The 121896-nt window shown below is 48.9% G+C and overlaps 3 protein-coding genes and 1 pseudogene across 3 annotated transcripts in view; 1 reads left to right on the top strand and 3 right to left on the bottom strand.

Moving 5' to 3' along the window:
* Positions 1-291: 291 nt before the first annotated feature.
* PTGIS (prostaglandin I2 synthase) lies at positions 292-54541 on the bottom strand. The gene is made up of 10 exons (XM_047770896.1): positions 54396-54541; positions 43950-44073; positions 40690-40868; positions 37360-37503; positions 32263-32414; positions 16531-16712; positions 8396-8564; positions 7228-7409; positions 5816-5967; positions 292-2908 (listed from the first exon to the last, which is right to left on the bottom strand). The coding sequence occupies exons 1-10, from the start codon at positions 54476-54478 to the stop codon at positions 2764-2766; spliced, it is 1512 nt and encodes a 503-aa protein (XP_047626852.1). The 5' UTR covers positions 54479-54541; the 3' UTR covers positions 292-2763.
* Positions 42692-43379, top strand: LOC125122017 (non-histone chromosomal protein HMG-17-like; annotated as a pseudogene).
* A 21239-nt stretch (positions 54542-75780) lies between the features above and the next one.
* Positions 75781-77551, bottom strand: LOC125122036 (MOB kinase activator 1B-like). Its single transcript, XM_047770292.1, is given in 2 exon segments — positions 75781-76128; positions 76130-77551. Coding segments are annotated over 2 exon segments (660 nt in total). The 5' UTR covers positions 76541-77551; the 3' UTR covers positions 75781-75879.
* A 34619-nt stretch (positions 77552-112170) lies between these two features.
* B4GALT5 (beta-1,4-galactosyltransferase 5) overlaps positions 112171-121896 on the bottom strand; it is a 74803-nt gene continuing 65077 nt past the window's right edge. Inside the window, exons 6-9 of the mRNA XM_047770895.1 lie at positions 121167-121354; positions 120060-120182; positions 116264-116365; positions 112171-115334 (exon numbers count right to left, since the gene is read on the bottom strand). Of these exons, the coding sequence (XP_047626851.1) occupies positions 115187-115334; positions 116264-116365; positions 120060-120182; positions 121167-121354 (561 nt within the window). The 3' untranslated portion in view covers positions 112171-115186. The remainder of the gene's footprint in view (positions 115335-116263; positions 116366-120059; positions 120183-121166; positions 121355-121896) is intronic.

Here is a 121896-nt window from a genome sequence, read left to right as displayed (position 1 = left end):
TGTAACAGAGACAGATCTCAGGTCCTGAGCCTTAGTGACACTAGCACGGAGGACCCCTCCCCAGCAGATTTATTTTTCACAGTCACTTTCTATTTTTGGCAGCAAGTGATACATGTTGTCAGTTACCAGCAGCAAAAAAAAGTTCCCTTTTGAAACAAATTTAAGTTTAAAAAATGAGTCTGTTTAAAGAAAAATATCTGGTAAACAACAACACAAAATATAGCAAAAAATAATAATCATGCTGATGGTAAAGAAACACTCCATTATGTCAACCTGAGAGCATTTCTGATGTATGTCCTGCAATTTTTTATTGTAAAGCAAGTTATGAAGAAATACAATGATGTCCAGTACCTTCCTAAGTAACCACTAGCAAGGAGCTAACTCGCTCTTCTCTCCCTCTTTTCTCCATAGCTTATATTTTTTAAAAGAAGAAAGAAAAAAGGATAAAGATTAAAACAAGAATGGGTTTAAAGCATTGTCTCCCAAGCTGTACTTCGATATCTCTGGTACCAGCTGGAGTTGCCTGGTAGGAGAATCGTTTCTTCCTAATGATTGTGGCTCCAAGGAGGTGCCACCTTTAAAGCGAATAGGCCCTTGTTTGAACACAGGTGAGACTCTAGTCTCAGTGACAAGGAGCCCTGATTTGGAAGGGGGAAGTCAGAAGGGCTTTTCCCCAGCACATCAGGGTAGCAGCCAGGCACAAGAGAGATCTTCCTTGGAGCTATTTCTGCTGGCCTCCTTCCTTCCTTTCCAAGCCAGGAGGAGGCAGCCGAGGGTTGCCATGGAAACCGGCTCCATCCTCCCACAGGAGGCTGCCAGCCCTGATTTCCTGCAGAGTTAAGAAGCAGGCGGCAGAGGGGGTCACCCAGGCATGAAGATGGGTTTCCCTGGGGATATTCCGCCTCCCGCCAATCACCATGTCTGTCTGGGAATCCTGGGGCCGCCTGCAGGCTGAGGACCAGGGAAGCCCCCAAGCCCTGGTGCCACACTCCAAGAAGAGATCAGCCGCTGGAACAGTCAGATCTCAGGTCTTCTCTTCTCCCTCCAGCCAAAACTACAGGGACCTAGGGGTGTGTGTGTGTGTGCGCGCGCCTACAACTCATGAGATGCATCCACCCCTGGGTGCTTCTGGCTCCGTCAGCTCCCTGATGCCAAACAGAACTGCCCTCCACCACCCCCTTGAGCCCAAGGAACACAGAGCTGCCCACCCAGCATTTGCCACTGGGACAGTAATTCTGTTTGCTGAATTCTACCAGCTTACAAGCTGTGTGACCCTAGGCAAGTCACTTCACCTCTCTGAGCCCATTTCTCCATCTATAAAGAGGGCATGACCATCCTCTCTTCACAGAGATTCTGTGAAAAATAGAAATACTGTGTCTACTGTTCATGTCATAGGCATTTAGAGGGCCCTTAATAAATAGGACTTCATACTTCTCATCATAATAAAGGCTTTCAGGTAGTTTTTCTCTTTGATTTTTTTTTTTTTCCTAAAGCTGATGCAAAGGCAAGTTTTCATCATCGATCTGTTTGATCAAAGGGTAGTGCACCCAGGGCAGGATGAACCATTGATTTGAGGGCCACTTAGCAGGTTCTCGCCCCTTCTACGACATCACCTCTAAGAGTAGGAAGAGGCTCTCAAACTTGGATGCCTTTGGGGGGCCAGAGGTACCGTGAATGGAAAAGCAGACCAAGCAGAAATCCTAGTGAATCAGATCACACATGCCTCGGAAAAGGGAGGCAGCTGCTACTCAGCTCTGGCCCGTGGTTGCCCTTGGAAGTATGGGCCCAGTGTGGACAGATCTTTCAAGTTTTCAAGAGAGGCTGAACTTTCTGAATCAACTCTCCCAAAGACGACATGGTAACACTAATGTAGTTTGGTAATAAGTGTAGGGCACACAAAATAGGTCTGCAGTCTGGACGGTGCCTGCAGCTGGAGCTTCTGAACTAGAATGCAGGAAACCAGCACCCCCACCCCCACCCCACCTTTTTATTTATTTATTTTTTTGGCTTGGAGTCCTGGCTGTCTCCTTTCACTGGGACCATCCCGTCAGGGCTCTGTCTTGTTAAAACCCGGCTCATCCTGAGCCCAAACTCTAGCAGAGAAGTCTGCTCCTCAGAGCCCAGTGTTTGCAGAGTGCTCCCACCTTGCACCACGGATGCACCAACCTCAGGACACCCTCCTGCATTTTCTCAAAGATCAGTGTGAACAGAGAGATGGGGAACGTGCCTGGCAAATGGAGCTCCTAGGAGAGCAGATGTTCTAAGGGACCCTTTAGGTCGTTCAATGATATTTCAAAGTCAATGCTATTTCAACAGACACACTGCTAGGCCCTGGGTGGCTGTTTGATGGCCAGCATCTGACTTGACTGGTGAAGGCCTAGACTGCACCATTGTCTGGGGCTTGGACGGAGGCCCCTCTGGGGCAGAGCAGTGGGGTCTCCCCGTTTGCCCTGTCTGCCCTCACTTTGGTGGACAGCAAACAGATGAGAGGAGCAAGAGGAGCTGGAGCAGAAAGAGCCTCATTTTGGAACTAAACCTCTGCAGCAGATAAGCCACAGCACTTCTGGTGTCTTTTCTTCACTCCCCTTCTCTCAGCTTCCCTTCTTTTCTCTTCCCCAGACAGAGCCTTCCAGAAAAAAAGCAGGGAGGGGGTAGTGATGGCACTGCTGGTGTTCAAAGCTCTGCCCCCAGGCCAAACGCAGGCACAGAAAGTTGGGCGACTGGGGGCAGGCTGGGTGCGCGGAGCCCCATCTGCCCCAGAGCTCACGCCCGGAGGCGGTAACGGATGGACACGTCGCGTTCCGGCTGCATCAGCCCGAAGCCGTACCTGCTGAGGTCAAACTCGGGCATCTCCACATCCGGGCTGCTCAGCTCCAGGTCAAAGTGCGCCAGCACAAGGAACACGAACCTGCGGAGAGAGGGCGTTGACGGCGTGAAGGGGGAGAGCGGGGCTCATTTGGAGTCAGGCGGCGGAGCGATGGCTTCCTCCTGGGTCTGACCCCGGCTCTCGCTTTGGGAAAAGTGAGCAAAGGACGGTGAGAGAGCAGAGCACTGGCGTTTCCCGCTCACCCCAGCCCCCGCGCTCCCGGGTCCGGGCCGCTCGGCTGTGGGCAGAAGTCACGGAGCCTGACTCTCCAGCTTTCTCTGCTGCCTGGCAGCTGTGTGGGCTTCACGTTGAGATGATGGAGCCGAAAGATGGGAAGAACCTGGCCTCTTGAGTCCCTGCACGGAGGGGAGGAGCCCCCCAGACCCAAAGCCAACATGTGAGCGGGAACTAAACCTTTGTTGTACAAGCCACGGAGACTTGGGGTCCTGTGACACAGCCGCACAGCCTAGCTTCTGAGTAATACGACAGTGCCCCTTTCTGATTCTTCCCACTTTACTCATCCCGTGCCCCCAACAAACTCCTGGGACCCTTATATCTCCTCTGGTCAAGGGCTGTTGCTAAACCACAGCTGCCTTCGTGAGACGAGAAACAGGCACCCCCTCCCTCAAGACAGCCAGCGGGGGTCTGTGGGAAGCCCGTTAGAATACACCAACTTCGCAGGAATAGGCAGGTACTCTCTACTGCCCTCTTCTGGAAAGCAAGCCTAACAACATGTACACAAACCACGTGATATGTGAACGCTGGGCCCCGAAGTGGGGTGGCAGCTGCACCTGCTGTGAACTGCCACCTGCCTTATCTTACCATCACCTGTGTTAGTTAAGGTCAGGCAGGGTCTTCTACTACTCTGAGCCCCCCCCACCCCCCACCCCCACTGCCGCCAACACACACAACCCAGGTTCCCAATGGGGACAGAGTGCATGACAGGGATTCTGTTCCTTTTTTGCCTTTTTTTAGGGCTGCACCCATGGCATATGGAAGTTCCCAGGCTAGGGGGTCAAACCGGAGCTGCAGCTGCTGGCCTACGCTTCAGCAGAGCCAGATCCAAGCTACATCTGAGACATAATGCAGCTTGTGGCAACGCCAAATCTTTTAACCCACTGAGCAAAGCCAGGGATCAAAAAAACCTGCATCCTCGTGGATACTAGTTGGGTTCTTAATCTCCTGAGCCACAACAGGAACTCCCAGAGATTCTTTGGCTTTTCTGAATGAGTAAAAAAGAAGGAAGATGAGCATAGAGTAATGTCAGCACTCTGGGCAGGAGAGCTGGGCACAGACCTGGGCTCTGCCTCTTAAGGTAACCCTTCACAGGTGTCTTCACCACGCTGGGCCTCAGTTTCCCCACCTGTTCAAAGAGGGTCAAAGAGGTGGGATGTGTCCCTTCCAGCTCAGAAGGGTGGCAGACAGTGAGTTTACACAGAGTTAGGGGTGGTTTCTGTACCCACACCTGGATTTGGATCTTGGCACCTCCACTTACCAGATACAGGGCACTGAGGAATAACTTGGCCTCTAGAGTCAGTGGTAGACTGACACCACCTCATATGTTATCGTGACCATTGAATGAGATTAAAAATAACAAGGTGGTTAATTTATTGAACACTATGTGCTAGACACTGTGCTAAGCATTCCATATGCATTATCTCCTTTTATCTGTTCAAAAACTTTGTGCAGTAGCAACTACAGTCTGTTCTGCAGTAACACTTGTTCTGAGCATGTGAATTCATGCCAATGAGACTGATATCTTAGGGCACAAATGAAGCGTGACACAAATGTCACGTTTGCTTATGTGTCACATTTCATCTGCAAGAAACACTAGGAGAGTGGAGCTCCTGTTGTGGCTCAGGGGGTTAGGAACCCAACTAGCATCCATGAGGATGTGGGTTTCATCCCTAGCCTTGCACAGTGGATTAAGGATCCTGCATTGCTGTGGCTGTGGTGTAGGCCAGCAGCTACAGCTCTGATCCAACCCCTAGCCTGGGAACTTCCATATGCCGCAGGTGCAGCCCTAAAAAGGAAAAAGAAAGAAAGAGAAAGAAGGAAAGGAAGGAGGAAAAAGAAACACCAGGAGAATGAAAAGCCGCATCCAGCTGATCAAAGCCGAGCAGGAATTCACAAAACACACCTCCCCAAACTCTATCCACCAGTGACCTCGGCTCACTGAGTGAGTGGAGAGCCACACCATTCCCGTCAAGCGTCGCATCTCAGAAAACCCTCCTCCCACCCAGGCTTCACCATAACTCACAGCTCCATCCAAAGGCCACTTCCAGGACAAATGTCAGGTCGTTTTCCAAGTAAAAACATTTACTCCCTGTTTACTGTAGCACTGAGGTCCTTCTATTCCATTTAACATCTGCCAACCTGTACTACTGTATTTTCCGAGGTACTTATCTTTTTTTTTTTTTCTTTAACGTGTCCCTGATGAGGGTTCTGAGTATCTGGCCCACCCCCACTTCTGCACAAGCCTGTGCTTTTTACTGCATTATTGCCCCTGGCGCAGTGATTTTTAGGAACCACATGAAGCATGGGAGCAGAACCGGCTGCCCTACGCTCTCCATTTCCCTGCTGAGAACACTGAGGCCAAAAGGTGAGTGCAAGGTGCCCATTTGCCAGCACGAAGCCTGCAAATGAATAATGGTGACGGTAGCAAACAGGACAGTTCACGCATGCCTGTTTATTCAGTACCTCCAATGAGCCAGGCAGGGGGGTAAGTCCCTAGAAAAGTGCAATTCCTTTGTCCCAGTTCCCCTGGGATTAGTATGATCAGTAATCCTATTTTACAGTTGAGGAAACAGAGGCCCAGAAGGTCACCCGGCTGGCGAGGAGGACAGGGTGGATGTCATGACCCCGCGACTGGGGCGAGGAGGGAGGACAAGGCTCCGGGGGCCAGGGGAGGGACCTAGGAGACCCTCGGCTCCACTCCCGGGTACTCACTGTTTGATGCTGCTGACGGCGTAAGCCCTGCCCAGGCACTGGTTGTGCCCCGCTCCCCAGGGCAGGCTGTAATTCTTCAGTCGCTTCCCGTCCTTGTAAAAGTCCCTCTTCTCTGACCCATCCGGGTTCAGGAATCGGTTGTATTTAAACACCTGAAATAGGAGGAAAGTCCCTTTCTGACTTCGCCCCCACAACGTGCACACGTGAAGAAAACCGGATGAGGATGTCATCACAGTCTTGTTTATAAGAGAGAACCGGAAACAAGGTAAAGCTCAACTGACAGGGGGCCGGACAAACACCACGCGGCTCCTGATAAGGCTGAGCTTGCTCTGGGTGCGCAGACGTGGACACAGCTTTGGAAAATGACGCAACATTCTAAGTCAACTCTATTTTAAAAGAAAGAACTTCGAAGATGGGTTGTTGAGTGAAAAAAGCAAGTGTCGGGACAGCATGTATTGCGTGATCCTATGTACACACCTGCCTAGTTGTATGAGGGTGTTGCTATATGCCTGTAAAGGCAGAAATATTATCTAAAGGACACACTCCCAACTAATGTTAGGGATTCTGTGGAACTGGAGAGGAAGGAGAAGGAAGACAAATGTCCACCTTTGAATATATATGTCTCTATATTTCTATCTTATAAGTATATATTACTTTCACAATTGAAATGAAAAGAAGTTAAAATTATTTTTTAAAAAGAGAACGCTAATTTCCTTGGATTACATTGTCGAGTGGTGGCATGAAGACTGCATCGGAGCACAGGGTGTACAGAGTAGGTGCTGAATGAAGGATGGGTGGAAGGACAGGTGAAGGGACCAGTGGAGAGACAGACGGAAGAGTAAGTGGGCGGGTGGATGGGTGGGTGGATGGATGGGTGGATGGGTGGTTAGGTGGATGGGTGGGTGGTTAGCTGGATGGGTGGGTGGTTGGGTGGATAGACGGTTGAATGGACAGACGGATGGTTGAGTGGACAGACGGATGGTTGAGTGGATGGATGGTTGGGTGGACAGATGGATGGGTAGGTGGGTGGGTGGACGGATGAATGAATGTACAGCACAGAACCTGGCACACAGACAGCATACAAGTATGTGAGAAAGCGTGGAAGTCTGCCCTGTCTCGAAGTCCAGGGAGAGGGAAAGGTGTTGAGAAGCTGACGGTATAACACTCTTAAAACAGGAAAAAATGCTCAGCTGTCCCTTGCAAAGCACTTAGTCTGTGCTGGGTGCTGTGAAGATTTTTCTTACAGGACCACACTTAATCTTTCCGCCAACCCTGTCAGACAGGTGCTGTACAGATGAAGAGGTGGTCTGGGCAAGGTCCCCCAGTGAACAAAGGGCAGAGCTGGGCTGTCCCTCAGAACCAATGGGTCCTGAGTCACTGATTGTCCCCCATGGTCCTGGTATTCCTTTTACCTCTGGATCTGTGTAGATGGCCGGGTCCTTCTGGGGACTCAGGAAGGGAAAGAGGAGGAGGCGGTCGCCACGTCGCAGGGTGAATTCCCGCCCATCTGCCATGGGCAAGGCCAGGTCCGCCACAACCTCACGGGTGATGAAGGGCGCGGCGGTGAGCCTGAGGCTCTCACTCAGCACGCTGTCTGCACAGGGCGGGTACAAGGGCGGGTCAGCACCATCTTCTCACCCGCTGGGATGCCACCCCAGCCCCCGTTTTACAGAGGCACATGGGGAGGCTCAGAGAGGGTGCATGACTTGCCTACTGTCACACGGAGGCCAAAAATGGCCAAGAGATGAGATGTGCTTGCTACCCTCTTCAGATATCTTGGACATGAGCATTTGGATCTGATCCCAAAAGAAACTGTGAGGCAAGGTGGGAGCCGGGGAGATGTCAGAGAAGGCTAAGGAGAGAGCAGGGCGGCCAGCAAGGGTTGTGTCTGCCTACCCAGCATACCTTCCCCTTCTAGAAACAGTTCCCTGTTTTCTTCTAAGGACCACCCCCCTCCCACTCTCAGGAGTTAGGCTCTTGATTCCACTCCCAACACCTGGGATTAGGCTGTGACTGGCTAATCAGAGCATCCCAACCCTCTGAACCCCATGACCAGCTCCAGATGGGGACATGGCCCAAAGAGAGCCAATGAAACACACTCCTGGGACTTTGGGCAGGAACACTGCAGAAAGGCACATCCTCCAGAGCCAGGAGCACGTCAGCCTAGAGCCACTGGCAGCCATCTTGCCAGCCTGAAGCTGGAGCCAACCCAGCAGAAAAGGGGCCAAGGATGGAGAGAGACTGAGACCTGAAAGCACTGTAAAGCACCTGGATCTACCTGTGCCTGAAGCCAGCCCCTCTGGACTTTTTAGTTACCTTTCCCAAATGAAGTGCCTTTTCTGCTTCAGCCCATTTAAGTTAGGTTTTCTGCCGTTTGCAACCAACAGTTGCAATCAACTCAATCTCTCACTGAGACCATGAGCCTTGAATACCAGAGACCAGGGCATGGAAATTCCAGGTCTACGAAGACAGGAAGCCCAGGGGGGATCCTAAGGTCAGAGGACACTGATAGTCCCTGGTCGACAGGGGCCCATGATGCCCCAGTCTTTGGGGCTGTCTTGGAGGGTCTGGTTGTCTTACCGAGTACAGGCGTGCTGTCCAGAACCTTCTGTGGGAGTGTGGTCATCTGTGAAATGGGCTGCTCTGCTCGTGAGAGGATAGGCTCAAGCTCTCCTCGGACAGCAGCCAGGGCCTCGGGATTCTTGAGGAGGAAGAGCAAGAGCCAGAAGGCAGCGGGCCCCATGTTTCCCTGCGAGGAGAAGGAGGCCCCATTACACTGTGAAGAGGGCAAAGCTGGGATGAGAGCTGACCAGTCTGTGCCATGGACATGGCCCTGGCCAGGGAACAGGGGTCAGGATGCCTGGGCTCCCACCCCTGCATGACCCATGTCTGTCTTCAGCCTCAGGACCTGGCCCAAGCATGCTTCGTGGCTTTGGCATAGCCCAAGGCCTATTCAAGGCCACTCTTGGCCTCCCTGAGCTTGAGCAAAATCGCTGATCTGAGGGCACACAGGCAACCTCCACAGCTCATCGGTGACAATGTCAGGAATAAGGACCAAGTCGATCAACAAAGACTTGCTCGCCTCTGAGGATGACTGGGTCCTTAGCCCCAGCCTTTCCTGCACCCATGCTCCTTACCATGGGGCTGTGCCCTGCCTCCCTTAAAGAGGCAGGGTGTATTTCTTCAGCCCCTTGGCTTTGGGCGCAGCCATGTGACATGCTCTGGCCAACAGAATGAGGCAGCATGGACAGGCCAGCATTTCCAATTCCAGGCCTTAGGAGACCTTGCGTGTGTCCAGTCGCCTGGCCAGCAGGCTGGTCCCCAGAGAAGGATGAGAAACACACAGAGCAGAGCTAAGCTGTCCAGCTGAGCCAGGTCTAGACCACCTGACACCCAGCGGACCCTTACACAAGTGAGTTAAACAAATGCTCATCAGGGTGTGCCACTGAGTTTTTGTGGTTGTTTGTTATGCAACAGTAGCAAACCGAGACAATATCTGAATATGTGTTTTCAAATATTTACGTACTGTGTCCACATAGAGCAAAGCGACAATAATCAATAATGACTGTGAAAGCTATTAGGTTCTTGAACAAAAAAATATGTAAAACTTCCCAATAGTTAGGTAATTAGGAAAATGGGTAACATTTCTTGCTCCAAGAATTGAGCTTTAGCAGAATATTTTAACACTCAGGTATTCAGCATGTGGCTAAATGCATATGGGGTACCCTTAAATGAACTCTAGATAGGACTGGAATACTAATTAGCCTCGATTTGGAAGAAGATTTTTGTCTAGCATAAACGTCTATCCTATCCAATCTTAATAATGGAATACTAAGTAGTCATTAAATATCCCGTTTACCCAGAAATTCTATTACAGACATAATTGCACATGGACCAAAGGACATTCTCACAAGGATATTTGGCACAGTGCTGGTAACAGCAACGGATTAGAAACGACCTCAATATCTATCAATAGGAGATCAGTGCAATAAATAACCCATCCATAGGGTGATGACACAGAAGTTGTTCAAAAGGAGCTGACTCCATGTGTATAGACATGGGACTGTAGCCAAGATGCGTGGAAGCAAGAGGCCGGGTGGGGGTTCATCAAGCTACCATTTGTGTGTATGTTTAAAGAGGAAAATATGTGAGAAACACAGACCCTCTCTAGTAGGAGACTCAAGAACCTGGCAACTGAGGTTGCCTCTGGGACAGAAGCTGGGAAGAGAGGAAGTAAATAAATGCACCAAAGCATCAATGATGGTCAAACAGATTTTCTTTCTTTTTAGCCGCCACGAATTTGGCACCAAGGAGGTGCCAGGTTCCCTTGTCCAATCTCCCCACCAGGCAGGCACTGTTATCACATCTTTCAGTGAAAAGGAAAACTAAGCAGGCCCTAGTCCCTCCCCACGGCCCGGCACACAGTGGGGGCTCCATGGTATTGGTCAAATAAACATCTGTGTCTCTCTGGGCTGGGGACCTCCAAGGCAGCCTGGGAGGTGGGCTGGCAGAGCCCTGGACCAGGACCAGGACCAGACAGAGCTGGTCAAATCCCAGCTGCCCACTTCCTGCGACTCTGGACAAGCCACTCCCCACTCTGGGTCTCAGAATCTCCCTCTCGGTAAAATGGGGATGAAAACATGCCCACTCCTGAGGCGACTCCCACAGGCTGAGCAGAGAGCAGGCGCTCTGAAGCGGTCTCCCCCTCCCACCGGCCTCTCCCCTGGGTTTGAGAACCAAGGGCAGCCTTGGACTGTCGCTGAGATTTCCTCCAGCACCTGAGATCCGACTGAGAAAAGCAAGGTCACTTGTTGTCCATCACTTACACAGCCGGGGGAACATAGGTGATAAATAATTCAACTCTGGGTTAACTCAGTGCCATGGCTATTTTCTCTTACCCAGATGGTCAGATGGGGGTCACTGATCATTAATTACAAAGAAGGAGTGGAACACAAGGCTGCCTGGTTAACTTTGTTTTCAGGGAAAAGCTTTGACGTTAGGGAGGTGACAGACTGCCTTCCACCAATTGCACAGGTGTGTGTGTGTGTGTACGATTACACATTCATAAGAGATCTTTAGCAGTTCCCATTGTGGCTCAGTGGAAATGAACCAGACTAGTATCCACGAGGCCCTGCTCAGGGGGTTAAGGATCCGGCGTTGCTGTGGTTGTAGTCCAGGCCAGCGGCTGCAGCCTTGATTGGACCCCTAGCCTGGGAACTTCCACATGTCACACCTGTGGCCCTAAAAAAAAAAAAAAAGATATTCAGTCAACTACCGTGGAAGTTGAGTGTTCTCTTGTGGGGTCTTGCCTCAGTTTACCCAGGAGGACACCTCTGGTCTAATCTCATTCCCTCCCACTGCAGCCAAGGGCCACCACCCAGCAGCATTTGTGTTCTGGGCCACCTTTTCTGCAAACGGTGGTAGCTGACCTCCAGGGGGCGCTCACTGTGCTCCAGACCTGCTGCTCAGAGACTCCGTGCGCCACCTTGTGGCCTCCTCACTGCACTCTCAGTCAATGGGAGCAGGGGACATCAGCAGCCCTGCCTGCCCTGCCAGTTACTTCCCGGCCTTTGGATAGGAACACCCCATTTTCCTTCAGAGAACTACCTGCACTTATGCTAAGTCTGTGCGGATTGTCTAGAGCTGAATGACCCCCTCCAGACCTCAGGTGTGACCATGTGACCCAGCCTGGGCCACTCAAGTCAGGATTGGATGATGGACTCAGCGGGGACAGGTAATTTGGGCCAGGCCAGTGGGCCTGGGACGTGGAATTTGTGCTAGGATTCACAGGAGAGAGAAAAACCCTCCTCTGTGGGGACTGCCACGCTGCCCAGAGCTGCTGGTGGCTGGAAGCCCATCTGAGGTTTGAGAGAATGCACAGCTGAGGGCTAGGGGATCACAGGTTACATTTCTTTTCACTGTTGGTGATTAAATTTTTTTCTCAAGGAATAAAAACAAAAACAAAACACCCTAAGTACAAAGTGGAATCTTGGATTCTGGAAAAGCGACATTAGTGGGAAAACTGGGGAAATCTGAATAAAGTATGGACTTTCAATTAATAGAAATGTAATGAAGGCTTTTTTCTTAGTTTTGACAAGAATGATGGTTCTTTAGAGGGTAACACCGGGGGAAGCTGGGTGCACGGGATATGGGAAAACTCTACTATCTCTGCAACCCTTCTGTTGGGGAGCTCCCACGACTGGGGAGTTCCCGTCGTGGCACAGTGGTTAATGAATCCGACTAGGAACCATGAGGTTGCGGGTTCGGTCCCTGCCCTTGCTCAGTGGGTTAACGATCCGGTGTTGCCGTGAGCTGTGGTGTAGGTTGCAGACGCGGCTCAGATCCCGTGTTGCTGTGGCTCTGGTGTAGGCCGGTGGCTACAGCTCCGATTCGACCCCTAGCCTGGGAATCTCCATATACTGCGGGAACGGCCCAGAGAAATAGCAAAAAGACAAAAAAATAATAATAAATAAATAAAACTGAAGGGGGAAAGCCTGATTCTGTGCACAGCTCTTATTCTTATTACCTCTTCTTTTCAGAGGGTGAAACTGAAGCCCAGAAAAGTGAAGTCACTTGTTCAAGGTCACACAACTAGTCAGTGGCAGAGCTGGGCTTCCACCCAAGTCCATCTGACTCGAAAGGCTGCCTTTGCTTTTCACCCCTATGTCGCACGGACCCACGATCTCTATCTGGGCTGAGATGGACCCTGGTGCCCCTGTGGCCCCCAGAGCCCCCTCCCCTCACTCAGAACCAAGGGGGGTTCCTGGGGCCATGGCTGCTGAGGCCCGGCCAGATGTGGGGAAGGAAGAGAGGAGTGAAACTGGACGGATGGGGTCACGATAGTGGTGTCAGCTGAGCGTTACTAGGATCAGTGGAGCTGCCTGCTGCCTGACTGCTCAGAGCTAGGGGGGCGGCCTGGACTGTGATGGGCCTGCTGGAGCAGGCCTTTGGGTCCTCTCCTCCCCCCGCCCACTCAGCCCACCCACACCCCCTAAGAGCCAGCCTCTTCTCCCTGCCTGGACCTTGGATCTCAGCCCACCATGCCCTCCTCTGGTGCCTGGATGCTGTGCCCTCACCCCCATCCCACCTCAGTCTAAACCCCAAATCTTCTGGGAAGATCCTATGAGATGATGTTTTTAAATGCTCCATAGGATGGCACGTGGTAAATGCTCAATATCTTTTGAAATGATTATTCCTGACTTGGATGTGACCACAGCAATCCCAGCTACCATTTCTTAGTAGCCTCTCAGAACACTTTCTGCACCTGGCCTCTGGGTGGCGCTCTCTCCCGATTCCCATCCCGGCTGCTCCTCCTCACCCTTCCAACCCCCCCCACACTGGAGAGGCCCAGGTCTGGCCCGTTCTCCATCCACCCTTGAGCCACCATCTCTGCACCATCAACTCCCAAGTGTGTCCAGCCCGGACCTCAACCCTGCATTCCAGGCTCTTCTTTCTCCAGGTGCTCCTCCCCACCCATTCTCCATCTCGAGCTCAACAGGCCCCCAAACAAAACCCTAATTTCCTCCCCCCAAACTTGCTCCTGCCACCGTCTTCCTCAGCTTCATCCTTCCTGCTGCTCAGACCCAAACCTGAAGTCATCCTTGTTGACACCCTCTCCCAACGTGCCTGCCAACAGCAAAGCCTCTGAGCTCTACCTGGAAATACACCCTGAATCCAGTCACTCTCCCTCCCACCCTCTGGTCCAGCACCACCCTCTCTGCCTGCACAATGCCATGGCTGCCTCCCTCATCTCCCTGCCTCCACTCCCTGACTACGGTCTATTCTCAGAATGTTGCCAGAATGTCCCCTCTAGAGCAGAAGGCAGGCCATGTTGCTTCCCTGCCCAGAGTCTTTAAAGGGTTCCCATTTCAGAGGAAAAATAAAAAATGCTCCCCATGGCCTGCCTGTCTGGCACCTGCTACCTCCCTGCTGCATCACCCTCATCCCCATCACAGAGCCTTTGCACTTGCTATGCCCCCTTATCCTATGCATCTACACGGCTCACTCCCTCATTCCTTTGAGTTTCTGCTCAGATGTCATCTTCTTGGTGAGGCCTTCCTTGATCACTCAAAAATGCAGCCCCTAGGGAGTTTCCTGGTAGCTCAGTGGGTTAAGGACCTGTGATGCAGGTTCGAGCTCTGGTCTAGGAAATTCTACATGCCGTCGGCATGGCCAAACACACAAACAAACAAAAAAGCAGGCTTTCATCTCTCCCTGCCACTAACCCCTTCCCCTGCTTTGTTGGTTCTCCATGGAATTTATTACCTGTAAGTATTTTCCATTCTCACTTGCTTATTATTCTCCCAGCAGAATGTCAGCTCCATAAGAGCAGGGAGCTGGTTCTGCTCAGTGCTCCACCCCAGCTTCTAGAATAGCACCTGGCACACAGTGGGCCCTCACTAAATGTTTGTTGGGTGTGTTTGCCGAGCTCTTGCTATCCGCCAAGCATCTACAGGATGTATGTGTATCGCCCCCTTCCATCCTCCCCACAAAGCCTTGAGGAGGGTCCGGCCATCCCTGCCTTACAGAGGAGTAAACCAAGTTAAGGGGCTGACTTGCCAGGAAGCGGCAAAGTCAGGACTCAAGCACAGGCAGGTTGGGCACAGAGCCTGTGCCTCAAACCACTGCGCTACACAGCCTCTTGGCTCTCAAGACTTGAGATCTCGAAGGGTCTTCCACCTGCCCGGACTCTGGACGCCGCCAACCATGCCACCTCGGAGGACAGCCCATCCCCAACTCGCTCCAGGTTCTCCTGGCCCCACCAAAGGCTGTTCCCCAGACTTTCTGCCACTCAAGCCCCCAGGCCAGCATCCAGTTCTGCTAACTGAGGTCATTTCCATAAGTGATTTTGGGGACAGTTTGGAGTTCCAAGTCACTGCCCATAAATATGGTATTAGGCACAAATGGGGCCCCAACTGCTGATGAAACCTCTTGCCAGCCTCCGCCTGCAGGGACAGTTAATGGCTCTGAGAGAAAACTAAAAATAAGTCCTAAGTCGATGGGAACGGAATTACCCAGAAATGTCAGCCTGTGCCACTGTCACTGCGGAGGTGAGGCCAAGAGAAGAGGAAGCGCCGGGACTGGAGAGGCAGCATCCTCAGGCCCACTTTCTCTCACTCCAGTATCTGGGCCATCACCAGCTCCACCGGCTGCCTTCCTTTTGTTTCCAGAATCTATCCACGTCTGCCTCATCTCCATGGCCACCAGTTGGTCCTGCCACCACTGCCCCTGCTTCTGCCCTTGCTCCTCGGATCCTGACCCTCGTCTGCTCAGAACCCTGCAGGGCTCCCACTCCACCCAGAACTACCCCGAGTCCTTACCCTCTACGGCCCTTTCCCTTGTCCCACGACCCCTCCCCTCACTCTGCTTCAACCAACTCCTTGCTGTTGCCCAAACACCTCGCGTGATCCAACCCCAGGGCCTTTGCTCATGCCATTTCCCCTGCCTGGAATTCTCTGTCCTCACATCGTCCCCAAATCTAGCTCGCTCTTCTCCAGAGCTCAGCACAGAGAAGTTTCCCGGCCGTCCCAGCCAGAAAAGACCCCCAGGACGTACCTAATCATGACCTTGTTTTATACCCTGTGTATCAGCATCATATAAACCCTGTGTGTTTAATTGATGTCTACCCCACCCTGGCCAAAACATAAGCAACACAGAGCAGGGGCTGTGAGGTCCAGGGTGAGTATTCAGCGGAACTTTTTATTTTTATTTATTTATTTATTTATGTCTTTTTAGGGCCTCATCCACGGCATATGGAGGTACCCAGACTGGGGGGTTGAGTCAGAGCTGTAGCCACTGGCTTACGCCACAGCCACAGCCATATCAGATCTGAGCCGCGTCTGCGACCTACACCACAACTCACAGCAACGCCGGATCCTTAACCCACTGAGTGAGGCCAGGGATCGAACCTGCATCCTCATGGCTGCTAGTTAGATTCGTTTCCACTGAGCCATGACAGGAACTCCTGGAACTTTTAATTGAGTCTTCAGAATAACTGGTCTGCACACCTCAATAATGTCACGGTTATGAAAAACAATGAAAGGCATTGTTCTTTTTGGAAGCAAAGGCAATGAAAACTGTCTCATGTTAAAGAAAAATACAAATACAGGGTGCGATCCTGGGCTGGATTCTGGACCAAGATGAGCCATAAAGGATTTTATTGCAAAACTGGCATATGGACTGTGTACTAGACAATGCTGCTGTATCTGGGTTAGTTCCCGAATTTGATCACCATGCTGTGGTCACGCAAGAGAATATTCTTGCTCCTGGGACGTGCATGCTGAAGTAACTAGGGGCAAAGAATCACAATGCCTGCAACTTATTTGCAAATGGTTCCATCAGACAATCACAGGAGAAGAGAGAGAAAGCAAATGAGGTCCCCACTTAAAAATGGGGAGTCAAAGTATATACGAGTTCATGAAACTACTCATACAGCTTTTCTGTAAGTTTTTTTTCTAAATAAAAAAATATAAATACGTAGTGAATGAATGACCCTGTTCACGAGACTGTCTGTCAGGGAACTGGGCAGACAGCCGGGTGTGTGCACACACCCACACTCACAATGCCACACGCTCCCACATGTACACCCACACACACATGTGCACACTCCCACCCAGGCACGCGCATATGGACCCTCAGGCACAAGCCTAAGTGTGTCTGTCAGCACACAGCCACCTGTGTGTGCACACCTCACACCCACACCTGCTGGCACCCACCTGGGTGGCCCAGAGCTGCAGCACCAGAGCCCGCGCCTGCATCTCCTCCGACACGCCCATCTCCTCCAGGTGCTGCAGGTAACTCTCCAGCCATTTGCTCCGGTGGGCCCGGGTGGCCAGCCTGGCTGGGGACAACAGCTTCCATAGGCGACCTTTGACCCTGCACACCCGGTCCTTATCCCCTGCAGGAATGGAGCACAGAGGATGTGAGTTACAGATCCGCTTCCAGCCCAAGGCTGCCCAGCCCAGACCTCCCACAAAGCCAATGGTCCTCTGGGTGTCACTCCAGGAGTTGGGTGTTCTTGTGGCAAAGAGGCCACAGAAGAACAGCCCTGTGAGAACCCCAGTGGGAATCCCTTAAATGTTGGCCTGGCCTGGAGCAGGTGCTCAATAAACATTTGCTAAATGAATGGGTTTCTTTGCACAGCAGGGGAAGGAGCAGGGAGGAGGAAGCTGCATTCTCCCTCTCCAGGGTCTGATCCCAGAGGACCCCGGCCCACATGCACGCGGGGATCCCGAGAGCAGGCGCAACACAGCTGCAGTCAGGAGGCATCAGGAGTGACCAAACGACCATCAGGAGGGGGTAGAACGGTCCAGGGTCTCAGACTCAGCCACCTTCGGGAAAGGCAGGTAAAGTGAGGGAGGGAGGAGGGCTGGTGGCCCCACTCAGCTCCACCCACCAGCCCCTGGGGACTGATGCAGACACAGCCAGGGAGTCTGTGTTTCCAGACGAAACTGAAATCCAGATGTTCATGAGGAATCTTCTCATGTGTTTTAAGGTTAGCATCTAAGTAATAAATTGCAATCATTGTCCAGGCACAAAAACGTCTCTGGAAGTCAACTTTGGCTCATGGATCACTAGTTTGCAAACACCATGAAATAAACAATGCTGTGTTTACATTCTGGAAAACCATGCCGCAGTGAAAACCAGTGAGAAGTTTTTTATGTAAGGCCAAGCCAGGCCCACACAGGCAGACCGCTGAGGGAATAAACCCAGGTGCTTATTAGTTGAACACTGTGTTACTGCCACAGACGATGCTATAGTGACATATATATGGGCAAATCCCACATCACCCCTCGGCAAAGCAGGAGTTGCTTTGGATTGCTATGATATTCCAAAGTACTAGAAATGCTCTTGTTGACTTTTTGGGGGCCACAAAGCAGTGTTTCAGGAAGACTCATCCACTCGGTGGCTCTAAACCAGGCTGTATATTACAGGACATAAAATGTAGGCTAAGCTTATCTATATATACTCGTTACATTTTTCAGGTAATATGCTCCATATGCTTTTCTTCAACCTCTAGACACTTTTTTTAGGTGACACACTTCTCAATTTAAAGCAACAAGGCCAGAGTTCCCGTCATGGCACAGCAGAAATGAATCCAACTAGGAACCAAGAGGTTGCAGGTTTGATTCCTGGCCTTGCTGAGTGAATTAAGAATCGGGCATTGCCGTGAGTTTTGATGTAGGTCGCAGATGTGGCTCGGAACTGGCGTTGCTGTGGCTGTGGCGTAGGTTGGTGGCTACAGCTCCAACTGGACCCCTAGCCTGGGAACCTCCATATGCCGCGGATGCAGCCCTAAAAGGACAAAAGACAAAAAATAAAAAATAAAATAAAATAAAGCAGTGAGGCCAAGAAACTCCCCCGTAGTCTAACAGTTAAGGATCCAGCAGTGTCACTGCTGTGGCTCAGGTCACTGTAGTCGCATGGGTTTGATTCCTAGCCTGGGGAACTTCTGCATGCCATGGGTATGGCCAAAAAAAAAAAAAAAAAAAAGTTAAATTACACATGTGGCTGGCATTCTATTTCTACAGGATAGCACTGGGTTCTAGCAGGATAACACCAAACCAGTAACAATGGTTACCAAGGGGCTAGATGTAAAGGAAGTGTGGTCAAAATAAAATTTGCCTTCTCTGTAATATTTGATTTTTTTTTTTTTATTTTCCCACTGTACAGCAAGGGGGTCAGGTTATCCTTACATGTATACATTACAATTACATTTTTCCCCTAGCCTTTCTTCTGTTGCAACATGAGTATCTAGACAAAGTTCTCAATGCTATTCAGCAGGATCTCCTTGTAAATCTATTCTAAGTTGGGTCTGATAAGCCCAAACTCCCGATCCCTCCCACTCCCTCCCCCTCCCATCAGGCAGCCACAAGTCTTTTCTCCAAGTCCATGATTTTCTTTTCTGAGGAGATGTTCGTTTGTGCTGGATATTAGATTCCAGTTATAAGCAATATCATATGGTATTTGTCTTTGTCTTTCTGGCTCATTTCACTCAGTATGAGATTCTCTAGCTCCATCCATGTTGCTGCAAATGGCATTATGTCATTCTTTTTTATGGCTGAGTAGTATTCCATTGTGTATATATACCACCTTTTCCGAATCCAATCCTCTGTCGATGGACATTTGGGTTGTTTCCATGTCTTGGCTATTGTGAAGAGTGCTGCAATGAACATGCGGGTGCACGTGTCTCTTTTAAGTAGAGTTTTGTCCGGATAGATGCCCAAGAGTGGGATTGCGGGGTCATATGGAAGTTCTATGTATAGATTTCTAAGGTATCTCCAAACTGTTCTCCATAGTGGCTGTACCAGTTTACATTCCCACCAAGAGTGTAGGAGGGTTCCCTTTTCTCCACAGCCCCTCCAGCACTTGTTATTTGTGGATTTATTAATGATGGCCATTCTGACTGGTGTGAGGTGATATCTCATGGTAGTTTTGACTTGCATTTCTCTTATAACCAGCGATGTTGAGCATTTTTTCATGTGTTTGTTGGCCATCTGTATATCTTCCTTGGAGAAATGTCTATTCAGGTGTTTTGCCCATTTTCCCATTGATTGATTGGCTTTTTTGCTGTTGGGTTGTATAAGTTGTTTATATATTCTAGAGATTAAGCCCTTGTCGGTTGCGTCATTTGAAACTATTTTCTCCCATTCTGTAAGTTGTCTTTTTGTTTTCTTTTTGGTTTCCTTTGCTGTGCAAAAGCTTTTCAGTTTGATGAGGTCCCATGGGTTTATTTTTGCTCTAATTCCTATTGCTTTGGGAGACTGACCTGAGAAAATATTCATGATGTTGATGTCAGAGAGTGTTTTGCCTATCTATGTTTTCTTCTAGGAGTTTGATGGTGTCCTGTCTTATATTTAAGTCTTTCAGCCATTTGGAGTTTATTTTTGTGCATGGTGTGAGGGTGTGTTCTAGTTTCATTGCTTTGCATGCAGCTGTCCAGGTTTCCCAGCAATGCTTGCTGAATAGACTTTCTTTTTCCCATTTGATGTTCTTGACTCCCTTGTCAAAGATTACTTGACCATAGGTGTCAGGGTTTATTTCCGGATTCTCTATTCTGTTCCATTGGTCTGTCTGTCTGTTTTGATACCAGTACCACGCTGTTTTGATGACTGTGGCTTTGTAGTATTTCTTGAAGTCTGAGAGAGTTATGCCTCCTGCTTGGTTTTTGTTTCTCAGGATTGCTTTGGCGATTCTGGGTCTTTTGTGGTTCCATATAAATGTTTGGATTGTTTGTTCTACTTCTGTGAAAAATGTCATGGGTAATTTGATAGGGATTGCATTGAATCTGTAGATTGCTTTGGGTAGTATGGCCATTTTTACAATATTGATTTTCCCAATCCAGGAACATGGAATATCTTTCCATTTCTTTACATCTTCTTTGATTTCTTTGATTAAAGTTTTATAGTTCTCGGCATATAGGTCCTTTACCTCCTTGGTCAGGTGTATTCCAAGTTATTTGATTTTGTGAGGTGCAATTTTAAAAGGTATTATATTTTTGTATTCCTTTTCTAATATTTCATTGCTGGTATACAGAAATGCAACTGACTTCTGAATGTTAATCTTATATCCTGCTACTTTGCTGAATTTATGAATCAGTTCAAGTAGTTTTGGGGTTGAGTCCTTAGGGTTTTCTATGTATAGTATCATGTCATCTGCATACAGTGACAGTTTTATCTCTTCTCTTCCTATATGGATGCCTTTTATTTCTTTTGTTTGTCTAATTGCTGTGGCTAGGCCTTCCAAAACGATGTTGAAGAGCAGTGGTGAGAGTGGGCATCCCTGTCTTGTTCCAGATTTGAGAAGGCTTTCAGTTTTTCCCCACTGAGGATTATATTTGCTGTGGGTTTATCATAAATGGCTTTGATTATATTCAGGAATGTTCCCTCTATACACACTTTGGCGAGGGTCTTGATCATGAATGGATGTTGGACTTTGTCAAATGCTTTTTCTGCATCTATTGAGATGATCATATGATTTTTGACTTTTTTTTTGTTAATGTGGTGTATGATGCTGATTGATTTGCGTATGTTGAACCATCCTTGTGAACCTGGGATGAACCCAACCTGGTCATGGTGTATAATTTTTTTGGTATGTTGTTGGATTCGGTTGGCTAAGATTTTGTTGAGAATTTTTGCATCTATATTCATCAATGATATTGGCCGATAGTTTTCTTTTTTGGTGGTATCTCTGTCTGGTTTTGGAATGAGGGTGATGGTGGCATCATAGAATGTCTTTGGGAGTATTCCTTCTTCTTCAACCTTTTGAAAGAGTTTAAGGAGGATGGGCACCAATTCCTCTTTATATGTTTGATAAAATTCACCTGTGAAGCCATCTGGTCCTGGACTTTTATTTGTAGGGAGTGATTTTATGACCTCTTCAATTTCATTTCTAGTGATCGGTCTGTTCAGTTGGTCTGTTTCTACTTGATTCAGTTTTGGCAGGCTGTAAGATTCTAGAAAATTGTCCATTTCTTCCAGATTGTCAAACTTGTTGCCATATAGTTGTTCATAGTATTCTCTTATGGTTTTTTGTATTTCTGCTGTATCCATTGTGATTTCTCCTTTTTCATTTATAATTTTGGTTATTTGGGTTCTTGCTCTCCTCTTTTTAGTGAGTCTGGCCAGGGGTTTGTCAATTTTGTTGACCTTTTCAAAGAACCAGCTCTTGGTTTTATTAATTTTCTCTATTGTTTTTTGAGTCTCTATTTTATTGATTTCTTCTTTGATCTTTATAATTTCCTTCCTTCTGCTGACTTTAGGACTTTTTTGTTCTTCTTTTTCTAGTTCATTTAGGTGGAGGGTTAAGTTGTCAATTTGGGATCTTTCTTCTTTTTTGAGAAAGGCCTGTATTGCTATAAACTTCCCTCTGAGCACTGCTTTCGCAGCATCCCATAGATTTTGAGCGGTTGTGTCTTCATTATCATTTGTTTCAAGGTAGTTTTTAATTCCCTTCTTGATTTCCTCATTGACCCATTGGTTTTTTAGTAGCATGTTGTTTAGTCTCCATGCAGTAGGTTTTTTCTCTTTCCTTTTCCCATGGTTGATTTCTAATTTCATGGCATTGTGGTCAGAGAAGATACTTGAGATAATTTCTATGCTCCTAAATTTATTGAGATTCGCTTTGTGTCCCAATATGTGGTCGATTCTTGAGAATGTTCCATGAGCATTTGAGAAGAATGTGTATTCTGATTTTTTTGGATGTAGTGTCCTGAAGATATCAATTAAGTCTAACTTTTCTATTGTTTCCTTTAGGATCTCTGTTGCTTTATTGGTTTTCTGTCTAGAGGATCTGTCCATTGATGTGAGGGGGGTATTAAGGTCTCCTACTATGATTGTATTCTCATCAATATCTCCCTTTATGTCTGTTAATATTTGTTGTATGTATCTGGGTGCTCCTGTATTTGGGGCATATATGTTGACGATAGTAACATCCTCTCCTTGGATGGATCCCTTAATCATTAAGTAGTATCCTTCTTTGTCTTTATGTCTTTTGTTTTAAAGTCTATTTTGTCTGATACGAGTGTTGCGACTCCTGCTTTTCTGTCATGTCTATTGGCGTGAAATATTTTTCCCCACCCTTTCACTTTCAATCTATATGTATCTTTTGTCCTAAGGTGAGTTTCTTGTAGGCAGCATATTGAAGGTTTTTGCCTTTTTATCCACTCAGCCACTCTGTGTCTTTTGATTGGGGCGTTCAGTCCATTGACATTTAAGGTGATAATTGATAGATGATTATTTATTGCCATTTGAACCTCATGTTCCAGTTGATTCTATGGTTCTCCATTCTTCCTTTCTTTTTCTTTTTCTTTTTTTTTTTTTTGGTTGGATGGTCTCCTGTTATTATCTGCTTGAGTGTATTTTTTTTTTCATTTTTTGCAAATGCAATATTTGGTTTTGGCTTGTGGTTGCCCTGTTTTTTAAGTATGCTAACCCAGTCCCATAATTGTGTGTTTTAGCCTGATGGTCCTGTAAGTTCAAACACTTCATTACTATATTAAAATTAAGAAGAGAAACATACAAAAAAAACAAAAAGGGTTATTTACTTCCTAACATCCCTTGCCCACATTTTATGGTTTTGATGACTCTTTTTTATTTTTTTCTTTTTAATTTTATTTTGTTTGAGGCCTGTTCATGATTAAATCTGCATGCTGGCTTATTTGAGTAACTGCTCTCTGATTGTGGTTTCCTCAGTCCTAGTTCTTCCTCTTCTTCTTTTTTTTTTTTTTCCTTTTCTTTTTTCTTCCCTTTCCTTCCTTTCTTTTTGGTTTAGAGAAGCCCTTTCAATATTTCCTTTAACCTGGGTTTTGTGTTGCAGTATTCTTTAAGTTTTTGTTTGTTGGAAAAAATTTTTATTTCCCCTTCTATTTTAAATGATATTCTTGCTGGATAGAGTATTCTAAGTTGCATATTTTTTCCTTTTAGCACTTTTTTTTTTTGTCTTTTTGCTATTTCTTGGGCCGCTCCCACGGCATATGGAGGTTCCCAGGCTAAGGGTCAAATCGGAGCTGTGGCCACTGGCCTGCGCCAGAGCCACAGCAACGCAGGATCCGAGCCGCGTCTGCAACCTACATCACAGCTCACGGCAACGCTGGATCGTTAACCCACTGAGCAAGCGCAGGGATCGAACCTGCAACCTCATGGTTCCTAGTCGGATTCGTTAAACACTGCGCCACGACGGGAACTCCCCTTTTAGCACTTTAAATATCTCTTGCCATTCCCTCCTGGCCTGTAGTGTTTCTGTAGAGAAGTCAGCTGATATTCTTATGGAGGTTCCCTTGTAGGTAACATTCTGTTTTTCTCTTGCTGCCTTTAGGATCCTCTCTTTATCACTAACTTTTGCCATTTTTATTATGATGTGTCTTGCTGTGGGTCTATTTGGGTTCAGTTTGTTTGGGGCCCTCTGTGCTTCTTGTATCTTGAACCCAGCATCCTTTAGATTTGGGAAGTTTCCAGCGATAATTTCTTCAAATATATTTTCCATCCCCTTATCTTTTTCTACTCCTTCTGGAATTCCTATTATGCGTAGATTGGCCCGCTTTATATTATCCCATAGGTCTCTCATATTGCTTTCCAGTTTTTTGATTCGGTTTTCTGTCTGTTGACCGGATTGAGTGATTTCCATTATTCTATCTTCCATATCACTGATTCGTTCTTCTGCATTATTCATTCTGGTTTTTACTGCCCTTAGTTCAGTTTGCATCTCTGCAAATGAATGTTCTAGTTTTTCTTGGCTCCTCCTTATATTTTCTAGTTCCTTTCTGAGGGTATCTGCATTACTGTTCATATCTTCTCTTAATTCCTTCAGTATTTTCACTATTTCTCTTTTGAACTCCAGGTCTGTCAGACTGCAGAGATCTGTTTCATTGTTGACTGTTTTAGGTGAGTTCTCCTATTGGTTTGACTGGGGGTGGTTTCTCTGCTTCTTCATCTTGCTTATTGTTTTCTTTCTCCTGAGGGAGTTGTATTCTCCATTATTGGGCAGTGTTTGCCTTGTCACTGCTGTGGAATATTTCCTGAGGGCTGGCGTTGTTGGTCAATCTTTTTTGAGGCAGTGTGGCTTTTCTGGAGTGTTGATGGGGCTAACAGTGTTTCTTTGAAGCAAAGGAGGACTTCCTGAGGGCAGACAGGACTGGGATGTCCACACCACGATGGTAGCAGATTTCACTTGGTCATGCAGAGCTTGCTCTGGTGTTCTTAGGCTGTGGGGTTCTTGCAGAGGGTTGGCGGTTTGGGGCAGCTGTTCCTCAGGAGTGCAGCCCCCCCTGGGGGCTGGAGTAGCTATCTGGGTCACTGAGAACCTAAGAGGCTCTTCCCTAGGGCAGCCCAACTCAGAAGGATGGCCTGAGAATGTAGGCAGATCTTTTCACAGTCTGGCCAAGCTTGTTGCAGCTTTTCTGGGCTGCAGGAGCTCTTCTAGGGGGCTGGTGGTGCTGAGCAGCTATTCCGCGGGAGTGAGGCACCCCCTAGGGGCTTGGGCGGGTAGCAGGGCCACTGGAAACCCAAGAGGCTCCTCCCCAGGGCAGCCCAACTCAGAAAGACCGTCTGAGATCTTTTCCCTGCTTGGCCAGGCTTGTTGCAGCTTTTCTGGGCTGTAGGGGGTCCTGCCTGGAGCTGGCAGTCCTATGCAGCTGATCCATTAGGGCACCCCCTGGGGGCTGGGGCGGGTAGCAGGGCCATTGGAAACCGAAGAGGCTCCTCCCCGGGGCAGCCCGACTCAGAAAAACCGTCCGGGAATTAGGCAGATCTATTCACTGCCTGGCTAGGCTTGTTCTAGCTTTTCTGGGCTGCAGGCCTTTTCTCGGGGGCTGGTGGTGTTTGGTGCTACTCTGCGTAAGTGTAGCCCCTCCAAAGGGCAAGCAGGCCTGTGCAGGGGCAGCCCCTGCGGTGGTAGGCCTCAGGCAATTGTTGAGGCCAGCCCTCCTGGATGGCAGGCAGCCCCAGGTTCGGCGAGAGCGTAGGGGGTGATGGGGGTGGGGGGAGGGGATTCACTGGGAAGCACAGCTTTCAGCTAGCTAGGGGCCTGTAAGCTTGCTGTGGCGTGGGGGGTGTCCTATGGGGGCCCACCCCTTCTTCTCTCCCCTCCCCAGCATGGGCGCAGACCAGGCTCTTTTCCCAGGTTCCCTCTGATTCGGCTTTCCACTTCCCCGCCCCTAGAGTATTGCTCCCTTCCTCTGCGACAGCTTTGTTTTCTAGTCTCCCAGGCAGTCTCTGCCCCGTCAAATGGTTTCTAGACCTCCCAAGCAGTTTCCGCTCCGCCCCGCCCCCCCAGCCCGGGGACTATCCTCTGGATCCTAGGTCTCGGTGCCCAGCCCCCACCCAGGGGTCCCCCGGCCCTTTCTCGGGGACCAACTTTTGGAGGCGAGGTCTCGATGCCCAGCCCCCATCCAGGCGTCTCAATTTTTGGTGACTGTGCCCGTAGTTCAGATGGTCCTTTCGGTTCTTGATCGGCTTTTCCATACTCCAACTTACTGCTACACTCTTCTCTGCATCTGGAGATTCCTCCGGTTCGTTTGATCTTTCCCCCGTGTAGGTGACTTTCCAGGGTGCGGGATCCCTTTCTCCTCCGCAGTTCCCTTTCGGGAGCGCCCGTCCCGCTCGGATTCACCTTCTCTCACTCTCCTCTTTTCTCCTGTTCTGCCCCGTAATGTCACGAACTTCTTGCCGTTACTGGAGTTTAGGTTCCTCTGCCAGCGATTGGTTGCTGTTCTGTGCGAGTCATTTATTCTGTAGATGTGCTTTTTTTTGTTGTGTTTGTGGGAGACGGCAAGCGTGTCCCCCTACTCCTCCGCCATCTTGTCCTCTCCTCTGATTTTTTTTTTTCTTACAAGAGGCAGGGGAGCCCAGTTAACAGCCCAAGCTCTGGAGAATTTGAACAAGGGACTTCACTTTTTTTTTTTTTTTTTTTTTGGTCTCTTCTAGGGCTGCTCCCAAGGTATATGGAGGTTCCCAGGCTAGGGGTCAAATCAGAGTAGCCACTGGCCCACGCCAGAGCCGCAGCAAGGCAGGATCTGAGCCGTGTCTGTAACCTAGACCACAGCTCACGGCAATGCCGGATCCTTAACCCACTGAGCAAGGCCAGGGATTGAACCTGCAACCTCATGGTTCCTAGTTGGATTCGTTAACCACTGAGCCAAGACAGGAACGCCAACATTAGCTGTATTATTAAACAAGCTTAATGAATGTTAGTCAATTATTAGTTTAAGGAGAATGTGTTCATGTGTTATTTCTATTAATAACTTCTATTATTAAGAAATAAAAGATTGTGAAATAAAGAGGACCCAGTTTGTAGCCAGAGAGACCCACACTGAAATCCCAGCTCTGCCCCTTCCTCGAAGGAGGATCTTGGGCAAATCACTTTGTATCTCTGAGCCTCAGCTCCCCATCTGTAAAATGGGGCAACCTGGCTCACAGGATCAGTAGGAGGACTCAAAAAGGTCACGCACAGAACACACTCCGTACTGACAAGGGTTTGGTACGTTATACTTGCCACATTCCTGCCATTTTTATAAGGTATTGTTTATCAGCCCCAGTGTACAACTCAAGGCTGTGATCAGAACTGCCAGGGTCGTGCTGGGGACTTGGAGGCAGGAGAGTCAGGTTCAACCCCAGGCCTCTCATGCTGTGTGGGCTTGGCTGAGCCCTGTCCATCTCTGGGCCTCAGTCTCTCCATTTGTAAAACAAGTGGCCTTGGCTTGGAAACACCTCTGTCCCTGAGGACCTGAGGGTACAGGTCAGAGACGCCCCCAGTGAAGACCTGTTTTTGTTCCTGTGTTTTACCTTTAAAGTGCATTCAATTTTTGCATTAGACCCTGTGATTCTTTAATACAAGAATATCTTTTCTGGAAGTTCCCTTGTGGTTACAGAGGGTTGAGGATTTGCTATTGTCCCAGGTGGGGTGCAGGTTTGATCCCTGGCCCAGAGAATTTCCACATGTCATAGGTATGGCCAAAAAAAAAAAAAAAGAATGCCTTTTCCCCCCAAACAACATTCAAATTAAATAGCCACGAATCCAGTGAAATGAATATTCCAGAAAGAAGCAGTACGCTTAGCTTGGGGTTACTTAACTCTCTACTAAATGAGAAGCACCAGACCCAATGGTCTCAGGGACCCCAAAAGGGTCAATTTGTTTTTAAAATGTTTAAATTGTTAAAAGCAAAGTTATAATAATGCATTCAAATGGGAAGTAACAATAACAATAAAAGAAAAAGAAACTAAGAGTTTAGGCAAACCCTAAAAAGTAAACTTCTCTCCATCCCATCTCAGTCTTCTCAGAGTTAAAAATCTATACATGTTCCCACATTAAACACACACACACACACACACACACACACTGTTGTGCCCCTTTTTCATAACAGTAGATTTCACCCTGCAGCAGTACATTCTGTTCCTTTTTACAGTTACATAGTTTTCCTTTGTGTGAAAGCATAATTTACGTCATCAGCTGCTACTGGTGGGCATTCAGGTTTTTCTAGGGTTTGCTAAGCTAAGGGACATGACAATGGATACAGGATTGGTAGACACATGCAAGCATTTCTGTAGGATAATTCCAAGAGGCAGAAGTACAAGATCAAAAGCATGTGTGTTTTACATGTTGACAGGTTCTGCCAAGCTGCTTTTCCAAAGAAGCTTCAGAGCTCCATATGCCCCCAGCAAGGTCCAGGTCGGGGCGGGGGCTTTCTACCCCCCAGCCTCCAGTCCCTAGCTGAAAACCTTTCCCACATCGCCACCTGCTGCCCATACTGGGAAATGCAGCCTTCCTATTCCTAGCCCAGAGCTACTCCCAGAGTAACAGGGAGAGTTGCCCTCTGTATCCAACAGACTCCCCTGGACGGAGGAAAGGGCAAAGGAGAACTCCTCTTCCCTGGAGAAGCAATCAGTGCTGGGATGTGTCAGTCAGTGCTTTATGTACAGAATTTTGCCATCAGACAGGCCAAGTTTCCATTTTGCTGGCTCTGCCTCCTTCCAGCTATTTGTCTATGGCAAGTGGCTTCACTTCTTTGAGCTTCAGGTTCTGCACTTGCAAGACGAATTTAGTAATACCAACCTTCCAGCACTGATGCCAGGAGTCAAAAAGATAAGGAGCTGCCTCTAAAAAGTCGTTAAGAGTCATGAATGGGCAATTCAAAAGAGGAAAAGCAAATGGGTTGTTTTTTTTTTTTTTTATAAACATGAAAAGATGTTTCATCATAGTAGTCAGGGAAATGCCCATAAAACCAGATGCCTCTTTTCTGCCCATCAGATTGGCAAGGATTTAAAGACTGACAACTGCATGTTGACAAGGTTGTGGGAAAATGCAAATTAAAACAAGTTACCCACCTCTGCCCAACAGATTGGCCAACAAATGAAACATCTGATAACATCTGGTGGGGAATGAGCAGACTCCTTCCCTTTGGAAGGCATACTAATTGTTCTATAGTTTTGGAAATGATGTGGCAATAGCTAATAAAAATTTTAATGTGTACACCCTTTGACCTGGCAAATCCACTTCCAGGAATGTGCTAGAAAGAAAGAAAACCACCAGATGATAGAAGAGCTACAAGTGCAATGAAACTCTGTAATAGCCACCAAAAGAGAGGAAATAATTATAACTATCCATCAGAGGGGGGTGGCTGCCTAAATATTGACCTGCAAGAGCTAGAAAGAGCCTGGATTTGTGTGTGTGTGTGTGTGTGTGTGTGTGTGTGTGTGTGTGTGTGTCTTTCTAGGGCCGCACCCGAGGCATATCAAAGTTCCCAGGCTAGGGGTCCACAGCCACAGCAATGCCAGATCTGAGCCGCATCTGTGGCCTATACCACAGCTCATGGCAACACCAGATCCTTAGCCCACTGAGAGAGGCCAGGAATCAAACCCGTGTCCTCATGGATACTAGTCAGTTTCATCACCACTGAGCCACGATGGGAACTCTGAGTCTGGTTTTTTTAATGTTGGTTTTTATATCTTTCTACTTAGCTAGATTCTTTTTTTGCTTGAGTTGGTTTTATTATAGACTTTCCGGGGTTTTCTGGGTATAGTATCAGATTATCTGCAAATAGGGATAGTTTTATTTCTTCTTTACTCATTCTTATACTGGCAATTGATTTCTCATATCTAATTGCATTGGTCAATGTCTCTAGAAGATGTCTGAATTGACATGAGAGAATGCACAGCTATGTTGTTAGGTTAAGGACAATAAGTTGCAGATAACAGATAAGATCCCTTTTTGAAATACATACAGTGATACTCTAATACGTGTATCTGTCTCCATTTTCAAAATAGAGCATCCCTACAAGACACTGTGAAGGGATATATAACCATGTTAACCTTAGTTTCCATAGGAACCTGGGCTTGGGAGAGTATTATTACTTTTTATTATCTACATCATCTATCACATCTAAAACACCTAAGACGTCTTGTAATTTAAACAATCTAGGAGTTCCCGTCGTGGCGCAGTGGTTAACGAATCCGACTAGGAACCATGAGGTTGCGGGTTCGGTCCCTGCCCTTGCTCAGTGGGTTAAGGATCCGGCATTGCCGTGAGCTGTGGTGTAAGTTGCAGACGCGGCTCAGATCCCGCGTTGCTGTGGCTCTGGCGTAGGCCGGTGGCTACAGCTCCGATTCAACCCCTAGCCTGGGAACCTCCATATGCTGTGGGAGCGGCCCAAGAAATAGCAACAACAACAACAACAAAATCTAATGTGTTACAAGTTTGATTTTTTGATTTTTTTAAATATATAAATAAAAGAAATGGGATAATGAGCTGTTGTGAGCACTGAATGAGACAATGCTGGTGTCTGGCACACAGAAAGTGCTCACCAAATAGTGTGAGGGTTTCTGTTTGTTTGTTTTTTGGTTTGGTTTGTTTTTTCTCCAGCCAATCCTAACAGCCCCCCTCTAAGAGGATCCTACCGTTCGCCCCATTTTACAGGTGGGATGACTGACACACAGAGAGAACACATAAGAGCCAGTCAACTACCTCAAGCCACCAGAACCCAGATTCTCTATCAACCACTGCCTGCCCTCCAGAAAAAAGACCTCGAGCAAAAAGAAGTAAAGTAACTTGCCCCAAATCACCAGGAAGCAGCAGAGTAGGGGTCTTGTTGAAAGTGTCGAAGACCAGGACATACAGTATTTCTTAAGCTTCCCCGGGTACTTGCCAAACATGTCGTTTCCCAGCCTCCCTGGAGATTCAGATTCAGATGGACTGGGATGGAGCTTGCGGACTTGTCTTATTAACAAGGGCCCCTGGTGGCTCAGCAGGTTAAAGATCCAGGGCTGTCACTGCTGGGGCATGGGCTTGATTCCTGGCCTGGGAACTTCTGTATGCTGAGGGGACAGCCAAAACAAAAACAAAAAACAAGGACCCCAGAGGAGTCTTCTCACTGGGGAAGTTTGAAGCACAGTGGCCTGGGGAGAAAGCAGCCCACTGGTTCCTATGGCCCTGGCTCTGAACCCGGCATGAAGCTCTTACCAATACAGAGTCCTGTCTGTAGCCATGAAAATGAATGAGATGGGTTTTTACAAACCAATGTGGAAAGTTCATTGAAAACTCTAAGGGGCAGAACAATTCCTCCAGCGTGCTATGCCAATGTTATCAAAGCACAGGGCCAATAACTAAGTGAAAGGAAGGCACGTGTGCCCAGAAAGACATGTACAAGAATGTAACTCATACCCCCTAACTGGAAACCACCCAGGGCTCCATCAGCTAGAAGGGATTACGAATTGTGGTTATTACTCTAATGAAGTACGGCACAGCAACAAAAAGAACAAACTACTGATACATACGACACCTCACGTGAATCTTACAGACATGAAAGGGCATGTGTTGTATGATTCTTTTCCTTTTCAAGAACAGATAACACTAAGCTGAGGCGAAAGAAATCTATATAGTGCCTACCTCTGGGGGTGGATTTTAACTGGGAAAGGGCATGAAAAATTTAGATTTACCTTTCCGCTGTGCAGACATGTGTGCTTTCTTATATAACTGAAGTAAATTATACCTCAGTTAAAAAAAAAAGAAATAAAAAACCTTAAGGAGTTCTCCCGTGGCACAGTGGGTTAAGGATCTGGTGTTGTCACTGCAGTGGCTGGGATCACTACTGGGATGCAAGTGCAAGCCCTGGCCCAGGAACTTCCACATGCCATGGGTGCAGAAAAACAAAAATAAAAACCTTAAAAATAACAATAAAACACAGCTTGTATGTATATGTGTGTGTGTTTTTAGAGAAGTCTGTGTCAGGATACACTCCAAGCTGGTAATAACGGCCACATGTGTGGAAGGCAGAGGTGGTAGTGGGCTGAGACGGCAAGAAAGCAGAGAATTCTTTTATTGTTCCCTGTAAATTATTTTATGTGGCTGGAGTTTCTTATAACCCGCATAAACTACTTGTAAAAATTTTTAAAGCAAATTAAATCTTTTTATTTGTTTATTTATTTTATTTTTTTTGTCTTTCTTTTTAGGGCCGTACCTGCAGCATATGGAGGTTCCCAGGCTTGGGAGCGAATTGGAGCCGTAGCCACAGGCCTACACCACAGGCACAGCAATCAGGACCCAAGCCGCATCTGTGACCTACACCACAGCTCATGGCAACACCAGATCCTAAGCAAGGCCAGGGATCGAACCCACATCCTCATGAATACTAGTCGGGTTTGCTAATCACTGAGCCATGATGGGAACTCCTAAAGCAAATTGAATCTTAAAACTAGAAAAGGTACACATACACACGCGCGGTCTGCAGGCCTCACTCCAGACGTGCTGTATCAGAATTTCCACTGGGAACCCCAACTCTGGTCCCAGCTCTGCCCACCACAGTGTTCTTGCATACCCCCAGTATTGGGGATCTCACTACCTCTAAGAGCACTAGAATGTCTTTCCTCCTCTGCTGCCTATGATCCCTCAGCTTGAGGGTGGACTTCCTCTCTAGGTCCCTCATCAGCCCCACCACCCACCAAGGCCCCCACGGTGCTTACCCACTGACAGGGAGCCACGTGCCAATTTGGGGAGCAGCAGGTCAAGCTGGCGGAAGGTGTGGAAGACGTCGGCTGAGTGGACACAGTCCTGGGCCTGGCTCTCCTGGGTCCATGGCGGTGTCTCAACGCCATACAGAGTCAGGTAGCCAGCTCTGGGGGTGGCAAAGAGCTGGTCAGGGGGTGTCTTTGGATACTGCCAGCCAGAGCCTGCCAGAGCTGCCAAGCTCTTCTTCATTCTTACGCCAAAGGAGTACCTACTTTTCCTCTCATGGGACAGGGCCCGTTCTGAGCCAGAGAGTCAGCAGTGAGGAAAGCAGACAAAACCCTCAAGCCCTGATGGAGCCAGCAGTCTAGTGTGGGACACAGAGGGAGACGTGTGCGGACCAGTCGCATAGCAGCTGGTGCTCGCCGAAGGATGGGAAGGAGCCAGCTTGGAAAGCAGAGGGAGGGTCCGAGACACAGGGAAGAGTCAAGCTCCCTGAGGCAGGAAGGAGTATGAGGAGCTGCGAGGAGGCTGGTGAGCAGACCAGAGAGGGACAGGCAGTGGGGCGACGGGGCACCAATCAGGAAGACAGGCTCCTGCCCCCAGAGGGGCAGTCAGGGCAGGCTCCCCGGAGGAAGCAGAGTCTGAGCTGTGACCTGCAGGATGAGCAGGGGGCAGGGGTTCAGGCAGAGAGCACAGGCTGGGCCAAGGCCCGGAGCTATGGAAGCAACTATGACAGGGTCAGAGAGCTGCAGGTGCCACGGGCCCAGGTGCTGGCACTGAAGAGTGAGGGGATGGGGTGGAGCAGCCTGAGAGCTGGCAGAGCCTGTCACGCAGGGCAGGTGGGGCTGGGTTTCCAGGGTGAGAAGGGTGGCCTTGACCTCAAGGGCCCCGAGGGGTCTGAGCAGGAGAAGGACAGGGCCCAGCGGGAGGTATAGAGGAAGGAAGAGATAGAGGAGCAAGTGTGGGCCCTCGTGTGTGTACATACACACACGTGCGTGCCCACACGCACACACACCCCACCCACAGGAACACTCTCAGGGGAAACGTTTTCGCCATCAGCGGCTTTTCAGTGCTGCAGGAGCCCAGCCTCGGTCCTGGGAGGGAAACCACAGATTGTCACATTTTCCCTGTGGTGGGAGGGGCCAGGAGCTCTGCAGAGAGACCCCCCCTCAGGTCCTCCTAGTTCTGGATCTCCCAGAACAGGAATGTTCCTGAGGAGAGGGTGGAAGCCGGAATGAGGGAGGATGGGGCCGAGGGAGGCCGTATCTACCCACTTTGCTCCTCGCCTGCTCAGTGCAGGCCCAGAGCAGGTCTTCAGTGAGTGTCCTATCGATGGATGGACGGACGGGAAGGAGGGTGGATGGATGCACAGATAATCAGAACTTAATCCCCAGAACACTGATCTTAAGAGGAAATATGGGGTCGCCATGACTCTGAGCTCAGCCATCCAAGCTACGGTCCCAGCTTTGCCCTGCATCCCACTGAGCTTCCCTCATCCAGCCTTGGCCTCCATGCGCCCAGAGACAGCGAGTGCAACATGTGCCCACCCCACTGGGCAGGGGAGGCAACCCCTCCTTCAGGACAGCCGCCAGCTCCCTCCAGAGTCCAGCCCACTGGCGGCACGGACTGACGCCTCAGCATCAGCCCAGAAGGAATTCCCTCCTCCTCCTCCTCCACACGTGGAAGCCCCTGGGTCCCTCTTCCCCAGACGAACGCCCTCAGTCTCCTACTACGGCGCACGTTGGAAAGGTGAAGCCCACCAACGGGAGTCAGTCCACAAACATGTGCTGTTGGTTAACAGCTTTCCTAAAAACAACCTGAAAGTATATTTAAACATTCTGGGAAATTCAAAGTATAGACTCCCCCTTCGTCTCATCTTGAAAAAGGAGGGCATGTGGCCACATGGAGCCTGTAGTCCCCACCTACCAGCTCTGGGCAAGAGTCATGGCGGGAACAAGCTGGCAGGGTCAGACGGGCCTCCCCAGGCCCTGTGGTCTCCCCGACACTGCAGTTAAACACCTGTCACCATTCACCATCCTACTTGCACTGGTTTTTTTCTTAGAGCAGAAAATTATTTCCTTAGACAAAATTTCTACCAAAAATAGGCAATGAAAAATACCCCTGCAAGAGTCTGGGGTTAGAAGATGCAAACTATTACATGTAGAATAGATAAAAACAACAAGGTCCTACTGTACAGCAGAGGGAACTCTATCCAGTCTCTTGGGATAGACCCTGATGAAAAATAATATAAGAAAGGGAATGTATATGTATGTATGACCGGGTCACTTTGTTGTACAGCAGAAATTGGCATAGCTTTGTAAATCAAGTATAATTTTTTAAAAAGGTAAATAAATTTCATTAATTTTTTCTTAAATAACCCTGCAAGAAAAGAAAAGAAAACCAAGAAAACCAAAAGGTTTCATGCTGTGGAACTGAGGGCCCTTCCTATGGCACCTCCACATCAAAATCACATCTAACACAGCGGGACACACATGATCAAAAATTACATGAGTAAATACCCACATGACCTATAGGTGGCGCTAGGGGCCATAAAGGAAAAGCTGGAACTAGGCCGGGTAATGAGAGAGAAAGGTCATATGAAATGCGGTGTTAGGAAAGGCCTCCCTGAGGAGATGACCCTTGAGATGAGACTTGAATGCAATGAGGCGGGAGCCATGCAGACAAGTAGGGAACAGCATTCTTAGGCAAGGGAACAGAAACTGCAAAGGCCTCGAGGTAGGAGTATTCCTGGCCTGTTGCAAGGGCAGCAAGGAGGCTGGTGAGCTGAAACCAGATGAATTAAAGTTAGAACCTGGCATGTGACTCTGAGCGAGGCAGGGGCCCACATGGGAAAGACTGCAGGTTTAAGCAGCGGGATTTCATGGTTCGGGGCTGTGTGAACTGCACCTCTGCATCATTAAATGATCACCCAACCTGCCCGCTCCCTCTCTATGTCAGGGGCTGCAGGTGGCAAGGAAAAGGCCCGAGGCTCCTGCCAAACCAGGAGCTGCAGCTTGGGCCTCAGGCCCTGAAGACATAGGAATCATTTTACCCCTGCCCCCTGCACTGTGCCTGCTGTTACCATGGGCCTGAACAGACCCAGCTGCCACCATGCGGCCCCCACCTCCTCCAGTGTCACAGCTTCCTTGTTGACTTCTTTGCCCGCACAGGACGGGAGCAGGAGCTGGGAGACCTGAGAGGTCCCCGCTGTGAACTTGCTGGGTGGTTTTAGCTGGGCCCCTCTGGACCTCAGTCTCCCCACCACGTGACGTCAGAGTGGACCAGAACAGCGTCAACAAGCAGCCCTTGACAGGGAGAAACGAGGAAAAGTGGACACATCGAGGGTCGTGCCTGAGAGGATAGGCTCTACAGCCAGCCCTGCAGGGACCCCAACCATGGGATTCTGGGCAAATGACTCCAGGCCTCAAATTTCCCATCTGTCAAGTGGGGTTTGTAAAGTACCTGCTTCACAGAGCTGTTGTGAGGATTAAATGCATGAGCACACACCGAACCTGTACGTAAACACATGTGTCACAAATGTTCCTGGGGGCCCATATGCGTCAGCGAATGCCTGTCCTTTATTCTGAAACTGTGTTGCTCTAATTGGGGGGGGGGGGGGCATTTGAAACATCCTGCTTTTATGAGATGCTAGTCATTAATGGCACCACCAAAAATCAACAAGCTGTCCTTACTGGCTCTCTTTCTCTCACTGCCTGTAGCTGTGCTCCTCCATCTCTGCCAGTGTTCAATCAAACCCCTCCCCTGGGCCTCTCAACTCCATCCCTAAAGCCCAAATTATTCTCACCATCTCCTGGCCGAGGCCTCCCTCCTCTTTCAGCTGGGTACCTGCTACAGCCTCTTAACAGGTACCCCGCTTCGCTCTCATTGTCACATGCCCCAACTGTGGTCTGGTGTCTATCTGACAGCCAAAGAGAGCTTTGAGGAGTTCCTGTCATGGCGCAGTGGTTAACAAATCCGACTAGGAACCATGAGGTTGTGGGTTCGATCCCTGCCCTTGTTCAGTAGGTTAAGGATCCGGCGTTGCCATGAGCTGTGGTGTAGGTTGCAGATGCGGCTCGGATCCCGCATTGCTGTGGCTCTGGCGTAGGCCGGTGGCTACAGCTCCAATTTGACCCCTAGCCTGGGAACCTCCATATGCCACGGGATCGGCCCAAGAAATGGCAAAAAGACAAAAAACAAAACAAAACAAAGAGAGCTTTGAAAACTCTAAGTCCAATGTATCACACTCCTGTCTAAACCCCCAAGGTCACGCATCTTACTCAGAATAAATTCCAACGCCTTCCATGGCCTTGAGGCTCTGTGAAACCTGGTTTCTGCTAATTTCTCTGACCTCATCCCAGCCCCCCACCCCCGCCACCTTCTTGGCTCATTAGGCCGCAGCCACACTAGCCCTCCTGCCAAGCATCTTCCTGCCTCCGGGCTTTTGCACTTGCTCTGTGTCCTCTGCCTGGACTCTTGGCTTGCAGGGCATCATACGGTCAGGTCTCAGCTCCGAGGCCAGAACTCAGGGAGGCCCTCCTTGTCAGTCTAGTTAAAAGAGCCTGCCGCGTACTATCGCCCGGCTATGGAGCTCTTGCTGTCCTATTTGCCCCTCTCTGACATAACTGTCTGTCAGTTTGTTGCCTGTTTCCCCTGCCAGCGTCAGCTCTGCAAGGGACTTTATTGGAACTTCATCCCTCTTTTCCCTGCTGTATCCCCAGAGCCTAGAATACCATCTGGCACTGCTGAGGAAGGAACACTGGGGAGGTAGCAGGCTTCTCAATACAGGTTTACAAGGTCTGGGAAAAAGTTCAAGGCCTGGGTTGGTCTCTCAAACACTTTGTTTTTCTGGTCACTGAGGTTCCAGCTCTGGAAGCCACAGGGCGAGATGGTCTCAGAAGCCTCGTTCTGCAACTCCCTCCCTGGGTGGCCCTTTTTCTGGCCTGTGACCCTTTACAACTCACAGGTGAAGTCAAGAGACCACTGCGGTCCCAGATGCAAATGTCATCTTGCAGCCTTTGCTTTGGAGCATTCCAAACTGCTTTCCCACTCACAAAGTCTCCGGGATCCCTTGGCCACTATTAATGCCCGGCCCACAACACTGGGCTCACCTGAGCAGGAAGCTGTAGGAAAAATTGAAGAGACCCATCTCGTGCCAGCCACTGCCCGCTTCCATGGTGTCGCCCAGAAGGACAGTGCGGAGGTTGGTATACATGGCTTCTGTGAGCAGCTGCAGTTCTCTGTGGAGGAGTGTCCTGGGCCAAGAACAAAGGAGTGAGAGTGCGGCTTCCAGAGGAAACATATTCACACAGGCATCTCTTTCCCCAAAACCTCAGAATCCCGGGGTTCCAGTTCCTCACTGGCAATGGGGACTTTGGGGAGATGGGCTTCAGCAAGATATTATCATTTCTATCAGCAGCAGCAGCGGCCACAGTTACTATTTATTGTGCCATGCACCATTAATGACCTCATTTCATCTTTTTGACAACAGTTACTATTCTGACATCTATTCTATAGATGGAGAGACTCAGGGACAGAGAGGAAAGTAACTTGCCCAAGGTCACCCAGCCAGTAGGTGTCACAACAGGAACTGAAACCCTAATATGCCCAACTCCAAAGTCTGAACCCTTTTTTTTTTTTTTTTTTTTTAGAGCCACTGGTGCGGCATATGGAAGTTTCCAGGCTGCAGTAATGCTGGACTCTTAACCTACTGAGCAAGGCCAGGGATTGAACCCACATCCTCATAAAGACAATGTCAGGTCCTTAACCCACTGAGCCACAATGGGAACTCCCAGAGTCTGAATTTACAACCACAGCAGTCATCCCTGCTTGGGGCACACGAGCTTGGATAAGGAACCCACCGACCTCTGGAAGAGAAGGAACTAAGAAACCAACTCTTTCTCCTGATCCAAAGTTAGGGAGACATATTTGGATTAAGTGCCCCCTGACCAAGGACTGCCAAAAGACATGAGCGAATGCTACAAGAGGAATAAGGGAGTCTGGCTGGTGATCTGGCCTCGTGGTGTGTGCCTGGGAGTCTGAGAAGAGGACTATTTCTGGTACAGCATGTGGCTGAAGCCAGAAGCCCCTCTGCACCCACCCTCCACCACACAGTCAATGTTGAGCCATGACCGAATGTATGCCAGGAAAGATGCTAGTGGTTAAGGATACAGTGTTGTCACTGCTGTGGTGCAGGTTTGATCCCTGGCCTTGGAACTTCTGCATGCTGCGGGTGTGGCCAAAAAATAAAAGCCACTCTACAATCTACAACAACCTAAACCAAAAGAGCACCACTGCAGCACCTGAAGCGTTCATGGGGCGGTGCAGCCGATGTTCAACAGCGACATCTTTTGGCAACAACAAGAACAGCAGGAGTACAACGATCAGGTGCTCTGGCTCTCTCTCGCCATCTGCTGTTTGGAAACAGGATGGACCCCTTTAGATTGAGTAAGCCCATGCGTACAGAAGATGGGAAAGCTTCCAGAGGGGTTCCATGAACTTCCAGGTAATAAAAGCTTTTGGAGGAGCTCCGTCGTGGCTCAGCAGAAACAAATCTGACTAGTAGCCATGAGGACACAGGTTTGATCCCTGGCATCGCTCAGTGGGTTAAGGATCTGGCATTGCTGTGAGCCATGGTGTAGGTTGCAGATGTAGCTGGGATCCCGCACTGCTGTGGCTGTGGTGTAGTCCGGTGGCTACAGCTCCAGTTTGACCTATAGCCTGGGAACCTCCATATGCTGCCCGTGCAGCCCTAAAAAGACAAAAAATAAAGAAGTTTTTGGATGTTCCATGGACGGGAAAACAGTAGACATGACCCATATAAGGTAATGTGGGTAAAGGGCTTAACTCAGCACACGACACATTGTAAGTGCTCAGTAGATGGGAGCTGGCATAGTGACTGGCTCAGATCCAGCTGTTCATTTGACTCTACTCCAAGCACTAGCTGTTGATGGAGACAGTAGCCCTCAGCAGATGTGGCAATCATGCCAAGATGACCTTGTGCCAGCTTGTGAGAAATGCCTAGAAATTCTTGGGGTCAGACGCTGGAGGAAACTGGGGTCCCCCTGGGTAGAGGGGTGGGATGAAATGAGCTGTAGACTCTTGTTGCTAAGGGAACCCCCGGAACAGCAGGGACCCAGGACACTCAGGCTCAGAAATACTCCCAGAAGCTGTCCCACAAAGCCAAGGTCAGATTGAGCATTGCCTCTCATCAATGCTCACTTCATGATGCTGGTCTTTCCTTGGCTTTATTGGCCCTGCAAAACCCTGCCTTCTAGATGCTTTTCCTGACCCGGAGGCGATGCTTCCTGGAGACAGATCTCTATGGATGACCATCAGACTGCATGCACCCCTTAGGGGTAGATGCACAGTCTTATTTCCTCAGTATTTTGGGTGGGGGAGAATGAGCTGTCAAGTCTGCAGACCTGGTTCAAATCCCAGCTCTGCCACGCACTAGCAGCAGATCTTGGGTAAGTTGCTTTACTTCTCTGGGCCTCAGTTTCTTCATTCTTAAAATAAGGATAAAAATACCTTCCACTAAGGCTATTACACAGATATAAATGCAAGCCTATCAAACACCTGGCATTTGGCAGGTGTCTTCAAAGGGAGGATGGTGACGAGCAGGTCCTCAGGTGTCTGCTGAATGAATACAGAGTAAATGTGCTCACAGGTCCCCTTGTTGATTTAATTATCATGTACGTTTCAGAACCTGCTATCTGACCTTGGGCAAGCCACTTCTCTTCTCTGAGCCTCTGTGTTCTCATCTATAAAATGGGGCTATAAAAGTTTACAAAGTCTATAAAAAGTTTCCATCCAGCATTGCTGTGAAAATTCATGAAATCATGCATGGTGCCCCCAGAGCATGGACTTAAAAATATTAATAATTATTAATAAGTCCCTGCCATGGCACAATGGGTTAAGAATCCGACTACAGCTGCTCAGGCCACTGAGGAGGTGCAGGTTCAATCCCCAGCCCAGCGCAGTGGGTTAAAGGATCCGGCGTTGCCGTAGCTGTGGCTCAGATTCAGGCCCTGGCCCAAGAACTTCCATATGCCATGGGTGTGGCCATAAAATAAAACAGTAAAAAATTAATCACCCCACCACTTCCCACTATTTGACAGATGGGGAAAGAGAGGCTCCAAGAGGAGGGTGGTGACTTGTCCAAAGTCACAAAGCGAGGCAGTAGGAAAGCTGGGATTTGAATCTAAGTCAGCCTGACCTCAACCCTTGCCTCCTACGAAAATTAGAGCTGCCTCTTAAGGAGAGTTCTTCTTCAGCCCAATTTGCTGTGGTTGTCTTTTGTTTTTGTTTTCTCAAAACAAAATGTCTTTACTGCACACCTGTTGTAGAGACAAGTGCAACCCACACAGGACTTGAACTGCATGGGTAGAAGCCGGCTGCCCACGCTGGCCCACCCACGGGTATTGTCTGTGGCCACTCACGGTTTCATCTTGGATTTTTCATCACCGGGGTTGTAATGTGGAAGCTGCACGTCGAAAATCCTCTCCATGAGGAAGACGGCATAGGCGTGGAAGTCCAGCTTGGTGCGAGGCTCCCACACCACCGAGTCGTAGGAGTGTGGGTCCAGGAGGACAGTGACATACCTGCCGCCCACCAGCACCTGGGAAGTCGGCGGGGATGGAGTGAAGAGTAGAGCCATGAGCAACGGCAGTTCTCTGAGGTCAAGGGCTTGCCCTATGCCGCCTGGTAGTTAATAGACCGTGTCCCTCAGCTCCCCTCATGAGCACCCTGGGAGGTGGGACCATCGTTCACCCACTTACAGTTGAAATGTGGGGCTTACAGAAGGCACATAATGTGCCCAAGGTCACACAGCGGTGAAGCAGCAGAGCTGGGGTTGGAATCCAACCCCTTTCTGAATGAGAGGTTACGCTCTTAATTGCCTCACTTTTAAGCATTTGCCATGGTTATCTGGATTACTGTCACATCTCCAGCAGTCAGGAGAGAGTCTGAAGGCAGCAGGTGGATGTGTGTGCGTCATAGGTGGATGGATTGGATGGATGGACGAATTAACTGGGTGGATGGATACATGGATGGATGGATATCGGTGGATAAATGCTGGGGATACATTATAAGTGTGGGGGGAGGGTAGATGAATAGATGAATGGATGGAAAGAAGGATGGATGGATGGATGAAGTAGGTGGATAGAAGGATGGGGGCAGGAAGGATATTGTTAGGTAAGTGCTAGTGGATGTGAAAGCCATACCCACTTCTCTGGGAGGCTGAGCTCTGCGTGTGGGATGCTGCTCAAGACGGGAAGGAAGCAGCACTGCAAGGCTGTGATCCTGCCGTCAACAAAGCCACCGGCATTTTCCCTCAAGTGTCTGTGGAGGAGGTCACACAGCTCTTAACCACCCACTGCCTTCGTCCTGTTTCCAGAATGCTTCTGTGTCTTAATCACACTCTCTTAAAAATAAAGGCCAATATCCCCCAACGTGGTATAGAATAGATTATTAAGATGGGTGGATAAAGGAAAGGACAGATCACTGAATGTATGTTAGATGGGCAGCTGGAGGTTGGCTGCAAACTAAACCTGTCACTGAATGTTGGGTACATGGACGGCAGGACCCTAAGTGGATCCTGGGTACACAGACTGAAGGACGAATGTTGGATGCAAGTTAGAAGGATACATGGAAGATGGATGGATGAGTCGCAGCTGTTTGGATGTTGAAGGGGTGGACGGAGAGATATAAATAGATGTATACTGAGTGGAGAGATTCTGGATGCTGAATGGGCTGATAACTGAATGCTGGGTTAGTGGCAGATGGATGGAAAATGGCAGGATAAGTGGAAGATGGAAGCTGGTGTAAATTCAATATACAGATGAAAGCTGGATGGATGCTACTAGGTATACGACTGGAAGACAGTGGGTAAATTTGGGTCAACAGATGGAGGAAGGGATGATGGATAAATGGATGGAGAGACAGCTGTTGGATAGTTGTTTAGAAAGATGGACACATGCATGGCTAGACGGGGGTTTGATGGAAATGGAATATATACATGAATATCGGGTCAGTACTAAGTGGAAGAAGGTTTCTTAGATACTGGGCAGACAGACAGGTGTTAGATGAATGAGCTGATGCTAGATGGATGGAAGCTGAATGAACGGATAGAGCTTGGTTAGACAAAGGTACACACATCGGATACTAATGAATGACTGCACGGCTCGATGCTGGGAAAATGCTAGAGGGGTAACGGAGGGATGGGTGTTGGGCAAGCATTGGATGGGCATACAGAAGGTGAGCTGAGTGCTGTCACTGTAGCAGTTCAGGTCGCTACTGTGATGCGAGTTCAGTCCCTGGCCCAGGAATTTCCACATGCTGTGGGTGCAGTCGGAAAAAAAAAAAAAAAAAAAAAAAGGCAGTGTGGAGAAGAGGCGAGAGCAACCCCTGGATTGACCAAAGCTCTCGTGCCACTGCATCCCCATGGCCACCGCTGCCATCACCACGCCCAGGAGAAAGGCTGAAGCGGACGCTAAAGGAGATAAAGCCAAGGTGAAGGACGAACCACAGAATCTGCAAGGTTATCTGCTACACCTGCTCCTCCAAAGCCAGAGCCCATGTCCTGTTAGCAATTGTCTGCCCACGTCCTGCCCACGTCCTGCCTAAAAAGACCCCTGCAAGGAAGAGAGAGGAGGTACCCAAAGGGAAAGAGGGGAAAGCTGATGCTGGCAGGGATGGGAAGAACCCTGCAGAAAATGGAGATGCCAACACAGACCAGGCACAGAAAGCCGAAGGTGCTGGAGATGCCAAGGAACGTGTGTGCATTTCTGGTGACTGTGCACTTGTGGCGACTGCACAGTTTGAAACACTCTTTTTTATCAAGTTTTATAAAAATGCAGAATTTTGCTCTACTTTTTTTTTTTTTAAGCTATGCTGTTAGCACACGGAACACTTCATTGTTGCTTTGGGGGGAGCGCACGTGTCACTAACAGAATGTCTCAGAAGCTGGACTGACATGGGGAAAAAACACCCTTCCTGTCTAGTTCTGAGACCTTCTCTTGGTTCCCAGGAAGGAGGGATTCCTGGATGTTGACACACATTAGCCATCTTGGGACGTGGAAAACTAAAACTGGTTTTTAAGCCCTCTTCTCCCTCTCCACCTTCAGCGTAGACCTGACTCCCTTAATCACAGAGAGACGCACTGGGACCTGATCCCACAAAGCTGGTTATCAGAATGTCAAGCAATGTGGACCTTCCAGTGTCACCATTGAGAGGGCATCCCTCGAAAGAGCGTGGTTCCTTTTTTAGACTGTGGCGCTTCAGATTGATAATTCTGCCCTTTTCATTTTCATTTCCTGAAAGTCGGGGTCGGTTTGTGAAACGTTCAACGACATGCTCAGTGTGAAGTGTCAACCCGCACCCCAAACTTTCCCTGTTCAGAGCATCACGTGAGGACTTCGTGGGTCTTACAGTGGCTGCTTTTGGCAGTCCGCGGGAAAAGGGAGTTTGAACGTTGTTGTATACTGTTAGCAATTGTCTGCCCATGTCCTGCCTGAAATGCCATGATTGTTTATGAAAAATATCTTTAATAAAGCTGGATAGTTTGGGCTGGGGGAAAAAAAAAAAAGTTGGTTGGACCCCTGGATGGTTAGCGTAGGAATGGATACTGAAGCACTCGGTGAACACCAGGTTTAATCAGCCGCCCAGCGGCTCCTCCCCTTCCCTCCCAAGAGGCACTTACGGTAAAGATATCACCATGCTTCTCCTTCATCCTAGTGAGGAAGCTAGCGGCATCTTTTCCAAACTCCAAGGCATAGCCCAACCAGGGGATGCTGCCCACGTCCAGGGGGGGCTCGCCGGGGCGCCTGCGGAAGCCACAGCACTTATTACCATTGGATAAAGCTGGGAAGAGGACAGAGTGTAGGGCATGGGGGTGGTTTTAAGTGGAGTGCAGTCTTCTCAGAGAAGACATTTGACCAAAGACCTGAAGGGGGTGGATGCTGGAGGAGGGGCTTCTGGGCAGAGGCAACAAGAGCAAAGGCCCTGGGGCTGGATCATGCCTGGGGTGTTCAAGGAACAGTGAGGAGGCCAGTGTGGCTGGACTGGCGGGAAGAAGGAGAAACAGTGGAAGTCGAGGCCAGAGGGGTCACAGAGGCCAGATCACACGGGACCTTGCGGGCAGCTCTGAGCGCAGTGGGAGCCACGGGATTCTGGAGCAGAGCAGGGACATGACTTAGCTTAGGGTTTTACAGGATCTTTTGGCTGCTGAGTAGGGAATAGACCAGAGGGGGTTGAAAGCTGAAGCAAGGGGACCAGTTGATGTTGGTACATATTAGAGGGTCCAATCAAGGTGGTCATCTCTGCAGGTAGGAGAACTTTCCAGAACCCAGTAGTATAAGGATACAGAGTTCTCTGAGCCAGTGTGGACCAGGGCCCTGGTCCTCTCACACTCCCTGTCATGCCCACAGAGAAAGGCTGAGGCTGGAGAACTGGCCTCATCACTGACCCCTGGCTGCCTCTCTCCAGCTCTAAGGGCAGGTATCCCAGGAGGCCAGAAGCCACACCCATGGCCTGTGGCGATGCCCCAGGAGTACAGCTAGCTCAGCCAGGAGGTGGGAAGGTTGTGTGTGTGATATTCAAGGTCAAAAACTCATCTGTGAGAGCAGAGGGACTCCTCTGAGGACATAATAACATATTTATAGCTCACTGTGATCAGCAGGATTCTAAGAAGACCACAACGACCGACAGCTTGTAGAGTCCCCTCCCACAGAATGGGGTAGATGGTACAACCGACTTTTAAAAAGACTGACTCTTCTTAGTGGGCCTTACCTAATCAGGTGGGGACAGGGCTCTTCCTGGGAAAAGAGACTCAAAAGACGAGAGAGATTTGACCTAAGGGAGATTGTTTTGTTTCTGGCTTTGAAGACGGAAGGGGCTACATAGCAAGGGATGAAGACTGCCTCTAGAAGCCACGAGAGGACCTGGGCTGGCCACAAGCAAAGCAATGGGAAGCTCAGTCCCACAACTGCAAGGAGTGGAATTCAGTCAGATCCTTTCCTGGAGGCTCCTGATAGGAAGGCAGCCTGGACGACACCTTAATTTCAGCCTTATAAGACTCTGGACAGAGAACCTAGCCACACTGTGCTGGGCTTCTGACCCACCAAAGTGTGAGCTCATAAAGGGGTGTTGTTTTAAGCTCCCAAGTGTGTGGTGATTTGTTGCGCAGCAAGAGATAACCAATACACTCAAACTCAACATTGCACCTGCACCAGGTCCTGGCCTTGGCCAAGTCCTTGACATAGGAATGTCTCATCTCATCCTCCCCCCTCCCACCCTCTGAAGGAGGGACGGCTGGCTAAGGCCCATCACAAAATGGGCCTCACACTATTGCAGGGCTGGGACTCATGGAAGACCCCTTGGAGGTCCCTAAACCCAGGCTACAGCCCTGTTTTAGTCTCAGAGTTATCAGAACCACAGGGATGCAGCGAGCTCCCTATCTGCTCAGTGAGTGAGTGAATCACCCCTTCTCTTGTCCCTGTGGATTCACTCACTTTTTCACCAAATATTAACTAACCATACTGGGGTGCTGGAGATACAGCCATGAACAGGGAAGATGAGGGGGAGGTCTCTGACCTCATGGAGCTGACATACTAATAAAGGGAGACAGAAAAAACAAAAAAAAGCAAAATCATTCCAGAGAGCGAGAAGGGTGATGAAGGAACTAAAGGAGATACAACATGACACTGAAAAGACAAAAAACCCAATTAAAACATGCACAAAAGAATATGAATGGATGGTTCTCCAAGGAAGATATACAAATGGCCAGTAAGCACATGAAAAGGTGCTCAGCATCATTAGTCACCGGGAAATGCAATCAAACCACATACAGCACCACCACCCAAATCCACGAAGAGGGCCATAATTTTAAAAAAGAGAGACAGAAAAAAAAAAAAAAGAAGAAGAAGTGCTGGCAAGAATGTGGAGAAACTGGACCCCTCACGTATTTCTGGCAGGGATGCAAAATGGTGCAGCTGTTTTGGAAACTAGTCTGGCCGTTCCTTGAAAGGTTAAACAGAGCGACTATATGACCCAGCAACATGCCCCAAAGAATTGAAAACATATGTTCCTACATAAATTTATACACTGTTGTTCACAGTAGCATTCATCATAATGGTCCCCAAGTGGAACCAACCCAGATGTCCACTGACTGGAGAATGGATAGACACAACGTGGTCTGCTCAAGCCATGCAACATTATTCAGTCATGAAAAGGAACAAAGTACTGTGTTCAAGCCACAGTGTGGAAGAATCTCAAATCCATCATGCTGAGTCAAAGAAGCCAGACACGTCGGCGTTCCCATCGTGGCGCAGCAGAAACAAAGGAGCCAGACACAGAAGGCCACATAGTGTTTGATTCTATTTCTATGGAATGTCTGGAAAAGACAAATCAATGGAGAGGAGATAGAAAGGAGATTCGTGGTTTCCAGGGTTTGAAGGGATGGAGAGTGACTGCTAATGGTACAAGGTTTCTTCCCAGAGTGACGAAAATATTCTCGAGTTAGACAGTGGTGATGGCTGCATAATCATGTGACTCTACTAAAAAACACTGAATTGCGTATTTTAAAAGGGTGTTTTATATAGTATGTGAATTATATCTCATGAGAGAAGGGTGATGTGAGATAGTGAGGGGGCCTGGTTTAGAGAAGGTGGTCAGAAAGGATTTATCCACAGAGGTACTGTGTAAGCAAATACCCGAAGGAAGAGCAGGGAGAAGAACCTTAAAGGCAGCAGGAACAGCAAGTGCAAAGGCCCTGGGGTAGGACCACTTGGTGAGGTTTTCAAGAGCAGGAGCTGGTGTAGCTGGAGTGGAGAACATGGGAGTGAAAGATTGGAGATGACTTGTGGACCATGAGGGCCTGCAGGCCAAGGAGACAATCTGGCTTTCACACCAAGGGGATGGGGATCTTCTGGAGGGTTCGAGACAGGAGTTAGGAAGTGGGGCAATTATGCTTTTAAAAGGTTGCAAGAGTGAGAGGCAGGAAGGAGACTGTCAGGAGACGACTGTAACCACCCAGGAGAGCAGTTACAGTGGGAGTGGAGGCCACAGTCCCCGTGAGCCAGACCTAGTGTCCGACTCTCCCACTTCCAGGACAGGGGGCTTCTGAGCCACCCCCAGCAGTCCGAGGGCGACCCCCTTCCCTTCACCCTTCCTCCACCACGGCCTCTTGCCTCCTCGGTCTGACGGTCCCCTAATATAACCCAAAGGAGGGGTCAGGTGGTAGATGGAGAAACTGGCTAGATTTGGGGGCCAGAGTTGGGGGAATATGGAAGCAAAACCAGAGGGGAGGTTGAGGGCATTAGGAAGTGCCTCGTCCACCCCCTCCTCCTCTCTCCCCCACCCCAATCCTACCTCTGAGCCCATCATTGAGGAGACCAGCAAAGGTACAGCTCAGGATCCTGAGGGGCTGCTGGGGACATGCCAGGACCCTTCTTTCACCTCATCTCCCTGTGAGCCTGCTTCTCCTGAAGCCTCCGTTTAAAGGTAACGCATCCCGCTGGCAGAGCATGGGCCCCAGGGCACACCATCCCACTCCAGCTCGGGGCCCAGAGACAGGACACGGGAGCAGTGATTACGGCACAAGAGGCAGGAGGGCCTGGTGGTTATGAGCCAGATTTTGGCACCACACTTTCTGGCTTCAAATCACAGCCATGCTTCTGGCTGGCCTTGTGACTTGGCTTCCCCATGCCTGATCCCACATCCGTAAAACAGGAGTGACGCCACTACTGCCACATGGGTCTATGCAGAAGATGAGGGGAGTTGTAGAACTGTGCCTGGCACCCAGCAACCAGGGAGCAGTTGGGCCAGGTCTGAGAAGCAGGACCAACAAAAGACTCCCAGTTGCCACTTCCCGCATAACACCTGTGTGTCAGGTCCTACACACTTTCCAAAATTTTCCTTCCTCAGTAATAGTGGCTGATGCACCATGAGCCCTGTGTTATCCTATGAGGAAGGAGCAGTTACTAATCATGCCCATTTTACAGCAGACGAAACTGAGGCACAGAGGCTGCACCACTTGCCTGAGGGCCCACCGTGGAGGGCCCCAGTTTCTAATCCAGGCGGGCCTGGCTGCAGAGCCCACGTTCTTGAAGCTCCCCTGCCCCAAGTCACCCCAAGTGGACTGGTGCACATCCACTGTGCAGGTGAGGAAACAGACACAGGGATGTTTCTGGGACCTGCCCAAGTGCAGGGCCTGAGATATCCCCCTAAACCATCTTTTGGGGTGTGGGTGGGGCGGGGGCTTCCTTTCCCTGCCTTTTATCCCACTGCTGCCGGAGCTCCCCAGCGAGCCTGCTGTTATTTCTGGCACCTTGCATCTTTCCCCAGGGAAGTCCCAAGGAGGTGCAGACAAAAGCAGGAAGCAAGGAGCCCAGCATCTGACCCCTGATATGCTGGCAGCTCTGCCAGCCCCCGGGCTCTGAATACAACTCAGGCCCAGGTCGCATTCCAGGGTGACTCAGCCGGAGGCCGGCAGGGCGAAGGAGGCTCTATTTTGGAGTCTGTGGTCTCTAGCCTCGCCCACTAACACTCTCACTCTCTGGGAGGCATGGCCAGGCGCTGGGTGGCAGGATGCAGGGTTTGAGCCGCTCATCCCCAGCTCCTGCCCACATGGCCGATCATCACCTGCCCTCTGATACCAAGGCACCTGTTCTGATTCTCCCTAGAGCTTTCATTCCCATCTCGTGAGTTCCTCCAAAAGCTGCTCATTTGCTCACAGACCCCACCACCAATCCCATCACCCATCCTGCCTCTCTCTCCCACTCGGAACTTTGTGAAAATCATGAAGAGCATCACCCACCTTTGTGTCCCGTGAACCGTCACACCTTCTCTGAAGGGAAGTTCCACGGAGGCAGACAACTCTTAGAGCACCTAGAACAGTGCCTGGCACCCAGGAGGCACTTAATAGGTCTCTGATGAAAGGATCATGTGTATAATTGGTGCGCAATCAGCAGCACCTGCCTCCCAGCCCTTTAAGAGGGTTAAGGGGGCTAAAGCAGGTTAAGCGCCCAGCACGCAGTCCGCATTCTGGAGCGCCCAGAGCGGACGCTGCATCATTAAGCTCTGCAGTGTTGGTGGGTGGATCACCTGAACTCTGTCTCATGGTTTCAACTCAATTCAGGGTCTCAGGGAGGATTTAATGGAGGAACAAAGGGGCTTGGTGCTGCCCAGCTGGGCTGCAACAGCCTGAGCTTCTGTTTAAATGGCTTAACCCATTCCTTTCCTCAGTGCTCATCTGCAGGCTATCTGCCATTATCAACCAAGGGGCTCCCTAAACGTCTCCTGCTCTTCCCTCTCACGGCCTCCCACTGTATAGAAAAACCACATCGCCATCCTGCTCTCGCTGCTGTTTTCCCATTTTTTGTAACTGACAGATTCATAAAATTGTTCTTCAGCATAATTAAAAAACAGGAGAGCAAGGACAGTGCTAAAGAGAACAGCTGCATGTTGAAGAGGCAATAGGGAGTGGTGGGGACTGTGGCAAGGTTTAGAGCGGGTTCTACTACTGAGTCCCAGGCAAGATCTTCCAATTTTTCAGGAAAAGCTGGAAATCTGGAGTTTTGTGTGTGGACTCCCCCAGATTTCTCCCCTTGTACTGCGTGGTCCACACCACACCCACCTGGGCCTGAATCCAGCCACAGACTACCACTTGGTGACCTCTGGCTAGTGCATGTTGGAATGAGATAGATTTATTTGTGCCTAGTAATTCTGTATCCTGTAGGGGCCCAGGACAGCCCTTGTGCCACTAGAAACCCGCATCTGATGCCACTGTAGCCTCTGTTCCCGCCAAAAAAGGAGTCTCCCACCCAGGAGACCTCTTTCAACACCCCCTGCAGCAACCACACAAGCCCAAAGAGGAAGAGAGATGCATTCAGCCTGGTGAAGTGGCTGGGGCATGAGACCAGCTGCAGGAGCCACCTCAGAGCACGGATGGAGAAACTAAGGCCCGGAAAGCACAAAGAATGGTCTGATACTCACATGGCAGATCATTAGCCCCATTGGGCACAGGAGTCAGACTCCAAATTCCCAACCAAGTCCTCCCCACTCCCAGCTCACCATCTTTCCCAGGAGAAAAAGCTCACAGTTACTGAGCCAGCTTTAAAATTCCTTGCCATGAGGAGTTCCCATTGTGGCTCAGCAGAAACAAATCTGACTAGCATCCATGAGGACACAGGTTTGATCCCTGGCCTCGATCAGTGGGTTAAGGATCTGGCATTGCCATGAGCTGTGGTGTAGGTCACAGACATGGCTTGGATCTGGCGTGGCTGCGGTGAGGGCCAGCAGCTATAACTCTGATTCGACCCCTTAGCCAGGGAACCTCCATATGTCATGGGTGCGGCCCTAAAAAGAAGACCAAAAAAAAAAAAAAAAAATTCCTTGCCATGATGGCAGAAATTTGAATTTGGACTGAAAACTAGATAATCTTAAGAATTATTTTTTATATTCTCAAGTAGAATAATAGAATTGTGATTGTTACTGTTTTTTTTTAAACACACATGTTGAAATACTTAATGATGAGATATCATAATATCTGTAGTTTCAAAAATATTAACAACTGTCAAATCCAGGTGATACAAGTTCTTATACTATTCTTTTTTTCTTCATAGTTGAAATTTTTCATAGTTAAAAATTTTTTACCTAAAAAAAAAAAAGTTATATGTTAAGACAAGAGTAGCTGATTGAAGCAATGCTTTATTTTTTGGCCATGCTCTTGGCATTCGGAAATTCTCAAGCCACAGCAGTGACGACACTGGATCCTTAACCTGCTAAGCCACCTGGGAACTCCAGGGTGGTGCTTCTTTTTTTTTTTTTTTTTTTTTTTTGACTGAGAAAAGCATGAATTTTGGAACCAGCTGAATGTAGAATGCAACTTCTGTTTGGCCTTAAGGAGGTCACTTGGCCTTTCGAAGCCTCGCCCAAGGTGGAGGGACGGATATTACTTCGATGGTTGATGAGGATACAGTCAGCAGCCAAGGGAGGCACAGGGCCTTGCGTGTTTTGACCCAAACTCTGGATCACACTCTACACAGCAACAGCCTCATCTACCTCTTTTCCTAACACCTGATTATTTGTCCTTTGTTAAGAATCTTCTAGTCGTAGCTGCCTACCTGGCTCTCTTCACATCATGTGGTTTAAGACTTTCGAACATTCAGATCATAAATAAAACGTATGAGAAGAGTGAAAATTCATTTTTCTTGAAAATTAAAAATTCTTGCAGCCCAGAGTTTTAATCCAGGCAATCCTAGGCAAATGGCTTGGCCTCTCTGAGCCTCAGTTTCCTGAAAATTGGGGGTAACAAGAGTGCCCCCTTCCCAAGTTGGGAGGCAAAAATGAGACTGGGGGCCTAAATCAGGGTCCCTATGGGGTCTCCTCAGGATCCACACAATCACCCCCCCAATTGTCACGGACCCCTTACCCCCTCAACCCACTTCTCCCCAGTACCCACTTGGTGAAATTTCTAAGCCACCACATGTTTAAAAGTCAACAACTCACCCTCAAAGATAAATTAGCTCTCTGAGTTGATAGCAAGAATTAAGCTAAAATAGGAGTTGCCGTCATGGCTCAGCGGTTAACAGTTGGACCCCTAGCCTGGGAACTTCCATATGCTGCAAGTGTGGCCCTTAAAAAAAATTAAAAAAAAAAGAATTAAGCTAAAATAACGTTTAATTGGCATTCCTTCTAACCCAGCAACTCCGCTCTTACCTGCTATTACCACCATCATCCCCACTTTAAAGACTGGGAAATTGTGGCACAGAGTGGCTAACTCGTTCTTTTTTCTGGGGGCGCGGGGGTGGGTGCATGCACCCATAGTGCATGGAAGTTCCAGGGTCAGGGATCAAACCAAGCCACAGTAGCAACCCGAACCACAGCAGTGATAACGCTAGATCTTTAACCTGCTGAACCACCAGGGAATGCCTCAATTTGTTCTTGCTCCTGGAGCCTGAGAGTTTCCATATGCTGAGCACGCAGGTACCCTACCCCCCTCCCCCAGTATCCAGTTACGGCTGTTCTCACCTTATGCCAGAGAAAAGTACACACCAGGAGGCTCACAGGATGACAACAGCACACAGTCTGCAACAGCAAAAATGCTGAAAACAACTTTAAAGTCCACCGATAAAGACAGAAATAAAAGAGGGAAAAGAAAGCTGCCACCTATTCAGATTATGGAATATCACACAGAAGATCAAAATAATGAATCAGACCACAACGTAGCAACATGGATAGATGTCAAAATTAAAATCTGGAGTGAAAACAGCAAGGGTACAGTCTGAAAACAACTCTATAGAGAGCTTCTAAAAAGCCTGACAACTTAGGAAAAACAATTCATTTCTCCGTAGGGTCACTTATCTGATGCATTATTCTTTTTCGTTTTCAATTTTTCCAGGCAAGTGATTGAATGCATGGCTTTAAATCTCACCTGGAAAAGTGTCTGGCTCTTAAAGAAAAATATCGTGAGCTCATTGTTTAGAAATTCACACTAACACACTGTTTAAAAATAGTTTCCAGAAAATTTCTGGAATTTTCTGACACTGATTAAATGCACACACACACATTAACACACACTTCCACTGCCCTGTCTTATCTACGGACTAACGGGCTTAACGTCTATGTGCATAAAAGTAATTCTCTCAAGAGCTGGGAGGCTGAGGAGTTATGACAACCAAAGGCAGTGAGGTACCCTGGATGGGATCCTGGCACAGAAAGAAGATGTTAGTGGAAAAACTGATGAAATTCAAATAAAGTCTGGAGCTTGATTAATTCTAACAGACCAGCGCTGGCTTTTTAATGACTGTTCCATGATAACGTAAAACGTTAACAGTGGTGGAAACTATGTGAGGGGGTATCTGGGAACTCTTTGTACAACTTTTCTGTAAATATAAAACCAGTCTAAAATTAAAAAGAGTACTTTAAAAAAGCTCTGGAAGGTTCCTCCCAAATTAATCAACAGGAGAGGTCCAGAATTATCGGAAGCCTGGTTAGAAGGGCTTCAGTCTTATCTATAATGCGATAAATGTTTGTTTTCAGTCAAATGTATTCCTTGTACAATTCAAATTATTTCATTTTATTTTATTTTGCTTTTTAGGGCCGCACCCTTGGCATATGGAGGTTCCCAGGCTAGGGATCTAATCAGAGCTGTAGCTGCCAATCTACACCACACCCACAGCAAAGCCAGATCTGAGCGGCGTCGGCGACCTACACCACAGCTCACAGCAATGCGGGATCCTTAACCCACTGAGCCAAGCCAGGGATCGAACCCTCAACCTCATAGTTCCTAGTCGGATTCGTTTCCGCTGCGCCACAACGGGAACTCCTCAAATTAATTTTTAAAACCATTTTATAAAAAGCAAAAGACCTATTGCCATTTGAGACGGATGGGTCTTAGTGTTTCTCCTAAATCACAGATTCTCAATGGGGCAGGAGAACCTCTGCGCCTAGGAAGCTGAGACATCTGGTTGGGTTCTACTGTGTCCAGGCTATGGAACCTCCGCAGAAGGGAGACCCCTTTGTGGGCCTGAGTTCTCAGGCACAGGGAAATACTGAGCCTTCCCAGCCCCTTCATCCAGGTCAGGCAGGGCCTCTGCCTACCCCTGCCTCAACTCTGCCATCCGTGCAATGGGAGTGAGGAGCAAGGCTGATACAGAGTTGATCTCGAGTTGGTGCGGCATCCAGGTGGAGGCTGGGAGTCACGCCCAGCCTGTCCGCACCCACTCCGCACCTGTGACTCTCGGTTCCCACCTGAAACCCCTTCGCTGGTCCCTGGCCTCGCGCTCTGGGCCAGGACCTGACTTCACTTCTCGCCCTTGGGGGCCCCTGTTCCCGCACCTTCCCCCGAGCGTCTCCCAACTTTATGCCCTCTCGGCAACTGCCGCTCGGCCGGGCCCGCGCCCCGGGGCCGGGAGCAGCGCGGGAACCCCTCGGGCCGGGGGGCTGCACTCCCACCTCTGAAGGGCTCGCCCGGGGCTGCAGGGGACCCTGTCCTATTGCGGGAGTGGGGCATGGGGCTCCGGCGCCGGCCTGCCGCTGTCTCGGCGACCCCCTCGCTGCAGCCGGGTTGCGGCCGGGAGCCGAGAGCCGCGACGCCCCCCTTTGTCTAGCGCCGGGCAGAGCGAGCTGGGCGGGGGGCACTCACCGCGTGCGCCGGCGGGTCAACAGCAGCAGCAGCAGCAGCAGCAGCAGCGCGGCCAGGAGGCCGAAGACCACGGCCCAGGACATGGCAGGACCGGCGACCGGGCTGCCGCGGCCGAGCGCGGGAAGCTGCGGGTCTGCCTCAACGGCCACGCGGGCCTAGTCCCGAGGCCGACCCCCCGCCCCCTGGCCCCGCCCATCTGTCTGGGGGCGGGGCGGGGTGGGGCGGGGCCTGCGATCCCTCCCAGGTCGGAGGGTGGACAGGGGCTCCCGCCGGACGGGCTCTAACGCGCTGGACTGAGAAAGGGGCTGGGGGGCGTATGTGTGGAAAATGTGGATACGCGGGAGAGGAGATGTGGGTTTGAGGGGAAGGAGGAGGATGTAGAGGACGGGAGGAGTGATGTAGGAGAAGGGGTTGGGGGATGTACAGAGAGGGCTGGGTGGGGATTTGGGGAAGAAAAAGGAAAGGAATACGGGGAGGCGGAGGGGAATGGGGATGGAGAAGGAAGTGTGAGGATGGAGGCTACGTGGTGGGGGAGGAGGGGTTGTGGCGGGCCTTGTACTCCCCGACGTGCCACCTGAGCCGTCCCCACACTCTGCCCCCCGCCCCCCGCCCCCGCCGCATCCCTGCCCCAGAAGGACAGAGACCATTCGTTTTCTATGCTGTTGTCTGGGAGGGATGGGGTCGGACCGGACCTGGCTCTGAGTACCCCAGCCGCAGCTGCTGTGAGGGACACGCCGATGATGTGAAGCGCCCAGATCTGTACCTGGAGCGCGGCAGGGGCTCGGAATATAGCGGCCATTGTCACAGTTACCTGGCACTTAGGATGCTGGGCTCTGGTGCCAGTGGCTTTGCAAGAGGCCACCCCTGGCTGCTGGTGAGAACCTGGGCTCCCAGCTGGAAGGCCTGGAACCCACCACTCAGCACCCCTTCCACACACCCCACCCTCATTTACACCTGGGAATCCTCCGCCAGGGAGCTTACCTCTGGGATGCCGGTTTCTTGAGTCACAGTTGTGCTTTATCTTAAGGGGCTTCTCTGAAGGATTGATGAGAGCGTGTCAGTAAAGGGAATTGCAAACTATGAGTGCTGGGCACATGTGAGGGTTTTTTGGGTTTTGTCTTTGGGTTTTTTTCCAAGATACAAGATGGACTTTTTCCATGGAGGCAGTCTGAGTACAATTTTAGGCTAGTTAACCTATCTCACCGTCCTTTCATAGAGAACATACTGGAAAAGAAATCCCACCAAACATCCTTCAGCCTAAGGTGGTGCCCCTGGATGCTGGGCACATGTGCATTTTGTGAGACAGTGGGCAGAGCGTGGAGCTGGGACCCAGGAGGTCTGATTCTAATCCTGTGACTGCCACTCTCTGCCCGGTGAATTCAGGCACAGGTTTCATTTCATCTTTCCCACTGCCCCCTGGACGAGCTGTTACTCCTCGCTGGTCTCCTGGCTTCGGCCCTCATCTCTCTGCAGTCCGTTCTCCCTGCTGTAGTCAGAAGGAGCCTGCTAGAAACGAAGTCAGATCTTCCACCTGAATCCTGCTCAGAACCCTCCAGGGCTCCACCTCACTCAAAACACAACCCAAGTCCCTACAGGTTCCTGTTAGAACCCTGGCCTGCCCCCTCCTGCCCTCACTTCCTCGACTTCAGGTCCTCCACTCCCTGCCTCGCCCTCTCTGCTCCAGCCACACTCATCTTTCATCCTGCCCCAAATGCGCCAAACCAGTTCCACCTCAGGGCCTTTGAACTGGCTGTTCCCTCTGACTGGAACACTCTTCTCTCCGATACTTGGGGAGCTGGCTTTTTTCATCACATCCCTCATCCCTCTGTCTCTGCTCAACAGTCATCTCCTCAAAGAAGTGCCCCCTGACTGCCTGGTCTAAAGTGGTCTTATCAGCCCTGTCTGGTGCCTTGAACTGTTCTTCTTCTTTCTTTTTTTTTTTCCGCCTTGACCGTACTTAACATTTCTAATTCATAAATGAATTAGAGATTCATTTATTTTCCTGTTTAATGTCGGCTGTCAAGGCAGTTGGATGACCCACATGTGGCCTCAGCAGATTCAGACTATCAAGAGGCAAAAGGAGTTTCTTGAACCTCTTGTTTATTTATCCAGCTTATCTGCCAACAAAGCCAACAATCCCAAAAAGGCCAGAGAACAGGCCCGGAGAGTTTTCTCCAAATTTGGGGAGCCCCATGGGGTAGCCTTCTGGCAGTGGGGTTCACAGTCTGGCCTGGCTGACACTAAACCATATGAGCCCAGGCAGCCTCCTCCACCTCCCTGAGCTGAGATGCCTCATTGGTGAAATTGAGAAAGGAAAAGAGGACCTAATCCAGGTGACACACCTGTCAGAGTGGCTGACATACAGCATTAGTGGAAGGCCACCACAACAGACTGAATTGGAGACGTATTCCAATTCAGTCTCCTACCATACATGTGACCAAGGCTTGGTCTCAGTTTTCTCATATGAAAAAATGGGAAGAATCTTTCCTTCCTCACAGGACCATCGTGAGGACAGAATTAAATGATGAGAGAAAGAAATCACCCAGCGTGGGCCTGGCACACAGTAGGTGCTCAATAAATGTTAGCTGTCCAATCCCATACCCCTTGCTTGAATGCAAACCAGCATCACCTCTGCCCAGACCCCTCCCTAATAACATGTCCTCCCCCCCCCCTCAATCCAGAGACAAAATTCCCACACACCAGAGAGAAGAATGTTTCGGGGGCCCTGGCTTCTCCCTTGCTAATGAATCCAATTTTATTCAGGAGTCAAGCAGGTGTTCAGGAAGATGGCCCCACCTGTTTCCCAGGAAATGACCCACCATTGGTCTGAGCCAGCCAGGGACATCCCTCTTTGCTAGGGATTTGTCCAGGGGTGGCCACGTGGGTGCCATCTGGACATGTGTTGGGGGCTTCTGGGAAATTTTTTCCTATTTGCCTCCTTTTCTTTGGGGATCATTGTGTAAGGATGTGATGGTGGCGTTGTATGAGGGAAGGCCAGGAAAACTGCAGAGCCCCAAAACAGAGCCCAGGGACCACTTCTCTCCAGACTTCGTGTTTAATGAGATAATCAAACACCTATGTTGCTGAAGTCAGATTTTCTCTTAACTGAAGCCAAAAACATTCCTAACTAAGATGACTTCCAGTTATAGCTGTGCTGACGACCACATAAGGTAATGATGCATCCAGAGCACCTCTCACAGCACTGGCCTGTGGAGAGTGTTCAAAAATGTCATTTCATTAAAAAACAAAAGTCCCCTTGTGGTGCAGCATGTTAAGGACCTAGTGTTGTCACTGCAAAGACTTGGGTTGCTGCTACGGCATGGGTTTGAACCCTGGCCTGGGAAGTTCCACTTGCTGCAGGTGAAGCCAACAAACAAACAAGCCAAAAAGGAATGAAGAGGTGAGGAGACCCACCCCAAGAGTGACCCCTCAGCCCACGGTGAAGGGTTCGAGAGCTAGGTTCAAATCCCACATTACCTCCTTGCTTGCTGTCTGAAACCTAAGCAAGTCACCTCTCTGAGCCTATTACATTATCTGTGCAATGGGTGTATTGCTGGTAGTGATGGCAGGGAGCTACCCGCAGGATTTGAACCCCAGCATCTAAACTGCATCTGGGATGTGAAACCCACATGTCAGGTGGACCTCAGGAAATCCCTCCTTCCCTCCAGCTCTACCAGGGGCTGCCACCCAGTAATGAGCATCCGGACCCTCCCCTGTAGGAGTCTTTGATGTCCTGTGTGTCCAGATGTCCACTGTCTACTAGAGACAAGACATCTGGGAAACTCTCCTAGCCCACGCAGCTTCCACTCTCTTCTCTGGCTGCTGTAGGGTCATAAGGATGAGGTCACACCTCAACTTCTTCCGCAAGTGGGGGACTTCGCCTGGGAAAGGGTGGCCCTTCCCACCCCATGCACCCGCTTCCTCTCCTCTAAGGCCCAGGTCTGGTTCACGTCTGCATCCTAAAGGCCACAAACCAGCTGTGTCAGGAAAGGAAAATATGTGTGTTGCCGTCTTCAAAGCTGAAAACCAGCCCGTCAGAGATGGGCAGTTTTAAATACTTCTATAATTACAGCTCTAACTTTAGTTGGTAACTTAGGCCACTTGAAACACTTTCTCATATTTACTCATTTAATCTCTGTAAACGCCTTATAAAATGAGTACTGTTATTTTTGTATTGAAGTATAGTTGATTTATAATGATACACACACACTCATAATGGGTACTATTATTATTCCCAATTTGCAAAATGTGAAATGAAGGCCCAGAGAGGCTCAGAAACTTACCCAAAGACACACAGTACTTCCTTTCATAGGCTGGAGCCTGGGAATCAGATGCCCTCTGAGGACAGGCTATTCTTCCCTGTGGGGAGAACACACCCCGGGCTTTCCCACCCCCACCCCCTTGCTCTGCTGTTTACCTCCCTGGAAGCCCTCTCTTCCCCTTCCTTTTGGTTTGTCTAAATCTGCTATGAGAGGTGTGTTAGTTCATGTCCTCTGGGACAGCCAAGATGAGACAAGAGATTTACTGGGGAAAGTGCGACAGAGGACAGAGAGCTGGGAGCCAGAGGAGGCTGGGAGAAAGGGGAGAGGAGGGAGGAAGGAAAAGAAGGAGGAAGCTCGGTTGGATGTGGACCACGGTGCGGTTCTAAAAGCACTCAGGGAGTTCCCGTTGTAGCTCAGCGGTAACGAACCTGACTGGTATCCATGAGGACACGGGTTCGATCCCTGGCCTCGCTCAGTGGGTTAAGGATCTGATGTGGCTGTGGTGTAGGCTGGCAGCTGTAGCTCCGATTAGACCCCTAGCCTGGGAGCCTCCATATGCAGCGGGTGTGGCCCTAAAAGGGCAAAAGGATATATAAATAAATAAGTAGATAAACAAAAATAAAATAAAATAAAATATTGGATTGAAAGTAAGGCCGACAGGAAGTCCTTAAGGCTCCATAGGAGCCCTGTGTCTCCAGGGAATGGGCCTGCCTTGGGATCCCGGCCTTCCTCTGCGATTAACTGGGAGTAGCTCCTGGGAAGCACAGCCTCCATTCAACTGTGAGGATGAATGGTCCATCTGTCAATTAGGCTCCACACAGAAGACCTGAGAGGTGCATTTTTCGCAGCTGCTAAAGTTAAGAAGTACATCTGCCACCTAAAACAACCACCAAAAACAAAAACAAAACAAAAAAAAAAAAACCCAGCAACAAAAAAAAGCTAAGTGTTTGTGCTTCTATATGCATGAATCACATCAGTGCAAGAATTCTTCCATTTGCAAAAGCTGGGCCAGCTTGGGAGGTAGAGAGGAAGGAGAGACCAAGCCTGCAGAGTTTCGATTATTTTTATGCTGCTAAACAGAGGATGGCAAAATCAAGTCTCCAAGCAAGTAAGGAAAGTGTATGAAGTGAGCTGTTGTAGCAGGGAGGCATTAGGGAAGGGTGGGGACAGTGGAAAAGCCGCTCTACACAGTTCAGCCAACTGTGGCCGTGAAGAAATACCTGGCCAGTGTTGCCAGGTCTTCTGATTCAAGAGAAGCCAGAAATAATGGCTCACATGATTTTAAAACACAGTATAGGCCAATAACACACATCTGCTGCCCGACTTCGGCCCTTTGGTTGTGCCAAAGGCCAGTGGCTTTGCCATTTGGAGTATGCAAAACAGACCTGGAGTTTAGAGGTTGAACTAAATCACTCTGTAGAATTAAGGAAGAATAATGGAGTTTTAGGGGGAAGCTTGAAGAGGTGAAGGCCAGGCTGACATGAAGGAAAGTTGGGAGCCTGTATAGAAAATCAGCCAAGTGAAATTCCCTGTGGAATTAGGAGCGACCAAATGACTATTAGATTTAGCGCCATGTAATACTGAGTGTTTGTTTGTTTGTTCTGTTGGGCTGTGGAACAGCAACATACACACACACTCACACACACACACACACACACAATCACCCCCAGGTGCCCCTGAATGTTCAGGAGCAGTCTGTTACACACCCAGGTAACCAAGGCATCCCAGTCGCTCAGACTTCCCTGGCATTAGTCCTAAAAGTCCCAAGTCCCAGGAAATCCCTCAGGCCTGGACAACCACGAAGGTTGGTCACACTCTCAACCTTCAGTCTGCAGTGTGTTGAGGGGATAAGGCTGGCCGGGGAGTGGTTCAGGGCAGTGGTGGCCATCTGCCACCTGGGACCCTGGGGAGAGTCACTACCAAGTCACACTAGGAATTAACTCCCCAGAGCCGCCCTGCGGTAGAGCAGATGTGGTCTGCAGTTCGGACGGCCTCCCTCTATTGGAATTAAGACGGTCACACCCGCTGCCACATGTCTGCAGTGTCTCCCACTGTGGCAGAAAATACCTCCCGACCCAGCCCTGGGGTCTCGGGCGTGTGACTTGCTTCGGCCAGTGGAATGTGAAGAAGCGAGGGGCTGCCAGTTCCAGTAGAGGGTTCGAGAGGAATAGTGTGTCTTCTCATAACCTTCCTGGTTTCTGGCACTGGCCATGACGCAGGGAGCAAGGCTGAACTCAAGTCTTGAAGCAAGAGTGCCCAGCTGACTGGGGATCCACGAGTGAGAACAGTGAGACTTTGTTATTAAAAGTCATGGAGGTTTTGAGAGTTTTGTTAGCGGCAAAACCTGACTAACTGAGGCTTTATCTTTCAACGTTTTGGAGTCAATTTGGTTAGATGTTCTTCGTACCAGTTCAACACAGAATAGGCTACTTTCCATGCTTCGAGACGTGGCTTTCTCATCTGTACAAGGAACCATGGTGGCTGGGAGGGTTTGGGAAGATCATGGGTCTAATGCATACAGTAGGCACTTAAGAAAAGGGATTTTATTAAAGTATAATTCTTTCACCATACACTGACAAGTATTTATTTACCAGCACTGTGCTAGTAGCCCCTTTGTTAGGAATTTCAGAGGAGGTGGCGTTCCCATTGTGGCGCAGTGAAAATGAACCCAACTAGTATCCATGAGGATGCAGGTTCGATCCCTGGCCTCACTCAGTGGGTTAAAGATCTGGCGTTGCCACGAGCTGTGTTGTCAGGCACAGACTCATCCAGATCTTGTGTTGCTGTGGCTGTGGCGTAGGCCAGCAGCTGCAGCTCCAATTCAACCAACCCCTAGCCTGGGAACTTCCATATGCCACAGGTGCGACCCTAAAAAAAAGAAAAAAAAATTTTTAGAGGAGGGAACGAAGAGGGCAAACCCCTCTCATTTGGTCATTTTCATATGGGAGTTGAAAAACCACATCTGGGTCAGAGGCAGAGGGATGGAGGAAACGACCTCTGTTCTGACATCCAGGCCGTGGGGCTGAATTGTGTATACGATGTGGGCATGACTGTGGGTTAGGAGATTTGTTAAACAAGGATTTCAGCTGCAGTAAAGCCGCCCCCCAGCGTCCTCCCCCAAGGAGAGCCAGGATTGCGTGGGGAATGTGGTTGGCAAGAAGCCCAGAGGTGGGGGCAGCTCCCAGACGCAGGCTGGGCTGAGCAGGCAGGCTTCTGTCCCGCTTTCCCAGGCTAGCTCCGCGTGGGCCTCATCTGGGGCTGGGAGACGGTGCTGGCGTGAGGTCCTGCCTGTGTTCCAGGTTGTCTGCCTGGGGAATGGGGGACGGGTGCTGGAGGAGAGAGGCTGCAGCCAGCCTCCCCTCCCTCGATTTCCCCAGGACAGGGGTCCAGGCGGCCCTGGGGCTCCCCACCGGCGGCCTTGGCACTTTCAAGTGGAAACGGTAAGGCAGCCAGACCTTGGTCTCCTCAACTCCCCGCTGTCGCTGTCGGGCCTGAGTCCCAGCCTGACCCAGAAGGTGAGGAGAAAAGAGACCGTGTTGATCCGATTCACAGACAGACCTCACGTGCTGGCCCTCCTGCCACTTGCAGCCCCACGAGAAGCTCGGAGCCTCTGTTTTCTCACTGAGAAAACGGGGGCAACCGTCACAGCTGCTCTGCATGTGTCTCAGAAGAGCTGAAAGACCCCAGTAGGAGAATGGGGGAGGAAAGTGGCTGCAGAAGGCAGTATTTCCCCTTCTCCTTCTGCAAATTATACCAAGGCATCCGAGAGAATGGGGGGAAGAAACCCACAAGCTCCAATTTTGGGCTAAACTGGGAGAGAGTTAAAAATCCAAGAACTTCATAGTATGCGTGAAATTTTCCAAGAGTGGCTTTGAAACAGGGGCACCTGGGGGTCGAAGCCATCAGGAGGTGGCAAGAGGGTCCTGTGGTGGCAAATCTCAGAAAGCATCAGCAAAAGTGCACTTTCTGGAGATGAGTGCTTGCCCCGAGGTGAAAAGCCGTAGTCCTTATTCATAAAAATGAGTGTAAGGGAGCTCTTGTTGTGGCTCAATGGATTAAGAACCCAGGGCAATCTCTGTGAGGACATGGGTTCGATCCCTGGCCTCGCTCAGTGGGTTAAGGATCCAGCATTGCCGTGAGCAGTGGTGTAGGCTGCAGACACATCTGGGATCCTGCATTGCTGTGGCTGTGGCTGTGGCGTAGGCCTGCAGCTGCAGCTCCCATTCGACCCCTAGCCTGGGAACTTCGATATCCCTTAAGTGTGGCTGTGAAAAGGAAAAAACAAAAAATGAGTGTAAGAGCTGCGGCAAATAGCAGAAGCCCTCTTGGAGCTGGCTTGATTCTGAGAAACAGAGGCGATGCAATGAAGCATGAGAGCAAAGACAGGGAACAGCCCGTCTTTTTAGCAGAGAGGAGAAAACTTTTTAGTTATTATGTCTAAGGCACCACCCTCCTTCCCAGCACCCACAGAGACGATCAGCAAACAGCTGACCCAGAAAAATCAAGCCCTTCCAATGACAAGTTTAAAAAAATAAGTGTAAAAGCCTGGATACAAAGATACTACCATAAACCACTCAGAAAAGAGCATAAAAATCTGCCAACAGATGGAAAATGCTAACATGGAGAGGATGAAAATTGTATCTAAGTAATTTGGGCATGAATTAAAAAAATTGAGTGAGGGAGTTCCCTTTGTGGCTCAGCAGTTAATGAACCTGTCTAGGATCCATGAGGATTCGGGTCCGATTCCTGGCCTCACTCAGTGGGTTAAGGATCCAGAGTTGCTGTGAGCTGTGGTGTAGGTTGCAGACACAGTTGGGATCCCATGTTGCTATGGCTGTGGTGTAGGCCAGCAGCTGTAGCTCCGATTGGACCCCTAGCCTGGGAACTGCCATATGCTGAGGGTGCATAAAAGCAAAAAAAGCAAAAAAAAAAAAAAATTGAATGAGCAATTATCTCTATGAAGGAAAACAATAAAGCATACATAATTAAAGAATTCAGCAAAAAGATGCAGACAAAAGGAGGGAATGAACATGAGCTGTCAGAGTTCAGGAAAGAACTAGAACAAAGAAAATCGCAGAGGTTCAGATAAACTTGGAAAAAACATGAAGGAGGACAGATCTTGCAGAAAATACAGTGAGGAATGTAGATGACAAAAGAGAAAAAATGAATGAGACGTGAAGAAAGCAGAGAAGTTCCCTGGTGGCCTAGCAGTTAAGGATCCATCACTGCTGTGGCTCGGGCTCAGTCACTTGCCTGGGAAGTTCCATATGCCACAGGCTCAGCAACGCCCACCCTCCCCCCAAAAAGAAAGAAAGCAGTAGAAAGACTAGAAGGAAAAATGATACTGAAAGAGAGCCAATGTATGCATAATTGGAGACATCAAAGGAGAAATGCAAAATAATTGAGCAGAACAAATACTTAAAGATATAATTCAAGAAAACTTAAAATAAAAGAAGGCTTAAATCCACAAATTGAAAGGTGACACTATGTGCCAGAGAAAATGATTCTGAGTGACTGACGCTAAACCATATGCCAGTGAAGTTACTATACATTAAAGATAAAGAAAGAATACTTTGGACAGACACACACACACACAAAAGGTCTCACTTCCAATACCTAGGAACTGGAGCATAGAGTTCAAAGCCAATATATCAAGTGATCAAACCATAGGCATAATTAACATTACAAAAGTAAGCAATAAGGAAGATCACCTAAAATGAGGAAATGGAAGGAAAGGGAAGGGAGAAAGAGAAAATGCAGTTTTGTAAAAGGGAACTAGTAGGAGTACCCATCATGGCTCAGCAGTAATGAATCCGACTAGGATCCATGTGGACGCAGGTTTGATCCCTGGCCTCACTCAGTGGGTTAAGGATCCAGCATTGCCCTGAGCTGTGGTGTAGGTCGCAGACATGGCTCAGATCTGGCGTTGTTGTGGCTGTGGCGTAGGCCAGCAGCTGTAGCTCTGATTCAACCCCTAGCCTGGGAACTTCCATATGCTGTAGGTGCAGCCCTAAAAAGACAAAAAAAGAAAAAAAAAAAGGAACCCATAAAGACATTGTCTTAAAAAATAAAGGACTAGGAGTTCCCATTGTGGCGCAGTGGTTAACGAATCCGACTAGGAACCATGAGGTTGCGGGTTCGGTCCCTGGCCTTGCTCAGTGGGTTAAGGATCCAGCGTTGCCGTGAGCTGTGGTGTAGGTCGCAGACGCGGCTTGGATCCCGCGTTGCTGTGGCTCTGGCGTAGGCCGGTGGCTACAGCTCCAATTGGACCCCTAGCCTGGGAACCTCCATATGCCGCGGGAGCAGCCCAAAGAAATAGCAAAAAGACAAAATAAATAAATAAATAAATAAAGGACTAAGGATATCATATCATGTTATATGCATAAAGGTAAACGTTAGACAAAGACTCCAAACTTTCCTAAATATTGGAAGAACTACTACAAAAAATAAAACAAATTTTTAAAAAGCAGACCTTTTTTTTGGCCACACCTACAGCACGTGGGTCAAACATGAACCACAGAAGCCACCCAAGCTGCTGCAGTGACAACACCTTAACCTGATGCTTCTCAAGGGAACTCCTAAAAAGCAGACTTTAAAAAGACTTTTAAGGAGTTCCCGCTGTGGCGCAGCAGGTTAAGGATCCAGCATTATCTCTGCAGCAGCACAGGTTCAACACAAAAATATACTTGAACAAGTAGAAAGGTACACATGATTTTGCATGGGAAGTTTCATTATGAAAATAATGTCTGTTATTTCTAAATTGATTTATAAGTTAATTGTCGTCACAATAAAAGTACTACCAGCCTCTTAACTAGAGATGCTCATTTTAAAATTAATCATACGGAAAATTAAACAAGCAAAAAGATCCAAGAAATCTCTGGAAGAAAGGGGAACAGCATTGTCAGATGTTAAACCATGCCATAACATCTCAGTAATTCAGAAGTTCCCCTGTGGCACAGTGGGTTAAGGGATCTGACATTGTCGCTGCAGCAGCTTGGGTTGCTGCTGTGGCGTAGGTCAATCCCTGGCCTGGGAACGTCCACATGCCAAGGGCAAGGCCATATAAAACAACAAATAAAGTCAATAGGTCTAATGGAAAATAAAATTAAATCTCAATAATTCAAACAGTATTGTAGTGGGCTATATCAATAGATTAATGGGAAAAAAAATGAAAGCCCAGAAAAAGATCCAAACACATTCAGGAATTTAGGATGTGATGAAGTTAATGTGGCTGGTTGTATTTTATTTCTCCTTTTTTTTTTTTTTTTTTTTTTTTAGGGCTGAATCTTCAGTATATGGAAGTTCCCAGGCTAGGGGTTGAATCAGAGCTGCAGCTGCCAGCCTACACCACGGCCACAGCAGTGTCAGATCCTAACCCACTGAGTGGGGCCAGGGATCAAACGCTCATCCTCAAGGACACTATATCAGGTTCTTAACCCATTGAGCCACAGCAGGAATTCTCTTTTCTTTTCTTTTCTTTTTTTTAATGGCCGCATCTGTGGCATATGGAAGTTCCCAGGCCAGGGACTGAATTTGAGCCACAGCTGACCAAGGATCAAACACTCACCTCTGCAGTGACCCAAGCCAATGCAGTCGGATTCTTAATCCACTATGCCACAGCTGAAACTCCTGGCTGTATTTTCTAAAAACCCTTGGAAGGATAGTAACAGATCAGCTCCAGGACCTTGAGAAGCAGGAGCCAGGGTGTGGGGGTAGGAACCAAAGGGCAAGGCCCTCGGGACCCCCGAGCTCTCCTCTTCCCCTTAAGTTCCTGGTTCTCCCGAGAGAGTCTGACTGGCTGAGTCTGGGTCACGTGCCCACCCACTGACCTGCAGGCACAAACAAGGGGGGAAGGGTGAGTCCCCAAAGGAGGAACAGGAATGGAGTGGGAAGGTAGGAAGTTGGGCAGAGATGGCCGCATGCCCCTTTTACAGAGGAGGAAAGGGAAGCCCAGACAGGGGCAGGGATTGGTAAGGCCACCGAGCCCAGGGCCAGTGGAGTCTGGGATCCAACCAGCGGCCCCAGCTGCCTTTCCTCTCCCGGGGCTCCAAGCCGGCGGGGGAAAAAGAGGACATTGTGCTCCTGGAAGGATGAATGGCTGGCTCCCGGGGAGGCGCCCTGACCCAGATGAGGCCTCCTCCCAGGGCTCAGAAAACCACCTTAGACTGAGCCGCATTCAGGGCTCGAGTCTCCCCTTCCGGCTCTTCCCGCAGTGAACAGACCCCTCCTTCAAATGGGCACCCCCCTCCACTCCAGCCCTAGGGTTTTTAGGAGAAGCCGGGGCGGGGGGGAGTCTTATTTTTCCAACACATAAAGCACTGCAGGTTAGAGGCAGCCCAAGGATGGCTAGTTTATAAGTTCTGGAATGTTCCTTTCTGCACGCAAAAATTAAAGCCTTCTTTACATGGATACTACTATGGTTGAAAATTTCCTCACTTTGAATTTGGATAAGCAAAGAAAAATCTAGTGCAATGAACAGGAGAGAGGGATATTCTGGAGCCAGAGGACCTGGGTTCAAATCCCAGCCCTGCCACTTACTGTGTGGCCTCGGGCAAGTCATTTAACCTCTCTGGGCCTCGGTTTCTCTTGGGGAGACATATGTCAACAGGGTTTGGAGTATTGTTAACACCACAAAACGCTCTGCCTCTGGCCTCTGTCCTCAGTCCAATCTTGTCATGGGCTTCACGTGGTAAAAAATACAGAACTTGAAGCCAGGCTAATCATTTAAAATTTCAGGGAAGGCCAGCCTCACTCGAGTGTTTCGGGGACAAGCATGGTTGTTCATTTTCCCACCCTCCCTCCCCTGCTGCTCTCCAAGATGACCTCGGCCTGCACCTTATCCAGGAAGAAAGATCAAGTTCAGAAGTTCCGTTAATGAACATCCCCCTGCACTGGCAGGCGCAGGTGCATGCGCTCCTGGAATCTTCATAACCACTCCTGGCAGGAAGAATCATGACTCCCTTAACCAGTGTTGGGGAGCTTGCCAGCAATGGAGGCGCATAAGCCTCCAGGGTGTCTGACTCCAAAGCCTGGCTTTTCTCTGCTCCCATCAACTCTGCTCCCACTCCCAGTGATGGGACAAGATTCAGAAGCTTCTATGCTCCAAGTGATTCATGTATGTCCCTTGATCCCCAAAGGAAAAACTTTCTCTAGCTTATCCACAAGTATGCTCAGTATGAGAACAATTTGTCTATGCTTTTCATTGCAAATGATAGGAACTAAACTAAAATTGGCTTGAGGAAAAAAAGAAATAAAAGAAAAGGTAATTTATTGGCTCAAGCAAAGAAAGTTCAGGGTTAGAATCCTGGCTTCAGGAAGCTTGGGGGAAAACAACTTCAGGTACAGCAGGATCCAGGAACTCCAGGATGTCCGGGCTCATTTCACTCCATCTTTCAGTTCTCTTTCTTCTGTGTTGGCTTCACCCTCAGGCAGCCTCTCCCTGTGTTGTGTCACTATGGCTTTTAGCAGCCCTTGTATCCTGCCAGCTCAGCAACCCTGGTGGGAAGGGAGTCTCTTTGTCTTAGAGAAAGTCTGAGGCTGACTAGGGTTGGCTTTATTTAAGTCTGATGCAAATCCCTTTACTAATCCCCAAAGCCATATGGGATGCTCACATTGGCCAGGCCCAGATCGCCTGCCAATTTCTGGAGGTGGCATTGGAGATGGAGTAGTTTGACTACACTGATGAGTCATTACTGGCCTCCTTGGACTCATGTTCTTTGTAACCTGAGCTTATTCTACATGTTCTGGCCTTGAGACTTGTTCTGGCCAATGGAATGCAGGGAAGCGAGGCTGTACCTGTTCCCAGTGGAGGCTCAAGAATCCTTGCTCCTTCTACTCTCTCTTGGAACCCTGTAAAACCGCCGTGAGAACAAGCCTGGGCTAGTTTGCTGGAGGATGGGAAACCACATGAAGGAGATTCCAGTCCCCCAGCAGAGGCTGTCCTAGACCAGCCGAGATCCAGCTGACCTCCCCAAATGGGAAAATGCCTACCCACGCTGCAGCTGACCCCAGAGGCCAGAGACCAGCTGAGACCAAAACTGCCCTGTGGATCCACTGATTTGTGGACAATAACACATTATTTTAAGCCACTGAGTTTTAGAACAATTTGTTACATACCAAAAAGTGACAGATACAGGGGTCAGTCTGCCAGAATCATGTGGTCTGAATGGAGGTGGGTTGCTTTCTAAAATGAGACATGTGAGGAGTTCCCATCGTGGCTCAGCGGGTTAAGAACCCAACTAGTATCCATGAGGAGGTGGGTTTGATCTTTGTCCTCGCTCAGTGGGTTAAGGATCTGGCATTGCCCCAAGCTTCAGTATAGGTGGCAAATGTGGCTTGGATCTGGGGTTGCTGTGGCTGTGGCATAGTCCAGCAGCTGCAGCTCCAATTCAAACCTTAGCCTGGGAACTTCCATATGCCATGGGTGCAGCCCTAAAAAGATAGATAGATAGATAGATAGATAGATAGATAGATAGATAGATAGATAGATAGATAGATAGATAGATAGATAAAATGAGACATGGGTTCTATTACCAGAAGGGTGGGATGAATCTTGGGGAATCTATTACACTATGATTATCATCCCCATTTTGCAAGTAAGGAAACTGAAACTCAAAGAATTTTCTCACCTGGTGAGAGAGAGACAGATGAATTTGAACTTGTTCTAGTCTACTAAGTCTCCTAGAACAACTACAAACACGAAGTGATGAACCAGATTTAGTGGAGCATGGACACATATATTACCATGTACCTGAGATGATTTAATCATGACATCTGAATACTGATTTTAGTTGAGTTCCCAGCAGCCAAGGTGAAAAGAGAAATTATTGAGTCATATCAGCCGGTTCACCCGATATTTAATGAAGGATGAAGTGGGGGAGGGGGCGGGGGAAGAAAAAAAAGAAACCATGTACAAGTTTATCTAAAGACAAATATTTTTCTAGCCTTGACTCCAAGATGGCAATGAGGCTTCCTTACATAAGGAATGTAACAGGAAAATGGTTCTTAAAATAGATGCTGCTCATTTCTTTCCCCCAAAAAGTTAGAGGCAGCCTGTGAACTCACAGGCATTTCTGGTAGGAACTCAGATCATGAGGTCCTTTCCTTTTCTCTCTTTTTCTTTCTTTACTCTCTCTCTTCCTCTTTTCTTTATTTCTTTCTCTCTTTCTAACAGCATAGAAATTTATTTCCATCTCTAGTGTAACAATTTAGAGATCACTGACCCAGGGCTGGTGAGCTAGCTCAGCCATTCCTACCATGCAGCTTCAATTATCTCAGTACAAGGTGGCTGCTCCAGCTCCTGCCTTCACACTTGCCTTCCAACCAGCAGAAAATGAGAAAAAGCAGGAGTTTGCTTTTGAGTGATCTATCTGCCTTCTGGCAGGACTGGGATTGTCAGAAGCCAAGGGAGCAGAGGTAAGGTGCATTCGTGAAAGCTGAACACTGAAAGGCTGCCTCATTCAAGGTTCAAATCCTGGCTGAGCCACTTACTAGCTGTATTAGTTTCCAGTGGCTGCCACAAATTACCACAAACTTGGTGACTTACAACAGAAACTTGTTCTCTCACAGAAAGTCAGCATCAGTTTCATGGGGTGAAAACCATGATGCTGGCAGGGCGATGCTCCCTCTGGAGGCTCTGGGGAGGCCTTCCTTCCTCCTTGCTGCAAATGGGCTGCCTGCACTCCTTTTGCTCACTGCCACAACACTGCCACCTCCGCCACTGTCTTCAGGCACCTTGTCTTCCCTGTGTCCATCTATTCTTCCTCTGCCTTCCTCTTTTTTTTTTTTTTTTTTGTCTTTTTAAGGCTCCACTCATGGCATACAGAGGTTCCCAGGCTAGAGGCTGAATTGGAGCTGAAGCTGTGGGCCTACACCACAGGCACTGCAACACCAGATCCAAGCTTTGTCTGTGACCTACACCACAGCTCAAGGCAAGGCTGGATCTTTTTTTCTTTTCTTAATTTATTTTGTATTGAGTATAGCTGATTTATGGCGTTGTGTTAACTTCTACTGTACAGCAAAGTGACTCAGTTATACACATATACATTCTTTTCCATTATGGTTTACCCTAGGATATTGAATATCCAGTAGGAGCTTGTTATTTATCCGTTCTATGTGTAGTAGTTTGCATCTGCTAACACCAAACTCCCAATCCATCCCTCCCCCATCCCCCTTTGGCAACCAGAAGTCTATTCTCTATGTCTGTGAGCCTGTTTCTATTTCATAGATAAGTTCTTCTGTGGTTTTTTTTTTTTGTCTTTTTTTAAAGGCCGAACTTGCAGCATTATCTGTGTTATAGTTTAGATTCGACATGTAAGTAATACAATGTGGTATTTGTCTTTCTCTTTCTGATTTCACTTAGTATGAGAGTCTCTAGTTCCATTCAAGTTGCTGCAAATGGCATTATTTTGCTCTTTCTTTTTCTCTCTCTCTCTTTTTTTTTTTGTCTTTTTGCCATTTCTTGGGCCGCTCCCGTGGCATATGGAGGTTCCCAGGCTATGGAGCTGTAGCCACCAGCCTGAGCCACAGCCACAGCAACACAGGGATCCGAGCCGTGTTTGCAACCTACACCACAGCTCATGGCAACGCCAGCTCCCTAACCCACTGAGCAAGGCCAGGGATTGAACCCACAACCTCATGGTTCCTAGTCGGATTCGATAACCACTGAGCCACGATGGGAACTCCTTTTTTTTTTTTTTTTTTTTTGCTCTTTCTTAATGGCTGAGTAGTATTCCATTGTGTATCTATACCACATAGTCTTAATCCAGTCATCTGTCGATGGACATTTAGGTTGTTTCCATGTCTTTGCTATTGTGAATAATGCTGTAATGAACATACAGGTACATGTATCTTTTTCAAGGATATTTTTTTCTGGGTATATGCCCAAGAGTGGGATTGCTGGGTCATATGGTAGTTCTATATTTAGTTTTCTGAGGTACCTCCATACTGTTTTCCATAGTGGTTGTACCAATTTACATTCCCACCAACGTAGGAGGGTTCCCTTTTCTACACACCTCCACCAGCATTTGTTATTTGTGGGCTTATTAATGATGGCCATTCTGACTGGTGTGAGGTGGTACCTCACAGGAGTTTTGATTTGCATTTCTCTAATAATCAGTGATGTTGAGCATCTTTTCATGTGCTTGTTGGCCATCTGTATATCTGCTTTGGAGAAATGTCTATTCAGGTCTTTTGCCCATTTTTCAAATGGGTTGCTGGATTTTTTTACTGTTGAGGTATATAAGTTGTTTGTATATTTTGGAGATTAAGCCCTTGTCAGTTGCATTGTTTGAAACTATTTTTTCCCATTCTGTAGGTTGTCTTTTTTTTTTTTAATGGTTTCCTCTGCTGTGCAAAAGCTTGTCAGTTTGATTAAGTCCCGTTGGTTTATTTTTGCTCTTATTTCTGTTGCCTTGGGAGACTGACCTGAGAAAACATTTGTAAAGTTGATGTCAGAGAATGTCTGCCTATGTTCTCTTCTAGGAGTTTGATGGTGTCTTGTCTTGAATTTAAGTCTAAGCCATTTTGAGTTTATTTTTGTTTATGGTGTGAGGGTGTTTTCCAGGTTCATTGATTTACATGTGACTGTCCAGATTTCCCAGCACCACTTGCTGAAAAGACTCTTTTTCCCATTTTATATTCTTGCTCCTTTGTCAAAAATTAATTGACCATAGGGGTCTGGGTTTATTTCTGGGTTCTCTATTCTGCTCCATTGGTCAGTATGTCTGTTTTGGTACCAGTACCACTCTGTCTTGATTACTGTGGCTTTGTAATATTGCCTGAAGTCTGGGAGAGTGATGCCTCCTGCTTGGTTTTTGTTCCTCAGGATAGCTTTGGCAGTTCTGGGTCTTTTATGGTTCCATATAAATTTTGGGATTGTTTGTTCTACTTCTGTGCAACGCTGGATCCTTAACCCACTGAGTGAGGCCAGGGATTGAACCTGAGTCCTCATGGATATTAGTCAGGTTCTTGACCCACTGAATCACGAGGGGAACTCCCACCTTCCTCTTATAATGACGTGTGGTGGCACTTAGAGCCCTCCTGGACAATCTAGAATAATCTCCTCCTCGCAAGATGCTTGATGCAATCACACCCACAAAGACTTTACCCCTTTGTGGGAACACTCGGGGGTTCCTGAGATTGTGACCTGATATCTCAGAAGTCCAGCATTTAGCCCCCTGCCCCAGCTGTGTGAGCTCAGGCAAGTGTCTTAACCTTACTGTGCCTGTTTCCTTACTGTAAAATGACAGTAGCCACCTGCTTCGGCTGTTATGAGGATTAAATAAGTTAATCACATAAAGCACTTTAAAGGGTGACCAGCACATGATAAGAGCTTTTTGTCAGCTTTTAATATGATCAGGCCTCTCCCGCCAAGACTGAAATCCCCCAGAGAACAGTTTCCATCTTTGTCCTGTTCACCACTGTCTTCCCAGCATCTGCCATGAGGACTTACACACAGTAGGTGCTCAGTAAATACCTTATGCACGCATACTGCTGGCTGGATGTGTGGTTTTAGGGAAGCTGTTTTTCCTCTCTGGGCCTTGGTTTCCTCCTGTCTCCATGAAGAACTGCTGTTGGGGAAAGTACATTTCTCTGTCCCAAAGGGTGTGTTCCTGTCGGGGAGTAGAGGTTTCGGGGGTCAGAGGACGGCTAAAGATGCTTTCTCTCTGAATCATCAGATTTCCCAACTTGAGGCCAAGTGTCTAAACTTTATGAGCAAGCTGGTTGGAGATAAGGTGGGGAAACATTGATTTGGCCAAAGCAGCAGCCAAGATGCTGGGTCTGGACTTCCCTGGAGCATTTCAGCTACGTGACTTGGAGCTTAGCACCTGCCAGGAAAACAGGCTGCTGGCCCACAACCAAGAGGGGCATCCCCAATGCCACCTTTAGTGGTTAGAGCCTGCTCTGGCTGTTCTGTTCACAGACCAGCATCTACTCAAACCCTTGTGGCTCCAGTGGAGAAACAGAGACCCCAAAAGAGTGAAGACCTTGTCCAAAGTTAGGCTGCCCAATGAGGCTAGGACCCAGGACCTGCAGGAACCAACCAGACTAGGAGAGGGGGAGAGCTGCAGGTGTGGCACGTACAACAGGGGTGAGAGATGACACAAACTCAGAAACCAGAGTGGAGGGGAGAAAGAGGGTACATTACCTGCTCAGGGCTTTTGATTCAAGTCTGAGGGCAAAAGGGAACCATCGATGGTTTTAGGAAGAGCAGCAGCAAGATCTGAGGGTCTTTTTCCAAATGTGGTCCACAGACTATCAGCGTCAGATCACCTACAAGCAGAGACAAGGAACAGGCTGTCAAAACACAGATTCCTGGGGTCTACCATAGATGGGCTCTTCATTTATTTATTTATTTGGCTGCACCCAAAGCCTTTGGAAGTTCCCAGGCCAGGGATGGAACCCCTGCCAGAGCTGCAATCCAAGCCACAGCAGTGACAATGCCAGATCCTTAACCCCCTGTGCCACCAGGGAATTCCGAGGCTTTTCATTTTAACAGACCCTCCTCTGAGGCAATTCCGAAGCACACTCAGTTTTAGGGAGTCCATAGATGCTGAGTAACATTTCAGTTTAAAGATCAGCTGCAGAGCACAAGGAACTATAGCCAGTCTCCTGGGATAGGCCATGGTGGAAAATAATATTTTCAAATATGTATATATATGTATGACTGAGTCAATCTGCTATACAGCAGAAATAGGCACAACATTGTAAATCAACCATACTTTAATAAAGTGAGAAAGAGACTGAAAAATAAAGAAAGAAAGATCTGAACTCAGCCAGACTTAGTTTCAAATCCTAACTCTGCCACTCACTAGCTGTGTGACTTTAGGCCAGTTACTGAGCCTCTCTGAGCCTTGGTTTTCCTTTCTCTGAAATGGAGATAATCTTAGTCTTTGCCTCTCCAGGTTCTGCTAAGAACTAAAGAAGATAATGTACATAAAGTGATCAACACAGGTCTAGAACCCTCTAAGTGCTCCAAAAAATACTGGTGACCAGGGACTTACCACAGTGGCGATGTGGAGGAGGGGGCAATGGGAGCAAGCGTGGAGGCTGGGAGAACATCGAGGCATGGGGGCAGGAGGCCTGCGGTTGGGGTGTGGAAACAGGTGCTCTGCAGCACCAGGCAGTGCGGTTCTGGTCCTCACACGTGCGTGAAAAAGCGTGCCTTGGAGTCCTGCTGGGCGATGCCCTGGGGCTGGAGACAAGAGGGTGGACTGAACAGAGGTGAGTAAGGATAACTCTGATCAAGGTCAGGGATAGGGCGTGTGCCATGTGCCAGACCTTGTGTTGCCTGCATCGGGAACTTCACCCTCTAGAACCCTGCGGCACGGGGATCACCCCAGGGGTTCCTCAGCCTCCGCACTGTTGCTGTTGGTACCAGTGGGATATTTTACCAACATCCCTGGCTTCTACCCACTAGATGCCCATAGCAGACTTCCCCAGTGGTGACAATCAAAACTGTCTCCATTGGCGTCCCCGTTGTGGCTCAGTGGTAACAAATCCAACTAGGAACCATGAGGTTGCAGGTTTGATCCCTGGCCTCGCTCAGTGGGTTAAGGATCCGGCGTTGCTGTGAGCTGTGAGTAGGTCGCAGATGCGGCTTGGATCCGGAGCTGCTGCGGCTGTGGCATAGGCCGGCGACTACAGCTCTGATTCGACCCCTAGCCTGGGAACCTCCATATGCCGTGGGTACAGCCCTAAAAATCAACAAAGCAAAATAAAACACTACGTAAAAAATATATTGCAGGTATTTAATGAGATTGTGTAAAGCACAAATGGAAAAGTCCTAAGGCATCCATGCTCCAAGTCAAAGCTAACTTTACAAACCTTTCCAAGGTGCCCCCAGCTACGACAGCATTACACAAGGAGTCGTTCTCTCCTAAGGGTAGATTACATCCAATACTTTAAAAAGGGAAGAGGATGTGACCCACAGAGATGACAGGATCGAATTCCAAGAGAAGAACCTCAGTAACGGAAGTCCTTTAGCTGTTACACTGAACAGCAGAACAAGTGGTGTGAGGATGCTACCAGCCCAACTATTTCATAGTAAAGATGATTTTTTTATTTTTAGGATATGGTTCCATTTATTCAGAAGAAAGGAAAAGGAACCCAAACAAGCCCCCCAATCCTTAGACAAAAGCAACCAAGCTAAATATAAACAAAATCCAAATGTACTCCATACAGCTTCATTTGAGGAATAATTTGCACAGGTCTGCATCCTTTTATTTGTCCTTTGAAGTGAGTTTTTCAATCAGTTCTTTGAGGGGTACAAGCTTTCTCCTCTCAATAAGGTTGAATTCCTGGACAAAAAAAATAAAGTGCTTGAAAGATGTATTGAGATGCACTTCCTCCTCGAATTGGATCACAGGGTCAAAATGCTGATGATAGGAGTCGGCATAAACCCTAAAGAGGCGTTTGAGTATCGTTTTTGCCACAGACATGAAATTCTTTGGGAATGGGACACCAATTTTTTGACGGAAATAATGTCTCATCATCCAAGAGGTCCTGAGCCCACGTCATCAGATAATCAATACACTTTGGTGCAGAGCACTTAATAGGCTTCTTTATGTTTGTTCCATCTGCCCAATGATGTTCATATTTGGGGCCAGCCGACATCACTGGACAACTTTCTTCTGCGCAAAAGTCTGTGATTGTTCCATAAAGCATGTTGATCTGATTAAAGAAATCCACCCTGTTCACGGCGACCCATTCATTTAGCTCTTCCCCCTCAGGAAGCACGGCAGCCATCCGCAGGTTCCCGCTGCCAAGGGTGGCCTCTGCATGCTTTAAGAGCTCATACTGGTGAGAACCCTCTGGAATGTTCCTCTTTGGTTTAAACGTTTTAGAGGAGCGACTACCAAACAAAAAGCTCCTGTCAGCCATGGGGCGGGCTGTGGGCTTGCGGTGGCAAAGCCTCTGGGCAGCGGCCAGGCCAGATCAGGAGAGGAGGAGCATGAGGACGAAGAAGAGGGGGGAGCGCCGGCTGCTTGGCGGCCGCACCTTCTTTGGCTCTGCTGGTTCCAATGGCAGGCAGACCAAGACGATTTTTCATGCCACTTTTGTAGCCACCCTTAAACATATTACATTCACAACAGAACAAATGAACACATTCAAATGATTGGAAACACAATGTTTGACTAATAAGACCCCCCCCCCCCGAAGAATGTCTCCAGACTTTGCCAAATGTTTCCCAGGGGCAAAATTAGCCCCAGTTCAGTCCTGCTGCATTGTCCTCATTGTACAGGGAGGAGGTGGAAGCTCAGAGCCAAAGCATCTTGCCCACAGTCTCCCAGCTAAGAAGCAGCAGGATTCGAGTTCATGTCTGGCTCTGAGCCCCAGGCGTGAACCCCTGCTGGGAAGGAGGTCAGAAGTTTGCAGTGGCAGATCCGTGACTCTGTGGAAGGGGTGTGGGGGCAGCAGTCTGGTCCAAAGGAGCAGCCTGCGAAGGAGGTGAGTGGCATTAACTTAGGCTGTATATTGACTGGAGGTGGCTTTGGGAGCAGTGATGGAGCTTAAGGGGGAGCCAGGTTCACCCACCACCACCAAGCCTCCTCTGGGTGCCACCGCTGATTGCCCTGGATGATGGGGCTTAGGGAGGTGGGCATAGAGGGCAGAGGAAGTACCAAGACGTGCCGTTGGGAGAGGCTGCATGGTCATCCGAGCCTTGAACCTTGCTGCCAGGAGCCTCCCCCAAACTCTCTCCAAGACCTTCAGGCTAAATATTTACACTGTGACCTCTCTTTTCCTTCCTGTGTGGGCAGATGGCGGCTTAGAGAGATGGGTCCAGGAGATTTGGGAAAACAGAACAGAGAAAGGGAAGGGTCAAGGCCAGAGGCCAGGAGACTGCAGCCTGGAGGTAAACGTCACTGCTCCAGCTTGACATCCAGAGCCTTCCAGAGCAGGACTCAGCGCCAGCAGCCATGTCCCTCAGGGAGCCGTGGAATTCCAATGTGTTTTTGTTTGCTTAAGGGATGTGGAATAAAATGATGTGTTTCTTTTGCCCGGTGGAGTTTTGCTTTTAAGCGTGGGAGTTGGAGGTAAGGGGACAATTAAGTGGAAAAAAAAAAAAATCGTGCCCAAAGAAGAACCACTTTTCCAGACCCCAAAATACTTTATTACAGATGGTTGCTGTCAGAGGCTTGACTTGGAGCCCCTGGAGAAGGTGGATTGGGCTGGAGGGGCTCTGGGCCGGCTGAGTAATCAATCAGTCAAGGTCCTGGCAGTTGAAGCCGCCCTGGGCCCTGCTCTCTGCCAGGGACGACAGGCCCCACCCACGGGTTCTTGGTCCAGGCAACGGGATCCATCAGGGCCCTCATGCTTACTGTGGTTTTACTGCCGACTATCCTGGAAGTGTCTGAAATGTCACCCATGACCTCTAGGCGGGGATGACCCCCAGGGCTTGCAGACTTAGGGGGGAGAAATACATGGATGTTGCGCTTATTTGGGTAGGAAAGGGTGTTCATCAAAGAAATACGTCCCTGGAACTTCTCCTGTGACATAGCAGGTTAAGGATCCGGCACTGTCACTGCAGCAGCTTGGGCTGGCTGCTGTGGCACAGGTTCGATCCCTGGCCCAGGAACTTCCACATGCTGCAGACATGGCCAAAAGGAAGGAAAAAAAGTATAAAAAAAGAAATCTGGGAGTTCCTGTTGTGGCTCAGTGGGTTACGAATCTGACTAGTATTCATGAGGATGCCGGTTCGATGCTTGGCTTTACCCAGTGGGTTAAGGACCCAGTGTGGCCATGAGCTGAGGTGTAGGTCGCAGGTATGTCTCAGATCCTGGCTTGGATCCTGCGTTGATGAGGCCGTGGCCGGCAGCTGCAGCTCTGGTCTCACCCCTAGCCTGGGAACTTCCATGTGCCACCAATGCGGCCCTAAAAAGCAAAAAAATAATAAAATAAAAAGGAAATCCGTGCTTGTTAGCCATCACTTGAATGGTGAGTGACGTTGCTCATGCTGTGTCTGTCCGTGGGTGACCACGGGCACACAGTTGTGTGTGTTTGCATCTTCTTTTCCTTCTTTGTTCTTCCACCAAAATGGAAAGTATTGGAAGGTGCTTAAGGGTTATAAAAACAGAGAGAAGCGGCAATTCAGTCCACTCTTCATTCTTGCAGGATAATAACATATTTCTGGATGTTTCTAAACTGAAGCTGGTCCGTCTCCATCTTTAGAGGAGAAGCCATTGGAATCACCTGGAGATCTTGTTAAAAGCAGATCTGACTCAGTAGGTCTAGGGTGGGGCATAAGATTCTGCTTTTTCAATAGGCTCCCTGGCAATGCTGACGCTGCTGATCTGGGGGCCACACTTGGAGTGGCCGGGCCTTGGCACAAGGAGCAATTCTTGAGGCTTGCTCCTGCTGTCCCTGTCACCAGGCACGCCCTCCCTCTCTGTGCTCAGCCTCTCCATGAGCTCGCTGCCTTCTCAGACAGGGCACCTGAAGCCGGTATGTGCTCCACTTAAGGATTCGGGAAATATCTAAGCTCAGAGGATCTTGGACAGAATCTTGTTCTGCTCTCTTCTGAGTTCCAGGTGCTTTTGTGGTAAGAGCTAAAATGCCAGCTCAACCCGTCCGAAGCAGAAAAACAAAAATTTTAAATAATGAAGTATTATTGGCTCATAGACATGAAAAATATTTATTGAAGCAACACTCGTGAATAATCCAAATTGCAAACATTCTACTTGTGTGCTGCTGTGATCAAAAAGTTGGGGAGGTTTGCTTAGGCTGACCTGATCTGAGATTTATTATTAAGGGATAAATGCAAGCACAGAAGGATTTATATGTTTTGATACCATTTATTAAAAAAACATATCAAAAAGTCTTTGAATGTTCTACAAGTCTGTATAAACTTGTGTGGCTGCAGAGAGTAAGAATTGGACCAGGTTTCTCATTCTGGATGCCGTTAACATTTGGGGCAGGTTAATTCTCTGTTGTGGGGCTGTCCTGTGCTTTTAGAATGTTTAGCAGCATCCCTGGCCTCTGCCCACTAGATGCTGATAGCAACACTCCCCCAGGTGTGTCACCAAAATGTCACCAGACATTGCCCTGGGAGCAAAATCGCCCCTGGTTTAGAAGCACTGGAATAAGACGAGTTACCTCCCACCCCCAACAATGTTTGACCAATAAAATCAAATAAGACCCCCTCAAAAGTGTCTCCAGACTTTGCCAAATGTTTCCTAGGGGCAAAATCAGCCCCAGTTCAGTCCCACTGTGTTATCCTCATTGTACAGGGAGGAGATGGAAGCTCAGAGCCAAAGCATCTTGCCCACAGTCCCCCAGCTAAGAAGCAGCAGGATTCAAGTTCATGTCTGGCTCCGAGCCCCAGGCGTGAACCCCTGCTAGGAAGAAGGTCAAATCTTTGCAGTGGCAGACCCATAACTAGGGGCCTTGGGACACTCCTACAGGGACAGTCAGTGGTGGGTTCTGATCCCCCCACTGTGCACGGGGTCACCCAGTGATGTGCCTGCATCCCTCTTCCTCTCCCTGCCCCAGCCTCCAGGGAACGGATGGATACACGCAGTCTGTCTAGCCTTTTGTCTCTCCCCAGGGGCAGGACTTTTTTTTTGTCTTTTTTAGGTTCCCAGGCTAGGAGGCGAATCAGAGCTGCAGCTGCCGACCTACACCACAGCCCCAGCAACAAGGGATCTGAGCCGCGTCTGCGACCAACACCATAGCTCTTTGCAACACCCGGATCCTCACCCCACTGATCGAGGCAGGGATCAAACTTAGCCAGACTGATTCATTTCCACTGAGCCATGATGGAAACTCCAGGGCAGGACATTCTGATCACAGCCCCTGTGGCTGAGCCCCAGCCGTGTCCTAGGTGACTATAATTTGTCATTCATTTCATATCGCTACCAACGCCCTTGTATGGTAGACACCTGTGTTGTCTCTATTTTGTAGAATTGGAAACTGAGGCACAGAGAGGCTAAGTCCCTTATCCAAGGTCACCCAGCAAGGAGCAGCAGGGCTCGGACTCCAGAGCCACAAATCACCATCATCTTAGTGGAACGTCATCTCACAGAGTGGAGCAGGTCTCAGCGAAGGGTCCACAATGGCCACGAGAGGAAGAAGGGAGACCTCGGGGCTCTGGCCTCCGGACCTTGCTCCGTTGGAAGCGACTCCAACGTCACCCCCTCCCTCCTGGGCCCCTGGCCCATCATCACCCCCTTCATCTACAGCTCTCCTGAAAGCCCAGGCTTTCTTTATTGATCACTGTGGCTCCAGGGACTACATTAGCCCACAGAGGCCGCAGCTCGTCGGTCTGTTTTGGGGACAGGACCTGGAGCAGGCCCAGATCAATATTCAATACATTTTGGCCAAGACCTTTGCGGTCAGTCGTCCATTGATCAGTCAACTGTGGCTCAGAGGCAGCCCCTCTGCTGAGCCTGTGAACCTAGTAAACCACGTCCCCTCCCAGAGCCCCCCCCCGCCCCCGGCCCCTCATCTGTAAACTGAGCCTATACGTGCTCAATGCTTAAGGAATAGATGTTGAGTGAATGAATGAAATCAGAGCTGGAAGAATCATAGAATTCAGGCCTGTGAACTCCAAAGACCCAGGCATCTCCAGACATGAGTCAGAAATGATGGAGTGTTGGACTACTATGGAAAACAGTATGGAGGTTCCTCAGAAAGCTAAGTATAGAACTACCCTATGATTTAGTAAGCCCACTCCTAGAAATATATGGGGACAAAACTATAATTCAAAAAGATACATGCACCCCTATGTTCATTGCAGCACTATTCACAACAGCCAAGACATGGAAACAACCCAAATGTCCATTGACGGATGAATGAATAAAGAAGATGTGGTATAAGCATATATGTGTATATATTACTCAGCCGTAAAAAGAGTGAAATGATGCCATCTGCAGCAACACGGGTGCCACTAGAGATTCTCACACTAAGTGACGGAAGTCGGAAAGAGAAAGACAAAACAATGTGATATCACTTAGATGTGGAATCTAAAATGTGGCACAAAGGAACCTAGCTACAGAACAGAAAGAGACTCACATGGCAAAGGGGAGGGGGAGGGAGAGGGACGGACAGGGAGTTTGGGGTTAGCAGATGCAAATAATTACATTTAGAATAGATAAGCGATGAGATCTTAGTGTACAGCACAGGGAACTATATCCCAGCTCCCGATATAGACCATGACAGAAAAGAATATAAAAAAGAATACACACACACACACACACACACACACACACACCCCTAAGTGTGTACGTATCACTGAGTTGCTTTGCAGAACAGCAGAAATTGGCACATTGTAAATCAACTATACTTAAAAAAAAAGAAAAGAAATGATGGAGTGGGCTGGGTGTGGACTGTGATAGCTCCTACTCATCTCTAGTCACCAGCTGCCAGATCTTCTCATTTCTCAAGAAAAACCAGAAATCGAGAGTTTTACGAGAAGTTTCCTAAGTGCTGGCAGCTATTTTAAAACATTCAAACATGTCTGTGGGCAGGATGTGGCTGCTGGCTGAAAAGCTGAGACCCCTGAATAATCCAACCTCTTGGGCCTTAGATGTGGTAACCAAGGCCCAGAGAGGGTGAGCCACCAGCCCTGGGTCACAGAGCACAGAAAGTGTAGGGGAAATGGCCACGATCCCAAGGGAGGCGGCACAGCCTCCTCCTCCCAGGCCTGGCAGCTCCGGGGTGAGAGCGGGTCACGATATGGCTGCCCACCCCACCCAGACCAGGCCGTACCAGGCTTTGAGATCCAGGGAATAATCCCGAGCAACAGGCTGGCCCAGGAAGCAGGAGCTGGGGTGGGATGGGGCTGGGCCTGCGCAGAGCCGGGAGAGCGGCAGATCTTGGTTCAGCTCCTGTCTGGAGAAGCATGTTCCACCACGGAGGCTGGGAGGGCCCAGTGCCGCCCTAGGTCTAGCTGAGTAGCTCCTGTGTTCCAGGCCTGTCTCCCTGGAGCTCACTTGACCCCATCACAATGGCGGCCTTACTGTGCCTTGAACATACCAGTGAGGCTCCCACCTCAGGGCCTTTGCACATGCCTGTCCTTCCACCTGGTAGACGCTCCCCCGTTATCCATATGGCTCATGTCCTCGCCTCCTCAGGCCTCTGTTAAATGTGACCTTTGCAGGCCCTCTCTGCCTGTTCACCTCTTTTTGTTGTTGTTGTTGTTGAGAAAATCAGCCAAGTCTTACTTGTATTTTGTCCCCAGTGTCAAGCATATAGTAGGTTCCCAGTGTTTGATGAATGAATAAATAAATCAGTCAATCTGACCAATTCATCTTGGCCAGAGACAGAAGACCAAAGATATGATAACTGAGCTGAAACCTGAAGGATGCCTAAGATTCACTAGTGGGAGAGAAGAGGAAGGAAGGAAGGCATTCTCGCCCCAGGCGACATTATCTGCAAAGGCACAGAAACGAGAGAAAAGCCCACAACGTTTAAGATCTGCTCACTGCGTTTAAAGTTTCAAACCCTCCCAACAGGGCCCATCCTCCATCTGGCTTCATCTTGCCCCAGGGCACTTATCACCGTCTAACGTGTTATATGTTTTGCGTGTTTATTGCGTCTGTTTCCTGTTGCCGCTTTAGCAAAGCATAACTTAAAATCTTAAAACAACTCAAATTTATTGTCTTATAGTCCCGAAGGTCAAAATCTCAAACTGGGTCCAAAAACAAACGGCAGGGCCGAATGTCCCAGGGATTCTGGAAGAGAGGCTACCTTCTCCAGCTTCCACAGGGCTCATGTAGTCCTTGGCTCCTGGCCCTACCCTCCAGCTTCAAAGCCAGGAGAAGCCGGCCAGCCTGTCTTGTGCGGGATCCCTCTTGCTCTGTCCCTCCTGCTTCCCTCTTACAAGGACCCTTGTGATTCACTTGGGCCCATCGGCTAATCCAGGACCATCTCCCAGCTCAAGGTCAGCTGCCTAGCAACCCTAATTCCATCGGCCGCCTTAACTCCCCAGCTTATTCACGGGTTCCTGGGTTAGGACATGGATGGGGGGCAGCGAGGGTGGGCATTATTCCCCCTGCCACACACACACACACACGCACACACACACAAAACTCACACTCACACCCATGCACACATCCCAAGAGAACTCCGGGAGGCCGGATTATTGTTTGTCTGGTTTACTACTTTATGCCCAGGGCTCAAGAATATTTGTCGACTTGCTGGGTGGATGGAGCGAAAGTGGCACCTGAAGGGAAGGAGCACAGAGGGTGACTCGGGCACCCTCAGGGCCCTCCCCATCTCACTCATGGGCGCTTGGTTCACACAAACCCAACAGGCCTCGGGCTGGGATGCTGCGACTTAGCCCCTGGCTTCGTGGTACCACCAGGGCCCTTCCCGAGCCGTCATCCCGAGCCCACAGTGCGGTTGGATGTGGGTGGTTTCACTCCCTCGCCACTCAGCTCGCCCTTTTCCTGGAAGGGCGGTCATTTCTCTCACAGGCCCTGGGCTGCGTGTGGGGGGCCCAGAGAGAAGGCCTGAGGTCCAGGCGGCTCCCAGAAGGGCTAGTCCTGGCCCCGACCCCCTCTCTGCACGCCCCCCAACAACCATCAAGAATTCTTTTCCCAGGAGTTCCTGTGGTGGCTCAGTGGTGAACGAACCTGACTGGGATCCATGAGAACATGGGTTCGATCCCCTGGCCTTGCTCACTGGGTTAAGGATCTGGCGTGGCCATGAGCTGGGGTGTAGGCCAGTGGCTGCAGCTCCAATTCAATCCCTAGCCTGCGAACATCCATAAGCTGCGGGTGCGGACCTCAAAAGACAAAAAAAAAAAAAAAGGACTCCCCTCCCAAGGCCAGGCCAGGTCACATGTGCAGACAACAGCCCAGCCCTGGCCTGTCCATCCAGGGTCCCAGCAGGACCCCATTAGTCACAGAGCAGCTGGAGCTCTCTCTTCCCAGCTGTGCGCCTTCCCGGTTCTAAAGGAGACAGGCTCGGGGCCCAGGTTTTCTCATGATTGAAAAATGTTCCGCCCAAAGGACACAAGCAAATGGCCTGCTGGGAAGGAAGCAGAATAGAAATGGCTTTTCTGCATGGCAAGAGCTATTCAGCCACACGCGGCACCAGGCAGAGACCTTGGAAACAGAGGGTTGCCTGAAAGAAGTGAGAAACAGGAGCACTTGTCTGTAAATTTAACACATCCATGCATAAAATGATACTATTTGTTTTACAAAGACACATACACACCTGGGAACAGAGGGCCTGGGCCTGGCCATCAGGATGTAGCAGAAATATACCACAAAATAAAACAAAGGAAAACCATGGAGGTCTCTGATACAAATCAGCAAGAGCACGTTTAACTGAACAAACAAAGGTGTCTGCTTCACTTTCAATTTAATGAGAGAGGTTTAGGAGTTCGCATCGTGGCACAGCGGAAATGAATCCGACTAGGAACCATGAGGTTGTAGGTTCAATCCCTGGCCTCGTTCAGTGGGTTAAGGATCTGGCGTTGCTGTGAGCTGGGGTGTAGGTCGAAGATCCAGCTTGGATCCTGCGTTGCTGTGGCTGTGGTCTATGTCGGAGCTGTAGCTCTGATTCGACCCCCAGCCTGGGAACGTCCATATGCTGTGGGTGTGGCCCTAAAAAAAAAGCAAAAATAAATAAATAAAATAAAAAGAGAGGTTTAAACTACTGAGACATCTGCTTTCATCTTTTAGAGTGACCACAAAAATCCAAATGTTCATAACACAAGGTGTTGGCAAGGTTGTGGGGAAATGGACACCCTCACACATTATTCGTGAGAGAATAAGCTGACACAGTTTCTGCAAAGTGCAGATTTCCTTTGTGGCACAGCAGGTTAGGGATCCAGCATTTTCACCACAGCAGCTTGGGTCATTGCTGTGGCACAGGTTTGATCCCTGGCCCAGGAAATTCTACTTGCCACAAGTGTGGCCAAAAAAAGAAAAAAAAAAGTGCCATTTGGTCATACAAACCAAAATGTAAAATGCACAAACCTGTCATAAAATCTCACATACACACAGAAAGATATTAAGGAGAAAGAAACGTAATACACTACTGTTTAGTAATAGCAAGAAGCTGGAAATAACCTAAGGGCCCAGCAATACAGGAATGACTAAATAAAATATGGCCTAGCCACACCATGGAATACTATGCAGCTGTGAAAAAGGATGGTGCAGGTATGTGTGTGTGACAAATTAGGAAGCACAACAAGATGTGTCAAGTAAAGAAAATCATAGGCAAGGAGTCATCGTCGTGCTTCTATTTGTGTAAGTAAAGAGTGTCTATGGTCATGTGTGTTCACAGATGTACAGACTTTCTCTGGAGGAGCCCAGAGGAGACTGGAAATAGGGTTGCCTTTGGAATGTGCACTGGGAATCAGGGTAGGGAAAAGACTTCATTTTCACTGCCTACCTTTTAGTACATTTGAATTTTTCTATCACTTACATGTCTCGCTCTCAATGTTTTTTTTGTTTTGTTTTGTTTTTTTTTTTTTTTTTTTTTTTTTGGTTGTACCTTTGGCATGCAGAAGTTCTGGGACCAGGGATCATACCCAAGCCACAGCAATGACAACATCAGATCCTTAACCCATTGTGCCACCAGTGAACTCCATCTTACCTATGTTTTGAATGTAATTTTTATTATTTAGTTTTGGCCACACCCACAGCAGCAGTGACAACACTGGATCCTTAACCCGCGAGGCCACCAGAGAACTCCACCACGATTTTAAAGTGTCCACAGGAGACAAAGTCCAGCCATTTGCCCGTTCCTATTGCCATTTCTATCTCGAAGTACAAACAGGAGGCTAGTTGTAAGTGTCTAGCCTGGGGTCCGCCTATCTCTTGCCTTAGGCTAAGGGAGACGGGAGGCAGAGTCAGAAAGTCAGCAATGGGGGTCATGGGGTACCAGGAGGGGGTCCAATGGTCCCACATTTTAGGGGCTGGGGCCTGTGAGGTCAGAGTGAGATTCATGGGTAATGGACTCATTTTCAGGAGTCAAACTCCAGATTTACATGGCGTTCTGGAGACGGGAGTCACTGCTGTGAGGTCTGGAGGAAGATGACAGGGACACTAACAGAGTCACAGCAGCCAACACTTTGTGGCACTAACTAGAAGCCAGGTGCTTTACGTGTGTCAGCTCACCCAATCCGCAGGTGTTTGCCAGTCCCCATTTCACAGACGGGAAAACTAAGGCACAGAAAGGTGAAGAGAGGAGAAGTAACTTGCCAAGTCCCGTAGCTTATGGAAGGTGGAGTGGGCCAGGGTGCATCCTGGAGCAAAAAAAGAGGTCCCTTCACCCGCAATCCAACCCAACCCAATCTTCCCCAGTCCCCCCAACTCTCCTGCCACCACTGCCTGGACAACCATCCAACCCCCGCCTCGGCCTCCCCGCTTCTGCCCTTAGCCCCTGCCCAGCGCCCTCCACTGATGAGCAAAGTTAACGTCAGCAATACACGGTAAGGACCATCAATAAATATTTCAAGAACTGGCCTGTTCTCCCCCAAATATATCAAGATTAAGAACAGAATTGCTCAGATTACAAGAGTCGAAAGAGACACAAGTCAATGTGAGGCATGACCCAAATTGGACCCTGGCTTGTGGGGGGCAGGGGGGGGTCCCTGTGAGGGCACCCCTGGGATAAGTGGCAAAATGTTTACAGGCTTAGGATAGCTCCTGTGCTAGAGCCGCCGAATTCGATGGCCATAGGGCTGGATAAGAGAAGGCTGTTGTTCTTGAGAAATGCACACTAAAATATTTAGGGGTAAAGGAGCATCACGTCTGCCAATCATTCAGAAAAAAAAAAAAAAAGGATTTATCCAGAAAAGAGAGAGAAAAAGAGTGAATGATTAAACAAATGTAGCAAAAGATTGTTCACAATTAGTAAATCTGTGGAAAGGGTGGTTTTTTTGGTTTGTTTTTGTTTTGTTTGCTTTTTAGGGCTGCCCTTTCAGTGCATGGAAGTTTCCAGGGTTAGGGGTCAAATCAGAGCTACAGCTGCTGGCCTACACCACAGCCACAGCAATGAGGAATCCAAGCCGTATCTGCAACCTACACCAGAGTTCACGGCAACACCAGATCCTTAACCCACTGAGCAAGGCCAGGGATCAAACACACATCTTCATGGATGCTAGTCGGGTTTGTTTCCACTGAGCCATGACAGGAATTCCTGGGTTAAAGCGTTTTTGAGAGTGCTTTATACCATTCTTGTTCCTTTTATTTCTTTTAAAATTAAGTCTTTTCCAAAGTTCCTAGGATCCTCCCAACCCCGGCCCAACCCTGCCCCAGATGGGTAAGTGCTCCAGGACGTAAGCTCAGGCTACAGTGTTTAATTCCTCTTTGCCTGTAGCCCCTGAAGATTTATTTCCCTTCAATTCTGCGAGCCCAGGCTCTTTTGTAAAAGAGTCCATTTACAGGCTCTTTGCCCCATTTCATCCAGAATCCCTGGGTGTCCCTGCCCCTCGCACTGCTCAGCCTCCCAGCACTCTGAGGACAGGAGCACCACTCTCACCCACAGCCCCCTGGCACAGACCCTGGGCTTGGCAAATATTTATTGAGTGAAAAAACAAGCTTTGGGTTGTAGGCTGGGCTCAAATCACAGCTCTCTACTCACCCTTGGGAAAGCTACTTCTTTCATCTGCACAGGGATATTTGCTTTAAAAAAATTTTTTTTAAATAACACGCAGATACAGAAAACCACACAGTGCAAACATATACTTGATTGATTTGTCATAAGACAACTTGACTTCCCTGACACCATCTTCAGGTGAAGAAACAGAACTTGGCCAGTTACCCCAGAAGCCCCTGCAGGAGCCCTGTCCCACTCACAGCCCCCTTCCCCTTCCCAAAGGAGCCATGACCCTGACTTTCAGCGTCAGCCCTTGTGTTTCTTTATAGCTTTGTCACTTCTGTGTGAAACCGAGCAGGGCCCTGTGGGGTTCCTGGGCATAAAAGCCTTTCTGTGTCCCCCATTTCTTGTCTGCAGGAGACAGGCTTTGCTCAGCCTCCTTGGCCTTCCTTGAATTCCAAAGGGCAGGTTCAGACGGTTGTTAAGCAGGGAAGGGAGGGGATGCAGAGACCAGGGAGGAGCAGTCAAGAGAAAAGAGCAGGAGTTCCCAAAGCCTCCGCAGCGGGCTAAGAATTCAACTGCAGTGGCTCAGGTCACCGCAGAGCTGTGCGTTCAATTGTCAGCCCTGCACAGTGGGTTAAAGGAGCCGGCATCGCCATAGCTGTGGCTTGGATTCAACTCCAGGCCCAGGAACTTCCATATGCCATTTAAAAAAAAAAAAAAGAAAAAGAAAGAAAAGAAAGAAAGGGAGGAAGGAAGGGAGAAAGGAAGGAAGAAAAGGAGAAACAATAGTGCAGCCTTGTGGGAGGGGCCTGGTTCCTCCTGGAGGGATACAGACAACAACGTTTTTGAGCGCTTCTGCAAAAACTAAAACCCCCAGCAAACAGAAGAGGTCAACTCTTGGTGAAGTTCAACTGCTTCCTTCCAGAAAGAAGGTCACGGGCGAGGACCTCAGGGACCACCAGACCCCGCCCCGGGATGCCTGACACCAGCTTTGAAGCGCAACACAAGCTGGCGACTTCCCTGAGGCGTGTCTGTGTCCCACCCCCAACCCCTCAGACCCCCTCCTGTCCCTCCCCAGAGAGGCCACCTCTTTAGGGCCTCAGCTGCCCGCTGGGCAAAGCAATAAAAGCTGCGCGATTCTGCTTCGCCCCAAACTCGGGCTCCGCGCTTCTAACTCAGACAGAGGCCAAGTTTCAGCAACACATGTGTGTCCCTAGACACTGTATTTTGTCTTGCCCATTTAAAAAACAAAACAAAACAAACAAAAAGAAACAGCAGTTCCTGCAGTGGAGCAACGGGATCAGTGGCATCTTGGGAGCGCTGGGACGCAGGGTCCACCCGGCCCGGCACAGTGGGCTAGGGATCCAGCATTGCCGCAGCAGCGGCTTAGGTTGCAGCTGTGGGTTGGATCTGATCCCTGGCCTGGGAACTCCATATGCCACCGCGTGGCCAAAAAAGGAAAAAAAAAATTTTTTTTTTCTGATATCTTTTCAGTCTTTGCATTTCTGTTTTCCCCACTAACTGTTCCTTTTCCTTACACTTTATCTGGTGCAGAACCCTGGGCCGTCTGATGTGTCCACTTTCCCGGCCAGCTTGTGCTGATTTTATCACAATGGTGTGTCCAACACACTCTACCCTGGGCATTGCCTGCAAAATGGCAGCTGAATCTCAGAAATTTGCGTGGAACGAGGACGGGAGAGGAGCCTGGCAGGAGCCGAGAAAGTTCGGGGTGCCCACGTGACCTGACCGCAGCTCGACCAGGCGAGACATCCAGTCTCAACAATCCATCCTGGCTCCCCTCCCCAACGCGGACCCACCCCCACCTCAGGAAATTTCCAGCGCCGAGGCTGGCTCGTCCCAGTGGGAGCTGGCAGCAGAATGGCCGGTAATTTTAGCTGTTCCTCTTCCCTAAAATTATTTCCCATCTGGAAAAGGTTTCCAAACCCTGCCCAGGAAAGAGTTGGTGCAGGGAACATTTTTCTATTAAAAACAAAATAAGACCAGTCACCGAATGTTGAGTTTCTGCAGGCCAGGCTCTGGAGGCTTGGCTGAGCGCCAGCTGTATACGCTCCTTGAGGGGCTCTGCCAGGGAGGAACGGAAGGCGGGAGGGATGGGGGGCTCCATTCCCAGGATCCCCCATCCCACCCTGGTCTGGGGGCAGAGCCTGGGAGGGCCCGGATGAGCTGAGAAGGGTGTGGGCTGAGGGTGCGGCTCCAGGTCACAGGAGGCATCAGGTCCCAGGGAGGCCGGCAACCCTGAGCACCTCAGGGAGAAAACTGCCCTGGCTGCTAACATCTCCTTACCACCTTGTTCACTTGCCCTGCGAACAAAAAGCTCCAGCTAGGCCCCTGCTTCCCCGCTGGGCTGGCAAGCAAGAACCTGGCAGGGATGGGCTGGCGTTATTTAGCTCTTATTGTATTTATTTTCACTGCTGTCTGCAATTCATTACAGGACTTTTCCATTTCTGCTAATGATATATTGTTTCCTTTGTACAGAAACAGGTTTAGTTTAGAAAAGGTTAAGGAAGGCAGAGAGCACAGATAAGACAGAATGCAGAGCCAACTAGAGTTTGGGACACTCTGGTACCAGAGATAAGAGGACAGGTCTGAGGGCCTGGGCTCGAATCCTGCTTCCGACCCTTATGGGCTGTGTGATCTTGGGCAAATCACTTGCCCTCTCTGAGCATTGTTTTCTTTTCTTTTGTTTTTTGGTCTTTTAAGGGCTACACCCATGGCATATGGAAGTTCCCAGGCTAGGAGTCAAATTGGAGCTGTAGTTGCCAGCCTACACCACAGCCACACCAACACGGGATCCAGGCTGTGTCTGTGCCCTACATCACAGCTCACGGCAACACCAGATTCTTAACCCACTGAGTGAGGCCAGGGATCGAACCCCCATCTTCATGGATGCTAGTTGGGTTCGTTACTGCTGAGCCACCATGGGAACTCCTTTTTTTAAATTTAAATCCATAAAAGAAATGAAAATAATAGTACTTCCCTCACAGTTATTTCTGAGGATTCAATAAGAGAATGCTGGGAAAACACTCAGCCCAGTGCCAGGCACATGAATCAGCAAATTCATTCATTCAGCCAGAACTCATTAAATATCTCTCCCGAGTTCACGGAGTTCATGGTGGTTCCTCAAAACGTATGTTCCAAGCCCAGCCCTCCATTTCCTGGCTGTGTGAGCAAGTAGCCCCACCCCGCTGAGGCTCCGCTTCCCCATCTGTAAAAGGGAGACAGTGATAGGTGATAGTCCTTTGAGATTCCCACGGGAGGTGGAGGTTGCTTTCTGGGACCCCACGGCACCCTCTGTCCTGTATCTGACCCCCCGTGGTCTGAACCTGCCTCTGAGTCTCAGTGAATTGAGCCCCAGCATCTCTTTAACGCTCTTTGAGCCAGGCTTGGCTATTGAGGTTCCTTGAGCCATCCCAGAGCCTTTGCACGCATTGTCCCTTCAGTCTGAAAAATCCTCCTGCTTCCAGATGGGTAACTACTGTTCCTCCCAGAAAAGTCAGGCAGGCTTCCTCCCCTCCCCTGAAGCATCCTCTGAGGCTAGGTCAAGCGTCCTCTCTGGGCCGTCCCAGCTCTGCAGACCTCTGACATGTTCTGAGTCTCTGATATAATGGGTCCATGACTATTTTATCTTATTTATTTTGTCTTTTAAGGGCCATACCCTCGGCATATGGAGGTTCCCAGGCTAGGGGTAGAATCACAGCTGTAGCTGCCTGCCTACACCACAGCCACAGCAATGCAAGATCTGAGCTGAGTCTGCGACCTGCACCACAGCTCACAGCAATGCCAGATCCTTAACCCACCGAGTAGGGCCAGGGGTCAAACCCACTTCCTCATGGATACTAGTCAGATTGGTTTCCACTGAGCCGTGACGGGAACTCCCATGAATTTTTTAAATAAATAATTACGCTCTACTACAGGCCACTGCCTCAGGCAGTTACTTCCTCCCTCTCTTCTGCCTGCAGATACAGTCACCCCCTCCCCAAAGGAGACCACGCAAATGTCTAATACATACAATCATGGCTCACGATCCAAAGGCATGCACTCTGCCTCCATACACAGAACACACATTGTGGAACAGCATCACTCTGGCTAGTGATCATACCTGTCTGGCCTCAGATGCCACCTCTGAATAATGGGCCAGTAATAGGACGTGCTCATTCTGGCTGTTCTAAGGGTCAAGCTAACATATGAGCACAGTGCCTGGGAAAGCATAAGGGCTCAATGCAGGGCAGAAGAAAGGCATCTCTTGGTAGGACAGACTTCTCAGACCAGGCTAGGACCGGAGTGAGGCAAATGAAATGCCTAGGGTGCCACGTGTAAGAAGATGCTCACTCTCTGGCCCTGCAGACCCAGATCCTGGGAGCCACAGATCTCTGCTTCCCTCTGCTGGTCATGCTGCAGAATGACATGTCTTCCGTCTGCTCCCAAGGATCCCTGACCCTCATCTTCAGAGCTGGCCGCAAGGAGGGCACTTTGCCAGCGCTGAGGGACAGGGCCTGCTTCCGTCCACGTGGGAGTCTCAGTTCCTTCACCCCTAAAATGAGGTATGAGGGCCTGTCTCAGTGCATGGCAAACAGGAGGCACTCCTCCAATTTCAATGTCTTTCCCTCAATACCAGCATTTAAGGAGCACCTACTGTGTGCGAAGGACAAAGGAAGATAATTGAGACTCAATCCCTTCCCTTCATGGACTGAGAGGGTGGAGAGGGGAGGGGAAAGGAGGCCAGGAATGGAGACCGAAGCACAGTGCTGCCCCATTCAGCACCCACTGGGGGCCTCATACTATTCTAAATACCTGCACAGCACAAAGTTCCAGTGTGAGGCAGCCAGGGTTGTGCAGATCCATCCGGCCATTCATTTAATAGGTACTTGTTGAGCACCTACTGTGTACCAGGCACAGTGTTGGATGGTGGAAAGAAATCAATGACCAAATGGACGACCCCTGCTCCCAGGGAGTTCTTCACATAGAGGAAATGGGCAATAAGCAAGATAAATAAGTGAAATATATGTCACTTGGTGATTCTTGCTGTACATAAAAAAAATAGAGTGAGAAGGAGGGAGAAGGCAGGCTTGAGAGGGTTTTGATTTTAAATAGAAGGGCAGGGGCCTTTGGGGCCATTTAGGGACTTTTATTTTCTCTGTGGATGAGAAGTGGGAGTCATGGGGGGTTCTGAGCAGGAGGGGACATGGGGTGACAGACAGACAGGAGTCCGGGATGACTGACTCCCTGAGGGTCTGGGGATGAATCCAGTGTCAGACGCGTCCATTGAGAGTTGCCTGTTAGTGTGGATGTGGAGTTTGGGCTTATCTGAATAAAACATCTTGCATTGACCTGCCATATCGTGAGCCTTGGGCAAGCCGGTGATCCTGGCTGCCAATGCCGTGGGACGCTGGAGGGAAGCATCATTTCTGAAGTCTTGACTCCTCCGTGGACTGCTGCAGTGTCTCATGAGGCCACCAGGTGGCGCCAGCGCACAGCAGGCAGGCTGGAGGCTGCTCACCGGGGACACAGCCCCCCAGCATCTCTCAACCAGCCAGGTTTGGACAGGATCCTTCTCTTCGGAGGAGACTGTGCCATGCACTGTGGCATCTTTGGCCTCCACTCAGTGTTAGCAACATACCCTCATGCCGCTGTGTGACAACCAAAATGTCTTCGGACATTGTCAAGTCATCCCCCAGGGGGAAAAATCTACCCTTGCTCTTCTCAATCCCTGTGTGCCAGGCACACTGGCCTCCGCTAAGCTCCTCCCACTCATCAGCATATTCCTGCCACAGGACCTTTGCACTTGCTGTTCCCTCTGTCTGGAATACTCTTCTCTCCAGATGCTGGCATGGCTCCTCCATTTCATCTAGGTCTCCACCTCAGAGGCCCCTGCCCCACGGCCCACCCAACTACGTAGGTGTGTTTACAGAACACATCAGTAGCAGAAAGGATCTTATTGAAGTGTGTTCATTTTCTTACTCTTGGTCTCCCCCCACGTGGTGGACACAACCCTGCCCTCTTTTTTTTTTCCTTTTTCTTTTTACCGCTGCCCCTGCAGCATATGGAAGTTCCCAGGCTAGGGTCATAGCAATGCCAGATCCACATCTGTGACCTATAACACAGCTCATGGCAACCCTGGATCCTTAACTCACTGAGCAAGGCCAGGGATTGAACCCATATCCTTATGGATACTATGTTGAGTTCTTAACCCACTGAGCCGCAACGGGAACTCCCACCCTGCCCTCTTGAAGCTCATGTTCTAGTGAGCCAGAGGGTCAGGAAGAGCCTTTCTGAAGTGACATTTGAGTTGTGACCTGAAGGACGAGATGGGACCAGCTGTGGGAGAAACTGAGGAAGGGTCTGTCTTCACAAAGGGATTAGCAAGTGCAAAGGCCTGGAAGCGCTCAACCCCCAGAGCCCCCTTAGAGCAGGCCTGCTGTGCATTTGGGTGGGGGGGCTCCCAGGCCGTGCACAGCTGCTGGCTGAGAGCCTCCGAGCTGTCGGGAACCCTGTGGTGTGGACAGGGGCTGGGCTGGACCTGGCCGCCTGTTCACTCACAGCCAGATGAGAAGGGTCCGGGGCAGCCCGAGTGGGCGGCTCCCTCTTGTCAGCGCCCGGGAAGCTCTGGCTGGAAACAAGGGGAAGTCTGGGGCTTCCCAGGAGACTCGAGTGCCCTGGGTGGGGAGAGAAACGTGGCAGCCTGGTCACCTGGACATGCGGGGCAGCTGTGTAAAGACTTTGAGGTCCCACGGCCCCGTCCAAAGTCCAGCCCTACACCCCTCACTATCTGAGTGACCTTGGCCACATCTCCCCACTCTGAGCTTCTGTGCCCTCAGCACTAACACGGGGTACAAAACAAGCCCGACCTGATAGTGTGAGGCCACATGGGAACCAGGTGTGATGTGGGGGGAGCCTGAAAGTGGGGGTCCAGCCGTGGTGGCCCGATGCATGCAGGGGAGCATGGTGTGGGCTTCTGGTCCCGAGAGCCCGGGACTGGCCCAGAGCTCCTGCTTTCCAGTTTGGCAGGTATACCGTCCCTTCCCGCCTCAGTTTCCCCACCTGTAAGGCCGGGAGAATGAGAGGCAGTCACAGGACGATGACCGTAAAGCCCGCAGCACGGGCACTGCACCGTGGTTATAGATGTGGGCTCCAGGGCTTTGGAGGGCAGCCACAGGAGGGCAGGTGAGAAGTGTAAGGGCGTGTTCCCCACAGGCTAACAGGCCTTTCTAGGAAGGCCTGGCTAAATGGCCAAGAGAGCAGTGCCCACACATAAAGAATGCATCTGGGTCAGTCTGCTGGGTTCGTCCCCTGTACTAGCTGTGTGTCCTCAGGCAAGTTATGAAACCTCTCTGTGCTTTGGTGCCTTAAATGACACAGGGATAAGATCATCCCCACTAGGCCATGGGTGGGTGTGAGGTCCTGAGGGGAGAAGGTTCATACAAAGAATGGCCGACAGGCTGCGGGCCTGATGTGATGACACAGAACTGAGTAGGCTTCAAGGTCGCGGAGCTGGGGGGTGGGGAATAGGGATGGGATCGGGGCCTGGAAGGGCCAGGAGGCAGAGCAGGCAACCCCTGCATGTTTGGGCAAACACTGACCAGCTCAGCAGTGGGGCGAGAAAGCGTCTCTCGGGCTGGAGGAGCAGCGAGAGCAGAGACCACCCTGAGAATGGAAAACTACAGAGGGGCCGTGGGTGCCTCAGATCCTCCTAGACAAGCCAGCTGGACCCCAATAAGGAGAGAGGACATGTGGAGGTAAGGGAGGTGGACTTTGGCCTGGGGCAATAGGGAGCCATGGAAGGTTTGGGAGTTGAGGTCCCGACTGTCCTTTCCATGAGGGACTCGTGGCGTAGGTGGGACCCTCCATGGTAGAGCTTCATCCCCAGCACCCAGCTTGGAGCCTGCCCCACCACAGGCATTCGGGGAAATGGTTTTGACAGAATAAATGAAATAATGAGCACCTGGGAAACCCACCACTTAAAAGCTGGCCCTTATCCGGCTCCATCCATAGAGCACTACATGCCTTGAGGGACTAAGAAATAATTCCAGGAAAATCATAGTAGCGAACGTGCATGTGCACCTGCTGTCAGGGATTGGGAAGGGCCAAGACGCAAACAGGTCTCGTTCCTGTGTTTGCGGGGCTGACATTACGGCAACAGAGCAGGAGCAGGCAAACAGGTGAACAGGAGCCTGAGGAGATGAGGTCTGGAGCAGGTGAAACAGGAGTGAGAGCGAGTGATGGGGGCAGCTCGGGCGGCCTCTCTGAGGAGCCGGCTCTCAGGGGAGTTGAAGGAAGAGCCATGGGAGGAGCTGAGGGAAAGACATGCTGGGCAGGGGACCAGCAGGTGCAAATGTCCTGAGGTGGGAATGAGCTCAGTGAGAGGGAGGAGCATCGAGCCCAGAAGGGCTGAGAAGGGAAACAAGGGGGTAGGAGGCCCTGTGAGGCCCGTGGGAAGAGGAGGCAGGACTTTCCTCCACGTGCCTCAGGGCACCGCTGGGGGACTGTGAGCAGGGGACTGGCTTGGTCTCATTCGCATTTTATATCCTCCAAGCAAACAGCTTCACCAGCATCATCCCCATTTCACAGATGAGGAAACTGAGGCTCCAGAGTTTGCATGATTTACCTTAGGTCGCAGAGTGACTGCAAGGTAGAGACAGGATTCAGCCCGCGCCTGCCCCTCTCTGGGGCCTGCAGGGCAGGAGGCAGATTGGAAGATGCCTGCTGGACCCAACACAGGTCCCCTGAGTCACCAGGCTGGGCCCAGAGCTAACTTCTAGCAGGCAGGAGCTGCCCTGAGGAGGTGTCCCTCACAGGGTCTGTCCTTGGTGTCCTGCCCCAGTGACTGCAAGCGCGTCCACACCTTTTCAACTCCCCAGGCAATTCTGGCCACTGCCACCTGGGCCTCCCGTGTGCCTGTTGTCCCTCCCTTGTCCTATGTGGAGTCCCAGCCCATGGCTGACACTAGCCAGAGAGCAGAAGGGCAGGGCAGGTAAATGCAGGCGGGGGAAGCCCCTGTAGCCCCACAGGGTGCAGCAGAGGCCAAGGCTGCCTCACATGACCCAGGGACCCAGGCCCCATGCAGATGTCATGACCCAAGAAGATGGGAGACTCCGGTGGCAGAACTTGCCTCCTCTGAGACAAAGAAGGGAGGGGAGGGAGGGATGGAGAAAGGAAGGGAAGGAAGGAGGGGAGGAGGGAGGGAGGAGATGTAAATGACTGTACAGTTCTCATGTCGCTTAATCCTCATAACAAGCAATGATGATGATACCCATTTTGCAGATAAGTAAACAAAGACCCAAAGAGGCAAAAGTCTTGCCCCACATCCCTGAGCCAGGAAGGGGCAGAGCTAGGATCAGATCCAGGCCCCTCTCATTCTGGAGCCCCTCTGCCTGCACCTGGTAGCCCCTCAGACTCCAAAGCTTTCATTTTCGTCCCTGCAAAGCACAGTACTCTGGGCTGAGCCTCTAGAGGCCACCTAGGCCTGGCTGTGGACCCTGGTGCAGGCAGGGTTGGTCAGTGCAGCGAGGTGGGCCTAGTGGAGCCTGGTGGCCTCTCTGGGGACAGCCACAATCTGTGGTTGTTGACCATCAGACTTCCTCCCTGCTGGAGGCTGCTCTGTCCCTGGGGCCCATCCCCGCCCCCAGGCCAGGCCCAGCGCAACATACAAGTCATCTGGGGCCCAGATGACGGAGATCGGTGCCCAGAACATGCCTGCGACCTGCCCAGAGTCACACGGGGAGAGAGCAGGTGCAGCGGTGATGGTGGCCAGGGGACAGGGTGGCGCCTCCTCCTGCTTCTTCAGGGCTGTTCTAACAATTGCCTCTTCTGTGCAGCCTTGGTGTCTCCCTCTCCCAGGACCCCTTGTGTTAAAAAACACAAAACGCCTTCCCTTGAGCCCATCATCTTCCCACAAGCGTCCTATCCCTCTGTCCCCACACACATCAAGTTTCTGGTGAGAGTCCATACTCCTGGGTCTATTTCCACACCCCGTCCCCATCTCAGTGTCCCCTTTGTGCCACCAGATGGCTCCCAAGGTCACACTCCTGTTGCCAAGTCCTGCTGTGGCCTCCATGCTCGTGGTCATTTCTCAGCAATGTCCTCCAAGCTCTGTCTTTGGACCCTGGCCACTGGCACTCCCCGGGGTGACTGCACCCATTCTCCTGCCTTCAAAAAACATGTGCATGAATCACATGCTCCCATCAGCATCCTGATCTCACCCAGGCTCTGGACTTGAATATCTAATTGTCTGCTTGAAACATCCTAAAAAGACATCCTGAATTTCCCCGAACACTTAGTCCTTCCCCCTCCCCACCCCCAACTGATAGGGAAGGAGCAGGAGGGTCACACAGGTAGTTGGAGAAGCCCCGCTAGGGGAGAGGGAGGCCTAGGGCACTTGGGGAGACCCCTACAAGCCAGTCATCACTCGAGAAAGCCGTCGGAATGAAGCAGGCTCGCTTAATTATAAAACCATCAATAAAAGCATGAGACATGCCTGGGGTCATTTAAGCTAAAATGAGGCCTGCATTCAAGTTCAGCAAGACAATGATCCTTAGGACCAAGGACAGGAATTTCAGGGAAAGATGACCTTCCAAAGTAGGAGGCCCTCGTTACCCAGAAACCTGAGCTGATTCAACGTATTTTAGCACATGTGCTGCTGACTTGAATAAGCGCCGTGACAGTCCTCGCTTGACCTCATGGGTCAAACCCTCTCTTACTGGATACGGATGCCGAGGAGGAGCTAATGACATGAGCCCGAAGTCCGCTCAAAGAATCGGGAAGGAGACGGTCCTTTGGCCCTCCCCACTTTTCCTGGATTATAAAACCGGAGCCCAGCTAATCCTCAAGGCAGAGCTTCTTTGCCTGCCTGATTGCATCTCTCACAAGCGTCCTATCTTAATAAATCGTTTTCTCTCTCTTTTCTTGGGGCTGCATCATGGCATATGGAGGTTCCCAGGCTAAGGGTCAAATCGGAACTGCAGTCGCTGGCCCACACCACAGCCACAGCAACTCGGGATCCGAGCCGTGTCTGTGACCTACACCCTAGCTCAGGGCAGCGCCGATGCTTAAACCCTGAGCCAGGCCAGGGATCAAACCTGTGTCCTCAGGGATACTAGTCAGATTGTTTCCACGGAGCCACAACAGGAACTCCAGTAAATCTATTTTTGACAGAAACTCTAATAGATCTATTTCTTGCCGAGCACTTTGTCTCTCACTGAATTCCTTCTGTGCTGAGACACAAAGAACCTGAACTTCAGTACGTCCAGACACCGGGTGAGTGATTTTAATTTAAAAAACTGTGGGTTCAAGTCCCAGTCTGGCTTTAGGCTGGGTTTGAGTCCCGGCCGGTGGGTTCAGGTCCCAGCCTGGCTTCAGGCTGGGTTTGAGTCCCGGCCGGTGGGTTCAGGTCCCAGCCTGGCTTCAGGCTGGGTGTGAGTCCCAGCCCGTGGGTTCAGGTCACAGTGTCGTCAGTTCACAAATTCCAGTCTTCGCTCCTTGTGACCCTCCCACGGCCTTAGACGCCAATGTCAGCATCACCCAGGATCCCTCTGGATCCCTCATCACCACAATGGGTCCTGAATCATCCACTTGGCTGAACAAGATGCAGAGAGAACAGATGCAGCAATGACGGTGGCCAGGGGACAGGGTGGCGTCTCTTCCTGCTTCCTCAGGGCTGTTCTAACAATTGCCTCTTCTGTGCAGCCTCAGTGACTCCCTCTCCCAGGACCTCTTGTGTTAAAAAAGAGGTCCCTCGAGCCATCACCATCACGCCAAGCCTATAGTTTCCTTGCTGGTTTCTCTGCCACCACATTGTTCCCCAGAGCAGCCAGAGGGAACGTTGAGAAACATGAAACCAAACATGTCGCTCGCCTGATGGGAACGTCTAGGAGCTCCTGGCTGCCTGTCCCTGAGCACCAAAGTTCTCACCATGGCCTGCAAGGCCCTGTCTTTTCCCCCTCTCTCCCCTCCAGCTGCAAAGGCCTCCCTCTACTTTCTCCAAGCCAATTCTCTCCTGCCTCAGGGCCTTTGCACTTCCTCTTTCTTCTTCCTGGAACTCTCTTTCCCTTGTTCCTTTCATAATTTCCTCTTTTTCTTCTTCTTCTTTTTTTTTGGCTGCACCCAAGGTAGGCAGAAGTTCCCCAGCCAGGGATCGAACCCACAACCAAAGCAGTGACAGTAACAGAGGTTGGATGAGTAAATAAAAGAATTAGAGAGTGAGTTCGAGAAGCCAGCAAGTGAAAAGGCTCAGACTCAGAAAGCTCCACTCTCCAAATTTAGACTGAAAGTAGTTTCACTGTTTCAGGCCACTGCTCCTGGTCAGGGTTTCAAAAGGGCACAGAGGTGGGGCTTTTGTGGTGATAGGAAAATCCGAAACTTGGCAGCAGTCTGTAGGTGGTGTCTCTCAGGAAGGGATGAGTTGAATGATGACCCTCGGAGCCTCCAACTGTAAGAGCAGAGCAGGGTCCGGTGAGTGAAAACACGATCCCACGTGATTTTGACCACAGCCAGCAAGACCCGCAGCCCTGGCAGCAAAGGCTGCCGGGATTTCCAGCCGTGTCGTCCTTCTTCTGGTCTTTGCACACCCCTCAGGCCCTTTCAAAGCTCTTGGTTTGCAGGTGGGACAGGAGCAAAGCTGTGACAGCAGAGACGCGGCTATATGAAGCCTTGTGGCTCGCTGTCTTATGTTGTGTGTTTACCTGGAGTGGCATTGGGGGCATTGAAATTACAGAGAGAAGAGACAAAGGCGCCTCCCACAGCCCTTGGTGTCCCCCCTTGATGCTACCACTCACCACTGTGACAACACCCCAGGCCTGACGTGAAGCTTCCAGTGTTTGACAGGTGCCAATGCTCCCTTCAAACCTGGCCCCATGACCCCACGGTAGGGTGGCGGGAGCTGTTCCTTTAACAATCATGTGGCTGAGGAAGGATTCAGACTTCCCATCACCTGCGAATTAGCTTCCAGGGCAAACTGTTCATTTCTGCCACTTGTGAAGTGAATTCTGCTCCCTGTTCTGGCTGAAAACGTCCCTGGGAGGATAGGAGCCAGCTCAGGACAGCACAGCTCGGTACCCTTCTCGCCCTCTTGGCCACCTCGCCCCGCCCCACTCAGCTTCCTGCTGCTGCCGCACGCAGCACCCGCTGGCACTGGCCAAGGGACCTCCAGGACAGTGCCGGGTGGCCGGGTTGTAGGAGCCAAAGGGAAAAGCGGTCCCTGTTCTGCGGGGAGGCGGATGGGGAGGAATGGGGAGAGTGAGATGTAAATCTGCTGCTTTTTTTTTTTTTTTTTTTCTTTTTTGGCCGCCCCAAAGCATGTGGAGCTCCTGGGCCGGGGATCAGATTTAAGACCTAAGCGGCAGCTGCGGCAACACTGCATCCCTAACTGGCTGTGCAGGACCAGGGATGGAACCTGCGTCCCAGCACTCCCAAGACGCTGCTGGTCCCGCTGCACCACAGCGGGAACCCCTAAATCTCCTGCTCTTAATTCTAGAAAGAAGAGGGACCAGGAAAGATGTTAGGGTGAGGGCTCCCACTTCTACAACCAGAACTCCCAGGGGCAGGCTCTTTGCTTCTCCAGGACTCCATTTCCTTAGCAGTGGTTCATATTTTGTAAGGACGCATTGAGAAGCTAAGAAGACGGTAGCTGGGTAGGCAACCTTTCCTCTCTCTCTCATAAAAATATAAAATACAAAACAAATATTTTAACACCTGCTATCACGCCCTGCCCTGAATGGCCAGGAGAGCCCTCAAGAATTTACCAGGTAGAGGGTAAGATAGCTAATAAACCAGTGAACACACAAGTGAACAAGGGGACTGAGTCATCTGGTGATGAGGTGTAAAGAAAAGTCACACAGAACTGGGACGGTCGGCTGCTGCAACCTGGGTGTTCAGGGAAGACACCCGAGGTCGAAGGAGTGCTCCCAGCAGAGGGCAGAGCCAGGGAACACACCCCAAAGCTAATGTCCCCAACCAACGTCAGCTTTAAATGCACTCCAATTCTTGACTTGCCACCCTACCTAAGAAGTGCCAGACTCACATACAAAATTTAACCTTTTAAGCTGAATTCGTTGGCCAAGAGGCTGGCACAAATTTTCCTGCAAAGTGCTAGACCGCAAGCAGTTTAGACTTTGGGGTTCATACATAGTCCCAGTCACAAGTCAACCCCTCACTTCTGCCACTGTAACTGGAAGCTGCCGGAGACAAGATGTGAACCAATGGGCATGGCTCTTTGCCAATAAAACTTTATTTACAAAAACCGGCAGCAGGGTGGCCAGAGTTTGCCAACCCTTGAGTTAGGCTAAAAATTAACAGAACCATGAATGGTGAAGGAGGATCACAGAGCAAGAAAAGAGTCCAGGAAAAAATAGAGGCAACGACATGTACTGGCCGGTTTATCAGCTTGTATCACATAATAGCAAAGCCGTAGAAGGAAGTCCAGCCACCCGACAAGAACAGACAGAGCTGCCAGGCTCTGCGGACACAAAGGAAAAGGAAGTGACAACAAGAGTGACAGGTTACACAGAAACACGGAAAAGCAAGGCTGACAATGAAGAAAGGACACACCACAGGAAGGAGGTGCCAATTACAATATTGAATTGTACACGTTTTGATCCTGGCCCACGGCTGAAGAGAGCTACCTGCAGACTGCGTGCAATGGTGACGGCGGGGACATGATGTTTTCGTAGCTCTCATTCTGCCTCCACAGATGATCACAAACGGAACGGAGGCAAAACTTTTTTTTTTAATTTACAAGTTGATTCAACAAATATGTAATAAAGACCTACTATGTTAGGGGCTACCAAGACTTAAAGTGGGGATAATGGCCATTCCTCTTGGATGGGGTTATTATTATTATTATTATTTTTTTTTAGTGAAAACATTTCATAGAAAAAAAATGTATCTTTTTTTTTCTGATTTAAAAGCCAAAACCATCTGGAAAGCTTGTTAATTTTAAAAACCTCATGAAGACAAAAAAGAAAAGAAAATGGATGGTATGGATGGGGTTATGGAGAAGAAGGATTTTATAGTAATTTAAAAATTTTTTTAATTGTAAAATATACATATATCAAAGTTATCCTCTTGACCATTTTCGCTTGGACAGTTCAGTATTGTTAAATACATTCACTGTTGTGGGACCCATCTCCAGAACTTTTCATCTTGCAGAAGTGAAATTCGATTGTGATGGAACAATAACCCTTCATTTCCCCTGCCCCCCAGTCCCTGGCAACCACCACTCTACCTCCTGTCTTTATGGATTTGACTATTCTAGGAACCTCATGTAATGGAATCAGGCAGTATTTGTCTTTTTGTGAATAGCTTACTTCACTTACCATAATATCCTCAAGGTTCTTTTTTTTTTTCCCCCCTGACCTACAGCAAGTAGAAGTTACCAGGTCAGGGACCGAATCTGCACCACGGTATCAACCTGAGCCACTGCAGTGACAATGCCAGATCCTTAACCTGCTGCACAAAAAGAGAACTCAAATTTCCTTTTTTTTCAGGGCTGTACCTACAGCGTACAGAGGTTCCCAGGCTAGGGGTCTAATCGGAGCTACAGCTGCCGGCCTACTCCACAACCACAGCAACATGGGATCCGAGCCATGTCTGCAACCTACACCACAGCTCAGAGCAATGCCGGATCCTTAACCCACTGAGCGAAGCCAGGGATCAAATCCGCAACCTCATGGTTCCCAGTTGGATTCGTTTCCGCTGTGCCACGATGGGAACTCCTTTTTTTGAGTGGGGGGAACACCTGAGGCATATGAAAGTTCCTGGGCTAGGGACTGAATTAGAGCTGCTGCTGCCAGCCTACACCATAGCCACAGCAACGCCAGATCCGAGCCGCCTCTGTGACCTACACCACAGCTCATGGCAACACCGGATCCTTAACCCACTGAGCGAGGCCAGGGATTGAACCTGCATCTTCATGGATACTAGTTGTGTTCTTAACCCGCAGAGCCACAATGGGAACTACATTCTTTTCTTTTTAAGGCTGAGTAATATTCCGTTATCCCTACCAGATTTTACTAATCCATTCCTCTGCCGATGGACACTTGGGCTGCAGCCCTATTTTGGCTTCTGTGAATAATGCTGCCATGAACATAAGTGTAAAATATCTCTCTGAGACTTTCCGTTCTTTTGGATATATACCCAGGAGTGGAATTGCTGGATCATGTGGTCACTCTTTAATTTTTTTTTAGGGCCACACCCACAGCATATGGAAGTTCAGGCCAGGGGTCAAATCGGAGCTGCAGCTTCCAGCCTACACCACAGCCACAGCAAGATCCAAGCCATATCTGCGACCTAAACCACAACTTGCAGTGACACTGGATCCTTAACCCACTCGGCAAGGCCAGGGATCAAAGCCATAACCTCCCAGAGACTGGTCAGGTTCTTAACACTTTGAACCACAAGGGGAACTCCTATTTTTAATTTTTTAAAGAAAGACTGTTTTCTGCAGCATATGCACCATTTTACATTTCCACCAACCATGCACAAAAGTTGCAATTTCTCCACATCCTCATCAACACTTATTGGAGGCAAAACAGTTTAGAACTGAAATCTTAGGGGCACCCTGTCACGCCCTAACGTGACAGACTGATATGCACTACGAAACGGGGTTGGTTTGTTTTTGTCTTCTCAACTGGATTGGAGAATAAGAACTCTTATTTTGCTCCCTGTTCAATTCCCAGTCCAGGATTGGATCACAGTAGGACCTAAGGTACTGCGTATGGGCTCAAATACTTGCCGAATGGAAAAACAAATAAACCATCTCGATTTGACAAGGAAAGAACCAAATGAGATAAGACGAAGGTCGAAAGAGCCAGAAACACACCAGCCCTTAGTGAAGTCACATTTCTCGGATCCTGCTTTCCCTTTTGGAAAAGGCAGGTGACAGTACTTTCCACCCAAGATCATTGTGAAGAGTAAGTGCAAAGAGTAAGGGAGTTCCTTAGCGCAATGCCTGGCACGTACTAGGGGGTCAGCCAATGGAGGCGCCTCCTTCACCACCACGGTCACGTCGCTATAAAGCGCCGTGTATAAATCCAAGGTACTCTTACTATTAAAGCCTAATTCTTAGTCCAACTCACCCACAGGAGAAGTAACTTGGAGCCAAGATTCCTAGCTGGTGACAAGATCGCGGACGTTTCTGTCAAAAGAATAATTACAATGGAATGAAATACAAATACCGGAAAATAGAAAAATGCCGTGAGATTTGTTTGCCTATCCTTTAAACATTTTTCTTTTTGTTAGGATATTTTTGGTTGTAACCCCACTGACTAATAAAAATGAAGTTGCAGGATCATGAGTTGGTCCTGGGTGGAGAGAATGGTTCAAGTTTTCTCTGAGAAAAACGTATTTGGCAATTCCGGAGATTAGACTTAATATTGTAAGGATATTAAATCTTCCCAAATTAATAATTCAGCATCATGTCGATCATAAGCCTATATCAATTTTAATAGAACTTGACAAAATGAATCTAAATTTCACTGGTTTAAGAAAATACATGAAAATAGCCAAGAAAATTTAATAATAGAGAATTCCTTGGTGGCTCAGTGGGTCGAGGATCCGGCATTGTCACTGCAGTGGCTTGGGTCACTGCTGTGGTGTGGATTCAGTCCCTGGCCTGAGAAGTTCCATGAGCATAGCCAAAAAACTAAATTATTAGTATTTTTTTTAAAAAAAAAATCCTTTTTTTTTAATATAATGATTTTTTTTCCATTATAGCTGCTTTACAGAGAGCTGTCAATTTTCTAGTGTACAGCATGGTGACCCAGTTACACATACATGCATACATTCTTTTTTCTCACATTATCATGCTCCAGTGTAAGTGACTAGACGTAGTTCCCTGTGCTACACAGCAGGAGCTCAAGCTAATCCATTCCAAAGGCAATAGTCTGCATCTATTAACCCTACGCTCCCAATCCATCCCGCTCCCCCCTCCACTTGGCAAACACAAGTCTATTCTCCAAGTTCATGATTTTCTTTTCTGTGGAAAAGTTCATTTGTGCCATATATTAGATTCCAGATATAAGTGATATCATATGGTATTTGTCTTTCTGACTTACTTTACTCAGTATTGAGAGTCTCTAGTTCCATCCATGTTGCTGCAAATGGCATTATTTTGTTCTTTTTTATAGCTGAATAGTATTCCATTGTGTATATATACCACATTTCCTAATCCAATCATCTGTCAATGCACATTTGGGTTGTTTCCATGTCTTGGCTATTGTGAACATTGCTGCAATGAACAAGAAAAACTAAATTATTATATATTTTTTTTGACCATGATCTTTCCACATTTATTTATTTATTTATTTGTCTTTTTTGCCTTTTCTTGGGCCGCTCCCACGGCATATGGAGGTTCCCAGGCTAGGGGTTGAATCAGAGCTGTAGCCACCAGCCTACGCCAGAGCCACAGCAACGCAGGATCCGAGCCATGTCTGCGACCTACACCACAGCTCATGGAAACGCCGGATCGTTAACCCACTGAGCAAGGGCAGGGATGGAACCTGCAACCTCATGGTTCCTAGTCGGATTCGTTAACCACTGCGCCATGACGGGAACTCCAAAGGTTTTTTTTTTTTTTAAGGGTTGCTCTCATGGTATATGGAGGTTCCCAGGCTAGAGGTCAAATTGGAACTGTAGCTGCCAGCCTATGCCACAGCTCACGGCAATGCCGGATCCTCAACCTACTGAGCGAGGTCAGTAATCGAACCCACAACCTCATGGTTCCTAGTCGGATTCGTTTCCACTGCGCCACAATGGGAACTCCTAAATTATTTTTAAAAAAGAAAATTTGGGTGTTCCCACTGTGGCACAGCAGAAACAAATCCAACTAGTATCCATGAGGATGTGAGTTTGATCCCTGGGCTCACTCAGTGGGTCGGGGATCCCACATTGCCACAAGCTGTGGTGTAAATTGTAGACGTAGCTCAGATCCCGAGCTGCTATGGCTGTGGCATAGGCTGGCAGCTACAGCTCCAATGCGACCTCTAGCCTGGGAACTTCCATATGCCGCAGGTGCAGCCCCCAAAAGACAAGAAAAAATAAAAATAAATTTTAAAAAGAAAATTTAATAACAATGATGAGGTTATAAGGTTATGCTCACTTTGACCTTTCAAAGAGCTATTCACTTATGATTCATGGACTTTTCTGTATGTATTCTTCACTTCTAGGAATGCTTACATTTAAAATTTGGAGGAGGGTATGAAAGGTGAGAGACACTTGTCTTACAAAAACATACTCTAGGGACAAATATAAATCATACAAAGCAGAAGGAGACAAATAGCTCAGTGGAATGCAAGAATCTTGCTACAGAATTTAGTGTAGGAGACATGGTATTTCAAAAAAGTGAGGAAATTATATATTACAATAAATACTGTTGGGACAATTGGCAGTCCATTCAGAAAAATGACAAAATCAATTCCAGGGGATGAAAGAAATAAAGGACATGGTCTTTCGTTAATGGTAGGAGTGTTCATTCATGCTGCCTTTTTGTAGGACAATTGAGTGTGTTCCATCAGCTTTTAAAATGTGTAAATCCTTTGTCCCAGCAATTTCACTCTTTTGGATTCTCTCAAGCTGACCTACTTACACATGTGCACACAAATTCATGTGCAGCGGTGTTCACTGTGGTGCATAGAATGTGACAGTGGAAACCTAGAAACAGTGTCCATGTCCAACAGAAGTGGAATAGCCATGGAGTTCCTGTCATGGCACAGTGGTTAAACGAATCCAACTGGGAACCATGAGTTGTGGGTTCCATCCCTGCCCTTGCTCAGTGGGTTAACGATCTGGCGTTGCCACGAGCTGTGGTGTAGGTTGCAGAAGCGGCTCAGATCCCACATTGCTGTGGCTCTGGCGCGTAGGCCGGAGGCTACAGCTCTGACTGGACGCCTAGCCTGGGAATCTCCATATGCCGCGAGAGCGGCCCTACAACAGGCAAAAAGACCAAAAAAGAAAAGAAAAGAAAAAAAGAAGTGGAATAGCTAAATAAATTATATCCATCCATACAATGGCTTACTACAAGCAGCCATTCAAAGGAAAAATACAGGTTCATTCATTCATTCATTCATTCAACAAATATTCATTGAGGACCTACTATGTGTCCAGACTGGTTCTTGGCACTGGGGATAGAGCAAAGAACAAGACAGCCTCTACTATCATGGGGACTGCATTCGAGTGGGGCTGACAGTCAATGAAGAAAGAACGAATAAACAGAGAGTAGGACTCAGAGTAAAAAATCTTGTGACGCAAAAGAAAGGTATTAAGGGGTGGAGCACGTAGACTGGGAGCCCAGGCAGTGCTTCTGGGAGGGGGATATTTGAACTTTATTCGAGAAAGCTCTTCGTTCATGGAGACGAGATATCTGAGATACAGTTGACATTTAAAAACAAAAGTAATTATAATTTGTTTCTTTTTTAATTAAAAAATTTAATAAAAGTATAGTTGACTTACAATGCTATGTCAGTTTCTGCTGTACAGAAAAGTGACTCAGTTATTTACAGTTCTTCAAAAGTATACATGTCAGAGTTTCCGTTGCGGCTCAGTGGTTAACGAACCTGACTAGGATCCTTGAGGACTCGGGTTTGATCCCTGGCCTCGCTTAGTGGGTTAAGGATACGGTGTTGCCATGAGCTGTGGTGTAGGTTGCAGACGTGGCTCAGATCTGGCGTTGCTGTGAATGTAGTGTAGGCTGGCGGCTACAGCTCAGATTTGACCCCTAGCCTGGAAACCTCCATATGTCGACGGTACAGCCCTAAAAAAAAAAAAAAAGAGTACGTGTCTTTATCTCCCTGTACATCCATGTAGATATATAGGTACAGATACAGACACCAGCTGAACGGCTAACGCTAAAGGGAGAAAGATTTAAAACATTTTTTTTTAGTGAGCTTGTGATCACGCATTAATTTTATAACAAAAATATTTGTGAGCTATGTTTGTGAACCAAATCTGTTGAAAGCACATTTGCGGAAGAAGAAAAAGAACAAGAAGGAGGAAGAGTTGCATAAGTAACCTAGGGGTTCAGAGCATTTACCTTGGGGTGAAAATGACCTGGTGCTCAGATCCTGGCTGGCTCCATCAGCTAGTTCTGTGACCACAGGCAAGGGGTGGCTTCAGTGGCTTCCGTGCAGCAGTTGCTAACTGGGGGATTTCGCTCTCCCCGGGGACACGTGGCAATGTCTGGTGACATTTTTGGTTGTCACAACTGGGAGGTGGGTGTTCTGTGCTACCGGCATCTAAGGGTAAAGGCCAAGGATGCAGTGAAATATCCTCCATTGCAGAGAGGGCAACAGCCCTCCCAGCTCCACCCCGTACAAATAACTATTGGGCTCAGAATGTCAAGAGGAGAGATTGAGAAAGCTCCATCTAGAAGAAGGAGCAGTCTACCTTGAGGGCTAATTTCATGCTCAATTAGCGCAGCCCCTGGGCACAGAAGCAGCCCTCAGTAAGTGGGAACTACTATATTTATGACTGGACTTCCCCCAAATTAAAAGAACATTTGAGCGGGGAGGAAGTGGTAGAACCAGAAATCAGTTCTGCCAAATGCTGATTCTGGTGACTCACTGGAAGGGATCCCTGATCCTTGTGACAGCAACCTGGGGCTTCACAGGGTGTTTGCAATTTAGGGTGGCCTATGGAGGGCTCCTAACTTCTCCTGGTTTTGGTTTTTGCTCTGGCCTCACCCTCTGCTACTAGTTCAGGGGGACTCCTGCTGAATTAGTCATTGTCTCAGGGATATTCAGCTATCTCTCTCTCTCTGGCGGACATCTCTCTAGGGTTCAAAAACACACTCAGGTGTCTTATGTTGGAAAACCAAAATCAGAACGTACCCTGCAGAGTTCCTGTTGTGGCTCAGTGGAAATGAACCTGACCACTACCCAGGAGGATGTGGGTTCCATCCCTGGCCTCGATCAGTGGGTTAAGGATCTGGCGTTGCTATGGCTGTGGTGTAGGCAGGCAGCTGTAGTTCTGATTCGACCCTTAGCCTGAGAACTTCCATATGCTGCTGATGCGGCCCTTAAAAACACACGAAAAAGGAGTTCTCGTCGTGGCGCAGTGGTTAACGAATCCGACTAGGAACCATGAGGTTGCGGGTTCAGTCCCTGCCCTTGCTCAGTGGGTTAACGATCCGGCGTTGCCATGAGCTGTGGTGTAGGTTGCAGACGCGGCTTTGATCCTGCGTTGCTGTGGCTCTGGCTTGGGCCGGGGGCTACAGCTCCGATTCAACCCCTAGCCTGGGAACCTCCATATGCCGTGGGAGCAGCCCAAAGAAATAGCAAAAAGACAAAAACCAAAAAACATACACGAAAAAGATGCCCTGAGCCTCACACACCCCCTCCGGCTTCAGCCTTCTTCGTCTACCCCTTCACATGAAATTCAAGAAACACTTGCCCTCACTGCTGCTCCCATCTCTGTCCTCGCCAGCATGGCTTCCCCTGCACCCCATTCCAGCAATGGGTGTTGCCTCAACCAGCGTCTGCCCCGATGCTCATCCTTAATCTCCATACCTCATCTTGCACCACATCTCTGCTGCATTCAGTGCTGTTGGCCCCTCCCTTGAACAGCCTTCCCTGGACCTCCCTGTCCTATCCACTCTCCTTTTCCTCCCACCACCCTTCCTGCCTGCCCCGCTCACACACCCTCCTCTTCCCAACTGTTGCTAAACAGACATCCCAGAGGCTTGGGTCAAGGCCAGCTTGCCTTCTTCCTCTCTGTGTGCTTTTCTACTCTGGACCTGAGCAATCTCATCCTCTCTGAGATCTTCACTTATCTGCTACCCCAGAGACTCACAAACCCATCTGTGGTCCCGACCGTTCCTTCGAGTCCCAAACTGGAACACGAACAATAGCCTGTTTGCCATTTCCGCTTGGTTGTCTCAAAACCCCGTGAACTCAACGTACACATCAGATCTCACGATCCTCCCCAGGGTCCTGGACTGATTCTAGTGCCCTGGTAAAAATGGCCTTGGTACCCACACAAACGGGGAAGCCAGAGGCTTCGTGGATTCTTCCCTTCCCAGCAGCAATCCGTGTGCAGGCCCTGTATTCCTACAGCCTCTCTCTATTCCCTCTGGACTGCACACCTGCCTCCCGGTAACTGCATTCACCTACCTGGCCCCTACCTCTCCTTTGTCTCTCTACAACCTCATTCTCCCTGTAGCCAGAGACATCTATTTGAATGACTCTCTACTTGTATCACGCAAGGCCCTGCCTACTGGAAACTCTTGAATCCACGGCCTTGAAGATAAAACCCAAACTCTACCTTGGCTCACAAGGCCCTGCACGGCCCAGTCTGCCCTGTCCATCTCCCCAGCCTAACTGCCCACTGCACCCTTTGCCCCCTCTGCTCCTGCCTTACCGGCTCTCCTTCCCTGCAGCTCCAGGGGGCACCCTGTCCGTCTCCCCTCAGCTTACCCACTGCACCTCAGGGACGCCCTCCCTGCCAGGCACCCGTAGTCTGCAGTAATCTCCTTTACAGACCTCATTGTGCTTGTAATTTACATCAGACCCTCCGCCTGGCATGCAGGCCGACAGGACAGTGAGCTCTGAGGCCACTGACCCTTTATTGCTGCTAATCACTATATCCCTCACACCTGGACAGAGACCATCACACGTATTAGTGAGTGGTCAACATTAAACAAAAACGAGCTATGATTACAATCTCCAAGTAGAGTCAGGCAGACAGAAAACTCCCTACTGGCCCCAGAGCACCTTCTAGAGGCAAATTCCATCGACCCCCCCGCCCCACTCCTTGCCCAGGTGTCTTATTGGACTTGATGGGCATCACCTGGGCCAGTTCTGGAACGAAGACCCAAGTGTGGGTGGACTTCGGGTAGTGAGGTGGGGGTTCGCTGCTGCGGCGACATCAGCAGCATTTTCCACCCGACTGGTCTGACTGCAGGGCTTGGGCTGGCAGTATTTCTCTCGGGTCCACCCCGAGGTCAGCCCTGCCAAGGCTCTAAGACGCCAAACTGCCCCAGACAAACACAGATGACCACCAATGTTTGGTTCTTGAATATGTATTTTTTACTGAAAAAATCATTCATAAATTAACATACAAAAATGTACAAACACATGAGTAAATAATGTAATGACAAAGGACTATTTCTTGTGAAAAGTGTTTTTTAAAACATCTTTAGATTTCAGTGCAAAAATGTACCCCTGGCACCTCTTAAAACATAACAGCAAGCTCAAAAAACTGTAGTGATGGAAATAAGCTAGCTACGTTCAATGCCATCGTCGATGGTGAGTAGATACAATCAGTACGTGTGGCTCTTGCTTGGCTATTCATGTCTGTGTAGAGGAGCTCTCACAAGTCCCCGTAATGTCAAAAGGAATAGTTTTGCAGCCAACCCCACCCCCGCCCGCCCCAAACAAAAAACCAAACACGGTGTGCAAGGAAAACTCTTCCTGGCACAGAGAATCAAAAGAGACTGATTTAAGGGGTCATCCATCGGTAGCCTTAAAGAATTTCAGCTGCCAAAAGGACAAGGTCACATTTGGTTCTTATTGGCTTTTTTTTTTTTTTTTTAAACATGAGAATTTCACACTACTAACAGCACACGGGCCTGGCTGTAGTTTTAACTTTTACGTTTCCCCACGTGATACTCCTCAGCTCTGTGGATACACGACTCACAGTGCACAGTAAGAGATTTCACACGATCGAACAACTTCACACATGATGGCAAGATGACGCTACTTGGAAGAGTGGAAGGAGACTTTTCCTTTTGTCCTCAGATCAGCATTTTCTTTTTGAAATCGCATGTTAGCCTTTGGCCAACATTTTGTTCTTGGTGGCAAATACGTTAACGACAGGCTTCCAATGAAATCACTTTTCACAACGCTGCCGAGGGTACATGCGCCATCCTTGACCAAGGATCAGTCTGACCTGGCAAACCCTTCCAGAGGGCATCGTAATCTCATCAAACTCAAGGCAGCTCACAGCCCTCGGAGAGAGAAGTGGCAGTGCCAGCACAGAGGCCGAGAGGTGTCTGGAGGAAGGGGGGAAAGAAATCTTTATTGCTCTATGCACCCTGTGCCAAAGGAAAGCCAGAAGAACTTCTCTGTGTCATGTTCCCTCGTGAAGGTCTTTTAAAGCAGGAAATGCTCAAAACTCTGAAAACATTATGATACAACTTACCAGCGTGTTCAAGGGCAGGAACCTGCTCTCTCATATGAGCTGGTAAGAGCTTCGCAATGCAATTTATTTTCTAAATAGCACTTTACTCTTCAAAAGAAGAAACACACAACAGAACACAAGGCCTGGCCTATCACTCCCACAGCTTGTGGGGATCATATGTCCATGGAACCAACACAGGCAACGGAAAAAACCCCAACCCATGTGTATATACACAAATGTCGCCCCTACACACGCATCCATGTAAACCATGAAAATTAAGGAAGTTGAAGGCAAACAAGGCAATTAAAAAAAATATGAAGTACTCTTCAGAAAGTACTCCTCATAATGATATATAAATATGTTTTATGGAAAAGGAGAGGGGGGAAAACTGATATTTTTCAGAATTTTGCAGAAGTCAAAGGGGACTCTGAGGTGAGGGGTTTGGCTCAGGGGAAAAGAGAGGCACGCATTCAATGCAATTTAGAATCTGACTTCAAAAAGCACATGGGGGTGTGAACAGAGCACTTGGGCTCTTTCTTGTGTCCGTCCGGCGGCTTAGTCTAATTCCAAAGCTTTGATTTGACCAAAACGGGATCCTGGCTGATCTACAGCCCACAAGTGTCACCTGCTCCCCAGATGAATTCTTCATAATTTGGTTGCTTGTTATTCTATGTTCTAGTTAATAACGTTCACAAAGAATCTTTCCAGAAACCGGTAAGAGAAATGTTCAGAGGAATCACTGAAGCTAGTTGGTAGTTTAGGCACAGATTTCAGAAATTGTGGCCATGTTCCACAAGAGCGAGCGAGCGAGGGAGAGAGAAGTAGGAAAGCCAACAACCACACTCTCTCTTCATGATGATCAAAGGGCAAGACACACAATCCAGAGCTCTGGGGTGTGTGCAGAGCGGGCCCACCTGAAGGGTTTGCTTGGAGCAGGAGAGCAAGTGTTGTAGCACGAGGCTCCCTGCTCAGCAAACGACTGGGGCTAGAGTGTGCCTGCTCAGCATGGAAGGGGGAATCCAGAGCCAAAGTGAAGAGCAGGACTTTTGGATGGGGGGATGGGAGGGACGGGAGATACCGGTGATAAAGACCGGACTGTTTTGTTCTTCTTTGTGACATGCCCTATATCCACTCCCTTCCAAAGTGACAGCAATTTTGGGAGATGATGTTATTCCATTTTAGCTGAGTTCCTGCATCTGCCAAACAAACACGGGATCTAATGTGTAAATCCTCGGTTTGAATTCGAGCCAGCTAGAAAATTAAATTTTAAAAAGGCATTTTACATGGCTTATTTACAGTTATACTTCTTCAAGAAGTGATTGTTATATGTCTATTTATCTTCCCGGACCCCTCCCCTCCACCCCCAATCCCCACCCAAAGCAGGTAAATTTTTTTTTTTTTTTTTTTGTAAAAAATGAAACCAAAGAGAACACCAGAGATGTAGGAGAATGGCGTGTGGAGTTTCACTTGCTCTTCCTAAAACAGCTGCCCAGTGGTGGGTCTGTCTTTTTGCTCTGAGAGCCAGGAAGCTCCAAAGGCCATTCGCAGGAAGAGGCCGGCAGCGGGACGGTGGCGGATCACAGTTCTGGTTCTGAAGACTGTGGCTGAGACGGTTCGTCGGGGCAGGAGATGGCGGGGGTGGGGGGAGAAGAGCAGCAGGACAGACGTCTGTCTGGTGAAAAGAGAAAGTCAGTTCCCGGGCTGACCCTCTCCACCCGGGCGGTCGGGTCCAAACGGTGAAGGCGTTTTGTGCGTGTGCTCTGTGTTCACATTTTTCCCTTGAACCCTGTGATCCTTCATTGGATGCTGGATTTCTGTTCTCTTCCTCTGTGGAGCCCCGAGACATGTCGTCAGGCTGCTTTCTTGGTGGTGGCGGGTGAAGCAAACACATATTCTCTCGTCGTCTCAGTACTCGGTCACCTGAGCCAGCTCGGGTGTCAAGTTGACAGTAATGTTCTTATACAAGGCGTCGTACGTGATGTTCGCAAAGTAGTTCAAGTTGTTGAGGCCGTCCAGCCCTTGCCGTTCTTTGGACTTCCTCAGCAGGGCATACCTGTGAAGCAGAGAACAGAGGGGGGCTCTGAGCACGGGCCCAAGCTCCTCACGACGGGGACATGGAGCAGAGCAGACCACAGGAGGGGGCACAACCCACCATGGTGCTTCTGTGCCACGAGGCGGGCGACTGGCCATTCAGCTCCTCCAGGCTAATGAATGTCATTATTATAACCAGAAATGCCTCCTACTTCATGCCAGGTGCCCTACTTACCACAGCGTTTCATTGAGTGCTCTTGCCCCCTAGCAGATGAGGAAACCAAGCCTCATCACGGTAACTGGCTTGGCCAAGACCACAAAGCGGGGAAGCGGGAGGTAAGCTATGAAATACACCAGATGAGAAAAGGTTGTCTGTATCCGGTGCCCTCCGCCTCTCATGAAAAGAGAGTTCATGCAATCACGGCTGTCTAGAGCACAGTCCTCCTTGCAGCCAACGAAAGACAGAAAGAGCCATTCTTGACAACGCAGAGGTGCCCCATTCTGTCCAATCTGGAATTTCTGTATTGAAGGTATAGAGGGCAACAGAGCAGCTGCGACCACACCAACAGAAGCTCAGGGGCACCCTTCCAGCATCAGAGCTTGCAGAGAGGGTGCCAACTCCTTGTCAAGTGAGTGTGAGTTACACAGAGACCTTAACCTGAGCGGATTTTTCTCCACCTCCCTGACAGCCGCAGAGGAGACCACAAAGCTTAAGACGTAGCCTGAGGGATTTCCTTAAAGGATCTTAATATCCAAATGTCCACCTATAGTCTGATTTTGCCCCCAAACACCTATCTACACTTAAAACATATGTAGGAACTCTGAAAGAGCTGTCTGAACACGAGCTTGGAGCGGGATCGGGAGTAAGCCAAGGGGCTGTAATGCTTGGGGACACCTGGAAATGCAAAGTATACAGGATATTTGCATGAGGAATAAACAGACTCCACCAACCTTCCAAGAAACTGGACTTCTCCTCGATGGTGATAAGGAATGGACTTGTACTTCCCGGTGTCACCTTCTGGCCGACTCACAGAATAGCCTGCATTCTGTACTCTGGGGACAAAGAGGATGCTCTTTTGGGTAAAATGATCAAGTCCTACATGTGACCCAACCTATCCCAAGGCTGAGAAACCCCAAGGTGAACAACAGAACTTCTTCTGCATCTAAACACTCAAATCATTTCCCCTCTATATAAGTTCACAGTTTTAGAAAAGTCTACGATACAATAAAGTTTTGAAAAAGAAAAGAAGTTCAAAATTCTTGAGGGTCTCAGCAGCGATGACAACTATGTGTGTGTCCAACAGACAGGTGCACACGTGCTCCCTCTGAGCCAGCTTGTTGGGTCCCATCAAAAACATGTTCTCCCCCGTGGGTACCACCTCTCCCTCCACAACCTACTACAGAGCAAGTCAGCAAAGTCAATCCCCAAGTGTTCTCCCTATTGAGGGAGAACTTAGTCTCTGCCCACCTCCCCTCATCACCATGGAGAGAAAGTTATTTACGTGATGTCCTCCAATCTAGACGTGAAATGTCACCATTTATGAAAAGTCAACAGGAGGGAGGCGGAATTTAGAGCAGGTGTTCAGGATATTTATTCTTTTTTTTTGGGGGGGGGTGCACCCACAGGATGTGGAAGTCCCCAGGCCAGAGACTGAACCTGCACCACAACAGAGCCTATATAGCAGTGACAATGCCAGATCCTGAATCGGCTAAGCCACCAAGGAACTCCTGGATTCTTAATATGATAAAGATAAGCCTTCCCAAGCTGGAAACTTGATAGAGCTCCAAGAAATACTCAATACATGGAGGTAGACTGTGGACATCTATGTGAAATTCATGGTCATTTTCACATTTTAAATCTGTGAAGGAATATTATTTCAACATCCTCCTTGACTCCAAATTATACTCTCATTTTGATATACAGTCAACCCTCAGTTTCCAGCTGGGAGTTACTGGTCCCAGCACCCGCCCCATAGATAACCAGAATCTGTGGCTGTTCAAGTCCCACGTGGTCCCTGCATATTCTCCAGTACATCTTAATTCATCTCTAGCTTACTTGTAATACTGAATACAATGCTATGTAAACACAGGCCAGCATGTGGGAAATTCAAATTTTGCTTTTCAGAACTTTCTGGGTTTTTTGTTTGTTTGTTTTGGCTTTTGTCTTTTTTGAGGGCCGCACCTGCAGCATATGGAGGTTCCCTGGCTAGGGGTTCAATCGGAGCTGTTGCGGCTGGCCTACACTGCAGCCACAGCAACACCAGATCCAAGCCACACCTGCAACCTACACCACAGCTCACGGCAACACCAGATCCTCAACCCACTGAGCAAGGCCAGGGATCAAACCCGCAACCTCATGGTTCCTAGTCACATTCATTTCCACTGCACCACGACGGGAACTCCTGGAATATATTTTTGTCTTTTTTTTAGGGCTGCACCCTCGGCATATGGAGGTTCCCAGGCTAAGAGTCAAACTGCTGGCCTACGCCAACAGCCACAGCAATGTCAGATCTGAGCTGCATCTGCAACCTACACCATGGCTCATGGAAGCACTGGTTCCTTAACCCAGTGAGCGAGGCCAGGGATTGAACCTGTGTCCTCAGGATGCTAGTCAGATTCATTTTCCGCTGAGCCACGACAGGAACTCCTGGAATTTTTTTTTTTTAATGAATATTTTTGACCTGTGGTTTCCTCAAATTTGGAAACTGTGGATACAGAGGGCCGAGTGTGTGAAGATACATTCTCACTCTCACTTGATAAATATGCATATGTGGAATGCCCACTACTGTGTGCTTGGACCTGTGCGGGGTGCTGGGGAAAACCAGCCACAACCTCCTGCACTGAGTGGTCCCCTGCTGAGCTGGAGAGAGAGTAAGATGAGAATTAGGACAGATGTCCTGGGAGAGCTCAACTGGATTTAAAAACCAGTCAAACCAGTTAAATGTATGGAAAAGCTGTTCATCCTCACTAGGTTCCTAAGAAAGCCAAATTAAAAGGATGGCATGCCATTTTTTACCTATCAGACTGAGAAAGAAAATTGTCTGAAGCTACTTTGCCCAATAGTAGCCACAAGCCACACGTGGCTACTAAAGAGCTGAAACATGGCAAAAATTTAGAAGGTTGTTTATATCCAGTGCTGGCAGTGGTGTAAGAAAACCTGCGTACCAAAGCATTGCTGGTCAGAATCTTTTTGAAATCTTTTCCAGAGGAAAATTTAGCAATAATTGTCAAAATTTAAAGTGCATTTACTTCTGATTTTATTTTATTTTATTTGCTTTTTAGGACCATACCCACAGCATATGGAGGTTCCCAGATTAGGGGTCAAATCAGAGCTACAGGTGCTGGCCTACACCACAGCCACAGCAACGCCAGGTCAGAGCCACGTTTGTGACCTACAGCACAGCTCACGGCTACACTGGATCTTAACCCACTGAGGGAGGCCAGAGATCAAACCCACATCCTCATGGATCCTAGTCGGGTTCGTTAACCTCTAAGCCACGACGGGAACTCCAAAAGTGCATTTACTTCTTGACTCTGCAGTTCTGCAACTGGAAATTTAAAGAAATATTTCCACAGGTGAACAAAAGATGTTCAAAATTAAACAACAATGTTCACCAGTAGGAGAGGATTAAAATAAATTATTATCTGCATAAAGGAATACCATGCAATTGTTAAAAATAATGAAATGGGGCGGGGTTGGGGTGGGGTGGGGGAATTCCCGTTGTGGTGCAGCAGAAATGAATCCCATTAAGAATCATGAGAATGTGGGCTCAATCCCTAGCCTCAGTGGGTTAAGGATCTGGTGTGGCTGTGGCTGTGGCTGTGGCGAAGGCCGGCAGCTGCAGTTCCAATTCAACCCCTGGCCTGGGAACTTCCATATGCCGCGGGTGCAGCCCTGAAAAAAAAAGAAAAAAATGTATATATATAAAATAATGAAGTGGGTCTGTCTACATTAATACTGTTGGAAGGGGAGAAGGGATGTGTCTGAGTTGTTATGGATGAACAGATAGACTATATAGAAAGAAACAGCTTGTTCAAATGGCTGCGCCCTGGGAAGGAAACAGGATAAGAAGGGGGATTAAGATTTATGCTCTTTGTTTATGCATTTTTGTATCATCTGGGTTTTTACCAGCAAATACTACTTTGTGGTTAACAATCCCAACCCATCTTTTCCTTAAAAAAAAAAAAAAAAAAAAAAAAAAGCTAAGCTAAAAAGTAGATACAGAGTAGAAATCCTTTTGGTTATTTGTTACTTGTTTACCTACTCTGTAAAACTACTACTTTAAGCCACCGACACAAAGGATTGTTCACACAAACTTGTGTCATACAAGCCTCATCTGATGGCAGGGATAAATCTGTGTACACACAACTAACATCTGACCTCTGGTTTGGGGAGGCTTGAGTGACATGTGCTGTGAGGGTAAAATACACACCAGATTTCAAGGATTTAGTAAGAAAAAAATGAATGTAAAATATCTCTAACAAACACATGTTGAAATGGCATTATTTTGGATATACTGTGACAAATACAACTGTTAAACATGTTTATTAATATAATAATGAATTGCACCTTTTTCCTTCCTAACCTTTTAAAATGTGGCAAAAAACACTGAAAATTACATACATGGCTTAATACACCATATTGCTATTAGACGGTGCTGGTCTGGAGAGTCTAAGAGCATTTATTAGACGGTGCTGGTCTGGAGAGTCTAAGATAGCATCTCTGGAAGACAGCAGAAGGGGGTACCTGTTCCACAGGTCGTCATCTTCTCCACCCCAACCCCAGAAGGCATTAGGAAAGCCATTGATTTTCCGAAACTGTTCCACTGTTAAGCCGCTCACTCCGCCAAAGAACTCATTATAAGGAAGCCTAAAAAAGAGATGTATGGCATCAATCATTTGTGTCTTAAAGAGTGATTTCTTTTCCCTCCCAGAACAGGCCATTTCACTGAAGAACTAAGTCTTACGTAAAACGAAACCCTCTGTGCTACAGCCCTGGGGCACTGGAAATTGTTTTCTGGGGCTGAGATGCATCAACCTGAGAAGCTAGCTAATTGAACGTTTTTCTAATTAATTTTACATAATAGCTTTATTGAGACAGAACTGACAAACCGTATAATTCACCTTTTTAAAGTGTATGATCCAATGGTTCTTAGTATATTCATCAAGTTGTGCAACCATGGCCACAATTCATTTCATTTTTATTCATTTATGTTTTGGCCAGACCGACAGCATACATAAGGCCAAGGATCAAACCCAAGCCACAGCAGTGACAACGCTGAATCCTTAACTGGGCTACCAGGAAACTCTGATAATTAAGTTTAACTAATTTTATCACCCTCCCCCAAAGAAGCCTTGTGCCCCCCATTAGCAGTGACTCCTCATTTCCCCCATTCTTCTCAACCCTATGCAACCACTGTTCTCTTTTCTGTCTCTATTCATCTGCCTATTCTGGTCATTTCATATAAGTGGAATCATATATCTGGCATTGTCACTGCAGCAGCTCGGGTCACTGCTGTGGCATGGGCATCTCAATCCCTGGCTGGAACTTCAGCATGTGGCAGGTGCGGCAAAAACAACAAACCAAAAAATGGAGCCATATAGTACTCAGTCTAGCTTCTTTCACGGAGCGTAACGTTTTCTAGGGTCATCCATGTCCTCCCATATATCAGTGCGGCATTCCCTTTTATTGCCAAATAGCATTCCCTTGTACGCATGGATGTACCACATTTCATCTATCCTTTCTTCGGCTGACTGACATTCGGGTCGGAGCTAACTGGATTTTGCCATCTTTGCATCTCTCAACCATTGTTTTAGATTTAACCTCTTTTAATTAGGAGGAAATGATACTCACAGATACATATACTTATCCAGTTTAGTTGCAAAGTGCCTTGGCATCTGTCCACATCCATAATAGTTACGATCGTTTTCTGGTATATGATCCACGTCGTGAAAAACAAGACAGTCCCAGTCCAAGTCCTTCATTGCTTCTTGAAAACCCACATTAAAAAGCATGGCTCGATTAAAGGGTTGGGTGCCAACCTAAAAGAAGAACTTTATTTTTAAAAGGATTCTTGAAGCGTGATTCTGGCTGCCTCAGCCCCGCCTGAAGGAGAGCTTATTGAGAGACCTCCGCCAGAAGGGAGGTGGGTCCAGCCTCTCTCATCATTGACTTACAGTCACTTGACCTCTGGCCTCAACTTCCTCAGAAATAAAAAGGAGTGATAAGGATAAACTCAAGCTCCTCTCTCTCAAGGCTGTGTAAAGGCAGGTAGCCAGCCCCATAACAGCATTCAGAAGAGTACCCAGCCCCAGAGGGAAGGAAGAACAACACTGCCATTTTTACCTGTGGCTCCTTATCTTAACTTGAGGGGAATTTCCTGGGTCTGGAGCCTAAAGACAACACCCAAAGCAGCTCCAGTAAAACCAGCACACAAGTGGCCTTTGTTCAAGGGTAAACAAAGTTCCATCCTGCACTCAGATCTGCTGGTATTGAGCAACATCTCAAACCAGGAGCACAGAACTGCTCTCTGGCGCCCTTCCTACCGCTGGGTGACTCAATCATTAGATTTCAGTTTTACTGG

Source organism: Phacochoerus africanus, chromosome 3, assembly GCF_016906955.1.
Source record: "Phacochoerus africanus isolate WHEZ1 chromosome 3, ROS_Pafr_v1, whole genome shotgun sequence".
NCBI lineage: Eukaryota > Metazoa > Chordata > Mammalia > Artiodactyla > Suidae > Phacochoerus > Phacochoerus africanus.
The sequence above is the reverse complement of the archived record's forward strand: the minus strand, read 5'-3'. Positions and strand labels throughout refer to the sequence as shown.

Excerpts from the sequence above, each read along its gene's own strand:
- PTGIS (XM_047770896.1), bottom strand. The coding sequence starts at position 54,478 with ATGTCCTGGGCCGTGGTCTTCGGCCTCCTGGCCGCGCTGCTGCTGCTG. Across the intron at positions 32,415-37,359 it reads TCCTACAGCTTCCTGCTCAG|AGCTGGCTACCTGACTCTGT; the intron begins GTGAGCCCAGTG and ends TGCCACCCCCAG. Across the intron at positions 16,713-32,262 it reads ACGTGGCTCCCTGTCAGTGG|GGGATAAGGACCGGGTGTGC; the intron begins GTAAGCACCGTG and ends CCATTCCTGCAG.